Source organism: Melanostigma gelatinosum (genome assembly GCF_949748355.1).
Source record: "Melanostigma gelatinosum genome assembly, chromosome: 17".
NCBI lineage: Eukaryota > Metazoa > Chordata > Actinopteri > Perciformes > Zoarcidae > Melanostigma > Melanostigma gelatinosum.
Genome location: NC_136650.1, coordinates 12,597,723 through 12,741,901, shown reverse-complemented (window position 1 = coordinate 12,741,901; position 144,179 = coordinate 12,597,723). Strand labels below are relative to the sequence as shown.

The 144,179-nt window shown below is 42.7% G+C and overlaps 8 protein-coding genes across 14 annotated transcripts; 3 read left to right on the top strand and 5 right to left on the bottom strand.

Moving 5' to 3' along the window:
- Positions 1-14,238: 14,238 nt before the first annotated feature.
- On the top strand, positions 14,239-21,008 carry trib1 (tribbles pseudokinase 1). 2 transcript variants are annotated; one of them, XM_079287673.1, is made up of 3 exons: positions 14,239-14,650; positions 15,506-15,798; positions 18,458-21,008. In XM_079287673.1, the coding sequence occupies exons 1-3, from the start codon at positions 14,492-14,494 to the stop codon at positions 18,933-18,935; spliced, it is 930 nt and encodes a 309-aa protein (XP_079143799.1). In that variant the 5' UTR covers positions 14,239-14,491; the 3' UTR covers positions 18,936-21,008. The 2 variants fall into 2 exon arrangements, with proteins under 2 accessions (XP_079143799.1, XP_079143798.1); XM_079287672.1 differs by having other exon boundaries at positions 14,239-14,791.
- Positions 21,009-46,219: 25,211 nt separating this feature from the next.
- lratd2a (LRAT domain containing 2a) lies at positions 46,220-48,036 on the bottom strand. The gene has a single exon (XM_079288503.1). It carries the CDS (start codon positions 47,690-47,692, stop codon positions 46,868-46,870), a length of 825 nt encoding a protein of 274 aa, XP_079144629.1. The 5' UTR covers positions 47,693-48,036; the 3' UTR covers positions 46,220-46,867.
- A 3,049-nt stretch (positions 48,037-51,085) lies between these two features.
- On the bottom strand, positions 51,086-72,373 carry fam91a1 (family with sequence similarity 91 member A1). 2 transcript variants are annotated; one of them, XM_079287629.1, is made up of 24 exons: positions 72,153-72,373; positions 71,244-71,328; positions 70,752-70,903; positions 69,168-69,225; positions 66,688-66,755; positions 66,313-66,426; positions 65,686-65,776; positions 64,707-64,769; positions 64,464-64,570; positions 64,270-64,308; positions 62,818-62,930; positions 62,385-62,491; positions 61,799-61,911; positions 61,611-61,697; positions 61,328-61,457; positions 59,920-60,068; positions 58,916-59,050; positions 57,657-57,770; positions 57,162-57,234; positions 55,987-56,133; positions 55,427-55,528; positions 54,806-54,929; positions 54,621-54,690; positions 51,086-53,348 (listed from the first exon to the last, which is right to left on the bottom strand). In XM_079287629.1, exons 1-24 carry the CDS (start codon positions 72,222-72,224, stop codon positions 53,163-53,165), a joined length of 2,499 nt encoding a protein of 832 aa, XP_079143755.1. In that variant the 5' UTR covers positions 72,225-72,373; the 3' UTR covers positions 51,086-53,162. The 2 variants fall into 2 exon arrangements, with proteins under 2 accessions (XP_079143755.1, XP_079143756.1); XM_079287630.1 differs by having other exon boundaries at positions 61,799-61,908.
- Positions 72,374-75,156: 2,783 nt separating this feature from the next.
- klhl38a (kelch-like family member 38a) lies at positions 75,157-79,039 on the top strand (the record flags this gene model as incomplete). The annotated part of the gene is made up of 4 exons (XM_079288509.1): positions 75,157-75,272; positions 76,599-77,955; positions 78,180-78,285; positions 78,750-79,039. The coding sequence occupies exons 2-4, from the start codon at positions 76,600-76,602 to the stop codon at positions 79,037-79,039; spliced, it is 1,752 nt and encodes a 583-aa protein (XP_079144635.1). The 5' UTR covers positions 75,157-75,272; position 76,599.
- A 4,893-nt stretch (positions 79,040-83,932) lies between these two features.
- On the bottom strand, positions 83,933-108,686 carry spire1a (spire-type actin nucleation factor 1a). 3 transcript variants are annotated; one of them, XM_079287414.1, is made up of 18 exons: positions 108,265-108,686; positions 104,709-104,740; positions 96,944-97,231; positions 94,668-94,793; positions 92,646-92,720; positions 92,371-92,535; positions 92,077-92,163; positions 91,346-91,475; positions 90,483-90,524; positions 89,590-89,637; positions 89,159-89,316; positions 88,867-88,948; positions 88,604-88,746; positions 86,202-86,339; positions 86,017-86,087; positions 85,225-85,252; positions 84,948-85,111; positions 83,933-84,858 (listed from the first exon to the last, which is right to left on the bottom strand). In XM_079287414.1, exons 1-18 carry the CDS (start codon positions 108,620-108,622, stop codon positions 84,588-84,590), a joined length of 2,406 nt encoding a protein of 801 aa, XP_079143540.1. In that variant the 5' UTR covers positions 108,623-108,686; the 3' UTR covers positions 83,933-84,587. The 3 variants fall into 3 exon arrangements, with proteins under 3 accessions (XP_079143540.1, XP_079143541.1, XP_079143542.1); XM_079287415.1 differs by lacking the exon at positions 90,483-90,524; XM_079287416.1 differs by lacking the exons at positions 89,590-89,637; positions 90,483-90,524.
- Positions 108,687-111,166: 2,480 nt separating this feature from the next.
- On the bottom strand, positions 111,167-113,362 carry LOC306791633 (uncharacterized protein; the record flags this gene model as incomplete). The annotated part of the gene is made up of 3 exons (XM_079288445.1): positions 111,167-111,589; positions 112,846-112,970; positions 113,224-113,362. 3 exons carry the CDS (start codon positions 113,360-113,362, stop codon positions 111,464-111,466), a joined length of 390 nt encoding a protein of 129 aa, XP_079144571.1. The 3' UTR covers positions 111,167-111,463.
- Positions 113,363-114,069: 707 nt separating this feature from the next.
- atp6v1c1b (ATPase H+ transporting V1 subunit C1b) lies at positions 114,070-132,865 on the bottom strand. Its single transcript, XM_079287948.1, has 13 exons — positions 132,731-132,865; positions 119,504-119,678; positions 119,330-119,397; positions 119,095-119,180; positions 118,786-118,880; positions 118,471-118,562; positions 117,812-117,910; positions 117,303-117,371; positions 116,709-116,801; positions 116,218-116,311; positions 115,914-116,011; positions 115,622-115,745; positions 114,070-114,832 (listed from the first exon to the last, which is right to left on the bottom strand). Exons 2-13 carry the CDS (start codon positions 119,633-119,635, stop codon positions 114,734-114,736), a joined length of 1,149 nt encoding a protein of 382 aa, XP_079144074.1. The 5' UTR covers positions 119,636-119,678; positions 132,731-132,865; the 3' UTR covers positions 114,070-114,733.
- Positions 132,866-136,068: 3,203 nt separating this feature from the next.
- azin1b (antizyme inhibitor 1b) lies at positions 136,069-142,036 on the top strand. Of its 3 annotated transcripts, none has more exons than XM_079288616.1 (11): positions 136,069-136,222; positions 137,003-137,146; positions 137,609-137,725; positions 137,907-138,080; positions 138,305-138,477; positions 138,674-138,887; positions 139,055-139,129; positions 139,481-139,646; positions 139,891-140,000; positions 140,133-140,350; positions 140,458-142,036. In XM_079288616.1, exons 3-11 carry the CDS (start codon positions 137,624-137,626, stop codon positions 140,531-140,533), a joined length of 1,308 nt encoding a protein of 435 aa, XP_079144742.1. In that variant the 5' UTR covers positions 136,069-136,222; positions 137,003-137,146; positions 137,609-137,623; the 3' UTR covers positions 140,534-142,036. The 3 variants fall into 3 exon arrangements, with proteins under 3 accessions (XP_079144742.1, XP_079144741.1, XP_079144743.1); XM_079288615.1 differs by having other exon boundaries at positions 137,527-137,725; XM_079288617.1 differs by having other exon boundaries at positions 137,527-137,725; positions 140,133-140,361.
- The last annotated feature ends 2,143 nt before the right edge of the window (positions 142,037-144,179 follow it).

The window sequence follows — 144,179 nt, the reverse complement described above, 5'->3', positions numbered from 1 at the left end:
AGATATGAATCAATTTCCAAAAATGCAACACTAGATCTTCCATCATCTTTGGTGTAGTTTGTACGTCTATTTTAGCTTTAAGATGAGTTTCCTTTAAACATTTTCTACTCACCAATAAAACCGATGGATTTCTGGTTTAAAAGAATAACTTCTCTTTTTTTTTAACAGCCTACCATTTTCCATTTCTAAGGATGATACATTCAGTGCAGGCAGGGCTGAGCAATATATGGATATCATATGGTGGCCAATGGTCAACCCTACAATATCGACATCAAGGTATTTGACCATCAATATCCTGCTATTTGGTTTTCTCTATGTCTGCTAATAGATCAAATTCATTATCTATTGAAAGTGACTGGATGGAAAAACCACCAGTCTCCAAATAAAACCATAAAAACATTTACCAATATAATGTGTCCCAAGAAATATTATTAGAGAGTGTGAAGTACAGGCACTGCAATCCTTGGTTTCATTCTCCGAACGGTTGCTGTTCCTGTGTTAAGAGCAGATACAGTATTTCTAAAAGTACCACACAGCAAGCAGTCTTTGTTGTCACGTTTGAGAACATCAAAGAGGATCACAGTCATGATTATTGAAGGTTACATTGTTGTGGCTGTTTAGCAGCCAGATTCATCTGCAGGTTTTTTTTGGAGCTTTGAAAAGATGTAAAACGAACAGATCGGTTAAAGATTCCTGGATGTTACGCAGGTGACGTCTTTACACACTAGCACGGCACATGACTTCGGAGGAGTTCAGCGATTACTTCATTCTTGTCTGTATCGTCTCCTTAATAATGTAACATTATACTCTGAAGGGAGACGCCTGCGTTTGATCAATGGCTGCTTGGAACATGTTCCGTCTACTCTACGTTAGACTGTTTCATTGCGTCCCATCAATCATTCAGTGACGTAAACATCCCCTGAGCACAACGTTTCGCCAAATGCCCTTTACAAAGCGAGCTAACGGAAGGAAGAGAGACGGGAGGAAAGGGAGAACAAATGTGCGAGGAAGAGAGAAGACGGATGATAACCAGAGAGAGAGAGAGAGAGAGAGAGAGAGAGAGCGAGAGGGATGAAGTGAGGAAGCGAGAGACTCTGAGTCACAGTGAAATATCCTGACTGAGAAGTAGATGGAGATTCTGCGAGTATCCTGTTCTCCCAGTGGGTGAGAATTTGTTTGGGCTGGACAGGATACAGGGGGGTACATCTGGACAGATTAATCCCAAATACAATGTCCATCTTCTTTCCTGTGCCGTGTGGGACAGGCCTTGTTCCTCCAGAGACGCCACCTCTCTCTACAACTAGAGCTTCACCGTGCATGTGATTATCAATACCAGCTATTCATATGTATGCACATATTACATGTCGGCCACCCTTATTATCAATAACAATACCGTTGTAAGTCACAAAATCAATTGCCGAGATCTGAGACTGCAGTTACTTCCCTTAAAAGAAGTCTGACCAGCAAAAAATGTTCACAGTCATCATAGAGACGAGCAAAGAATGACTCACTCATCAGAGATTAAAGTCAAAAGCTGCATTTTCCATTTGAATTCACAACTGTAGAGTGATATGCATCAAACTGAGTTGTGACAAACTGACAGCAGCCAACCACTTAAAGCCATCATGAATCTGATATGTATTTATCGGCATAGCTCGTAAAGCTTCCAAATATGATAAATATGTAAAACCAGTTCTGAACATGAACACAGTCAGACGCTTTCTTTGCACAAAAGTGTAAATCAAAAGATTATTAATTTTCCGCAACTTGAAAAATGAGCAGTTAGTATTTTAAAAATCACTGGATTAGAAAAATGAGTAAGCGAGTACAAAACTAAGATTATAGGTGAGCCTACTTTCAGGTTTTACTTCAAAATAAAGTGGTTTGGATAATCTAAAGTGTTTTATTTACAACCTCATCAGACTGGCTGTAAACAAGCCAACATTTAAACCAGATTATTTGAACCACTCGTTTTTTCCCCCCATTAGACGTCGTTAGTGATCTCAGCAATTCATTTGTTGAGAGCAAATAACACACGAGTTGTAAGAATTGTTCTTAACCCTCCATACAGTACTGTAGTCCTTTGAATGTAAAAACAATGAACCGTGTGCATTAAAATGCCAGCAACCAGAATGTTGCTGGAGTGACTTATGACATACATTTGAGGTCGAGTTGACTGGCACAGGACGTGTCGTTGCGCTTGTAAAACTGGTGAAAAGAAGTGTTACGAGAGCGAGGCTGTGGAGGTAAGACGAGCGATCACGGTGGTCTCGCTCCACCAATCAGCCTCGTTCTTTTTATCCCGAGCAGGCGAGAAAGCGTCGCTTTGATTGTCTCGTGAACTCTTTACCTGGACACTACCAGGAGAATGTTGTTTTTCATATCTGCGTTTCTGTCCTCAGTCCGGCTGTTTCCAGTTACATTTCAACCGGCGAAAAATATTTACCCCTGAAAATGAAGAGGATAACTTTTCATCTCAGACACTGTTCCAGGAGACATCTGGCTTGTGTTTGAGGAGCTTCGGGATGTGTGTGTGTGTGTGTGTGTGTGTGTCAGTGTGTGTGTCTGTGGCAGAGAATGATCATCATAAGAGAAGTATATTGTTTCACTGTCTGTGCTCTCAAACAGGAGAAGTCAGCTGCAGTGAATTGCACACGTACACAAGCCACAAAGCGCCAACAAAGAGCAGAGAAACACAAAATGAACATCCCCATTGTGTGTGCACTGTGTGTGTGTGTGTAGGAAGAGGTTCTTGCTACGCTTCCTCCTCTCTGATGAATGCACAAACACAGTCACAGTCACCGGTGTACAGCTTCCCATTCATACTTACTGTATACCAGTAACCTCCGAGGTCAAACATGATGTGTGTACAGTCTGCCTCCCACTTGCACTGGGGAACGGGCTCTGATCCTTCCCTCGTCTCCTCAGCGAGCCTCGCGCATACTAAACCCAACCGTCGGACCATGAACCAGGTCACAGTATAGTGTCAAGCAGAAAGTCCAGTACTGTTATTGACCCGATCGTCTTCTCCGGGTGCCCTTTTGTGACACAGACGTGAACCGTTCATTGGCGTCTAAATATAAAGATAATAAAACGTTGTGGTTTTCATAGCCGTGACTGTAAACAATACATTTCTCTGTCAAAATTCAGATTTGGTTTAAAGGTATTGCGCCATAGAGTTGCGAAAGATTGTGAACGATGAATATCAAGAGTCTGCCAGGGTTTTATGAGGGTATTTAAAAGTTTTATATAGACCATGATGCCTTGCAGCCACCTGCCAGCAGTTGAGTCCTGAGCAGGTCGCAGGGTTGCCAGTTTGGCACGATATGTACATATATCAGATTCAAGAAAGTATTTGGTTTCTGTGAAGTGATCAAATTAATTTTTGGCAGTCATCACTGACCTCACAGGCCCACAAATCCTTAAAATCATCTAAAAGGAATAGTTTTGGGGAGAGTGACAGTGAAACAGAAACAGCCTTTGTCCAAATGTAACAAAATCTGCCGACCAGCATTTCTAAAGCTCACTGATTAACACAATATTTCCCAAATGTTTCATCATTACAACCACTGAAGTGTAAAATCAAGAGTTGGATAGCTGCCAGCTGAGGTTCCAGGAAGTTACTGGTCCTGGCCAAGATATCTTATTGTCATGTGTCCAATTGATTTCATTTCCATGTTTCTGGTCTTTATGCTACACGAGACTGTTGATCCGGTCATCTAACCCCTCAGTGAAAAATGTATTTCCCAAAATTTTGAACTATTGCTGATTGCCTGGCAAATTCACAATAACAACAAGAGTCCATCAGGTCACCGTGCTGGGCCAATAAACAGTTCAGAATTTACAGTAATTCCCCCGTAAAAACCACAACTTGTCATTTTTCCACTTTGGTCTTTGTAACCCTGTGAACAGTTTTTCTCCTCCTGGTCCACACACCAAGAACACTGCATACCTATACATACATATTCACAAGACATGAGAGTGGTATCCATCTACTCATCCAACTCCCAGCAAGAATGTGAATAGTTCCCAATATGTTAAACCTCACCTTTAACAGCAACACGTCACTCAGCATACAGTACGAGTAAATATTCACACGCTACCAAAGAACAAAATGAGTTGGTGTCCCTCGAGCTCGTCAGTATTCTGAATGCATCAATTTCACTTTCTTCTTTTGTGGTCGTCTGGAACTCGACACCACCTCTAGCATGTGAGGCATCATGGACTAAAAGCCCCACCTTTTTTTAATCCAGTTCAATAACGCTAATTAAATTATTTCATTTTTAAATCATTAAATCGCTAGCTGCTCTCTAGTCTTTGCACAGTGTAATTAGCCACTAATGCAGAGTTTCCTCTTCCACAACTGGAAATCATCTTTCTTTGGTTTCTGATTTGGAGATAGTTTGAGGGAATAAACGGCTCTAACATGAAGAAATGGTTAGACTGAATTGTAGCCGTCAGAACCTCAGCAGCTACTGGTGAGGTTCAAAAATCCCTAAAGAAAACTGTTCCTCCCCCTCTTCTTCTCACCCCATGAATACTCTGCCCATCTTTTCCAGGCAAGCCTCCACGCAGGTTTTAGCCGTTCTTTCAGATGCACAGCCAGGCGCGGTGAAGAACAACACGTCAAAAAGCTCACAAAAGCACAGACCACCGAAAGTGGAACACGCCTAAGGGTGGAAAAACACTTCACGATTTCTCGCTGGACTCTTTGAATTTATTGAGTGCCAAACTGCTCAGGAGACAAGTAAAAAACAATGGAGGCACAACATTCACAATGACCTTGCTATGCTACAAGTTAACTGTACTTCTGTGTAACCAGAATGAGTTTTATTATATTACCAGAATCATTGCTTTCCTATTTAGAAGACTTTATACAAATCATATTTCATTGGAGTCTCCGGCCATGAAAAGGTATTTCTAGTTTTCTTAGGAATCTGTTGCACCACAGATGAATCGAGAAGACGAGTCTGTTAAGTTGTTGTGACAGGGTAAGTTACAGACGCAGGTGCTGCAGGTAATGGCTTCCTTCTGAGATGCTTCGTCAAATCTAAATTTGACAGTTGTGGCCAGGAAAAAGGAATAACACATTAATTTAACATACTGTATGATTGGCAATGCCACTAAAATACAGCATACAGTTCATAGAAATTATGAGAGCATCTGTTATCTGGAAAGAAAATGCAGATTTACCCGTTTAAATAACGGAATTAAAGTCAGTACGAGTACTCTGTCACTTTTCCACTTCAATTTGAAACTAATTTAAAGAAATATTTGTGCACCTTTCTCTCTGTGGCTTTTTGGCTTTGTCCATCATCTGTGACAACAACTTTCCCGATAAGCCCTCACAAGTCTCTTGGTTTCGTCAACGGCTCAACCAGGATTAAAAAAAAAAAAAAAGGACCAGATCAACCTAACCCCTATAGAATTTACCCTGTGGGAAAATGCCATAACACCAAACAATGAGGGAAAATCAACACTAAACATTGAGTCACAGCCTGGTAACTTCCTAACACCCAGTCCTGCCCCAGCACTGCTCCACAAAAGAAGCACGGCTCCTCTTCAGCCCAGTGAGCCATGAATAGAAGACTCCTGTCCTCGTCTGTGTGATTGCGATGGCTCTGTCACGACAACACTCACCGGCTGTCCCTCGCGGCATGTTTTTTGATGTGGTTTGAATGGAAAAAAAATGAAAGAAAAACAAGATAGTATGAGCAACAGGCCTCACCATTCAAAGCACTCGTGCTGAAATAGATCATAAATGCATTTGTTTTTTTATCCTCCGTGACACAAAAGCGTAAAAATAAACGCAGCCACAACACATACTGTATTCCTGTGGCGTTTTTGTCAGAGGAACCAAACACACACACACACACACACACAGACAAACACACACACACACCCCAGGGCTGTTAAAGCAGCCGGGCATGACAGATCACGCAGCCTCTCCATTATTACGTTGCCTTACGATTAATAATGCATGTTTCCTGACACCTTAATTACCTCCGCCCACACCCTATAGACACATGCAAACCTTCAGTCAGCGCCAGCTCTATCGCATCAACACACACACTAGCTCTTTCTGTGGAGGGAAGACATCAACAGCACCCACACTGGATGAGGTACTTGAAGTAACTGCAGCTGTCTGTGCCTGAATACACGCTGCAGGACGTGCTGTTCGCTCAGCTGTCACGCACCCATAGTGGTCCTGTCACACTGACTCAGCGCTCACGGAGATGTGCAGCATTGAAGACAAAACCCGTTTCCTGCAGGTCTGACTGATTGGGTTTAAATTTGGCGCAATGAATCACCATTCAACAAAATTGTGCACGAGTTTAACGTCAGCGGGATCTTTTGACCTGGAGATACAGTGAAGGACTGTATACGAATGAGGTGCAATGATGGCAGTTTGACACACTTCAGTAAATGTTTATGAACATTTGCAATCCTCATGCACCTTGTCCACCTTATCGGATGTTTGACTGATGGTGTTGCCGAGCAGAAACAGGAAACACATTGATTGGAGCTAGAAATACAAAAACAAGAGCGTATGTGCTTGTCAAGATGGTTAAACAGCATCTCACCCCTCAGCCTTTATTTACCCGAATAAAATAGAACAGCGACACACCTCTCCAAATGTCGCCTTTCCTTTGGATACATTTATCTATTCTGTAATCTGGACACTTTTTCTGTCTGTCGAGTTTTTCAAATGTTAGTTTTCACTGCTGTGACCGGACCACCGCAAACACAAATCATTTTGCAAATGAAATCAAAACTTCAAGCAGATATCGCTTGGCAGAAAAAACATTTTACGTTTTTTTTTTTTAGATCGATGCAGTGTGGGGAAACTCTTCAATGGACCACAGGAAAACACGGCTTGCAAAAATGACCAAGTTCTGGCTCAACGGTTTCAAGCTTTTCAGTCGTTCAAGACGCTTCTGAGAAATAATTTGCCACATTCTGGTCTACCATCTCCCCTTAATTAGGAAGTTGTACCATCGTGATTCATCAGGGACAAACGTCTATGAATGAATTCCTTTGAAAGACTTTAGTGCCCGTTTCAATAACATCATGTGTACTCCTTTATGATGACACCCTGCTGTTGAAACTCAAACACAAACTTCATGAATGTTAACCCACATTTTCCACATCCTTCAAAACTGATGAAACGCCAAGAAACGCGGGGCCTGATTTTCAGCAGCCAGTCTGCAGTTAATGGAGCGTCGCCCGGCTTTCATCTTTCTCCCGTGAGTTGGAGCGCAACCAAATCATTAAAAGCTCTGCGTTAGGTCATTTGTGAAGAGTGACAGATTGTTGTTGCTAGCTGAATAGTAAGTATGGATGTGTAAAGACACAAACACTTTCTTTTCCTCGCTTCCTCTTCCTCCCGCTGGGCTAGCCCTCGTTCAGGCATGTTCCAATGCATGGGAAATAATTGGTCATCCCTTTCATCGCAGGATTATGAGAATAAATCTCCTTTTGGAGCAGAGCAGCGCTAACAGTCATTGAAATCCTGTTACATGGGGGTATTATCCCGCAATTAATTGCGTTTTCCCAAACGCTAAGTCCTTCTTTGCCTCTCGTGTTCGCACACTTTGATAAATGTACTACCGGTTGACTCACTCCAGAAGGAGGATGGGGGGTTATGGGACTTGGTAACAAATAAGAGATTTCTTTTCTGCCTCGGTGTCCCACTAGGTGTCATTAATGACGTTCCGACCCCTTATGTTTTGGCTGGAGGATGTACTTTGTATCCTCGCTTATTGAACTGAAGAGAGACTGAGGATCTGCTCACTTCAGAATATGATCTGGCGTAGTAAATGTTAAATGCAGATGGCCCCTTTGAACAGCTGCTGTAGCTTATCATCAAAGAGCACAGAGGAGATAAATGTTGTATGACAATTTCATGTGCCATCCTCTAAAGGCCCTTTTGGTTGAAGAATACCGGTAAAATAAATCAAAGCAACCGACAACCGGAGGTAATTGTGTGAGAGAAAACACTGCGAAGAGACGGACAACTGAAAAAACAAGCAAGAAAACTGTAAATGCATCTTTAGCCGTGTGTGCAGCGTGGCCAGATGGAAATGTTATTAGTCGTCCACCACTTTGATTCACACTGAAAAAAACGTTTGTACCATGATTTTTTACGGCTATGTACAATATGTCGAAGACGATGTAACCGAAGGACTTTGGTGATCCCCTGACATTTACTCTCGCGCCACCATGAGGTTGACATTTTGGATTTTTAAGAGACTCATCTTGACAACTATAGCTGTACTTTGTGTTTCGTGCTAATTAGCAAATGTTTGCATGCTAACGCGCTAAAATACAGCGGTGAACATGCTAATTATTTGTATCTGCTACACATGAACATGTTAGCATTGAAACTGTGAGCACGTCAGCATGCTGGCGTTAGCATTTAGCTGAAGGCATCATGCAAAAGTACCATGGATGTATAAAGAACTGGATACAGGGTTGAAGGCGGGGCCCCGTTCATTCCTTTGAAAGTTGCTCAGTGGCGCATGAAGCCAAAACAGTTAGACTTCCACATCCATGGGCCCTTAGAGCGAGCACACTAGAGAGTCCTTTAAAACCGCCTCCAAACGTAGCCTCGGGCTCGCATACACTGACAACAACACTCAAATTTGGTGATTAGTACATTTTAGAACCCTTATGACCTAATGATTTAAATAAGGGCTATTTAAGTGTTCGTACTGGGAAGTTGATTTACCTCAAAAAAAATGATCCACTGATTTACAGACTTTCACAATGCAAGTCGATGGCGAAATGTCCACAGGCGTCACATGATGGACCCGGAGGTTGTAATTCCACTGTTTGGCCGCTACGTAAAGTTTGCTCCCTGGTGCAGCCTCACAGAGTGCAGGTAGATAGCAGTAGCATGGCTGTAAACTCAAGTCTTTTTTTATTCACTATTTTACAGCTTTCTCCATCAAAGCAATTGGCCTAGTCATTCACACTTTGATCTAAACTGTTCCTCATCTACCGCCCTGCTCTCCCACAAAAGTGAATGGTCATCAGAAATAACACAATACTTTTTTTTTTCTCAGGGCAGCAATGAAGGACACACTTCTTGTTTCCCTTTCTCAGCCGGTGTTTTCTCATTCCACTGAGGGTGACATCATGGGCCAGACCCGGCTGAGCGGAGACAGCTTGTGTAACCTCAGTGATGGGCTAGTGACAGTGTGGTGGTGACGTGTGTTGTTGTGGCCACACACACACACGCACACAGACAATTGCTATCCGCTTCCCATTAGCAACAGGAAACCCCTTGAGTCATCCCGGAGTGGAGCTCTGAGGGTAAGGCCAACTATTTCAGTGAAATCATGTGTTGAAGAGTGACAAAGTTGTGAAATGATGTTCTTGGGACATGAAGGGAAGTAAGCAGATTTTTTCAAGTGAAATTCTGCTGATGAAGGCTCGATGGGGGTGGCCTTTCCCAATAAATTGTCTACATATTAGAAGGCCACAATGGAAATGGATTCATTGCGTTTTCATCCCTGATGGTTGTAAATACTGCAGCTGCGCAGTTACAGTACAGAATAATTTCAATACAATATATTAGTTGTTTTTTTTGGGGGGGGGGGTTGTTTATTTCGAGTACAGATCCCAAAGATGTCTACTACTCAAGACAGGACTTAGTATCAATACTTTACAGATCCACCCTCTGAACCTCAATACCCCACGCAACTAAAAACCTAAAGCACTTGCACATCTCTCTGAACTTATTTGAAAGTTATTGTTTTTCATGACATCTAGCTCTTGTTCCTATTGAATTTAAATGCACTCATTGTAATTTCTTTGGACAAAAAGGTCTGCAAAATGAATAATGTTTTTTGCCTTAGTCACCCGTCTACAGTAATTATGGTCTACAGATAGGAGTAGTTCGGTAAAAATTGGTAATTTCATTAAACTTTCTGCATGTTAAAACTACACTAAAAGACAACGGAGTATCTAGTGTTGCATTGGGAAACTTTCACCTCAACATCAACCAACCAGGTAATGTGATCATAAATACATATCATTCCAAAAATATGAGGTTTGACAACATTGGCATTGTCAACATGACTTTACATACCTGTTCCACATTAATCATTACAAAGTTAAGAATTTTCTCAGAAGACCTTTAGGGAAGTCTCTGTGCTGAGTGTGTTCAAACTTGACTACTCCCCTTTGTGAGAACAAATGTTTTCGATCAATAGGGAACAATGTGTAGGTGTTTGTTCCGTTTTTAAAAAAATGAGCTGTAAATTCTGAGCACAGCATATTATGAAAATAGAAAGTATTTACTGGATTTTGAATTGCACAAATCATTTGTTTTGCCAAAAATCCAGTGTCTAACCACCCCTAACAGATCAAAGAAAAAGTGATTGACAGATTGGGATAACTAGAAAAGGAAGGCAGACATCTTTGGCGAGACTACAGTCTGGAGTCCGTCCACATGAAACAATCCCCCATCTCAGCTGCGTGTTTGATTGATTGTCCTCGAGGTCAGCCAAGGTAGTGAAAATACACATAATATTCAGTAGAGATGGTTATAGCGGGCTGATGACTAATTTTGGATGAGACTTCCAACATTTGAGTTCATACAGTTCACAGTTCCCAGGAGCATATGTTAAGATATACAGTAGACCAGAGGAGTATCTCTGTTCTAATGGCAGAATTGATGGAAATGGAAATTGAATTATTTATTTTGCCAGCATACCGTTGAATATCCAGTGGCGCACTTCTATCTCCCACTCCCTAATGCTACATTCATAGGAAATTGCCAGCTGTCCAAAGACACAATGGTACAGCCAAACATTTGCCGAAAACAAGTTCTGCTTTACAAAACTCATAATAGAAAAAGTGGCAGTATAATACCAATAGGGAAGACGGTGGACTTGTAAAAAGACGAATGTTACATACAGTTTTATAACTTCCTTCTTTCATTAAGTGCCTTTTTTTCAGATGCTCAGATATGGGTTTAAAGTTCTGCTGTAATTAAAATAAACTATATTTGTAATAGTTGTGCATGCCAGTTACAGATATACTGATCTTGTGTCCGTGCAGAGATGAAAACATCTGGGGTGCAATGTGCCCAGAAGCACATGTCTTCCAGTACATATCTTCAGGGAAATTAATAATAAATATGATTTCATAAGAATCACTTGGGCATTACATACAAAAAAGCTATGCATACACATTTAATTAAATGAACTTAGCTAACACTGGTTAGCATATCTTAACAGCACTGAAAGCGTCACAGTAGGAAAACCATTGGTGTAAATAAAATGATTGGTGGCTGAATTCCATTTAGCTGCTGCTGTTTCAGTGTCCTGGTATTGTGCATGCTGGCTCACTGTCACGGCTCATGTTACGTACATGTCATATGGTTCAGACCGTAATCATGAGCCGCCAAGACAAAAAAAAGAATTCACGTCAGTGTCTGTGGAAAATAATATAGAAGCGATAGCTTGTCAAGCTATGCGAGGGCATCAACCAGCAAATATCGTGAATGCAACCTAGATAAATTGACTTTCCAGATCTGTGTGCAATTAGTTAATGGGAAGAATACATTAGCAAGTGGGCACATATTCAACGACCGGGTACATGCATTTGGTGGAGGAACCCAGTGTTTAATGTTACAACAGCGAAACATTCTAAGGGTCCAAGTCACTAGATCCTTACAAGTCCGTTATCTGTGGTCATGTACAGAACGTCAAATACCATGACACAGACGCAGAGTTCTGAGTTCACTGACTTTTAAAAAAGGATGCTACAAACATCAGCATTATTTGTATCAGTCCAGTGGGAGTCAACCCATTTAATAGCTTGAGTCCACTGTTGGAATATCGATTCTGACAACCGAGCATGCCCCAACCGGACATTTTGATGCCGTTAACAGTTTTAATTCAATGCTCAAAGCTTGCTAACTCGTCTGGATGGCTAGGACAAAAGGCCACATCCATTTACAACATGTGCACACATCATTTTTTGATGACGTCGGCTGTACGAAAGGTCTATCTCCACACCAGAAAAACTGATTTGTGAGCGAAGCACTAAGCTGATCATCATTTAACGGTTATTTCACGGTTGTTATTAATTAAAAACTGATCAAGATTTTTACTTTCAAATCAAGTCTTGAGGCAGGCAGTCAAGTTTCATGAGTACTGTACGTCTGACTTGATTCAGAGTCTAAAATCTACAGCTGCGCTCAAAGCAGCTCCGATGTAGAATATTTCACAGCGATGGCTGGCTGTCATATCAGATTTAACTATTCTCAGAGCAGATCAATTCCCGGCCTCTCTTCACCGCTGCTCGTGGTGAGTGACTCCGCTAATTATAACAAGGGAGCGCATGCCCTCAATACTGTTTTTCTCTTGCAGCTCACCAGCATGGGGACACAGCTACACTCCTACACAACAGCTGTATACACACACACACACACACACTGACCGACCAGCTACAACCTGCAGTCCAGCAACATAAACCATGTTGCAAAAGGGTAATGTACAGCTTACACATGTAATAACGCCAACGTAAACCCTATTACGCTGGAACAAATCGTCATATCACATGCAAACACACACACACACACACACTATGTTTATCACAGCCAATACAAAGAAGTCCGTTTTTCCAGTGTATACCTAAACCCTGTGTCACACATAAGCAAGCAACAAACATGAATCATCATGTTGATGCACTGACACACCAGGTCCGGACTATTGTCAGATATCAATAAATCATTTGGCCTTTCACAGAACTGTCGTCCATTCCCACAGTGACTGTTCATCCTGCTTTTTGAACTTCTTAAAAAAAGAGAGCGAGAGAGGAAACCTGTTCGACAGCGTGCCAAACACACTTGCTCACAGGGACGCACGCACACATCAATCAGTTGGTGAGTCACCTTGTTCATGGGACAACCACTGCACAAAGAAAGAATGCGAGGCCTAAAAATAACAGCCATCATTCCTATGGAATCTGCAGCTCATCCTGCGGAGACAGGTTCACATGACCTTTCTGAGTCAAGCTGAGCCGAGGGCTCGTGACCCGCTTAAGTGTGTGACCTCTTGTAGAAGGAACTGTGTTGGAAATGTGGAAATAAATGGTTTGGAACGGCACGCTTCTGTTTGGCAGGAGGGGTTGTGCAAAATAAGGCCGATAGTGCTCACACACACACACACACACACACACACGGGCCAGCTGGTGCTCTGTGTTTTGGAGAGTGCTCAGAGAGCCTCTACTGCAGCCACTGTGCTTGTGTGACTTAAAGCAGTGGAAAAAGAGAAGTCTTACGCAACACGCACACGGTCATGTGTGTTTTTGGATCAGCCTTCAAAGGCTGGTTCTTACATTCATAAGCAACAGCGCATAGTTTACTTATCGTACTGTTTTCAAGGCGTCATTTTCACACTGGTTGCAGAGTACTAACTTGCCTGTTTGTGTATACAGTATAGTTCTAACTTGGGATCGGCGTCTCTGGCAGCTATGATGTTGTTTACGAAGCCGCGCTCGCATATTTTACGTGAATGCTTATAGCCCAGCACCACTAAGGCTTTATAAGGGTGAGTCATATCCACATAACAAACAAGCCCAGCATGGGAAAATATCATGGTGATGTTAAAGCTAGAGTTAAGGCTCCTACACTGGAGCTTTGTGCAGGCTAGTTCACACTCGAGGCCTAACATTTGGAGCGCACACAGCTCAGGTGCCATACAGGAGGTCTGTGGGGAGATTGTTGCAATAAATGGCTGAACATTAAGGAAACGACTGAGTCAGAGAAGGATCTTTAAGGATTGTTAATTATTGTCTAAAACATGTGAGCATGCTTGATGAGGCAGCCTTGATAAGTAGCAGATGATTTCTTCATTCCTCTCACATGGTAGGCTTTTTTTTTTTCCTTAGCATCAGCAAAATCTCAGAGCAGTAATTCAGAAAATGTTGACACCATAACAAAGTAACAGAGAGAAATGTTTGCGCCATACGGTCACGCAGCCTTCTGCAAAAAGGTAATACGGACGGGCTGTTTCATCAGAGCTGCGCGCGAGTCGGTGCCGTTACAGGATTGCTCAATGGTTGTGTCACCAGGAGGCTGGACTGGTTGGGCAGAGTGTTTGAGCTCTGAGCTCAACATCACCGGAGCTCACTCACTCTCTGCCTCTCTCAGAGTGTGAGGCGGTCTCTCTTTCTTTCTCCGTCTCTCTTTCTTTCTCTCCCCTCTTTCTCTCTCTCCGGACTCTGAGGGATCGGGATTTTCTCACGAGAAGCACACGGACCTCAGAGCCACGGGCATTCGCTCTCCTGAAAAAAGGACGTGGGTCGGATTATTCCTGAATTCGCTGACGTTTCATTTATAGCTCAACTAGAATGGATCTCGCGCGGAGAAATGGAGCGCAACGTTTGTAGTCCATTTTAAAAAAAGGACACACACTACAGCAGTCGGGGTCTCGTTTTTTTTGCTTTTTGACGGTGAACCGGTCCATCCAGGATGAACTTGCAGTGGAGCAGCCCGGCACCCTGCATCCGCATCGGGAGAGTCGCGCACAAGCGGCTGGACTCAGACGATCAGCCGCCGGCCAAATGCGCCAGGCTGAGCTCCGAGGCGGGGGACACACAGGGACTCCTGGGCACCTCTCCTGGTTCCCCGGTGAGCCCCGTCTCAAGCCCTTTCCCGGCGACCCACCAGGGGCCATCCAGGATCGGACCGTTTCTGCTTCTACCTCTAACGGACCGGGAGAGCGTGCACAGCGCGATGAACACAGACACCGGCGACGAGCAGCTGTGCAAGGTATGCGCAATCCCGTCGTTGTGCAATGTTCTTTGAATGAATGGTGTTTCGTCGCGTTGCTCAATAGCCCGTCTGACATATCAGGATGCAGCCCGACTTGCTCACCAAATGACATGTCTCACGTGAAATGTGTCACACTTTGCGTAATAACAGGAGTGACAGTTCAGGATAGTTACATCCTGAACTGCATTATTTCAAACGTGTTTACAAAGAGCACGAAGGACCGGTCAGCCCCGTAGCCTCTGCTGTGTGGTGGAAATGCAGCCCACCTATTGAAACCCACCTCTCCTTGGCGTCACACAAGTGTCTGTCAACCCCGGCTCATTTGCAACACGCCGCGCCGTGACACACGCACACAAAATGCAAAGATGAGGCAAAGACTCATGGTAATGAGAGTGTACCCTCCGCTGCTCCAGATCTATGCGATTGTTTTTGCATGATAGACCTGCAGGCGTTTGGCTTTGTTGATTAATAAAGTTAATCGCTTCATGCTTTGCTGATTCATTTGTCATGCTCTTGCAAAAGCAGCTTAGAATCTCTTTTTTAAGTCGCTGCCAAATTTGCATGCTTGTTTCCTCAGATGATCATTAAGAACACACTGACCCATTGCCGCCTCCTCCTCACACACAAAACACACTCCCTCCCTCCCTCCCTCCCTCCCTCTGAATCTTCCTAATTTCCATCCTGCATCTCTGTTCTGCTCTCCTCTCTCAGGTCTTCGATATGGGGGTGTACCAGGAAAAGATCAGAGCCTACGGGATCCTGCCAGCCCACAAGAATGTGGCCGGAGTCAGGGACATCATCCTTGGCGAACGCAAAGCCTACGTGTTCCTGGACAAGGACTTCGGGGACATGCACACCCTGGTGAAAAGCTGTCGCAGGCTGGAGGAGGAGCAGGCCTGCAGGCTCTTCCGTCAGGTGGCCCTGGCTGTGGCACACTGCCACCAGGCGGGCATCGTGCTGGGTGACCTCAAACTGCGAAAGTTTGTCTTTGCAGATGAGAAAAGGTGAGAAGAAGCTCATCCCTTGCAGGGAAACACACTTACAACACTGGTCCTCGGTGTCAGACGGCACCTGAAAGCTTTCTCGCAATTGTAACCGGACACCTGCTCAGCGTCACATTCATTGGTCGCGGTTTCATTCAGCTCAAATGAACAGCTAACTTCATTTGGAGGCTCTCAGATTTAAAGACATGCTGTGCAGTGGGACGAGCCAGCCAAGGCAGAGAGCAAAACACGGCAGCAGCTGATACACACAGGCCATGTGTGCAGATATCGATGTGGGCGCAGATAGAGTAGGAGGTTCTGTACTTGTGGAGGCAGACTGCATAGCTTCCCAGAATCTCGCCCTCTGTGTCTGTCTCCCATTCTCACTTTCGACTCGTCTCTTTGTGTGCGTGTTTGTTTTGCATGCGTGTGCGTGCGCGCACGTGTGAATGCAGTGGGTGGTCGTTTGGCAGAGCTGCGAGACGAGGCTGGTGAATGAGACAATCATCTCCTTCTGCGGTCTATATCTTCGGACATATTTATTCCTCATTATTTATTCATAAATTACATCGTAATTATTCCGCAGAACAACCGATGCTTCCAACAAGGATTCATTCAAATACACAGTCATCCATGCACGGTGGAGTAGGTCAAAGCGCTTTGCTTGGAACTGGCTCCCACACACACACACACACACACACACACGCTCCCTAATGTCTGCGTCGTGCTACACATTCGGCACAGCTCATTCTCTTTCTTTGTGCGTGTATGTCCATACATGCATGCCCGTATGAACGCTGATTAAACACTCAGAGCAGCTCAATGGCTTATGCCTTTAATTCAGTGTTTTGTGAGCAGAGTTGCAACATTGATGCTGGTGCATCCACACGACCCACTTGACCCTGGAGTCGTGGGATGACATCTTTCTTAACTTCTCTTTACACTTTGGCTGGCGACATACTGCAGCGCCACTACGGATGATCTTACCGCGATGTCGCCGATAGCGTTGAATTTAACTTTTGTTCACCCCGTGATGGCTGCCTCTCTATCCGATCAGACTTTTGGCGCACATCGATACAAGTCTCCTTGAAATGTTGCAATTCTGCGTGACCTCATCAATCCCATCTTACAGTTTTCCAAATCCAAAATCGGGCATCTTTCAAACCCCAACAATCACGCTGTGATGCAATGTCCCCGTCAACAATGCAGCACCCGAGCCAGAGACACAAAGTCACAACAGTTTGACAAATGCTATCTCCTCTCTCTCACACACACACACACACACACACACACACACACACACACAAGGAAAGTGACTAGCACTGCGAAGCATGCAAAGCTTCACTGCTGGGCCGGCCTTCCCGTGCGTCACCGATGTGGCAACAGCCATTTGAGGGTAATTATGGGATGGCTGGCGCCGCGAGTGTGGGACCCAGGTGCAGATAGCCGCAGAGAGAGAGAGCAATGTACTCTCAACAGAAGGATGAGTCACTCTCTCCACCCCTCTAACTCTCTCTGTTCTGTTTCCTTTTCTGTCTCCATCGCTCGCTCTCCTCCCCTGACTTATCTCCTCCACTATCTTGGTGTTTAAATATCATTTGCTTTCTATCTTGGTCCTTCTGGATGTCACTCTTTTCACCTCTCTGGCTCCGTCCGACAGCTGAAGTGTCTCACAGGGTCGGTCGACCCTCTGAATGCGAGATAAAGCAGCACGCTACTTGATAAAGCCTCAAATCGCTGTGTTAGTCTTGGGAGCAAATCTTAAGAGGCACAAATGAAATTCCAATTAAAATCATGGCACATCTGTCGCTGCTGAAAATTAATAATTCATTTTCCCCCCATTCCATCAATCATTTTGAAAGAGCGCTTCAGCCGTAAATGTCCTCGTCTGCAAATACACTTTCACAATCTCAGTTGCTCCGGCGCTGGACTAAAGCTATCGTCCTGTCATTAACATGGCTAAATATAGCATTGTGAGTGCGAGTAGGGGAGGCGGAGGACGAGTAGTATCTTTTTGTGTGCATGTGACCATGTGTGCCAGGAAGTCATTGGAAATGTACTTAGACAGCTCTGATTCTCAAACTGGACTCACTGCTGTGCACTTAGGTCATAGGGAGTTCACTGGTGTGTGCGTGTGTGTGTGTGTGTGTGTGCCCATCTGCTGTGGCGCTTAAGGCTCAAGAAATGCGTGTTTTTCCTGTGATGCAATCCGTGACTTACACTTCATAGATCACTGAAATGTCTGACAGTGTTGAACAAAGCCACTGTTGGAGTCACACAAACACTACACACCATCAGTGTTGTACTAGATCGAGGAATGACTGATTTTAAATATTGTTGAACATGAGAACTCCGAGGACATCATTTCCAACAACAACATGACATTCTGCAAAAACTATTCTGCTTGTGACATGCAGAGTGGGATCTTGGGGGGGATGGACATCAAGTTCCTTGGTTTTCACTGCAAAGTGTACAAGATAAGAGATGATGTCGCTGTTACAGTGCGACTAAAGCTCTCACTAGTAGCTGCTGCTTGTAGACAGGGGATCCTCAAATGTAGACGTAAACATGCAGCTGACGGAAAGGAATGTACGACATTAAACTTCTTTTAATTGTCACAGCTTTTTAAAAAAGGTCCTTTGAAAATGTTCCTGACCTTATTTTGACTTTCCCTTCACAGGACACAGGTGAGACTAGAAAGCCTCGAGGACTGTCGCGTCCTAGAGGACCCCAGCGACGACTCCATGTCAGACACTCACGGCTGCCCCGCCTACGTCAGCCCAGAGATCCTCAACGGGGCCGCGCCTTACTCTGGCAAGATGGCCGACATGTGGAGCCTGGGGGTCATGCTGTACACTATGCTGGTTGGCCGCTACCCGTTCCATGACCCGGACCCGGCCACGCTGTTTTCCAAAATCCGCAGAGGCCAGTGCTGTTTGCCAGAGGGCTTGTCGCCCAGAGCCAAGTGTCTGCTCCAGAGCCTGCTGAGGAAGGAACCCTGGGAGAGACTCACGGCGAATGAGCTGCTTGCTCACCCGTGGTTCCACCGGCCGCCGTCGTCGTCGCAGGAAGTGGCACTGGGTGAACAGGAAGTGAGCTCGGCAGAACAGATGGTGCCATCCTTTAATGTGGAAGAGGACGATGATCTGTTCTGCTGACGGACTCGATTCAGCTGAGACTGGCTGAGGGACCAAAACAGGAATCGCTATGAGGGATCCATCGTGGTGGTTTTACAATGGCACATTTTAGAAACCCCATTTGTTTCATTGGCTTTCTACAAGAACTCACTGTACTGTATTTTTCTTGTCGTATGTGTGTTACTTGCTACGGGCATTGTTCACCATGATCCTTCTTCGTGTTTCTTTATGTATGTTTTTGAAATGATTTGGTGCTAAAAGAAACAAGGACTTGAATTTGCCAGGTTACGTTCACAAAAATAATCTCTGCAGGCCACTATGAGTGTATCACAGAGAATTAACCCGTGGCAAACAATAGTCACCGGTGCTTGCTCTCTCAGCCCGGACTCACGAGGCTTCAGAAAGCATGAGATAAATCCTGAATGGGAGGCGAGGAGACGTGACGTCGTTCCTCTCACTCTAGTCTCCGACCAGGCTGGAGGCTCCGCCGGATGACTCACGGACCAGCTCGTGGAAGGCCGAGCGCAAAGCTTGACGTCTCGCAGCAGGCAGTGTCATAGAGCGAGAGAGACGCTTAGCAGAGGACTGATGTGTCACACTCAGCGGGGGACGCTGCGAAGGTGTCTCACTGCCAATCTGGCAACGTCTCAGCAAGTAGAGCGCTTTTACAAACCTCACACCCGTCACAGAAGGTTGAGAACGGCAGGATGTTACGAGTGTAAAACTCACTGAGAAGTCTCACACACACACACACACTCAATAATAAGCAGTGGTACTGGGCGAACACAGGTCCTTGTAAATGGCTAACAGAGGAAGTTAGATCTTTTTAACAGTTAAAACTAAATCATTTAGCGATTCAAAAACATGCTCATATCTGAATTTATCATCTAAAAAGGTCGCATCAGAACAGGAAGTGTCTATTAAATGTGACTGTAATCAATCTGTGCAGCTCCTCTGAAGCGCTGCATGTGCAGTTAGCCCACACTAATGCTTCTTAAAATAAAACCAGACTCGTCACATGCCTTTTGCAGCAACAGAGATGCTCGGATACATCTTAAGTCTAAATGCATGCTGCATTTCTGGGGGAAAAGTTCAAATGAACAGACAATTCAAATAGTACTTCCACTTGAATTATAACGCCATGGAGTTATCCCTCAATACAGCAACATTGTGTTTTGCTGTTTTAAGAAATGTGTCAAAATATCCAGTTAGGAACCACCAAGTCAGAAAGAAACCCACTTCAGAAAAATGAAGACTTTCTCAGTTGAGCGTGTTTTGTTCATTTCTGTTGGAACATCATGTCAAGCTGCTTTAACAAAGCTGAGCGGAGTGTTGTGCCCGTATCACTGTGTTTCATAAACCGAAGGGCTCTGAATCAGTCGCAGTCAGGCGATATTTGATGTTGGTTGTCTAATGATGACTCAACACTTGAGCGCGTCTGTAGAAAATGGTCCCGACCTTGGCTGGAAGAATCTGTTCCGACTGGTTCACCTCTTTTATGGTACTTTTCTTTTCCCTTTGATTTTTTTTTTTGCCATTGGAAGCTGTATCCAAGGAGACTAGTCATCATAGTTGGAGACATGATGCACCACGTTCTTAAAAGACATTTTTGTCTTGGATTGAGAGCTTCAGTGACGTTTATCCTTGCAGGCTAGATCTGCAGCCAGCTATTTCATTCTGGCACAATCATTTTTGAAGATGGTACTAAAATCGGGCATATCTGAGAAGCGCTGTGCATTACATTTTTGGGTCAACCAGTTGGCTAATAAAACGTCTGCTGCGGTTCTTTAATTATTTTTTTTCCCCTCATCTGCTCGGGATACCAGATGGGAACGGATTTTGTGACAATCTGAATTTTTGTTCCTCGCAGAAAAGTAATTTCAGAGATTTAGGATTTTGTTCCTGGTTCGTACAAGCAGAGTCACACATTCATGTGACACGTAGAGTAAACTGACACGGGTGCACAAACTTCATATTGCACTGTGAATTATGTATTTGTGACACAACCTAGAGGCTATTACTGGTCCAGACGGGTTACATACGAGATATATTCATTGTACAAAAAAGGTGTAAATATGTATATTAGAAATATGTGTGGAGATGTTGAATAAAGATCACATTTTTCATATCAACATGTTTTTTTTCTTCATTACTATTGCTCGTCTCCCTCACACACACACACACACACACACACACAGGCAACCACCTGCACATTACACAGCTCGACCTCATGCCAAGGTTTACCCGCAAGAGCTCTCTTTACATTTTCTCATTTTAGTCAGCGCTTTCAATTTCCTCCTTGAAAAGGAAAAAAGAAGCCTCTCCCTCTCTCTCCATCTCTGCCTCTAACCGTTTACTCTTCTCTGACCTTTGCGTAATGTAACATTTAACTCCTCAAACACACAAATGTCAACAGTGGGTCAGTGTCTTTTCCTGGAACACGTAAAGGGGGGGGGGGGGGCAGATACAGCACTCGCTCCTTTCTTTCCTCAGCGGTAACCGGTGGAACTCATCAAACACCAACACTTTTCATCCTTAAATACATATAATCCTTTTAAAAAAAAAATCTTATCCACTTTTGCTTGTGAATCGTTGTTTGACCTTTAACATCTTGGCATGTCTCCACCGTCTGTGTGTTATGAGTACCCTAGGCATGGCTGGCTGAGGCTTGCGTAAGCCTTGTGTTCGTGTGCGCCTTCATACGCATACCTGCCTGCAAGTCTGCGTGTGTGTGTGTGTGTGTGTGTGTGTGTGAGTAAGCGCAAGAGTCAGATTAAGTATCAACAGGGTAGCTGTGTGCCTCAGCTGCTGGAAAGCTGCCAAATCAGCGATTGCCTAACACATCAGAGCCCGGGCTCCTCCGGGGATGACAACAGGGCCCCTAAAAGTAGGTTAGTAATAGGTCAAGTTGTAAAAAAGAGGTGGTTGTTTAAAGGTGTGTGAGACAATTTCATTTTTTTGTACATGAAGGAGTGTCAGTTATGGCTTTACAAGATTTAATGACACAGATAGCTGTTGTATACTTGGCTTAACCCCACCGCTGACTAAACATCGGAGACTGTGGTTTCGGTCGGCCACAATAACACTACAATAACAATGTCATTACCTTCAATGAACGGGTGGAACAAGTGTTGGAGATGTCATCGTAAGAGACGGTGGCGTACAGAACGACGGGGAAAGAAGAAGTCTTTAAGAAGGTTTTGACCTGATTTACACTGAACAACAATCAACCACTTCCCCTTTTGAGAAATCAACGTGATTAAGGTGGATCAACTCCTTTATTATAATTATCGTTTGACAACACTGGGTATGTGGAAGTTTGAGTCTGTTCCACAGCGGGGAGGCCAGAGCACGTGTCCGGCTGCTTTGTACAGTCGACACACTGCAACAATAAATCTACCAAAACTGGTTTACAATTAACAGGAATTTAATCCCACTGATGCAAGTACGATTACAGTTACACAATGGAGTAAATTACTCTTAAGGAATATTACAATATTAACCCACTTTGGAAAAAACTACCTCTGGTTCCAGGACACAGCCGTCCCAGGCAACCACACGCTAAAAAGAGGCAGAAAAACACTTTCTATCTCCCGCCCTCATATCCGTCCGCAACTCCTCCCCTTCCGTTTATCCCAATTCCTATTAGCTAACTTCCCTGTGCACTTCTGTAAACGCCTTCAAGTCTCTCTTTCCCTGAGTTCCTAACACATTCAATGACTGTCAGTTATTGCTTAATACCTTCTATGATAATCCTTCAGTGTAAATGTTAAACTTCTGCAACTTTGGCAGAAGCTTCATGTCTCAAATTCTACTTCTAGCTGCTTATCCTAAAACACTTTATGCTTATCTTAATTATGCATTTCCAAAACACTTATGATTATGACTAATTATGAATTCTTAATTATGAATTATTAAACACTTTTATTATATCTACTGAACACAGTTCTTTGCTCAAATTTCTTACAGGTACAATGATGGGCGTAGTAAGAATCACTTGGCTTTTGTTTGTTTTCTTTTGTCGTGACGTAAAGGTTCCTCTCTTGTTAAACATCAATAAAAGATAATAAGGAAACAGTTAGACATATTTGGGAAAATGCTTCTTCGCTTTGCTGTCAGTCAGATCATCTAATCTACAAAGTGTATTTAAGCGTACTTTCCAAAAATGTCAAACTTCCTCGAAGGGTTGTGTCAGCTTACGGTTGTGGTTCGTATTCAAACAGAGGTGGTTTTGTGGTGAGGAATGAAATGAAGTCAGGTGTTTTCCACGTTGTGTCCGTGTGACCTCATCTTGTCCCTTGTAAAGTGTGAACTTAATCCTTCCTTTTTATCCGGATTCATTAGTTCCCCAACCACACGAACACTCTTAAATACACCAACTTCTTTGTTGGATGAACACACACTGGAGCGTCATCAGATTTCATCAAACCTCATGATTTGATGAGATAGAATTACAGAGAAGAGTATTTCAATTCATGGGATGTTCATGATGGGATGTCTCCTTATGTCAGTCTAAAACCCAAAGATATTCAGTTAAATAAGATATAAAATAGAGAAAAGCAGAAAACCTCCATATTTCAGAGGTTGGCCATCGCATTTTCTCCATGAATAAATTACTTTAATGATCAATCGATTAAATAGCTGCCGATTATGTCAATCGACACATCAATCTGTCAATTAATCGTCGCAGCTCTAACCTCATTGAAGAATTTAACTTTTCAGATGAAAGCTTGACTTTCCATGTGGACCATGCAGGGAAGGGGTGTCCCACAGAGGCGTCACCCTGTCCCGTTCACACCTGCGCCTCACAGGGAGGTGAATAAGCGGACCGGCGGTTTGACAGTGAAGCACCTGCTTCAGTCTCCGCTCTGAGATGACGTTCAGTATTGCGCTTCTTTCTGGAACTCTTTGGCACAGGCCAGCGCTCCACGGACGCAATGGAGAAACCACCATGTTTAAATGACTCGTTGACCGGATTTATTTCATTCAGCAAGTCCCTGAAGGAATGTGAGCTATTGTGTCGACGGTCGTTTGGGGAGGAGTTGGACTGCTTGTCATAGCGCTGGTATTTTCAACTGTCATCTTACATCACAAAGGCATACCTGGGGTTCATGTAAATGATAAAGTGATGGCCTCTGTCTCCATCTTGTGGAGATATGGCAAACTGCAGCTCTGTGGCCGATAACATGCTGTACTTAAATACATGTCCTTGTAAGGTACAACACTAACAGTCCATCTGTTGCTCCTCCTCAGGTTGATTTGTTTCTCCCAGTTTAAAGGGTGTGGGGGGGGGGGTGTTCATACCAATTGTGTATTACTGATCTGAAAAGCATAAATAAGGACTTTATACTAGTTATTAATAGTAAATATTTAAAAGGCCAATTATAAAGTGTGCCTTTTTAGAAAGTGCAGCTTTTTTCAAAATATATGGCAATTCTTTCAATGTACTGTCATCAAACTTTTGTCTGAAATGCAAGGAATGTCTACTTTCTCCGTTTTATATCATTGTGAATGTTTTGGGTTGACAGTCACACAAAACAGTACATCTGAAGTTGACACCTTGGACTCTGGAAAATTGCAATGGTGTTTATTTTTAATAGAAAAAACAATTCTTTAATAAAAGGTGTCTTTGAGAGTTTTCTAGAAAACAAACAAACGTTATTGTTCTATTCAGTGTTTCGCACTGAAACATGCGTTGGATCTAACAAACATGTTGAATATATTTCCTTCTTCAAAAAATAAATCAAATAGTTTTTAAACCTGCAATGTTTAAATCAATCCAGTTTTAAGATCGAACAGTCTTCTTCACTGCTTTTGTTGACACATTACCGCCATCTGCGAAATAGTGGCATCGTGTGAAACCACTGGCAGGAATGTGTGTCGTCAGTGTCACCCACATGGAACATGGAAGAGTAAAATCGTTGGTCTTTCTGTGACAGCATGCGTCTCCATTGGAGACGAGGGGAAGTCTCGAGTGTTGTCTGGGTCAACAGGCTCTTATACGCACAGACGGGAGGGGAACGGAGAGCGTTTCTCTGATGAGGTTATTTAAAGCAAAGTGGCCCTTCAGGGCTCCGCGTTATCATCATGATTGTTTTCTATTCAGACAAATGAAAGGAATCAGATGCCGTGGCCCTGGTGGCCTGATTTACAGGGTTGGTTTTATTAGAACTTCTCCTCACCGGTTGCTGAGCCCTAGTTCCTAAATACAAGACACATAATAGTTCAAGCTTGTTACTTTGATGGAAAGCTTGTTGCTGAAACTCACTGAATTCTGTGTTTTATGGAGTAACTTTTGTGGGAGCTCCTGACCTTCACGATGACAACAAAAGCCCAGAAGAGGGCGGTGCTTTCATGCACCTGGGCTGGTTACCCCTCTTCTTTCCAATTGAACTAACAACACAAGGAACAGGTGGATCTAATGACTTCTTTTTCACAGAGAAACATGCAGGAGATATTACAATGCGTCGGATGAAATCTAGATAACATAAGAACTAAAGAAGATCACTGGTTTTCATCATAATACACATTTGGCTGTCATCTGTTGCCTAACCAATAGAAAGTCCCATACCGATGAATTCACACACACAGATTTGTATTTGAGGCGGACAACATAATACGACCTCAGATTTGGGCTTTATGGGGTCCTAAACGGCAGCAGTTTTAAATAGTTTGGTTGTAAAATGGTCCATCTGTCGATGGAACCAATAAGCCTCTCCTGGCTTTGACCCAGACAGTTAAAGATGTTGCCAGATTAGCCAATCAGAGTAAAAACACCCGCAAAGCCCTTAAAAAAACAAACATGTTTCAACACAGCGAACGTGAAACACATGAAGTATTTTCAGCGGCGCCTGAAAGCTTTCAGCTGCTGCACAGACCTGTGTAGTGAAAATCAAAGATGATTTTACTTATTGTAGGATTTAACTTTACACTTTCATGTCAAGAGTATTTTACAACCAGTTGCTTAATTTAGCTTTGAATTAAATGTCAACTGAGTAGAACTGATGTTGATTGTATACCGGAGTAGTTTGCACACATTGTGTTATTATGAGTGATCTCAGTTATGTTCTATGGGGTTTCACCTTGACTGGAATATTTGCTCTGTACAAATATACAAGAGACTAAAGAGAGACAGAATGGGACAATTAAACATATTCTTTAATATACATAATGTGTTTTTTCTTATGTATTCGCCCTTTGTCAGTTATTCCTACTGTACTCCTAGTATTAGGAATTAGGAGTTCCACAGTCCAATATAGATACATACACGTTTGGATTCAATGATGTGTTTAACATCTAGCGACATAAAAAGAACTTTCTACATGTTCCATGTTCCATTTCCCTCCTCTCCTGTCTGCATTATTCCGGTTTTAAATACAGCATGTGCTCTACATCCCACATGAGTTAATCATTACACCCATGCATCTCTAACAGCTGTAACAGAACAGGAGATGGACTGCATATCATTTCATCCATGAGTCCCGCTGTACATTTCGCCGCAGTTTCCTGGAAATGTGTTATTCTGCCACCAGCGTGCACTCGGGCTGCAGTGTTCACGCCGACATGACCGCCTGCTAATTAGGCCAATGGAGTGTGCCAGAGCGTTCTCTGTAAGCTTTGTGTCATTCATAAAGCCATACTGACTGACGGCTCTGAACAATCATATTTCTAATTCAGAAATTCTGTCATTTATAGCCGGCATACAGTGAATATATCTAGTCAAAGTCATGAGGGGTTCGAGCCCATCCCAGCATGCCCCAGGCAGAAGGCGAGGAAGCACCGGAAAAAAAAAAAAAAAAAAACACGCTGCAAAACCATAACAAGGCTAGCACAGACAATCTGACTCAATGAGTACATCTTTGGACTGTGAGAAGAACTCTAAACTCCCCACAGGAAAAAAACCAAGATCACAACCCAATCTTTCCCACAGTGAAGCTTACAGCTGGGACACCATGCCTCCCATATTTGCCTATTTTTCAAAGGGAAATAACTTCAGCAGGAACTGTCTTATGCACTCTAGGTGTGTGGAAATATGACATTTTTATTATTTTGGTATGATACAAATTGAATTAAGACAGAAAACAAGTTCTCGTCCTCTCCTCGAGCACAGTGGTACTTTCGTCTTCAGGGAAACATTGAAATGAAGCTGTACTCTGCTCCCAACCTGGTGTTTGCACTCAAAAACACATCCTCTTTTACATGTCACTCGCGTTTCATTGCCGGCATCTCGTGCTCTCAGTGTCAGCCTATGAATGCTTGACTTTTTAGTTCCCCACAAACCTGAGAGCTTGAACACAATCACCACCAATCTCTCTGCAACAGACCCGTGTCTGTGAGGAGAATAGAAATCAGGAGACTTTGTGGTTTTCATCGTCTGTGGTATTCACCGGAATTCAGTTCAGCCAGGAGTTGATTATTTAACGTAGGAAGGTAAAAAATATATGTCTTTCAAATATATGAAAACTGTTTATACACTAAACCAGTCAGGGAGATGTGACTTTTGTTAAGTGTGGGTGTACAGTACATGTATAAGCTGCTTAATTCCTCTAAAATGATAAATCAGCACTTTTCCTTACTGATGGCAGAGAGAAATGGTGCAAGAGATTAGCTCAAAGTTAAACAAAGAGCGCAGTGTAAAGGGATTTGCTCTGCAACACAGGGCCGCGTGGACTAAATGAGTATACAGCAGCTGTGGCTGCAGCCCTTGTGGTCTTTCATGCCACTGAGCCTTGCAACGATTCTTACTCTCTAAATAAAATATGCCCAGTCGCCAACTTGCTGCTCACTTCAAGCCCGTGAATAAGATGTTGGGTACATAGGTACCAGTGTACGGAAACACACGGATCACTTCAGCAGCATTAATCCTTGTCCTGCATGTATAAAAAAAAGGAGTCCAAAACTGCATGCTTGAGAGCAAAAGAGCTGCAAAACCACAGAGCCTGCATGTGCATTTAACAGGACATCTCGTGTAGGAGCGTATAGAGGCCTATGACATCAAAATAACTATTTAAATTAGAAGCTACTTCATGCATCTGCTATCCTACATTTCAGAGAGGAATGTTTTTCTCTCAACAAAATAATCCAATATTATGAAACTGTGTGGTGTGACTTTTGATACTTTGTGGTATTACTACTCTTAACGATCCTGCTTTCTTTGTCCTTTTGGAGGCCGAACTAACGATATGTAAACACAACACTGACAACTTTTGAAGTTGACTGTAGCCACTGGAATTAATCAAAAGAGAGAAAACAGACACACAAATAATATATGTATATGTCGATGGACAACACCGCGGCGGGTGCGACAAAAGGCATCATTAGTCCACAGAAGTGAAATAACTTGCCACTCCTTTTAGAATCAACAGATGAGTGAAACACACATCACGAACGCAACTACATGGAGATGGACAAACAATATAAACGTCACAGCGCCTGAAGCCCCAAACACACAATGAAGCAAAAAAAAAAAAAAAAAAAAAGACAGCTGCAGCACAGTTTTGGACACATGGCGTGGAAACGTAACACGCAGACGCTCACCTGTCTTGAACGTCACTCCTGTGCACCGCGAGGTCCTCCACGCACCGTGCATAATTACCAGTCCACTCGGATAACCGGTGTCCCAGTGTGACCAGTCCACTTGGTCTCTCGCTGAGCTGTTCCACTGCGCCCATCAAAGTGTTTCAGCTGAATGATGCTCTGCAGTAACAGACCTAATGTTAGCATTTAGCATGTTAGCTATGGACGCAACCTGCACCTGTTAATGACGCAACATCATAGGTGTGTTTGATTTGTGTCACTTGACGTGCTCGCCAGGTGGTGCGTTAAATCACTGCTTAATTCAGGCAGATTATGGAAGCTCATTTTTGTAATCAGGCCACAAGGTACAATAATCCTAACCATACCCCAGCACGAGGCCTGATCTTTAATTGCATTCCTGAACAGTTCACGAACTGCGAGCCCCGGACAGTAACATCTGGTCTGCACTTCCCAAACACTCACTGCAGGATCACAGAGCATGAGGATGATTGATTTGTTTCACTGAGGCATCTGCAGGGAGAGTGTCATAACCTACTTCATGGGTGAGAATTTTTTATGCTCGCACATCAATTTCTCTGTCACAGTACATCAAAGTTTTCCATCTTGAATGGAATCATAAATTCTAGTGCACAAATGTATAATTTTAAGATTTTTGCTCGTCACTGTAATATAGACTTACATGGTTCAGTACAGAATGCGCCCCATCACCGGGTAAGTTGTCCCACAGGGTAATTACCACATTATATATTTCAACGAATAAGAATGTGTATAAAAGGTAGAGGCTTTCCAAACTCATTAATGCAACATCTGATTCATTTAGACAGATGTGCAAATAGCAGGGCTCCATCAGTGTCAGTGCATGAAAAAACTGGAACAATCCATGTAACATGACAAATGCACAAATAACGTCAAGTCTACCGTGGGCAAGACAGAAATGCAGACCAAAAAATAAGTAATAGAGTAATTCATCCTGAGCTATGACTATTTTCAAAACCAAATGCAGAATGAATGTGTTACGGATAAGAATTGAAATGTGGCTAGTATAGGCTACAAACTATCTTTTCTTTTTTTTTGAGTAAATGTAGCCGAATTCATTACTTCCACACCTATTTACACTCTAAAAGGGACCATTCAGCGTAAGGATGAGTAGGCCTCGTTTAGCTTTTCATACTTTAAGTACAAAATTGACATTAAGTTGATATGAACATTTTAGCAAACAATCACCTGTTTACACACCCAACACATAGCACCATAGCATTAATTCAGAATCGTGTCTCTGGCCTCATGGCAAATATCAGTCACTGTCCCCTCTTCTTTCAGCTGTATATCGCAACCAAAGGTTCCTATATACACACCAGATACTCCACTGTGTTCACCAGCTTTAAATCGTAGTACCCAACTTTAACTGAAGCAACGAATCTGGAATCTTCTTCCACCATTGAGCACATCATTGAGTGTGCTTCACGAGCTTGTAGTTATGACAATATGACAAGCGTGCTGCGTGCAATTGAACTGAACTTCATTGATCCTCGGGGGAGGGAGTACACACACGTTCCCCTGACACGCTGTCTGCACTCGTTTAATTCGCTAACTGATGCTCGTTAAGTTGGCTCATCACCATGTGGTGTCCCTGCTCATTGGCTGGTTAGCTTTTCTCAGAGTGGGGGAAATTAAGAACACTACCTTCTTAAACATCCTTTTTTATAGTTACAGTGCAAGTAGACACTATAGTCTATACAGTGCCTGAAGCGTGTTAAACATGAAAACGGATTAAGTCACAAATCCACATAGTTTCACAACGGCCGACCCCCTTTCTCTCCATTTACTCTGAGCTCCCCACAGGTGAGCCAGGGGGGTTATGAACAGGGGAGCAGTGTCAGAGGTAATCTTTCCCTCCTTTGCATAGCACAAAGGCTTCGCTGGAGATAAGCTCACACTCTGCAGCACACACGGCAAGTAATATTACATAGACACCGCTGGCTTTAGGAGGAAAGTTGGTCCCACATCTGAGAGATTTGAGAGGATGTTGAGGCAATAAATTATACATGCAGAGATACAGGAATACACATGTGTGCAGACAAAGAACCAACACACACACCTGGAAGTGTTTATTGCATTTGAGCTACATGGCGAATGACTACCGTAGTTACTTTAAAAAGTGCACTGTAAAATCACTTTGTTTTTGAACAAGCGTGCGTGTGTGTGTGTGTGTGTGTGTCACAGGGTTGAGGGATGCTGTGGTCCATTTATTCACTGCTTTTGCACAAAACAGGTAGCTGCTACGTTCATGAGTCAGCGGGTGATGGATGGTTGAGGAGAAAAACACTCACAGGCTGGAGGAGTGATGGACAGATGGACAAAAAAGCAAGACAGGAGTTTAGGGGGACGATGGGTTGGGGGAGGGAGGGAACAGAGTCAAATGCAGCAGCAGGATGGGGGAGACAATGACACAAGAATGTGGAGAGACAAGGAGAGCGAGAATAATAGAACAGCGAGGAGTCAAGAAGGGGTGTTGCAGCAAGCTGGGAGTTCAGTTTGCATGGCTCCACTCTGCGGGTGACTTTAATTACTTTTCAGCGTCACTGCCTCTCCTGGTCATGAGCTGCATGCTCCAATCACCACCTTCTGATTATGGGGCCACTGCCCGCTGTCAGGCCGTAATTACGTTTACGCTGGAGAGCGTCTCAGCACATCAGAAAGCTTACAAAGCCATCATCCATGCTCTCCTTCTCTTTGGCCTTGACCTGCACAGAGCTGAGTGTAGCGTTGTTGCTGGTAGCAGATTTAATACATAATAATGAATAAATATCAAGATATGTAGTGTTATAAATAATTCAATTTTGATTTATAAACCCATAAATTAGTATAAGAGGATGATGGTACTTGATGGTAGCGTACGCCATGAGACACCAAAGGTTTAACTAACAGACTTTAACATGAGATTACATTTTGGACGCCACCCAATTTTGGAAATATAGGGAAAACTTCAAAATGTTATATTGATCAATTAAATCTTAATCTCAGGGTCGAGTTCTTCTCAAAGTGTACAGGGACCTATTATTTCATACACACAAATCAAATGATCAAGTTCTTTGTAAATTAAATATGTATTTGACTGACGACACAACTAAACAATGAAAGAAACAAAATAAATAGAATGAATGAAGAATATGATGAACTGTTCAATGAATGAAGAGGAACTACCTACAAAATGAAACGGATGGCATGTGACCAGAATCAGTGACTCCTATCATTGATCGATATGAGTCAGGTTATGCACCTTTATATTAGTTCTGATTTAAATTGAATTTAGATTTTTAAGTCGAAAGCTCATTGATCTGTTTTATTAATATTTTTATCTGATTATTTTACTTTGTGACTTCAATTTATTTGGCCTGGGAACATCAAACTGGTATTGTTTCACCTGACGGCTCTGATGGGCAGATTGGAGGTTGAGCGGCAGGTCCTCTTTGGACATCTGCATCTGGTTGGATGATTGTAGTTCGTTGAATCGCATTCTTCCATCTCTCGCTGGATTCAGCTTCCTCCGATATCTTCGGAACCTGATCGTCTTCTTCGTTGAGGTTCGGCTTGAACCGTTCTTCCTCGTTCTTCCCCGGCAGGATGCTGAATCATCTTATCACCCCCCCCCCCCCCCCCTTTGTAGCAGCAGGGGTCATGATGGCACCTTTAACAGTTTAAAAAGTATTCAATCTCAGACTCTTTTCATTTAGCCTGCAGACATTACAGCACACATTACAGTCCTGGGTGAGAGACACAAAGGACAGGGGGGGAAAGTCCCGCTGCATGAGGACCTCAACGGTTAAGGCAGGTGCATACATGTTAAACATGGGGGGTTTGTATGTTATACCAGTTGCCCCATCTATTCTCTGTCAGTTAAGATTAACTGTTCGTTTTCAAGGCTGACTTGCAAACAGAAGGGTAATACAAAAAATGGAACTGATTGTGAAAATAAATGTGATGATTCATAGTGAAATGGCACAATAAAGCGCCAAATCATCCAGTCATTGTGAAACACTTAACTTCACAAAGGGAAGCGCTGCCTCACACACCCAACTTCATCCACTTTGGGTTCTATTTTAGGCTCTGTTCAATTTGCATAATTATTATTTCCACTGCAGTTTGTCTATCCAGTCTGTTTTTAGACCGTCTAACCTTTCTTTGCATCATTTTGTCAACCTAGCCGCTATACCTACATCTCCTGTGATCTTTGCTACTCCCCTTTTCTCCCCATCCATGCCATTCTCTCTCTCTCTCCCTTCCCTGCAATAACTCTCCACTGAACCCAAAAAAAAAGAGAGGATTGAGACGGCACGAAGAGAAAGCCGCAGGTGTCTATTGAAGTGCTGACCAGCCAGGCAGCCCACCTCCGAGCATCCACATCCCCCGAGCTTGCATTTGTCTGAAGGTCGCACCTTTCCCAGCCACCGCATGCAGCTGCTTCGGGCCTCTAGGCGCTTGCAGATTAGCACCTTGTGCCTGCTGAGCACAATCAAAAGAGCCGGGACAGACCGTCAGTCGCACCGAAGTCAAAAGATTCTCAGCTTGTTATTCATCTGTCAAGAGCAGAGCTAAGGAGCATCTCTGCAGGGAACAGACCAACCTGATATCATGTCTGCGATGTCCGTCTTGTGTTCTTTTTCAGCCGATATGTGGTAGTCAAAGTCATAGCAAAGAAATACAATGAGGAGATCGATGAATAGTAAAGAAAAGTGGAATAAGCTGGCAGAGTCCTGCAGAGAGACAGGACCACAGGAGTAAACACAATCATCGGTCACATTGACATCTGAAAGGAAAGCAGAGTGTGAAAACTCAATGCTCAAAGTTCAGCATTAGCTCACGACCAAATACATAATTTGTTTCAAATGCCAAACATATCTAACATTTCAGCCCTGCATATTGTGATCTTGTGTCAGATTTAAATGACTTAGTGACTGCGGTTCTTTAAGCCAGGCTGCAGATGACCCACTCATTCTGGGAGACGGCGGATATGCGATGATGGAAACTGACAAGAGGTTAAATTAATTTTGTCAGCTAAAACAAGATAAAGATGAGGTCGGCCTTTAATCAACAGAGTTACGACTTCAAGGTTTTGTACCATTAAGGGGAAAGTCTTTGTAAAGGTCATTCGCCTGCACTTCATAAAGACAACTTGCATTCCTTTGAACAGAACTTTAAAGGAAAGAATGTGAGTCTCCCTGTGCACCTTGAGGCCATTTCACCGCTGAGCAAACACCACTGGCAAGATCAAAAGGTTTCGGACTAAGCAGATAGCTGGAAAAGGGAGCCATACAGGTTAGGGAGGTTATTATTAAAGTATTCAACTGTGTCTGGCTCTAGATAGGAGAAAATATTGCCAGTTGGGCCATTATAAGTTACATTAAAGCAGCAATAATTGATTTGTTTTTTAGCCCTCAGGGGCAGCGGGACACGCTTCAAATACAACACTGACAAATCATCTTGTAAAGTCAGCAAAAATGCCCCAACTTATACTTACATTTTAGGTCTCCACTAACTCCTGAGTTTTTAAGAGCCAAATGCTCTTTTATGTTAACTCGGCAGTTGCTAATTTTGTTTTTGGTGTTGGGCGGGTCGTGTTTAGTCAGAGCTTTCTTTTTTGTCATAAACCGCTGCCTTCGTCTAGAAACAAAAGCGGTAAGAGTGAACAAAACAGTTAAGTTGAGAGTATAAAACCAAAGCAATCAGCAAAAAGGCCCTGAAACAAGTTTTAGGGATCAAAAGCGACGAAACAGCCTTTCACTAGCTTAGGCCCCCACCTCGGCCGGAGCGAGCCTTCGTCGGTTGTTTGGAGTGTTGAGGAATGGTTGATGGAGATTTGGCCTGATGCGGTTTGGCAGAGGCTTAGTTGAGGATCCACTGCGGCTCCCGGGCCTTGCAGAACCCCCAAAATAAGCCTGTGCGCTGGTCGGCAAGAACGAGTGAGGATTTGTGGGTCTAAAGACGCCGTTGGATATGGCCAAACCGATGTTGGACGGGTGTCTGCAGGAGGGCTGAACTCCTGGAATGGGAAACGAGAAAGCCATGGCGTTGCGGTGGGCCAGACGTGAGCTGCATCGAGGACGCGCCCTTGGTGGACGGGTGTCGCAGCGTCATTTGATGATTGGGTAACCGACTGCTAGGTTGTCAGGAGTTTAAGGGATGGACAGCTGGGCCATCCGCGGCCCCACGTGATGCTGTAGCTACTATTGGTCCGATTTCATAGCATGGGGGGGAACGACTTGGCATCTGCTTGCAAGATCCGAGGCTGGTCTACGGCAAACGTCAGCCGTCATGGAAAACGCCCAAAAGGCGGCAGAGGGAGCGGCATCGTTGTTGGCCAATTGTGTGGGTCCATCGCTGGAAGCTTTTTTTTTTTCTTCTCTTTCTTCTTCTCTTTCTTATCTCTCTCTGCGGTTCGTTGTTGCTTGCTGCGTTCAGTGGTTGCATTGTTGCGTTCAGGGTTGCGTTGTTGCGTTCAGTGGTTGCGTTGTTGCGCTTAGAGAGGGGGACAGCTTAGAGAGGGGGGCAGAGGCAAGAAGGAAAAGCGGGATAGGGGAGGGGGACAGAGGAGAGGGAACCTGGCAACCCGGTGCCAGGACTTAGAGAGGGGACAGAGGCAAGAATACCTGGCAACCCGGTGCCACGAATCTGCCTAGTGGGAAGAGTATGCGTAGTAGGAAAGCGGGATAGGGGAGAGGGAACCTGGCAACCCGGTGCCAGGACTTAGAGAGGGGGACAGAGGCAAGAAGACCTGGCAACCTGGTGCCTAGGTACGGCAGAAGAAAGGTGGTGTAAGAGAACAGTAAAGGGACAGCTTAGAGGGGGGGACAACTTAGAAAGGGGGATGGAGGAAAGAAGACCTGGCAACCCGGTGCCTAGGTACGGGTAGAAGAAAGGTGGTGTAGGAGATCAGTGAAGGGACAGCTTAGAGGGGGAGGGGACGGCTTAGAGAGGGGGACAGAGGCAAGAAGACCTGGCAACCCGGTGCCAGGAATCTGCATAGGAAAAGCAGGATAGGGGAGGGGGACGGAGGAAAGAAGACCTGGCAACCCGGTGCCACGAATCTGCCTAGTGGGAAGAGTATGCGTAGTAGGAAAGCGGGATAGGGGAGAGGGAACCTGGCAACCCGGTGCCAGGACTTAGAGAGGGGGACAGAGGCAAGAAGACCTGGCAACCTGGTGCCTAGGTACGGCAGAAGAAAGGTGGTGTAAGAGAACAGTAAAGGGACAGCTTAGAGGGGGGGACAACTTAGAAAGGGGGATGGAGGAAAGAAGACCTGGCAACCCGGTGCCTAGGTACGGGTAGAAGAAAGGTGGTGTAGGAGATCAGTGAAGGGACAGCTTAGAGGGGGAGGGGACGGCTTAGAGAGGGGGACAGAGGCAAGAAGACCTGGCAACCCGGTGCCAGGAATCTGCATAGGAAAAGCAGGATAGGGGAGGGGGACGGAGGAAAGAAGACCTGGCAACCCGGTGCCTGACGTGACTTTGGGAAAGTTTGTGAGGAGTTGGCACGGTTTGCTTTGTTGCGTCGACTCTGTGCTGGGTCTGGAGCGAGCGAAGAAGGAGAGAGCTGGATTTACGTTTCCGTTGTCTATGTCAGGAGGTAGCGGGTCTCCCTCTACCGCCGAGGTGTGAGTAACAGGAGGACGGCCGTGAGTCCGACTCTTCGTATTGTCAGATTCTGGCGGGTGGATGCAGCTGGTCGGCGAGGTGGAGATCGCGGGTTTGGCTGCCCGGACCCTGTCGATGGCGGTTGGCGGCGTGTGTGGTGCGCGGCGTACGTGCGTGGTGTTCCGGTTGCGAGTGCAGAAAACGCGAGTGTGCCGAGGCTTAGAGTGGGTAGGTATTTATAGGAGTGTGGCCGGAAGTGGGCGAGTGGCTGAGGTGTGGTCCTGCTCCTGAAATTCAGCTAAGTTTTATCTCCAATTATTAATAGTCATACTGTGGTGTTATCTGTACAGATTACTAATCTATACTGAACCTTGGCCAACAACCTAACTTTACACCACATTTTATGAAAATCGGTGCATTAGTTGCTCGTATTTCCTGCTAACTGACAAGGAAGCAGACAGACAAAGGGGACAGGAAACTAGGTCTGAGTTTAAAAAAAAGGAGAATTAGAAGACATATGGTTATCTTGCTCCCTCATACATATCCATTGTTAATAGCAATAAAACTTCCTTTAAAACACGTCATTTTACATCCCAACTGTTGACTTCTCTGGGCATCTGGTCAGCAGAAAAAAGTATTTTGTATGTATTGTAGTGGTTATATCATCTGGAGCACAAAGTGTCAACTCCCTTTGATTGCTGGCGACTGTGTGTCTCTTTCACGTGCGGTCACATTGTGTGTGTTTGCTACTCAGCATAGTCAGCCATCAGAAGAGCAAGAGCCTGCTCTCCGCAAACAAACTTCCCTGACACAGGATTTTTGTCAAGTTTGTCCTAGAAGGCAGCAATGCTACCAATTACCTCCGGTGGAGCCAGCCAGCCGTCTCGCCGGGTTTGACAGATGACTTTGACCTCGGCAAATATGAGGACCCTCGCTTGGTTGACACATAACGCCTGCTGTTGAAAGGAGAGGTTGATGGGTATGAGGTGTATGGAGGATGGAGTGTATCCAAAAGCAAGCCTCAGGCAGGCCAAGACAGGTAAGTTATCTTGATGGTATCTTTCTGTACGACCCCTATGAATGCACCTTTATGCAGCTTTCCACAAACGCACGTACACACAGTGGCTTTTCCCCCTAATGATCGGGTTCATAACCTGCCTCCTGAGAGCCGGGCCATACTCGCACTGAGCTGTGAATGAATGCGGCTTCCTGCGATTGACAGGCATTGAATATGAAGACTGAGTCGTGGCAGATATGTCGGTGTGAGGACAATAATACAATAATGATGTTCATTGATATGGTCGCAGTTGTCAAAACAAACATTGCAAACGGGCCTCTCATAAAACCGAGATTAAAAAAAACGCATCACAGGAATAAAACCAGCGATATCAACAAAGCAAACAGTAACAGGACATTTATTTTTTGCTTCCAAACAATGTAGACGATTGAACAACTCACTCTGTGACCTTGCAGGCTCCCTTGTAAATAGCAAAGCAAATAATAATTAATTTGCTGAGTTACTGGGTGACCACATTACTGCCTTTTCCTTTTCAGATTGTTCACAGGAACACAAAGCTAAGTGAAGAAAGAAAAGATCTGTGTCCATTCAAGTCTTACTGATTGTCGAGTTAAGATGCACAGAATTGACCAAATAAAAAATACATACCACAATATGAGACATGGTGTTTCGCACAATGCCTTAGTAGTATTTCTTGGGTGATTATTATGTTTCAAGGCAACAGGGCCTGGCAGCAGCAGCAGTGCAGGAGCTGGGCCGCATGATGAGCACCAGAGGCACCGTCTTTGTCAGTTTATCCTCTACGCTCGCTCTTTACACAGTTTGGTGCAGGAAATAATGAGGTTCAGCCCTCTCTTGTCATCCAGTGATCTTTGAAAGACATCTACAGCGGCAACAACTCATTTTTTGGTAAATAAACAAGCAGCTGAAGATGCTGAAATGCTCCTTTCGAGCTGAGGGAAACTGCACAGTAATTTGAATTTGTATGAAATATGTTATTATTCATATATTGATTATAGCTGCTTTTAGGTAAGGGTTTTTGAACAGATACATTTTCAGAGACAGAGACACAGAATTAAAGCCACAATAGAGGGCAGTTTACTCGCATATGCCTCAGGGGTGACCCAGCCAGCTGTTACCCTAACTTGCCACACTCCTGGCATCTGGAAGCCACACATTTATGCAAATGAGCAGCAATTAGTACCTGGATGCTCATTTGGCCTAATGCGTTCACCAGATGTGACCAGATCAAGGGGGACAGAGTCAGGGGGTTCATCCCCTGAGGGTAAAATTTCATGAATACTGATGTGTCATGTAAACACGCTGGCTGACCTCCCTCCAGTAAACACTCTGCAGAATTATGTACAATACCAGAGGAGTCAATTCTCTCTTTTTGGCAAAGCTGTTAGTGACAGCACCTCGACCGCCTGTGGAATCATTAGCAGAGAAAGCTCAGCATATACTGACTCTATCTGAGCAAATGGCCTCTCTGAAGAGACAGGTATGGCAAAGCCCTTAACTCTGTGGAGAGAGACCCAGCTGCCAACTCCTGCAGCTGATTAGGTCACTGGGGACACCCAAGTCCCGGCTGATTATTAAGCCTATAAGTCCTCTTTCTGTACACACCGTCAGTCTTTGGTCTTGGATCATCTCATAGAGACGAAAAACAAGCCAAGATCAGCTTCCAAGAGTGATCGCTTCGGCATCCCACTTCAATTGCACAACGAAGGCAACAGTGACTCGCATTTTGGAGCAACACCTTGGTCCCCAGATCTCCAGACAGATGGCATGTGCCAGTTAGAGCGTGCCCTCAGCTGTCGGCAGAGAGGGGCTGTGGCTCCACAATCAGCTCGTCTACTACACTCCATCTCATCAGAATTATATGACTAATATGCTCCTCTGCCATTATGGTCTATTTACATCATGTGCTCTTCCAATCCAACAAAAGAGAAGGCTAATATTTGGGTAATAACCTTGAAAACCCCTCTACAATTCATATTTGATGCTACTATGAGAGTGCCTTTAATCAATAATTTAATTAGAAAAGACACATGTCCACCATACTTCGCATGAACTGAAGAAAATTACCTTTTGTTTGAGGATAACTGAAAAGTCTCACATGCATTCATAACTAATGTAAAAATTGGCAATAGGGTGAAGTACATTTTTCTGTGCATTCAAGAGCATTGCACTTTGAACAGGTAATTACTGAGCCAGCCTCTTGAAAGTTGCTTTGTTTGTTTGTTAAAGGGGAAAAGTTGCATGAGAGGCAGAATGCTCATCGATCGTGGAGTTGCTCCTTCCCGCTGTTTTCCTTATCTTGCAACCTTTTTTTCTCTACTTTAAAACAAATGAAGGCTGATTAGTTTAGACAGTGCAACACACTTTTAAAGACTCTGCAAATGAGGATCGTTAGAAATAAGGTGAACTGAAGACATCAGAACTCAATAACTTGAAACAACTGCACAGTCATTAAACCATGAAAAAGGAAATGATTGCCAAGTGAAATGCTGCAACTATCCAGATGTTCAGATAGGAGCAGCTAATTGAATTGATGAAGGGAAAACTCTGGTGTCCTTGTAAAATACACAAGAAAGAATGGAATTCATTCACACTAAAGACTTACTTGTTGTGGCGTTGTGCCCTTTCAAAGGTGATCTATGTCTGCATGTACAGCTGTGGGTAATAAGCGAGGGATAAAAAGGAATTATTGGACAACCGCGTCCTTTGACTCACACACTCTGCTCTTGTGTCCACTAATTTAGCAGCTTAATGGTGCGTTAACCCTGTATTGTTGGGTTACAGGCTGTAAACATGGTCTTGATTTCCTCTTGTAATGCAAGCAAAGTGACTTTCAAGTGTTCCATAACATGAATGAATAAAACTGGATACGGATGCATCCAACACATCCTGTTAGGCAAAGACGTTACCGCTCGAACGAACATTTTGCCAAAGCTTTACATAAGCATGACTTGATTTGCTCGCGTTTACGTATGCTAATTACCTGGAAGCCAACTGAGATCATTTCAAACAACTCAATTAATGTGACTTGGGTGCCCCCCCCCCCCCACGGCAAAACACTGAGCCCTATCATCTCAAAATGATCAGTTCAAAGAACCACTGCCAGCGAGTGGTGCCATGGGAAAAAGCAGGAAAACAGCGGGGATAAACAAAGCCGCGGCAGACAATGAAGCCACCTGCCTCTTCGGCATCTAAAACCACACAGCTGTGCCACTCCACTGTGGACCTCAAATGAAAGAGCACAGCTCCAGGCGGCATTTCGGGTGAAATACTTTGGCAGCAACCACAGGAAATGGAAAAGTTTTGACAAATTCAATCCAGGAAAGTGTTGCAAATCTATCGGAGGCTAAAGCCAGCAGGTTTCTGGCACAACTGGAGCACACAATGAGAGGCTGTGTTGCTATTGTGGGTGGCTGTTACTCACTCCCAGCATGGCAGGTGTAATTACACAACGTTTCCCAACCTCGTCTCTGTTAGTCCACACAGGTCAGGCCACAAAAGGAGTGGGACTTTACAAGCCTTTGAATGTCTGCATGCAGTTCAAACTTTCTTGTGATCTTATTAACGCTTGATTACTAGAAAAAAGAAACCCCGGGTGGGCCTCCACGTTGAGCCCTGAATTGTGTCCTTTGTTTATTTCGTCATAGAAGTGTGAGTTTGTGTACATGGGTGTACTGCAATCGTTTGTCTCTTTTTAGATGCTGCACTTACTCAACACACTCGCTTTTCTACTTACTTTTTTATTTTTTACAGCTGCATTGGGATGTAGTTGTTAGGTTGTGTCATGTCTTCCATTTTATAGTGCGAAACAAGTCATTTAGAATGTTCCAGCACTATTGACGTTTTATTTTGATCATTAGAGGAGTAGTTAAGCATTTTGAGAAAGTCACTTTCTTGCCAAGAATTAGATATGAAGATCAATACCACTCTCATACCGGGACAGTAAATATGAAGCTACCGCAGCATGTGGTTAGCTTAGCTTATCTTAAATAGTGATAACAGGAGAAAAGAGCTAGCCTGGCTCTCTAAAGGGAATATTATCAATTATATTATCGAGCCATTCATAAGGCTTTGTCTTACTGATGGAAAAGGAGCATCATTGCCTTCATCATCATAATGCGCAATCATTAAACATAGAAAACCCTGAGCTGAGCTCGGCTCTTGTATTCAAAACCTTTTTGTGAAGAGAAAGAACTCAGTTTTATGTTTTGCTCTCTAATGGTCTGCCAAGTCGTTTGTTCGTGTTTGCAGAACAGAAAAATCGGAGCATTTTCTTTTTTTCCAAAGCTAAATTACCCATGTGGTGAAAATGAGAAATGGACGACTTCAAGATGAGCCTCTCCAGCAGGTTATTAAGGTTTGAGGATCTTGGCTGCTAATGTGCATCCACTTCTGAACAATAGTATGTTTGGAGGAACAAATAGGAAGCAAACATTTTCTGACAGAGAGCTGGTTGAAATGCTTCTTTCCATTCCTCATCCACTGAATACCTCTCGCATACGTACAGCTAATTATCTTTAGTATGTCTGCCACAGTGGGACATGAATGCTGGTTTCTCGCTCTCTTATAATGCAACTAATCTCATCAGTTCATCAGCATCCTATATGGAAATAAACCAAACAGAGTAGCAGCAGACGGCTGAGGTACCTGTAGGCGAGCGCTGACAGTTGATTATAATTGGGTTGCCTCCACCATGTCCAAGCTTTCACATCCCATCAAGAGGAATGGACTGGGAGAGAGTTGATGCTGCTTCACTGTAAGAGCATAGTGCACCCTCCAAGTATTCTACAGGAGGAATGGTCTGTATAAAAATTAAATACACCTTGTGATATGAATTTGGGGGTTGTAGGTTGTCATTTGATATCTTATTATAATAAGAATATTTATTATAGCCAAGAGAAAAACATGCTATCATTGCATGTTTGCATGCAAAACGATGCAATGAAAATAGTTCTATAAATGTGTTAAAAATCAAAGTTCAATTTTTCTTTATAGTGCAGCGACAGACATTTATATTTGTTGTTTCAAGACAAAAACACGGGACAATTCGTTCTGCTTTCAGTTGGAAACAGATGGAAGCTCTCATGGTACCTGGAGATGTATTTCACTTGCTTTTAAGACAATGAGGTTTTTAGGATGTCGCTGTAGACAGAAATGCTTCAGTAACATTTTTGACAGTGTTGGTATGAAAGTAAAGAACCAAATAAAAGGTCATTTTCATTTGTTTCTCTAATTACACTTTTTTTCCCCTCTCTTGTCAAATACTGAATACTTCCACCTCTCCAGACCTTTGAGTGGAACAGCTTGAGAAAGAAAACAGGTCACATCTCATGTTCACACTGAGGACAGAAGCTGTGACGAGGGGTCACGAGTCGACATCGCTCCACTTTAAGGGCTCGCAAAAAACAAAAAGGGTTGGGCAAAACTGCATCGATGTCCCTGGAAACTACAAACAAACACAAACAGCAGACACCAACCTCGCCTCTTCACGCTCAAGTTCATCTGACATGAAGTTCAAATTAAGCCAAACATCTCGAGAACCAGGTCCTGCAACGCACAGCTCGACTATCTTGAGGTTTCACCTCAAATGCAGGATGCCTCTCGACACAAGATGATAAAACCTCTTTGCAGCTAAAGCAGCAGCATCTGCACTCCTGTCTATCCCAGAACATGCATCCAGCATTCCATTCTCTTCTCAATGGCATTTTAAAAATTATTTTATGAATTATTTTAACTAGTAGTAACTACCTTAATAAATCATGAATTAATCATGAATTTCAGTATTAATACGCGTTTATAAAGCATATATTAGCATAGTCCCTAACCATTATATATATATATATATATATATATATATATATATATATATATATATATATATATATATATATATATATATATATATAACTGTATGAATAATGCACATCTAAATAAGTTATTCATCATTTATCAACACTTCATTAATAATCATATTAATCATCTATAACTCCTTAATAATTGGTTTGTAAAATATATAATACTTCATTTACAAATGGGGAATCCATCATTTATAAAGTATGAAAACACAATAATGAAAAACATAATAGACGGGCTTATTAATCAAGAATACAACATTTATAACTGTTGTTATGAACTGCATACTAATGAATTATTAATGTAGGAACAATGCTTTACAAATGATGAATTAAGTGTTTACTCATACTTAACTAATGCTTCATAGTGTGTAGTTATTATAAAGTGTTACCAAAATAAGCTTGATGGAATTTTCATAATGATGTCAATATTGTTTGAAGCGCTTGTAAAATAAAGTCATGAATTAGATTTGAATTATGCGTCAGTTCTTCCAAGACATACTAATTGACAAGCCGATGCATTCTTTGGACATCGCGGGGAAACTTAAAAGTACACACCACAACCATTTCCAGTTTGTATTTGATTGCCGATCATAAAACAAAGTTCATTTTAGACACCGATGCGTTTATCTACTAAATGTGAAAATATGTACAGCTAACTTTATGGAGTTGGAGACACAGAGATAGTGGATTCACACTTCATCTCTCCTGTAGTTCGGACACACGGGGGAGATGAGGAAGAACAGTTTGGTCAAAGCAACAAACAAAACTGGCCATGTAGGCGCTTGTCTCGCATCATGATCAATAAATGTAATGGAAAGTGCAACTTCAAGGTGAGGGGCATAAAAAAAACGATAATTGTGTATAAATATGTCATGAATAACACAGGAGAAACTAATTCGACTTGATTTAAATGACGCAACATAATGGAAAAGACAAAAACAACAAAGAGAATAAGTATGTGAGTGCTTGTCTGCACACTAAATACTTCGAAGTGTCACAGATCATATTCATAATAAAACTGGAAGATGACCCACTCTAAGCCACAGCTGCCCCATTAGGCTTCTTTACATACAATTTTTTACCAAACCACAATTTGTTTTCTTTTAAATTGATGACGTGTGTTGAACACTCATTCAATCACTTTTTCGTGAGCAGTAATTTCAGACACCTAATGAAAGCGTGTGTTGCACAACTGTAATTGCATTGTGGGATTGTCAGAAGAAAGTTGTGTTTGTGCCGTGGACACAGCTTTGTGGGAATTTTAAAAAGGTAACTAAGGTGTCGCTTAAAGACCACAGTAAAATGATTCCCCACTCTGTCGGACACAATGGCGGAGGGAGGAGTTAAAAAGGTCAAAATCAGGCGCTAAGTTGACACTGGATACCGTAGTCTGAGTCTGAGGGACAACGGTGTGGGAGCTGAGACCGTCACTAGAGCCGAACCGCTTTTCCGAGTGACAGAAGATCCTGTTAAGATTGATGGCAAATGGGCTTCATGATGATGCGGCTGACACGAATATCTTATCAGGAGAGTAACCTGAGCGCCACTTAAATATCCGAAAGCAAATTCCACGCAGTACTCTTGCATGGCTCTTAAGTCATCACAGCGTGGACATGTTGCCTCTATACAAAGCCACATTACTGCACTTATCTTCTCGCCAGCCCCCCCCCCCCCCCTCCTCCTCGCTGTGACAGCAGCATGCCATTGTCTACCAATTCAATTACAGGATGGCAGGAGACAAGAGTTATTCTTTGCCATGTTAAATGGCTTCCAGTTCAATATAAAATAGTCTAATTTACTTAGGAAACGCTTAACTTCACGACACCCTAAGGAGGGTTTAACATGTCCTCATTTGATTCGCGCACTGCCAGGAACATCGGAGCAACTGCTGGGATAATGCAGCACATGGGGGCTGAAGCGGACAGATAGCTACCAGCGTACCATACTGCATGTATCATATGTAGCATTTAAGCCTGGTTGTTCCCTGTGGTCCATTTAGAGATTTGACAGACCATCATAGATGATGTCAAGTTCAATAGTCGGACTTATTTGAAACTAGAGGTCAGACTGCTGCAGGTTTTAAACTGTGGGTTTACGGTTGCTGCATGGAGCAATTTAGTGCAACAATGCAGTCGTTTCTGCATTAAAAACTGTATTAGTATGATTTCTTTTCAAGCATTTCACCTGGACAAACATAAGAAGCTCTGAGTTGGAAATGTCTGTTAGCCTTGAGAGTAACATTTCAGTTCTCTTAAAGGGAATAAACTATTAGAATAAATGAATATGAGAAAAACTAAACATAAGAATTGTAACAGTTTCTGACTGAGAATCACTGATGGAAGGCTGCAGATAGCGTCGGCTTCTACATCGATAACTAAACAAGCGTATCACTGCCATCATCAGGGCACAATGAGCACTCTTTCAATTGATGCAATGTTGTTTCACCACACTGAGGCTATAAAAACACTCAATGTCATCTTGTGCTCTTCAGGGCTGAAAACAAAATACCGTCTGGAATCCGAACAAAAAATTTATATGAAACACCAAATGTAGTTTATTGATCTTTTAGTCGGTTCTAGTTTAACACTAAAGCTGCAAACATCCATTGTAGTTCTGATAAAAAAACAATCCAGGAGGAGCATTCTGTAAAAAGTGTTTCATCCAAACATCATATAAGCCCGTTATTACTCGTCACTTTTTACTTGAATGCAATCATTTTGTCCATACCTGGATCCTGTGGGCACGGCCGCAACTAGAATTTCTGGGTCCCTTGAGGATTATTGCTTTAGGCCCCCCTTTATGAATTTACTCAGCGTTTGTCAGCTGTCAGCCCCAGGACTCATCGCAATCGTTCACCCTAACATAGCGACAGTGCTGCTAAACTATCAATTTGTTTTCATGATCAATTAATCTGACGATAGCTAAAATAAACATTTCCCAGAATCCAAGGTGACGACTTTGAATACCTTGTTTTGCCTGGACAACATCACAAAGACATCCATTTAACAAATGATATGAACAGGTGTTCTTGATGGTCTGGTTTTATACAGACTCGGCCTGCAGCATACAGTAGGTTACAGTGGTGATTCCTCAGGTAAAAGCGAGCTAATCTTGCGCGACCTAAACACCAGGATGTAACCCCAACGAGCTCGCTATAACCCATGAACCTGGTCGAAACACGACGCTGGTGAAACTGATTTGTCTTAATATCGTTAAAGCGAAGACTATTTGCTTTTTAAACCCATTACACCTTTTTCTGGTCATGGTTTACTTGAACTTTGGGTACAGTTAGGACAGACTTTGATCAGTGTAACACAAGACCAGCGCCACAACGTGCATTCCAACATGTGCTGGTGTGAGAATTACCCATAAAAAAAATTAAAAAAAAGGCAGAAAAAATCAGATTCAGCGAGCAGTGAGCTGAGGGAGGAAGCTAAACCACACAAGGATCAAGTAACAGGACGCACTATGACTCGAGAAACATTCACTCTACTTACTGGATTGTGACAGTCTGATGTGTGAAGCTTTTATAAAACTTTACATTCTGTGTGAAGCTGTCCGAGCTACAAACAAGCCTATCAACTAACTCAATTCATTACATTTTTTCCCCAGATAATTGAATTCAAAACTGCTAAGGCCATTAAGCATCTGAGGGTATTGATTGCGGCTTTTAAGGCATTCATGTTGTTTCACACTTATGTGAAAACATAATTATAAATGACTATGTCCCAGTAGACATTATGACACGTGTGCTCCCATTCAAAAATAAAATGAAGGCGTGAAGGCTCGCTATAGATTAAAGCAGGGTGTAACAGTTCATGTTTGGTGAAGGCTACTCTACTGGCAAAGCGGTTATTGTGAAAAGCATGAAAAAGGGGGAAGAAGCCTCCATCAGTCAGCGCCTGGCTCACTTTTGATCTCCTCCACGCTGCTGAAGTGAGCGGCCAGCTCCCGCAACACGGCCGACCTGCCCAGATGATCGTTCCTCCTCTTCTCCATGATCATGTCCTCCAAACTCTGAAACTCCAACATGTGCGAATGTTTGTCGGACTTGACTACTTTCAACCTGTAGGGCTGTTTGCCTATCCGTATCTCCCCGCCCATTTTGAACTCCCTCTTGCCGAATCTGCACCAGGCGGCAAAGCACTCGGAGTTCCTCCAGCTCAGCTCTCGGTCCTTCAAGCCCACTTGCTCCATCGCGTTCTGCACCACCATGTCCGGACCGAGAGCTTTGAATTTGTACAGGTCATTCACGACCCTACACCTCCTCCCTTGACCTGCATCTGTCAAAAAGCTGTTTTTCACCTCGGCTCTGTGCAGGTGCACCACCTGGAAGTCCCCCACGTACACAACCCAGTGCGGGAACTGACCGGTGGCCACAAACTCCACCAGGTCACCTGCTTTACATCTGTTCAGTAGATTCTCAGGGGAGTAAACCTCCAGGTGGGCAGACTTGACGCTCTTCTCGTAAATGCACTCATCCCTGTTGTAGACGGCGCACTCCACCTCGTCGCGCTGGTCGTATTGTTCCTCTTCCTGATTCGGGTCCTTCTCTTTGCCATCGGCCGCGCAGCCACCCTCCAGCTCGTCGTCGTCGTTCGAAAATATGTAGGAGACGCCGATCCGCGGACCTTCGTCCGTGTCCACTCCGTTCGGGTCCACTGTGGGAACTTCTGCGTAACTTAAATGTGACAGCTTGTCCATCTGGTTCCCCATGCCGCTCCTCACCTGGCAGCAGCTTGTGTAATACGATCTGATACCGTAAGATGTTACCGGTTGCCAAACATCACCTCCATCTGCCACAAACCCTGAAAGGTTGAAACGTCATTGCCGTCGGACAGGTTTGTATCCAAATTACGCATAAGTATGTATCCGTGGTGTGGCTACCGGGATAGCCTGTTAGTACCACATCAACAAGTGGAGTTGGGAGGAAAACACAAACTGGTTTCAAATTCAGCGAGGAGAATGATCCGTCAGGTGGAGCCTCGTAGACTCACCCGCCGTTTCCCTGCGTAAAGTTGTGTCCGCCGGCTGTCACATAGGAAACAATGAGAGTTAAAACCCAGATGCTCGTTTGTCTACACCGCCGTTCAAATAGTCCACTGTGATGACGGTGTATACATTGCGCACTGTGCAGCAGAGATCCGGCCGGCGCGGAACTGAAAGCGGATCTGGGGCTCGGCATCGCCACAGCGCGACTCTCTTCAGCTACACTGCTCCGCTTTTAAAGCGGAAGTGCGCGTCATTTTCTTAACCGCACCTTTTAATATCCTGCTCCTCATCTCCAAAGACTTTGATGCTGGTGTGAATGTTGCGCTTTTGTCAAAACAGTTTTAAGCGTAGACATGTTTCTATTGTGCTTTCATTCAAATGAAAGACAAACTTGATGTCTAGGGTAAAAAATATATATCTTAGTAGTCTAAAAATGTATATTTTGTCTCTATATATTTTTTGTTATATTTATAAATGATTATGTATTTTGTGTTTATTTGTTTTCTCCATTTTAGTTACTTAACCTTTTAATGCATTGTAATTGATCTAGTTAATTATCTATGTTTAGTTGTTATTTTATTTTATTAATTTTTTAGATTGTTGAATTTGTTAGTGCGTTATTTTTTTACTTTGCTTATTTTAATTTGTTGGTTATTTTTTTCATTAATTTATTTATGGGGTCACATGGATTGTGTACTATTTTGTTGGTTATTTTTTATTTTATTTATCCATCTACTTCTATTGTTAATATTCATTTTATTTTATTGATTCATTGATATTTGCATTCATCGATTTTTTTATGTCGTCATTTTGTTGTTTTCATTTGATTATATATATTTTTTCGTCAGACCGTTCAGTGTTTTGGCCTTTTTTGTCTTGTGAGATAAAACTTCAAGGTTTTAGGACTCCCAGTTATAAACAAGGTTAATGAATGTCAGAATGGTCAGTGAGGGTCCTCTCAAGTAGAGTAATACTGTGTGTGTGTGTGTGTGTGTGTGTGTGTGTGAGTGTGTGTGTGTGTGTGTGTGTGTGTGTGTGTGTGTGTGTGTGTGTGTGTGTGTGTGTGTGTGTGTGTGTGTGTCTTAATTGAGGACGTGGTATTGTCAGCTTAGATAAGGCGCTGAATGGGGGTGCAGAGAGTGGACCATTCAATAGTTAACCACAGAATGGTCACTGTTGTCCAGATGTTGTAGTGATGACTCCTCCTACCCCAACCTGTGCTCAAGTCCTTTATAAGTTGTACACAACCAGCCCTCTGGGTTCATCCTCCCTCAGACTGCATTGCATTTTCTCAATGTTCTTAATTTCAGTATCATAGGACTCACTCTGTACTGTTAAATAGTTGTTTCCACCACATGGCTCTCGTAGCTGAATTTGGTCATATTACAAATTACAACCTTACACAGTGAGGAGCACGTTGAAGGGTCCAACATCAGCAATATTTACTGTTTTGACCACCTGTCTGTCCTTGAATGAACTGAAGCTGCACAGTCATTTGCTCCTTCTCCATCTCCATCTCCTGGTGGGACCATAATGTCGATATTGTGTTTGTCGTGGCCTGCCTAGACGCGCTCTCAGTTATGGGCTATTTTCACTGTATCCCACAGGCAAGGGGAATGTGCTCAATATGCCCCAAAAATGGCACATGCTGCATCCGCCTCCTTGTGAAAACACCTGCCTTGGAAATAGTATGGCTGTGAGTGAGAGACATGGGAGAGATGCAGAGGGGTGTGAGCATGTTTGGCAGGCTGTAAATAGAAACAGTGTTCAACTCTGGGAAGAAGAAAGACAATCAACTAAGAGAGCAGATGAACCTGAGTTTGACCCCCAACATTGAGCTGAGTACCCACTGGAGGAAACGTTTACAAACTGACTGCAAAGTCATCCAGTACAGTATGTGTCTCAACAGAAAAAAACTCTCCTTGTGATCCATTCATCTTTAAACAGGCAGAATTGGCCACAACGGACTCAGCAGATTAGCATGGAGGCTTTTGGGCAGCACTCCTTAAGACTATCATGTTAATTAAGAGACTGAGCTTTCTGAGAGCTGCACAGGATCACGCTGTGTGAGTTCCAACTCTGACTAATCCAGATTGAATGTTTTCCCTGGTTGGTAATTCAACCTGGGTCACAGGGTTCAAATCAAATATCTTCGTGCAGGTTTCGGGGTCAAGACCAAACCAACGTTTGATGATTTTAGCCACAACAGCAGCGTGCCACTGTGTCAAGGTCCGTCTGTTGGTCCACAACCGTTGGATGGATTGTTTGGATTGTTTGGATGGATTGTTTCAGCCTGAAGCCTTGCAACAGTCCCAGTTTGACAACGCATATGATCAAAAATAACAAACCTGCAGAACCTGAAGAATAATTTTATATTCTTCTTTACAGTCTTATTTTATTACTGTTTTACTGTTTAGTTTATTATATTACTTGATTTTTATCTATTTTTTACTTGTGAGCAATGCTGCTGTAATCCTGTCATTTCCCCACTGAGGGACAAATAAAGGATTATCTTATCTTATCTTATCTAAATGAATTCAGCAGATGTATTGCACCTTTCCCGAGCATCAGTGCAGAGCTGAGGGTGTTAGGAAAGGGAAAGAACTGTTGGAGTGGTGACATGCAGCCCATTTGACCGTTTCTTGGAGCGTCTTATCCTCAGGTGGCATGACCCAGTTTGCGCCCCTGGTGACACAGTGTAATTTGTGGTGCTGGGAAATTACTAGAGCAGGGAGGCCTGGGAGATGTGGAGCTCCACCTGTCTGGCGAGGGTACAGCCAGCCACAGACTGACACCTTAATCTTCCTCCCAAAAATTGGGGTTCATAGCTTTTCAAAAGGTTCCCCATCCATGTAAGAGACATTGTTTTTCAGCTACGTGTTCATTTAAATCTACAAGGATGGGTGAACAAGTGTGTACTTGAAGCAGATGGACAGAGCATCCGGGCCGCTGCATCTTGCACGCCATCTGTTCCACCTGGCTAGGAAAACATTTACCGAGTTCGACTTAACGTCGTGTAATGTGACTGGCTACATTTCGGAGCCAGTAGGGGTTGAAATCAGTGGGGGAAAAAAATTCTAAGTATACATCAGGAAAAACGAGACAGAGACATTTTCAGGGAGGAAAAAGAGTTCATTCTTCTTACATATTTATTTATATTTTCATGTACTTTTTACATATTTATTTGTAATAATATGTATCTGGGGCAGAGGGGAGATGGAGCAGGGATGGAGGAAGGGCATGTTGAAGGAATGTCACTTTCTTTCTTTTTTTTATCCATTTAATTACAAGAGCATCATCATTGGTATTCACAGTACCATTAATTAAACAAGCTACAACAAAGATTTCCTAAAATATAGGCCGACGTAAAACTAGCATTTTCTTATTTTATTTTTTTTTTAAATACCGTAGTAGATGTATACCTGGGGGAGGACGGGGCATACGTCTGAGCAACTGCAACTAGATAACTGACAGGCAGGTAGACTGGGGCTCTTATTGTGAAAGGTAAGGGTGTGTGAAAACACACCAAGAGTGAGGTGTACAATACACGCGCATACACACAACAGTTTCTACACAGTCATCATGCTTCAACGGGACCGCGTGTCTTTTTTTCTATGTCAGCGTCACAATATTAGAAACAACAACCACAAATGGGTCAAAAACTGCAGGAGACGGATACCTTCAAAAAAAAAAAAAAAAAATTAAAAAGAGGAAATATTCAACAGAATAGGTTGGCATTGTAAATGCAATAAAAAGTACTCTAGATTATCGGAGCCACACTAACAATTCATGACAGACTTCAGACACTTTTTGGGTGATCACATCTCTGATATGCTGGGCAAAGCATTCGCATCCCAGGAGTCTATGACTGCCTTCTTCCCTCTAGACTACAAACTCTATTTTTCTAAACATGGTGTAAACAGAATCCTTTGGAGAATGTTGTGGGCTGGCCAAGAGCGCGCTGCACTGCCCTGCACACAAACCTGGAGTTGATCCAGGGAGAAATACTGGCAGGAAACAATGTGACCAGGCCTGGGTCAAACACACAGACCAGACTGTTCCCGTTCTATGCAATTAGGTACACTTGGTTCATCTTGTCGAAATTCTTCAGAGTGCCGATGGTTGGCCCAATGTGGTTGATTTTATCATTTATAGGCAATCATTCAAATGCAAATAAATCATTTGTAAATAAAATTTTTAAAAAAAAGGAAAAAAACTAAACAATCAAAAACATGGTTGTTTTTGATTGGCTGACAGTGGTAAGGCAGCAGAACAAAAATTTAAAAAAGATAATTTAAAAAGTGATTATATAGGAAAAGAAAATAGTCTTTGGTGTTTTGTTGTACTGAGAAATGACAAAGAATAAAAAAAAAAAAGCCGTTTCTCTGACGTCCAGTCAATTTCCAAGAGGAAACACTTTCTTGTGGTAAACTCTAAAACCATGTGCACACTGCAAGAGATCCAAGGTTCAGAAAGAAAAAATAAAACTACATGACATTACTTCATCCACAGGTTTGGACAAATCCTGCACAGTGCAAATAATAAATGGCCACAATAGTAATTACAAGTAAAGAGGAAAGTATTCTTTCATGGCAGGGAGTAGTGCAACAGTATCATGCATGAGATCACTTAACGTGAGACAACACAGGGAGGCAGCGGGGTCTCCGTCAGATAAGTCCAAAAACTTGGTCCTGGAATATGCATATTGTCGAATGATTCCTGAAAATGTCTGTTCAACACTCCATTGTTTATTTTGTGGGTCATGGGTTCGAGAACATCCATACAACTATTAACCACTTCACACTCCGCTCTCACAGAACATCCATTGATTGAAGGGGGGGGGGGGGGGGGGTCTTCCAGGTTACCGGTATATGCTGTTTACCTGCATCACTGTTGTATACTGTGATAATAGCACCACTCCCAACAGAGAACACTGCCTTGCTACGAATATGAGGAATCACGGAGGGGAACAGCGCTGAACTAGTGTTGACACAGTCAGAAGGATGATTCCTCATACAGCAGGTGAATGAAGTGCTGCGGCTCATGTTCCCATGACTGGATACTGATAGACAAGATGTAGGGTTGGACCTCGAATAACAATTTCCTCAGTGAGAGGGCGGTCCTTTTCGATGAGGTGACGTTTTGTTCGACTTGTGACCGAGACTGGAAGTTTTGAGGGGGGGGGGGGGGTGGCTTATGTGGGTTGGTCCTTCTGCAGAGCTGTGATATCCAGAGGAGGAGGGGCCCGTCCGCTCCACTCCTTCAGCTGCCCGTCCTTGAAGAAGAGGTTGAGGGCGGGCAGGGGGACACCAGACTCCGCTGGGGGCTGACTGAGAGGGTTCGACACGCCGCTGTCCAGGTCAGAGGGCTGCATGCCGTCCTGCCAAACACAGGGCAAAACACCACAGATATCAGAACACCAGGCAGAGTGGATGATTTGTGGGACAAGGATAAACGTCTCCGGGACAAACTATAATTATCGCATCACGGTTGTATGACTCCACCAACCGCGGCGGTCGCCGGTTTCAAATGCTAAATCATGCGTCTTAAAATGTATGTATGAAATATGCAGAAGAGGTTAAAGGCTCGGTTACAAAAAAACTAAAAACTGCATATTCACCATGCTTATCTCCTTTCTATTAAATTGGGCATTTTTTTTTTTTAATGTTCCTTCCTGCTTTATATTGTTTTGTCCTGTTCTCTTCTTCTCTCATCCTCACAGACTGAAACAACAACTAAAACATTTGCAAATCAACAGAATACATCATTTCTATCTCAGCCCAACTCTCACATAACCCCATGTTACTGCACTAACATGTAACTATGATAATTGTCTTGAATGTCTGTTTTGTTTCTTTGTTTTCTCCCATGTCTTTCTTTTGTTTCCCCTTTGACTTTCTGCACAATAGATGTACAATCAATTTTATATTTGGTATGTTAATGGTCCGTCTTTCATCTCTCAATAAAATAAAACACTTTTTCACAAAACACTAGTTTCAATATTTACCTTCAATTAGAAGTCTATTTTCACACTGGCTGTGTCATCTCAAGGTAAAACGTATTTGTGGGTTTTACAAAAGTACAGCATCACAATAAGGATGAAGTCATTGGTGCAGGAATAGCATACTGTATTGTTATTCTGATTCAAAACAAAAGGTTTCATGAAACAGCTGCCAGGAGCAGTTATGGTGCTAATTGTTTTAAGCCACATGAAACAGTTTAATTATATTAAAATGACTTAATTATCTCATTATCTCAACATAAAAAATGACACTTTAGCGAATGATCATTTTTATTCTTTTAGCCTGTTATTTCAAATGAAACATTTAATCATATTGTTTTCTCATGTGAAGCGTTTCAAATATTTCATTATCTTAAGATAAATGTATGGTTTCCCCCACATTGTACTTCACATTGTAAAAAACCTTCTTTTCTCACTCCAAACATCGTAATGTGGACATTGTTGTTTTTAAACCAGATCAAAAAAACAGTTCGATTAGATACATTCATAAATTATTAATCAGTCTTTAATTGATTCATTTTAACGGACTGCATTTGTAAAATTGAATTATTGACTACTTTTCACTGGACATTGTTATTTCTTTTCTGCAACTTTAAGTGTCAACCTGAAAGGGCAGCAGAGTGCTTTTACCTGGAATGACTGCACGAAGCTCAACACCTTCAGCGAAAGCTTTCGGCTCGAGTGAAGTAGCTCTTGAAGGCTGAAACAACAACAAAGACAAAGTCTAGCACTTCCAACAACACTCGTCTTTACACTTTTCTCAATGTTTTAATCAAAAGTGAAATGCCGGAGGATGCTGGGTGTTTCTTTTGTACCTTTCGTTGCTGCACAGTTTGTGCGAGGCGATTTTTCGACACACTTTGCGGTTTAGCTCGGAGCTGAAGAGGGGCATGCCGAAGCACAGTTCAAGAGGGACCCACTCATCTTCAGATGAAAAGGCTGAAAGGAAGGGGTTGGCCAGGGAGAGGAGGGGTGGAGGTGACATACATGACACATAGCATTAACAAGGATATGCTGCTCTTCCATTCTGCTCTTTTCCATCTCTCCCATCTCTCAAACATCGGATTAAGTATAGAAAACATATTAAAACAAATATATACATTAAAGAAATACTCCACCCACAACATAACCATTTGTATATAAATTGCTCAACCTGTGTTAGCTTGAATTCTTGAAGACATTTTTCTTGCATGCCTTCACGGTGATTGAAGAAAGCCTTTTTGAGTTTTAGGAGTTGATGAACGGATGTTTTAACATAGATTCACGTTGTTGTTAAACGCCGCCCCCCATATACGTCAAGACTTTTATTAATTCTCCATTCACCGTGGAGGCAAGTGAGAAAAACTAAGTTTTCTTCAAGGAAACACGGGGTTGAGTAACAAACGGTCATTTTGTGGCTGAAGTATTCCTCACATTAACCACAAAAGTAGACCTACTTTCTGTCTTTAATTTGATTTCCCCGTTGTTTTCTTCCGTCACGAGCTCAAAGGACTCGGTGCTGCCGTTGTTGTCCAGGCCTCCACCTAGATGGGTGTCCCCTTGAAGGAAAGCAACACATTTTCAGAAGCATTCGGGCACAGAATGGTTGATTCACATCGAGATTACAGCTTCGATGCCTCTCAGCGAAGACGCTTCAATAAATGCAAAAACTTTGGAAATCACTCCTTTTGCAGAATAAATATCAGACGTCTGTTAATTAAAACAAAAAACTGGACATTACTGTTAGGTACATGAATATCTAAACAAACTGATAAATTACATCATTATGTAAAGGCTAACACTGTTCGATCCACATCCATCTGTCACAATACGGAACACAATTAAGCAGACGAACAGAATAATCGAACTGGACCGTGAGCAGTCTTTATCTAATTTGCACCATCAGTGCCAATTGCCATCAGAGGCAAGGACATTGTTACTAATTCAGCGATACGTCTCGTCTCTCACACGCAAACATCTGCATGTGCACACGGTCAAAAAAAGAATTCCCCACCACCTCTGCACTCAGCACTGTCGCTGGGCCTGCGACGGTGCCGGTTGTTGGCATTGAGCATGGTGATGTAGCCGCACTGGTGCTCCAGGTCCACGTTCTCCTTCAGCTTCTGCAGCGCCTTGTGCACACACATGTTGGAGTAGGAGAACTCTGCACAGGAAGGAGAGCCAACACAAACAACGGGAGTCAAGCTTGAAGGTCTGCACTCAAACTGTTGAACGGGATTCCAGTTTTACTTCTATTAATATCTCTGAATGGTATGGTATTCATAAAGGGTGTCATTTTGTGATATCAAATGTATTAGAGGGATGCGTGTTGGTGTTAAGCTTCGCACACAAATTCACAAGAGAAGGATTTCAGAGGATTCAAATTCTCTTTATGATGTTTGACGACTTAAAACCCTCAAAGCCAAAAACTGATAATGTTTGAGTCACCAGAGAAAGGAGCACAGCTTGACTGAGAGCAGCACACCACACGGCGGTGACAGTACACTAAGAATGGTTTAGGGTATCTATTTTATTTATTTAACCATTATTTACCAGGAATATTCCCTTTGAGATTCAGAATCTCTTTTACAAAGAAGTCCTGGCCAAGGCAGCAACATGAAAGAACAAACAACATTCTTAAAACAAAAGGGCAAAAGACGTTAAAACAAACAGCACGGGAAATGCCACGTCAAAGAAACGGTCTTAAGATAACCAGCAAATGACATCAAGCAATGAATTTGTTGTATCTCGTCAAATAGTCCTAAATCCTGTCGTCATTATCTTCCATGCTGATAAAATAATCTGGTTTAAGGTGACGCTGCAAAAACTATAACATATAAATATATATAGTATAATTATTATATACTAAAGTGTGTTTTTTACCTCCCTCACCCCGGAGTCTAGGAATGTGAATAGCAAAGGGAATCATCAAAAGATAACGTCTAACATTCCTCTCTGAGATCAATGCTGACCCTCATTCTGCGGTTTGGAGCTTTTTGTCTTTTGAGAGAAAAGTAGCTTTTTGAAAATAGTGCAAAAAATCAAAAGCAAAACTTCTGCGTAACATTGTTTTTTAAAGAAAAAAAAACAAGTCTCGTCACCGCATTACTTTGATTGAATCTTGTATTAGCCGCGTAACATTTAGGCTGTCACTAAGTGACTTTAAAGCTTTACCTCCATAGAATAACTCACCTCCTTTCAGATCCTCTGCATTAAAGGGGAACGGGATGTGAACGCTTTCTCCATGGCCGTGCATACCGTGACCCTGAGGGTAACACATACACACAGCTTATATATCCACACAGTGCCACCAAATATATTATTATTGAAAACACACAAAGAGTAGATGCATAACATCAGTCTGTAAAACAAAGTACCCCACCACATCAGATCCGACTCCTCCACCGAGTCATTCAAAGCGCAGCTTAAGGCCCTCCATTTGACTTTGGCCTTTGAAAGCACTTAAATTGCCACTAACTGGCCTTTTATACTGGTTGTTTATTAGCATTCGCATTACTCATTAATTTGATCTTGATCTCTGCCTGGTTATACAATGTTTCTGTCGTCTACTCCGCTGACCTGCTGTATTTTGCTTATGAATGTAAACATTCTGAAACAACAACACTGTAAAAGTGGAGCTTGTGTGTGTGTGTGTGTGTGTGTGTATGTGTGTGTGTGTGTGTCTACCTGGATCAGTACAGCAGAGTGTGTGAGGGCGTCGTTGAGCATGGTCAGCACGTTGGATGAAGGTACGACTCCGGGGTCGTGACCCCAGGAGGTGATCAACAACCTGTCGTAGGACTGGATGGAGAGAAAAAACAGGTCAAGGTAATTACTTGTCCACAGCTGCTAATCACTGAACCCAACGGCATCATGGGAGTACAGCTCATCACTCACCATACTGAGGTGAGTGATTACCAATAATGATAAGAATGCTTTTCATACATTATTTAATATTTTATGTATTACTTCATATAACACTTAAAAGACTACCTCTGTCCTCTACAATGGTGAGAACATTTACATCATCTCAGTCAAAAACAAAGGAGAGGAAACATCACTCCTCCATTCATCAACTTGTTGACATTTCACTATGTCAAATAATGAAATCTCCAGCCTGTGACTGATTTGACATCATGATTTCCCTAACTGAGACAGATCTTTCCATGAAATAAAGGTGTTAATTCTTCTGTTTAGTTGATTATTTTCAGCTCCGAAAAGTGATGAAGGAGGAAATCCTACAGTGAAGTTCACCGTGAAGAAAAACTTAAATTTCTCAATAAAATGACGAGTTTTCAAGAAGTAGAAGAATACATGCTGCTATGTTCCAATAAAATGACCCATTTGCATGATGTTACCTTTCCTCCCCTGAGAATTCACTTCATCAAATTCTCTTTTGTTCCCTTGTCGCACATTCCCAGGATAGTGAAAAAATTCCAAGACCATCAGAAAGCATTGGAGGGGGAAACTGCAGGTGCAGGGTTTGGTATGACTGTGATAGTAATGCACGAGGTGCTTTGTTAAGAAATGAAGGTTAACGGGGAGGAAGGAAACTGCGTTGAATTTGACCTCCAGTGCTCTGATTACCAACTGAAACGGCAAGGTCCCAATTTAAAAAGGACAAGAATCAATCAAACCTTCTATTTCAAGTCGTTTAAATTTGTTTTGCTTTGGGCTTGATGCCTCTGCTACGACTCACTGATATTCTTATATTTTGTGAGGATGCATATAGTATACAAGTGTTTTTTGCACAAAAGAAAAGGTGTCCAATCACATATTTGATCAGGCTCAAAATGTAGTTGTTCTTATCACATGTAGGGCTTTTCTTATCCGACTTCAACGAGACTTTCTTTCGCTTATACAGCGTCTGTACGAGCACACTAACTCAACAGTGGGCCGACACTTATTTAACCAACATGCCCGATTCATTTTTAGTCTGGGCTCACCTGGAATGTGTCCGGCAGCTTGCGGAGCCTGGAGCCTTTGGAGAGCAGCAGAGACGGCGGGCCTTGGCCGGTCACATGGTACAGGTACAGTTTGAACCAGATGGAGCTCACCTCAGGGATCGCCGGGCCAATGTGCTGCAGGGAGAAACAAACACATGTGTCAGTGTACAGCAGCAGAACTAATGCACACACATGTCTACATCCTCACACGTGTTTTACATGTCATTTCTTACATGAACGCAAATGGGAAAAAAGCAACAGAGACAAAGGAGAATCATTTTCTCTGCCAGGAGGAATATGCATCTTCCGCATGTGTGCGTGAGTGTGCACCTATGTGTCTGTCCACAACAAACTGCATATTATTTTGAGTTGCCAGTTGACTGCATGCTCAAGGACCGCTTGTGGTTGGTGTGACATCTCAACTTACAGCCCATTTCTGTCTAGACGGGAGGTTTGCCAATTGTGGATTGTATTCATTCAATCACACAATACAGCAGTGGTTGTTGCAGACACACCTGGTGGAGACCTGCGCTCTACTGAGAGCACCATTCCAGTTGTGTCTGTGTCATTCTTATGTCGGAGAAACAGAAATTGAAGCTGTTATGAGACATGTGAACAGAAAATAGAGAAAAGAATTGACTGAATTCCACTTCACGGAGTCCCAGCAGTGTGAGAATAAACAACAGCGTGAACAGCGCAACAAGAGTTGAACTTTCTTTCCCGCAGTCTCTCTGAGCTCAGCTAGAAAGGTGGAGTGTGGCCAGGCAGAATAATTACCCATGAGCCTTGCCTCCCTTCCTCCCTCTCTCTTTGTGTAGCCTTGTTGTTGTGGGCAACTGCAGGCCGAGTGCCCACGAGGCACACACACACACACACACACACCAGCACATGAACTGTCGACTAAAACACACACACACACAACTCTAAGACCTTCAACATTTGATACAAAATCCCAGCAGGACGCACATTGTCCCCTCTGCTCTCCTTCCCTCCAGGCGTCATACCTGAGGCGTGCAGCTGCTGATGGGCCTGATCTCGTTGCTCAGCGGCGCCATTGAGACCAGCAGCTTGTAGTTCTTGTTGAGGACACGGCTGCAGGTGGCCTGGTCCAGACCCAGCAGGCTCTCACATCGCAACATGTCCAAGGGGAAGCCTAGTTGGGGAAAAACCAGGGGGAGAGTTACAACTTCTTTGCAAAATAGGCTGTGAACCAAGTGCTGAAATAACTGCATGGACAGTAGTAGAATAGAAGTCAGCAATACTAGAACATTTTGGCTAGCTGTTTCCCCCAGTTTCCAGTCTTTATGCTAAGCTAACTAGCTGTTGACTTGTAGCCTTATAAATACACACTGGGCAGACATGAGACAAATCCTGTAAATGAATATGCCAAGTGTGGCTGCATCAAACAGTAACTGTAAAAGCAGAGTAACGGTTCTTTCTTCATAGCCGTGGTGTTTAGAGGAGTGTCCTCTCAAAGGACACAGTGTAAACTCGGCATTCTTGGATTTAATAATCACTTCTTGCCTCCTAATTATACATCTAAGGGGTAAGAAGTGTCTATGATGTGCTAATGGTGTTAATATAATAATTAAATCAGCACAAGAGTCGAGTTTCGCAAATGCAAAGAACTGACAGAAACTCGGTAAAGCAGGTCAAGGACCAGATGTTTGTATTTATTCCACAACACAAGAGTGGAACAAACACTTGATGCAATGAGACTGCTGCTTCATACTGTATTTTCTAAAGGAGGTTTGGATGCCGATTTCTGTAATGCAACAATCATGTATTATTATCATTGTTATTAACACTATTATCAGTCTTTGTATCATTGTGGGTTTCGTTTCGTCAGAGATGAGGCGCCCTGTCAAACCAAAGGCATCTGGTGGCTACATGGAAACTCAGAGATTTGCTTTGTCATAGTTGGAGGACTAACTCTCTCCCGCTCCCCTTCAAGACACCAGAAGAACAAGACAGCTTCACTGTGGAGTGACAGGAATACACAGTATGACCATTTTCAAGGAAAACTGTGCACCTTAAATTTCTCTCTGATTCATATTCACAGATTTGAAATATATTTTTTAACAACCATAAAAAGATGTTTGCTGCATTTGTGTAACAGATGTCGTCAACTGGCTAAATACCTACTAATAAGCCCAAAGGGAACTGTGTGCAGACAGCAGACAAAAATATGAGTTTCGATTTCATTAGTCTGCCGTTGTAGGCGACGGCAACTCAGAACTTAAAACCAAAACCAGCATGCTAGCTGCATAATAACACGCAAAAACAAATCTGTGCTCCAAGCTGCCTGTTTACCACATGTATGCTATAAACATGTTTAGGTGCATGACACCTGGATCTTGCATGCATTTGCCCATGAAGGGGATGACAAAGAGGGCGTAACTGTATAATTACCTATATTTGGGACGTCAGGCCCCTGGTCCTGAGAGAGTTCTTTGTTGTAGCGTAAGAAGAGGATGGTGTTTTTCAGGGTCAGAGCGTGGTCAAAGTAGCGCTGGGCCTCGCCCTCCGCTGTGCTCTCCACCTGAAACCAGGAAATACATTCAAGTTTAGTGTATACCTGTGAAAATGTACACGTCGACCTATAATGTATTTTCTACTTTGATTCAGTATCCTCTGGTGTTTCATGACGGAGGCTTTACTAGATACACTAGCAAGTTTCTATTGCTGGTCTCACCTTCTCTAACTCAGCCAGGAAGCTGTCCAGAGTCTCATCAGACAGCTTCCCCACCTCAAACATGGTCACCGCATGACTCTTCAGGTTCTGATAGGAGGGCACAAGAGGGAGGGATCATTTGTTAAAGAATAATTCTGTCCCTATTACGCCTTCTGTGCATTTTCTCATGTGCACATCCAGTCACTAACCGGAGACAGGTTGCCCATCATGAGGAAGGCTGTGAGAGTGGAGTCAAAGAGGAAGGCAATCCTCTTTGTGGGAGCAGCTGGGATGCATAGGCTGCTTACGCTTCCTGTGTCTGCTACAAAGACAGAAAAAAAAATACATATAACAAGAGCAATACCACTCTGCCACAACATCAATGCATGTAGTAGCACAACGGCTACGTTGTAGCATTCATAAATGGAGGATATGAGCTTTAAAATTCATGAAAGTTAAATGTGTTTACACAGACCAACCAAAACCACACCTCTTCCTCAAATAATTGAAATTGAATATTAACATGTAAATGTGGTTTGTTGACATCCAACTTGTTAGTCTGAGCAACAGTCCCGCTTAACATACATAATAAAGTCAAAGAAAAACACATTAATGTGAGAAGTTCTTTCAGAAGCATGGCTGAGCTTTCTTGGGGATTAATTAGCACAGCTGCTTCAAAACTTCTGAAGTTATTCAAAAAGTGTTTTGTGTGCATACATCAAGATGTGTATGTATTTGCATACACAGCAATCTGTGTGTGCGAGTGTGTGTGTGTGTGTGAGAGACCACACGGACCTTCTTCCAGGCTGGTGGTGTCGGTGTCGGTGGCTGAGGAGCCTCCCTCCATGACGGGACTGCCCTGCTCCCAGGACAGCAGCATCTTCTGAGGGTCCATGGTGCTCCTAACACAGAGGGCCGCGCCACAGTGAAACCACAATCAAACCAAGCATAGCGGTTTATTAAATTCATCAAATACTTTAGATAAATGATATGTCCTGATTAAGAGCTTAAAGGATTTACTAGGTGGACGAATAGATGCTGGTGACCCCAGTTGTAATCTTCACACCAGTGTGAAAAAAAAGAACCAGAAACATTTCAACATTGTTTACTACATTCTTCTAAAAATGTAAAATAAACCAAGTTTATGGGCAAACATGGTTCAACACATGGCGCCACTTCCAGCTGTATTCTAGGTGGTGAACGGTTGGTATTGGCCTCCTGCACATACCTGAGTCTGTTCACAGACGGGGCGTTCTTCCAGGTAGGGTGGAGCTGCTCTGGGCTGATCACGTGACCTTTCTTTACAGCGAAGCCGAGACGACAGTACATGGAAACTGCATTCTGATGAAGGACATGTAAAAACACAGTCAAAAAGATGTTTGGTCCACAGAAATCTGACACTCTTTCACTGTCACATATCCTCAACCTGTGACCTGTCACCCTGTTGGACTGTCACTACTGAGCCGAGTTATACTTCAGGTGAAGACAGACAAAGATAATGGGGAATGAAAAATAGAAAAGAGACTAAAAACAATGTGAATACTCTTTTGGATGATGTTCTCTCAATGCCCAACAGGATCTACGATTAAAAAGCCTTTACTTAATGTCTAGTGACTCAAAAGAGAACAAAAAGGTGACGTGTACTTTCCACTAAAGAGCTGGCTGTTTTTTTCATCATCTACTTAATTCGAGATTTGCCGTGCTGAAAAATATGTTGTTCCTGCTGAACAGGCCAGCTCAGTAAAGTATGGCGGGCTTGATTGCGTTCAACACCTCCGAGGTGCAAGCTGAGGTCAACTCTTATCCCTCCTCTTATCATATCAAAAGAAACACAGCGAAGTGACTCAGGCCGTGAGGTAGTCATTGCACAAGAGAAAGTTCAACTTGAAAAATTCTGCACAAAGGGGACCTCTCAATCATCTCTGAAGTTACAGGGTTTCTCCTGGAGAATGGCAGCAAACCGCTTCAGCCACTTCTCTTAAGTGCTGCCATCCAGCAGCAGGAATTGAAATGACTTCGGCTCTTCACACTGGAAGTCAAAACACCGAGAGGGACTTTGGCTCTGTGTCTGATAGAGAGCATTTAGGAAACTGGGGGGGGGGGAAAATGTGTCAAACTCAAGCACCAATTCAACTGGAATGGTACAAGTGAACCCTGGTAGAGGCATGGGGCATGATGGAGCGAACTTGAAACAACGTGTGTGTGTGTGTGTGCGTGTGTGTGTGTGTGTGTGTGTCTCACAATCTCTCAGGTGTACTGTGCAATGTGCATACACCAAACAGCCAAACTGAGCAGAAATATCTTATAAATAATATATATTTATAAAACAAATTGCGTAGGAAAACAAATTCAAAAGAACAAGGAAAAAATGGTTTTAATCTCTCGGATTTGATGCCAAACTTAAATCTCAAAATTTGGCTCCAAAACATCAATGAGAAAAACACGAACACGGCTTTTCACTTTGTTTCTTTCTACTGCTACACTGTGTGCCTTACAGCACACAGAGAGGCTAAAAGCATTTCTCAAAAGCACTGTGGAACCAGAGGAAATTACCTCTCTGTTTTGAAAGCGGGGGCCATATTTCTCAGAGCTCACATTTTTCCTTCCTCTCGTGAAAAACAGCACTTTAGTCCATACATTACAATGGGACTCGCACATTCTGCAGCAGGTGGATACTCACCTTCACTAAGTCCAAGTCAATCTCCAGCACGTTCGCCAGCTGAGAGGCACAGGAGGAGGAAGGAGCAGGAGAGAGAGGGAGAAGAAAAATAGGGCTCGGTTGAAAAGTCGATCAATAAACACACTCTCACACACACATTTTACGTTCAATGAGCACAGCAGGCGAGAACAATAACACCCATTTCTACAGCCTACCTCCGCTACGTTTGTCTGCTCATCGATGGACACAAAGATTTTGTAGAGCAGCGTTTCAAAGTAATCGCCCTGGACGCGGTTCATGACAAAGCCTTCCAGCGGGGGCACTAAAAACACAAACGGTGACAAACAACTGTACAAATATTTCCACAAATATATTTTACATTGTTTTATTTTGCGCGCGCGCGCACACACACACACACACACACACACACACACACACACACACACACACACACGTACCTGAGATGCAGCTGTCATCAGATATGGGAACATCCAAGTAGATGAATCCCCGGTTGTATAAGCCTGGAGTAAAAAAACAAACGTACAGTAGTGTCTGTTAGCACATTTGACATCGTATCTAAGGCTTCACCCAAACATTAAACTTTTTGGATATTTGTTTGTTGGGTAGGTATTTAGTTTTAAACTTGGTATTAGGATTTTTTTTTTTTTCTTACAGAATCCTTAAAAATTAATGTTTTAATTAAACCTAAAGACACATAGTTGCAGCGCTATGCCGTCCATCTCAGCCGCGAACGGAGACATGTCTGGCTGAGTCCTTCACGTGTCACGCCATGGAGACGAACCCATGTTATTGATCATGTGTGAACAGAAAATTGTACATATGAGAAGAGTGGAAATAAAGTTGAGCCAATCAAATCTGATTTGAACAGCTACTTCTATTCAAATTGCCCCGTATCTCCTGCATTTAATTTGTTCCCACTCAGTCAAAAGCACTCCAGTGGAGGTTCGTGGCGGCTCTCTAATTGATATTTGAACTGCATGGACACAAACGTGGTCTCTGTGCTTCATCTTTCAAATTCACCCCAGCACACTGATGAATGTCCTTTTAGTATCAGCCACTATGTTCACACTTTAGCTGTAAAAGACCGTTGCCCCTTGCTACCTGAATTTCAAAAGATTTCAAAAATCCATTAATGCAAACAAATGTCATTTCTATAATTACCCTGAGAAACAGTAAGATTTAGATCTAGTTAGATTTGACTGCATAGATCATAAGTGTGCTTTAAGCTTTTCTAGAAGTAAACGGATACAAATAAAATAATAATTCTTCTAAAATAGGGATATATTGTGAAAATGAATTCAAGTTTTATTATAAGGATAATTAGAAAACATCATTTACCATTTTAATTCAGACTTTGATGTCTTCAGATACGGTTGTTTGAAACGGGAACATACATAGCATGCGACAGTTACTCACTCAAGACCACATTGTACTCCGTTGATCCAGTCAGCTGAGGACCAGCATCGATCATCTTATCAATGGCTTTCTTCTCTCCTGGAGAACAGATCTGCAATTACACACAACAAACACACCACATTAAAGCATAACTGCACATGTGGCTTTGTTTGTCAAAAATCACCTCCAGTGAATAACAGTGGTAGTGCAGTCTCTGGGAGGATGAACACATTTACATATGATGACTGTAGATTCGTGGTTCTCAGTGTTTCTTTTTCTTTTTTCTTGTGGAAGAGAGAAGAACTGTTGTGAACTTGGCAGGTTTGTATTTTTAGTCAGATGAGATCTCCACATGCAGTGCAGGGGCTCATGGGATTGACGATTGTAGCTTGGTGGGTAACGTATGAATTTCAATGACAGCTCAGGGTAAGAATCACACCAACACACTTCATTATTCCAACACTTGTTTTGTAGATCAAAGTAATTGACATTAAAGAAGGAGGCTTAAAATAATCAAGGAAGTTGTCCTCTCTCCTCTCACCGTATCCATCGCAGCCTGCCATCACTAAACATTAAGTGTCTAAACACATGCTTACCATCAAATTATACTGATGCATGAAAAAAATAGAAGCAATTCTCTTATCTCACCCTGATATCGTCTTCGGTGATGTAGCCCGTCTGTGCCGTCCACCACGGCTCCACAGAGATCTCCACCGGTTTGGCCGGTAGAAGGTCCCGCGCTGATTTCCTGCGGAAGAATTTCTGACAAAGGAGACAAGCGACATCAAGCCACTCAAGTCTAATAAACAAGGCTATTTTGTTAATATATATATATGTTAATATATATATATATATATGTTAATATATATATATTATATATAAGAGAATGGTGGCAAAAATATATCCAAGAAATACAGAAAATGTAACATTTATGAGTAAAGTCAACAAATCGATGAGCGTAATGTATGAAGTGTTGTTGTATGAATGCTTATCTTAAAAGGCTATTTTAGAAACATGTCTTACTTTGGACGACCTGCACTGGTTCATGAGGTCAATGTACTGGTTCCTCCCGATGCCAAGCAGCCGCAGACCTGTGGAATAATGAGAACATGGGCGAGCCAATAAAACTCAATGGCGCCTCAGGAACTGGCCATGAACTTGTAGTCGCTGTACATTAACACTCAGGCAAAGAGCTCTGGATAAAAACATTACAACAGAGAATTACAGGAAGAAGTTTGAGAATCATTTTTTCTGGGTATTTCCAACTTCATATTGGAGAGCAACTTCGGAGACAGAAGGAGCTTGACAAGTGGCAAGAGTGACTCATCCAAACTGTGCTGAGGGAGTACGTCCACACATACTCTCTCTGAAACAATCCCAACACACACACGAAAGCTCTACTCATCCACCTTTCAACATACACGGCGGTATTTCTGAAGATAATAGGAGTGAGGGTGTGTGCATGCATTTGAGTCTGCAATTAAATTGAGACATGTAGTCGGTGTCTGAGAAAATACTGGCTCATAAAGCAAGTTCCATAGCTTGTATAGAGGTGGAGGTATGCAAATGTTGGCTCTAAATCCCACCTTATTCCCTCCTCTAGCCTATGATGCACAGGCCCGGAAGGGGCAGAAGAGCAGAATGTGCTGGGACGGCTGCCAATGCAAACAGGGACCAGTCTGGGATGTTCTCAATTGGGCCTGCTAACGCAGCAGAATCCTACACACGTATCCTGTTGTTTCACCAAGACACAGACACGACACACAAACATCCGCCAACGAAAAACTCTCTCTCACACACACACACTCTCTCACCGCCTCTCCATCCACCCACTTCTGCATGACACACTTCCAGAGCTCCTCCAGGGAGATTAGAGGAGAGAAGCCCCTGGTAGAGCGAGAACAATGTGCCTTAAAGCGCTCCGAGCGATGATCAGTGCGATACAATATGAATACTAGTTGAAGTCCAAAAGCCAAATAGACACTTAATGAATGTGTGGTACAACAATGATGCCTTGCGATATGTCTACGACAAAGTAACAAATAAAGATAACTGGATGTTAGTCAGGGCGCGGCTCACGAGAACGACGGCTCCATTCTTGAGAGGAGAATGCAGCTGCAAGAGGAAGATGCCGACTGGAACCCGGCAGTTGGAGAATCAGCAGATCGCGGATACAGCCGATTCCTGAGCGAGACGTGTCGCTGACATATGGAAAGGAGGTGGACTTTAAGGCAGTACATAGCCTGAGGCTTTCCGCAAAACGGGAGCTCTGTTGTTGACCATTGGACAGCTAACTGGGGAACACCAGTCTGTTGGGTAGAATCCAATACACCTCTATCTCATGAGACATATATCTTTCTGTACTTCATAGTGTGATTCAATTTACTTTTTTTGCTTTTGATAAAATGAATATCTTTCGATTACAAATTTGAACCATCTATTCGACTATTTTGTTGACGGACCTCGAGCCAGAGGGGACTCTCTTCGGAGACGGTAGCGCGGCTCCAACGGCCGGCTGGCAGCCTTCTGTCTCCACAGCGTGAAGGTCCTGTACAGTCAGGAGTGAGTCACTAACAGGCCAAAGCCCGTTTCACTTGACAGCAGCAAGTCAGAGAGTGCTACAACTGCCCTTACACTTTGACGCAATCTGAATCAGATTTTGCAGTAATGTCTGAGGAACACAGCTGCTCTGTGATGTTTTGTTTTTTTGGAGAATCAATTATATTTCACCATGAAGTGGAATTTATATCAGTCAATCCAAAAGCCACTTGGCCAGCGCTCTGGTTTGGTTTTGGAAACACAAAGACATGTTTTAGGTTGATTCGTAACGGTAGTCATTGGCCTTTGAAAACCAATTCTCTCATAAATGTTCAAAAGAAGTGCGGGATTTGGAGAAGTAGTCGTCGTAAGCCAAGGCTCCCGAAGAAAACTCAAGCCTCCACAGCATAGAAGCAAGCTGAAGACATTTTGAAAAAACGGATGCATCTGTCAAGAAGTTGAGCAACAGAAATGAGCTGCTCCCGCCAGAAGCCTGGCATCCAGCTGCCAATCTCCTCCCAACTTCCTAAAAAAACATTTAGATTGGCTTAATTTACTGCAGATATACTCTGTTAGAAAACCAGTTTCACACAAACAGAAAAAAACATTTCCTAAAACGGAAGGTGGTGTCTTCAAATTGCTTGTTTTGTCCACTTGAAAAAAATTACTTTAAGATACAAAACACAAAATAAAATAGAGAATTCTCACAATTAAGAAGCTTGAACAAATACACATTTGGCTTTTTTGCTAAAAAATAAATAAATACATACTTTAAATACGATTGATCAAAACAGTTAACTTTCTGTCAATCAAATAATGGATCGTTCCAACTCTAGTTACATAACAGGCGCTATGAATCATTTAATCCCAAAGGTTCCTGAAAACAGACCAGAGACACAGAGTGGGCGGTACACAGAACCCCAGTACAGTCATTTCAACAGTGTGGGAGAGGGGGGGGAACTCACAGTCAGCAGCAGTGAAGTTGGGCAAGGAGTCGTAACTCTTCTCACTGTTCATAATATCCTGGAGGTGCGAAAAGAGAAAAGTAGAATTAAACTCATTTCCCCCTTTCCGTGTCCCTCCGCCTCTGATTAATAACAGGATTAGCAGATCGGGGCGGCCGTGCTCATTTCTACAACCCATTTTCATTAAGTGCTTAAGACGGATTATGAAAATATAACATAACCTTCAGCAAGTCAGTGGTCACAATTGAAGCTTAGTCAAGTTTAGTTCAGCATGCGTAGGAAATATGAACCCTTTTTAAGTGGAAGCTAAAAACGAAATGGTTTGTCTTCATTCATGTGTCACAAGAAAGAGCACTGGGCACGTTAGTCACATGTGATCTAATGAAATGGGAAGTATGCTGAATGTGGAACAATCAAACATGACGGCTGGCATCTAAACACACCATCTCTGTGTAAACACACAGGGCGGTAAAGTTATGTTACATTAAGTTACATCCTGCAGAGAAATTCATACAAGAAATACATTATGTAATCCGCTTCATGTGGAACAAAACAGAGGAAACTACATTACAGGTGCATTACTTTCATTAAGAAATTATTGTATGGAATATGGATTGCTTGTCAGAAGCGACGCTCTCAGCCGTGTGCACACATGGACTCAGTCTTTGCAATCTAATTGATAACGTCGCGAGTCAAGGAGAACCCGGCCGGTCAGCGTCTCTGAGAGGCCGGTGCTCTGTGAGCACGACTGTGCCGGCATCAAAACACCACTCTGAGCTTTTTTTTCAGCGAGAGAGCCGTCATGCAGACAAAAGCTCAAACCGACTGCAGAGCACACAGCACAGATTTGCTCTGGGTGTGTTTGTCCTGGGATCGGTCCTCTGTGTCCCCGGGCTGGTACACGAGGCTTCACTAGACACCGACTGACACCTAGTGCCTGACTCACGCCAAGTCCATCAACATAGGAAATACAGTACAGAACATTGAGCTCCTCTAAAACTGAAGAATATGAACTGAATACCTCTTTCTCATCGCGGTGGTAATGTTTGGCACGTGACAACATTTTCAACATGTAATTTCAAATGCAGGACTCACTAATTCTAGTTTCTCCTTTATGCATACTGACTATACAACAAAGATATGCCTTTATCGTAGATCTGTTCATGTTTGATATTTCCAAGCAGCAGGGGGTTGTTAAAAGCTCAGATCCTTCTTGTTATAATGAGCGCTTGAATTGGGTTTTGTCTGAACTGTCATTACAGCAGTGTTTTCCAGGGATGAAGACATTGTTCAATTTCAATTAAAAACACTGGATGTTCCCAAAGCAATTAAGAGAATCTTTGCTGCTGCACAATAAGAATCCCTGCGCTTCAGCTTTGAGTTCACCCAGCTCATTGCTCTGAAAGCGCAGATGAAAATGTGAAATCACCATCTCATTGTTGTGCTTTCACATACTGTGTTTACAAAGACAGATGTGCAGGTGTATGAGAAGCTGCTGAACAGAAAGGTGGTTGAAGCTCAGCCTTTCCACGTCAAACAGCCATCTTCCCTTTTCTGTTCGGCAATGCAGCAGAAGTCGCTTACCTCCATGATTCCGATGTAATAGGAGAAGGGAGTGACTCGCAGCCCTTTGACCATGATGTCAGACAGGTGGTAGGGGTACAGCATCAGGTGGTCCCGGCTGTACTTCAGGAGCTCCTCATAATACTTGCGCTCATCCTTCCTCACGTGGCGCACTTCTCATAAAACACACACACACACACACACACACACACACACACACACACACACACAGCAGTCAGGTCACAGCCAGGGCTGAGTGTTCATACAGTAACACTTCCAGGCATTCTATAAACCAATGCAGTCTAAATAATAAGATGTATTTTTGCAGCATTAGGGTGCATTTGTTGTCGACAGATGTAGCTGATAAACTGGAAACTGGGTGTCCATAAACTCACATACCTTATTCTTGAGCTATTTAATGCAAGAGGATTTGTTTGCGCTTTGTCTTTGTTATTATGATGCATCAGTACACGGTGTATACACGACTTACATGAGGGACCAACGTTAACTCACCTAGGTTATTGCGGAATCGCAGCTGGTTGCGGATGCTGTACAGCAGCACATGCTTCTCATACTCTCGCTGAGAGTTCCCCACACTCTGCAGAGCAACAACACACAGCACACAGGTGATGATCACGGCTGTATGAACCTGCTAGTTGTTGCTATCAGGTCCTGTACATTCATTCAGTAACCATAGGCAAGAGACTCTGTTTTTAGGACCACGTCAACACTCTGGCCTCTAGATCCTATACCCACACAGTGAGGAATATAGATGTTTAATTTACGAGGAAGCAGACATCCTAAATTGAAATGTCAAAGTCTATATCGGGAAAGAAGATCTTGGAAACTTGGTGCATCACTAAAATTGTAAGTCACATTAGCTGAAACCAGTTAGGACATATTGAGTCCTGAGGCCCTGGAGTTATGGGACAGTTTAGTGGCATAATCCATCTTCGGTGAGGATGCACGAGGATACAGTTAAAAAAAAGAGACACAAACACCCGCATTCACTTAACCACGACATGCTGGCGTAATTGCACAAAGTAACGTTGTATGCAGGCTGAGGGATTTATGCAGAAAATGAAAAGTAAAACAATCTGATTTTGATGATTTTCGACATAGTTGAGCACAAAAATGTGAATGCATTATTTGCACGCGGTGAAAATCATGTGACGCGTCATATCAAACAGTCTGTCATGTGATGCAGCGAAGCTTCAGTGGCTGTGATGTAAAGAGGGCCAGTTGTAGCTCCGGATGAATATAGAAAAACCTGCAGAGGAGGTCGGCGAGTCGTGCGACACTGACAGCTGATTGTATGACAGAGTGCACCGCGGTGACATTGACGTGTTCACCGTCCACGACACAGCGGTGCCCCCCCCCCCCCCCCCACCTTTCCCCCGTGGAAACATTTAAACACGGTACCTGTTTGACATTAGCTGGAAGCTTGGTCCACGGATAATTCTGCCTGATGTGGAATTCCACGTCCGTGTTCATCGCTAGCTAGTTAGCTGGCTGAAAGCAGAATCCCTCGAGACGATCAGAAAAGGGCTCTCGTGCAAGTCCACGGTGACTTTAACACCCAATGACCGAGCGAGGCGACCCCCGACTTGAAGAGAAGTTATCCCGTGATTATTTTCCCTTTACAATAAACGGTCACTTCCTTGTTGTATTTTCGAACAAGCCGTTCGTCACGCTCGTGGCTACATTCGTCACTTCCTGTCGAGGCGTGGATGTGAATGGAGCTCGAGAGCAAGGTGACAAATGAGAGATGATGGAATTATCAAACGTGACTAATGTCACGTGAAAGAGTTTCGCCTCAAAAAAATGATTTTCTTATTATCAACCAATCTAATAAAAAGACTACAAGCCAACAATGTGGTGGTCCGTCTCTCAGCTTGTTTCTCAATACAAAGCATATCCATTCCTGAAGATGAAATATATTATTTTATTTCAAATAAAGCCGATGGAACTTCCTCAAACAGCAGGTCATCATAGTTTTTAGCAAGCGTTATTCAAAGAGCAGTAAATAGTGGATTTGTTGGGGACTATTTTCAGCCAGGGATTAATACACATTTGGCACTGCGTTCATCCCAGTGTGCCTCATTGATGTGTTTTTAATAGTATGACAACAGTGGATGTCAATAGCCTCATATAAATAAGATATATCAGGGTTGCTGCCAATGTAGAATAACATTAAATATATAATGAGAATGGTGCCTGTTTATGTGCTTAACAGTGCCATCATGAAGCCTCGTAAAAACCCTAAGGTCTAAATCAAAATACACTTTTAAAGAAATGTTTTTGCAGAATTTGAGGAATTTTTGTTACAAAATATCATAAGTGAACACGGAACATTAACATTTATTTACAATAGATGCATTTTTGGCTTTTAATAGATTAAAAAAATAATCTGATTATAAAAATAGTGCAGGATGAAGATTAACCGCTGCACACTTTCAATGAGCTCCGTCAGTAGAGTTAAATAAATGTCCCCTAAGCCATCATTCGATTTTCTGCAGCAGGAATACTGGAGGAAGAAAGTGAGGATTTAGGCCAGTAGGATGAAGCAAAAGTGGAAAATTGTAATCTTCATCTTGCGCCTCAATCTGCATTCATTAAGAAACTGGTCTTTATCAGATTTTGTGCTTCGCCCCTGAAGGAGTCTGGAGCACAAACCAGGATTTATGAGCATGAAGCTGTCACTTGGTAACTGGTAACAGAGTGTAGGATTTCACTGTGTGACAAAGTCCACCAAAGCTGCGTGTGCTCGCATGTCATGATGTCTGACTTGCTGACAGCTCACTTTCTTGCAGCTTTGACATTTAATCTGTCCACATGTAACTCCAGTTCCTTGTCATGTGCCGCTAAACAAACATGACAATATTTCATCTCCAAGAGCTGCAAGGGGTTCAAGTAAGATGGATGCTCAAGATAAGGCCCTTTTGTGAGATAAAGAAATGACAAGTTAGTGATTTAAACTGCAAGGAAAAGGAGCCTTAAATGCCTCAGAACCACATCTCCCTGGCAAGTATGAGTGGAAACATGAGGTTATGACATAAAAAGAGATTATATTAAATTTCGCCTTTAATCTTTCCCATCAGTGACTTCAAAAACTGTTACAAGAGATTCCATCCGGATTTATTTTTTATCTTTCAACAATATTTGAGAGTATACTGCTTGTTGATCCGTATCACTGTTTCCCAGCTTTGGCTCCTGACTCCTTAAAATGAAGCAATGATTACTTGTGACCTCTCATCAAAGGTTCTGGTTTCAATGTGGATATATGAGCTGGGGGCAGTTTTACTTCTCAGACTGTTGAATCTAAAGGATGTTTAGAGGCCGTAAGAGGTGACGGTATACAGTATTAGACAAAAATGCTAAATTAGAAAAATAAAATTTAAATTTTTGTTAACATAACACTGTTAAACATCTCCATAATGTAAAGGCATTTCAGTCAGATGTTTTCACTTGTTTTAAGAACAGATGAGTTTAAAGTTACAATCTTTGATGCTATCTTTGATGCTATCTATGGACAGTATTTCCTAGAAATAGCCATCAATGTACTAACACTCTGTAATCATTCTGGTAGTTTTCATTGTTAGCAGCAGAGTCCACCATTCCCTCTCTGGATTGAAACACATCCTCACACATTGTCAGAGATGTTACTGCTTAAGCAAACTGAACATTTCCTTGATCTGCTCGTTCAAATTAAAGGTGTCCAACGGTAGAAACAGTGTTACCATTAGTGTCACCAAATCAGTTAGGACTCTGCAAAATGACTTGGCAAGAAGGATATTTTAGTGATGATCTGAAAATCAGTTTCTGCATTATTCCATTTTCATTGGGTAATGGATGCTATTTGGCAATGTGACACATTACAAGGTCTTACAGGTGAGTAGTAGTAACAGTAGACACCTCCAGTTGTGCATGAACCAACGCATAGAAACAGCACCACATCTTGACGCAAAATGAGTCCATTTCTTACAGCTGTTTGTCCTGATCAAGCTGGCCCATCAGCGCTGCACTATATTTACCTTCATCCTGGGTTACACACATGAGGGAGGAGGAGGGGAGGACTTAAACAGCATCGGAAGATGGACGAGGGTTAGCAGCTCTGGGACACTTTGATTAAACACCAGCTTGGGTGGCCTGGATGGCTGAGTCAGGACCCTGTGAAGATTCTCCCCCCCCCCCAGCCCAGCCCCTGGCTATTGTAAATGCTCTCTCCACTGGACCCTGGCAGAGCTGATAAGCCGGCAACTGGGTACCAAACAGCTCTGTGTCACATGAGAGGCCTGGCTTCAGTCACGGTGGCCCGGGATACTATTCTTAGCGAAATACACAGTGGCCTCATGGCGAGCTCCACAGCGCCTAACTGGAAAGCCTCGTCGTTTCTCTGTGTCATGTTCCTTTTTTCTCCCTGACTACACTATTCACTTTCCCTCTGGATAATGTTTTGGTCCTCTTTTGATTGGGACTGATACCTTTTCTGACTAGACCGACCAGACATTTTGGATATTATTGATTTTCTGAGGGCAGGAGGTAAGGATTCACCCAGTCAGAGATGTTGCTGATGAACTGCCAACAACTTCAACACATTTCTCTCAAACTCAGCAGTTTGACACAAATATGATTTTAAAATGCTTCGGTGCTTTTGTTCAGCAATGGCATCAGTATATGCTTAAATTGTATAATTTTCTAACTGACTGTGATCATGAATGCTCTGATTCAAGTTTAAGGAGCTCGGAAACTGCCAACTGATAATATATCTATAAATCAGCTTATATATATATTTATATTTATATGAACTACAAAGGAGCCCACAAAGCTATATTGGTTACATGATAAATGGATAAATGTTCAGAAACATAATTGATGGCTGACTAGAAAGTATCCCAAGTGATTGAATGTAATTTATACTTCAGTGTGCATCAACTTTTAATTTCTGAGGAAATTCAACATTAGGAGTTCTTGGTACTATCAGCATTCCAATATCCAGGTAAAGAAAATACCAGACAGGCTGGGCCCCATAAGTGGAAGTGAACCAGTAGCTGTCGCTGTGTGATTAGAATGCTTCGTGTTGCTAATAGCCCAGTGACATTCCCAGTCTTTATGAAATGGTAGGATCATCACAAGCCCTCCAACCAGGGAGAGACACAGTGGGATATGCTGGAGGAAAAACACAACATGTAGAAAACAGCAACAGCAATAGAGCAAGAGATATTTGGGGGGATAGAGAGACAAACACAGATGGTCAGTTAACACTGTTATGTTAATGTCAGCAATGATGGGCTGCTTGATAAGGGAGATGTATCAAGATTATTCAGAGGGGGTAAAAATAGCAATCTGTGAGTCACATTAAGGGCAGCTGCTCTGCAGGGGTTTCAAGGGTCTGAGAGTGGTTTGATGAATGAAAGGGTTCGCTCTGCATGGCTGATCTGAGGGAAAAGGTAGGCCAGATAAAATGTCAAATAATAATGCTGTGATTCCTACATTCCTTGAAAGCTGAATAGGTAACCTTACCACCCCAGTTTCACAAGCAAAATAGCATTTTGGTGAATGAGTCTTTTGTTGGGTTATTGGTATCGTCAAACCTTTTTGTGCAGGCATTACTGTCAACTTTCGGAACTTAAATGAATAGTTTGCAATTTTAGGAAACACATGGTGACTTCCTGGCAACCTCATGGTGAGACTCCAGGAAGTCACTTTGCCAGGTCAAGCTATAACCTCCTATAACACGACAACATGTTGTTTATTACTTTTTGATTTGCAATATGTATGCTCGTGTTTTTTATCAACCGTCTATTTCCAAAGGACAATAGGAATTCAACACTATGATCACAGATTCTCTTTTTTCCTTCTCCACAGAATGGCCTTAAGACCACGAGAAGTTTTCTCTTTCAAAGACTCAGAACTTCCCTCCCACCTTCTTGCCCAGCTCAACATCCTCCGTCACGAGCGTATCCTGACAGACGTCCTGCTCTGCACGGAGCACCAGGAGATCCCATGCCACAGGAACGTCCTGGTGTCCAGCAGCCCGTACTTTCGGGCCATGTTCTGTAGCAACTTTCTGGAGAGCAGTCAGGCCCGAGTGAATCTCAAGGGAATCTCTTCAAATGTCCTCAGTGGCATCGTGGACTACGTCTACACAGGCTGCATCACTATCACAATGGAGATTGTGCTCCCGCTCATGCAGGCAGCCTCTATGCTTCACTACGGAGGTCTCTTTGAGGCCTGCTCCATGTTCCTCCAGGAGCAGCTGAGTCCAGAAAACTGTCTGAGCATGATACGACTCTCTGAGATCCTCCACTGTGAGAGTTTGAAGGAGAGGGCGAAGGAGATGGCTGTGAGGTGTTTCTCTGATGTAGCTGCTACAGAGGACTTCTGTGAGTTGTCTCTTCCTGAGCTCATGTGTTACCTAGAAGATGACCGACTTTGTGCTGAGGAGGAGCAAGTGTTTGAGACCCTCTTGGCGTGGATCCACCATGACCCATTCTCACGACGCGGTGCCATCCATGATCTCTTCAAGAAAGTCCGTCTTCGCTACATCCATCCAACTTACCTCTTCCAGTTCATTGCCAATGACCCGCTGGTGCAGTCCTCCACCCTATGTACTGAGATCATCGAGTCAGTGCGCCGCCTCATGCTGACAGCCAGCACCAAGTGTAGCCGGGAACTTAAGCCGCTTTGGACCACACCGCGACGCTACACCTGCAGCGAAACACTGGTGGTGGTTGGAGGACGCAAAAACAATGAACAGACCTCACGAGAAGCCTTACTATATGATGAAAGGACTCATCGCTGGCAGTGGTTGGCCAAGCTCCCTCTGCGCCTCTACAAAGCTGCATATGTGTGCATTCATAGCATCCTCTATGTGCTTGGCGGGCTCCGCCTCTGCATGACATCAGGTGACAGCTCAGTCAGCGCCACAGTTTACACACTCTCCCTGAAGACCAACCAGTGGCGGACTGCTGAGCCGATGCTGGAGCCACGATATGCCCACCAAAGTGTGTCCTATCTGCACTTTATTTTTGTGTTAGGAGGCATTGGCGTTGACAAGAAGATCTCTCAGTCCGTCGAGAGATATAACAGTATGTTTAATCAATGGGAGGCCATGGCGCCGATGCCCACAGCGGTGCTGCATCCAGCTGTTGCAGCCAGTGATCAGAGGATCTACGTTTTCGGAGGGGAGGACGCAATGCAGAATCCAGTCAGGCTGATTCAGGTAGAGTCAGACTTCTCATTTCAGCAGCATTGAATCAGTATTACAGTCCAATTCCTGCTTTGTTGCCACCCAAATTCAGACATGGCCTTGAAGAGAATTCATTGTCAGTGTCAACAAATATAAAAGTAAGAGTTAGAGCTATTCAGGATATCACACAAGCAGTCAGAAAACTACAGACTTTGATGCTGCAAGAAACAGGTTGACTGTTCGTTGCGTGTCAACAGGTCTATCACATCTCTCGCAACTTGTGGTCCAGCCTAGAAACAAGGACGGTGAAAAACGTTTGCGCTCCTGCTGCTGTCATTGAAGACAAGATCTACATCATAGGAGGTGAGCTCAATGATTGGTTGCTCCATTGCACTATAAATGGTCATTAACATTGTTAAGTGATTTATAAGGCATTGTCTCTTGTTACTTGTCACTTCCTACTGGAGATGTAAATGTGTAGGTTATTTCTCTTCCTCAAACAGTTGGGCACTTTAATAAACATTACTCAAACAGGAAGAAGCAGTGCATTTGTTTGTGCTCTAGCAGCAGGACGATGTACTGGATTTGAGAGAGAGCCCACAGTCCTGCTATGAAAAGATCACTTCTCCCAGTGCAACAGTGTGGCTCATAATAATGTATTTTTAATAGTTTTCTGACTACAGCACAGATGAATAAAACAAATCAGGCTTTGGATGCACATCACCGTTCCTTTCGGTCTTTTCTTTGCATTTGTTGATTGTAAGAAAAATAGAAAACATCACCAGACTTATTCTTTGAAGTGTGCTTAATGAAAATCTAATTCTCAGGGTACACCAGGAGAATGATTGCCTATGACACCAAAGCCAACAAATTTGTCAAGTGTGAGAACCTAAAGGAGCGGCGGATGCATCACAGCGCTACAGTGATCAACAACAAGCTGTTTGTCACCGGTGGACGCATCCTCAACAGCCACGATGTCATCGAGGACTCCGACTGCTTCGAGTGTTACGACCCCAAGACAGACGTTTGGACCTCCAAAGGCTCTTTACCGTACAAGCTATTTGACCACGGCTCCCTGCCTCTCGTCTGTGTTTCCAACAGACCCAACCCGCCGTGACCCAGCATCCAACCAGCCACTTGGGCAAATGCTTTGCTGCATGTTCTTCACCTCCCCTTAGTCACGAGTTATTAGCCAATAGCTCCACGAATGGGAAACCATTTCAAGCTGACTGCACTCCTTCACAAACCTTGTCATCAAGGACTCAAGTGTTGAGACCCCAAGACAGACGTTTGGACCTCGAAGCGTTCTTTAACTAAGCAGCATGTTAGGCCAGGCTGACTTTCATGTGAATCAAAGGGTGTCAGCACTCAGTTCCTGGGGTCGAACTGAAATGAGAACCCACGAGATGACGAGAGGCAGACGTAGCCTAAACAACAAGCAACTGTTCAGACACATACCTAACCCAAAAAGCGCTTTCCACAGATGGCTGTGCTCGTCTGATGGTAGCTAAACGTGTTAATGCTTTCATTTCCCAGACAATTATACACAGCATATCACTGCCTAGCAGCTGGAAGTTGATTTTCCTGTGACAATTAAATACATCGGGTATAATATGTCTGGCTGCTTGTTAACTCTAACTCTGTGAGCTCTGCTTCTCACATAAAACTGAAAATGACAGCTGATATAATTTGCACTTTATATAGAATACATTCCTCTTTGACCCAATGCTTCTATCAGAGTGCACTAGCTGATGAGTCGATTAATTGTGACAGAATAAAAGCTCCCAATGCAAAGTACATTAGTGTATCATGTTTGCTGAAGTGTCGATGAGGAGCAGAATTTTACGAAAACAACATTTTCTGGGCCAACTTTAATAATCCAGTTTAACTGGCTTGATTCATGACTTTTGAGAGTATGTTCTGTGTTGTCTCATGGAAGTTTTCACTGGCAACATATGTAGTGTATGTGATATGAAGAAGAATAAAAAGATGCTTTAGATTAGTCAGGCACTGTAAACACATGGGTTTGTGTATTTCAGTGGCTGTTTACCAGTATGAATGTTTATTGGATGAATAAAATGGCTTCACAGGCAGCTGTGTTGATTTGAGGACATGTGACAACACTGCCTTTGAGGCAAGTGCATGGCAGGGATGCAGTGACCTGCTGAGGGCAACTATGACTGAAAATTGTGTGGGGGGGGGGGGGGAGAATTTCAGGGTTTGCAGCCTGTACAACAAGCTCATGCACACATGTAACCTGCAGGTGGTTCCTCACAAACATGTTTGTGTGATCTGAAATCAACCTTCTATTCATCTGAGAACAAAAGCTGTCATGTATTGGAGTAAGATGTAAGACAATGGGACTGTGGAGCCTCTCGGGCCTCTTGGCTTTGTAGCCCTCTTGACCCTCATGGAGCATACATTCACTGTCGTGCTCCAGCCCCCGCCCCTGGCAACAGTTGCCATGGCAGCCCTGTTATCCCCCCCCCCCCTTTTAATCATCCATCCCTAGTGTGAAGACTGCGTCACTGATCAACTGTGCTGCTGTTACTCGCACAATGGACTTCCTTTCTTTCTTAAAAAATGTTTTATTTCCTCCTGTGCTCTTTACTTTGGATATTGATTTCCCTGTTCATGTATAAAGGAACACTGTTATTTATGCATTATGTATGTGGTGACACTGCACAGACAATTTCTAATTTATTGCTTTGATTTTCTCTGCACATGAGAACAAATAATGAATCTGTTTTTGGACAGTGGTACACATGTTGTGATTGTTTTACTGAACTGTCTTTGGTTGAACTTTGCTGCAGATTTAAATGGTTCTCCATCTGTCTGCGGACTGGCTGAGTCATGTTGCCCTCATACTCAAGGGAACATTGTTGACAGAAACATGTTCGCTGGCTATCAGGTGACACATTTCTTCTCCATTCATCGTTTAATGCCACTTCAACGAATATACTTTGGTGTAATATAATAGGAACTATGATAAAAAGTTTAATTAAACAGTTTAGCTGGCCTGAAACATATACACAGCTTTTTATTACATTATGATGGACACCTCTTGACCCTTCATGCCTCATCATAAAGAGTGTCAGGAGGAGCTCAACATGTAGGCTAAATATCGAGTTACGAGTTTCCCCCCTGAGAGGTTCACTGTTTGCATGGTATGGCCAACTTGTATGCAACCCTCCGGTGAAGCCGACCTCAGGGAAAGAGATGCAGGATCAGCTTTCACTCTTATATTTTAATCCCTGCCCATTAGTGGGGAAACATCGAAACCTGTCCAGGAGCAGCGACCAAAAGGGAACATCAGCAAACTCCACATTAGCAAGCCCAGACTGTCATGGTGTTAAACGGCTCCTTGTTAGCCTGGCCGCTCTGAATGCCTCACAAGAACCTTCTCTGTATGTGTCTGTGTGTGGACTCAATATCGGTCAAACTGTGCAGAATGACACACAACACCCAGCAGGATGTCTGAACTCAAACAACCTAAAACCTCAAAGTTTAAAAGAAACTGAGTCGGATGTCATATGCTTAACTCAGTTAGCCAGAGCAGCGTTTCAGAACAACACCCTGTGAACGTTTTTATTGAGCTGCTGCTAAATGCACAGCCTATTCAGACTGTTTATTGACTGTGTGTTTTCTTGCTGTCTTTCCGTAGAAACCAGTATGTGAGGGTCACCCTTCAGGCAGGTTATTTTAAGTGTCTGTTACTATCCCATCAAGGGATAGCATTTCATTTCAAGCCCATTCTGTGTGTGTGTGTGTGTGTGTGCATACACACAGAGGACAATTGTGGTCAGAAGAACAATATGCATGTGTAGGAACAGCATGCATGCTGACATCACTATCCACCAGCATAAATCCTAAACCTTACCCTACATTTCACCATGTGGGCTATTTTTAACAGGCACCTATGACGTTCTGTATTTACATGCACTTTCTTTTTAGCGTTTTCTGAATATCCACCAGGTCTTATCTGCGGTGTAGCCAGAGGGTGAATAAAAGTCATGTCAATTATAACCTGAAATCAATCAGTAATATCCTATTTTCCAAGACCCTTTAGTTCTTAGATCTCAACTATAAAAAAATATGTTTATTTTCTTCTTTGAAAGAAACCACAAGTAGTTATACTAATTGAGGTGTTTCCCTGCTGTGTCATGTAAGAGGCCTAATCCCAATCTGTACCTTTACCTCTCGGTGTTAATGTGATGGACATAGAGATTACGATTTTGCAAAAGTCCTCGTCAGACCATATCGTTATTCAGATATACTGACTTTGATTTGAAACTTAGGTGCAAGCTACAACTAAAGGCTTCTTTTAATATTGTTTAGGCAATAATGCAAAGGTCTTTAAATATACTCTTGAACTTCCATCACTCTTAAAATTAAATTAATTGAATAAGTGCTTAATTCTCAGCTACAAAGCAGGTGTGTAAATATAAACAGTGCAGGCAGCGAGGCTACTCTGAGGCCCGTAGAGCATCCACAATACAATCGTCTAAGTAACTCATTCAACTGTAAAATCAAACACATCGTTGGTAAAATAAATATACGATTAATGGTCGGTGTGTGTGTGTTTAACTTTATCCAATCTCATTTTAACTACCTTACGCCACTGCTACAAAGCTAGATGAAACAGCATGTTAAGGAAAATAAGCAAAAAATTGAAATTTTGTTTAACTGAGGATTCTTTTTAATTAATACTAATTGAAGAATAAATTAAATTAAAGAAAAAAAATTATTTGATCAAGTTGCAGTCGTGCAACTTTCAAGTAAAGGTCTCCAGGTTGCTAATGTAAAGTGTTTGAATTTAATTCACTCACCATTTCTAAAACGACAACTATTACAAAGACGGTTTTTGTATGTCAACACTCAATCAGCATAATCTGATGCATCAATTCTGAATATGGAAGAAACATAAAATGCCCGCAATACAAACCATCCACCACCTGATGTCCCTCAGACCACAGCGGTTGAAGTGCAGCAGACAGATTTCCTTTGTAGCTGTATCGCCCTCTGCTGTCTCACACAACACTGCACATTTGTGAAAGGTTTTAAATTCTGTTAAAGGATCAGTAAACCAAAGTAAGAATCATGATAGTTTTATTAGAATTTCTTTGATAAAAACAAACAGATCACAGTACAGCATGCATACATTCCTAACAGAGGTCCAAAATAAAACTGGTCAGAAGTACGGTTTTGCTGAACATGGCATCGTTATTGAACAGGCTGGTTAGGCTTTGTGTCAATTTGATAACTACTGTCACAAAACATAGTATATGAGCGCATGTCTGTGTGTGTGTGTGCGCGTCTCTGCGTGTGAGAGTAAAAGTTTCTTGAAAGGGATAACACGTTCACAAAGCATATTCAATGACAGTTATAAACTTGCCTACCGGTACATTCAATTAAATAGAGTGTTTTGTTTTAGTCCATCTCACAAACAACCTTCAGCCATTCACACATATTTTCACTCATGAAGAACTCTGGGAAATGGCACTATGGACTCTCGCCCGCCAAGAGGTGAAAAACAAAGATTTTAATTATTAATTACACACAAACAAAAAATATATATATAAATTAATTGGTCCAATGAAAGTGCGATTTGTGATCTAGGAGAGTACTTTAACACTGAGGACTTTATAGAAATAAAATCTTAATACATTGACAAACATAACAATAATAAAGTTTTCAGAGAAGAATTTCAAATGAAGAAACTCCAGAGGCAGAAATCTTAAAACATGGCAAAATTATACTTCTACTTTATATTAAATTTGCTACAATTAAGATTTACAACATTTACACATTCAGAACCCTACATTTCTGTGCTTCTGTTGCCCAGCTTGCAACATGGAAAGGGCAAGAAACAAAACCTTGGATTACCCTAAAAATGTCCCCCAATGAGTTTATAACACATATGTACAATAGGTCCAGAACTACAAAAGGCATTCGAAGAAAGCAATTACATTTTGGCACCAGGCACAGAATTTACATTAAAACAACTAGCTAACCGCCCCCCCCCCCAGAAAAATAATATGACTATTCTCACCCCCAACGTGTCGTCCCTACAACCCGAGAAAACAGTAAATATACATTAAACTGGCTATAAAATGAATGATGTTACATTTGGCATCATTGTTGCTGGAAGAATAAAAGAGGAGGGCAGGAGAGAGGCAGCGGTTTACACCAACAGACCTGACAGGAAGCTCTGCAGTGCATTTCTGTCTAAAGACAATCTGTTGCTAATCCTGAGTGCTAGAAGTAAACAGGAACTGGAAACTATTATTCAACGCAACGGTTAGGAAGGGGCCTAAGATTACATATTATCACTGCAGCGTTTGGCTTTCTGTATCCCGCTTTAATGTCAAATATACATTCTCTTACCTGGATCACAATTGCAACATCAGCAATTAATTGATTTCACTGATTTATTGATAGAAACATGGCTCTCCTTTGTTATCTGGCAGCTACCATACAGTCCTGACCAGTCATGACCAATCATAGCCTGCCAACGTTTCCTGAGACAGGGTAAGGCATAAGAACCTTCATTAACTTTGGGGCGGGGATGGACTTGCTTCATTGAAGGGTTGTTGTTTTTTTTCCATTGAACGACTCAGCTCCAGGAGAGGCGTGAAGAAAAGTGCAAAGGGCAGTCCCACCTCCTACACCTCATTGATGCTGCGCTCAGAGGGCCTGAAGTTGACCGAGTTAGACGACGACATGTAGAACGATTGGGTTCTGCGATTGAGACGGGCGCGTTTGGTGGCCGTGCACAGGCTGCGCTTGCTGGAGGTGATGATCTCCGTGATGAATTTTTTGCAGTCTACACAGATCTCCATGGTGACCCAGTCCTCAGTAAGCTCCTTGGGCAGCTCAGGCTCGTCCTGCGACTGCCCATCTTTGCTGGTACTGCTGCTGCTTTGCCTCGACGACCTGAGGACAGAAAGAAATAATAGCTACTCTGACAAAGCATGACATTTCCTCAGTATATAAAAAGACATGGGAGTTCGACCGCAACATACTTGTAAGCACTTCTGCGTAGGCTGTTTCGGCTGTATCCAGACCCGAATGGGTGCCTTTCTGGCAAAGCTGGGGCAGACGCTCCACTTGCCTCTTCTTTAGCCACAGTACTGGGGCCCAAAGAAAAGATGGGCAGGGTCGAGTAGGGCTTGGATGGCAGCCGCATCTGAGGTGAAAAAAAAAAAAAAAAATAGATTAACAAAATGTTGTTTTTAATGACATTTATGGAGGGGGAGGAAATTCTAAAGTAAGTTTAATTTAAAATCAACAGCCGCCTACCTTTTTAGAGCACTGGGAACACACAGGCCTGGAGACAAAGACAAAAAATTGCTATTATGTTGAACATGAACAGAAGCCTTCCTTAAAACATGCCTGAAGCAGAGATGAGAAGCAAACTAAACAGGTCTGGTAACATCAATTCTTTATAACTCCACATCCCCAAATTGTATTCATTTCCAAACTTTCCTCAGGAGCCATAAAAGGTTTCACATGTACAGTCGTACTCTGTCCTGACCCGCCAGATGGTTTGTTACACAAAACCATCTGAGAAGTCGTCATTGGAAACAGTTTGGAAAAGAGCAGGCACTTCCAAGAAATACTTGGCAGGTGATTAGAAGAGCCATCTGTCAAACTCTTACCAAAGCCAGTCGAAGGAAGAGCAAAAACATATTTTCCTCAAGAAAAGCCTTAAGCGCCATCCTTTGAGCTTCTTTAAATTAAGAAATACTCTCCAGTTCAGTTACAACTACTGCAGCATCTATGCTAACCTCTTTAGGAGCCGCCATTGTTGTCTTAAACAGTTGCCTCTCTGTCATCTTGCACAAACCTAAGCCAAGCCTCTAGCTGCCAGACGCTCCTCACAGGAAGCCGATTGGTCCGTGCTCTGGCGTGCCGGACACAAACGCTTTACTTGAAGCCGAACAAGATTCATTTTTGTGTGATTTTGATACCGCGGTTCACACAACGAAGTCGCAAGAAACCAGCAGCCGTGCAAGGTAAGTAGCACTCCCCAATGCGTGTAAACAGACTTGGAGTTCCCCGGTAAGTTGAGTCGTTGGTGATTCAGTTTACCTTTTGCAGAACTGGCAGGTGTAGGACCAGGTAAAGAGCGAGAACCTCTTGGTTCGACATGAAAAGCAGACCTAGGGAGGAAAGTATGAGGAGAGTTGAAGACGGTACATGGAATCTGTTGTATTCAAATGATGACTGAGGAAAATGATCACTCCGACAATGTAAATCCTACATGTGGCGTCTACCTTTCCTTTCTTGAGGGCAGTGTAGATTTCTTTGTACTGCTGAAACTTCTCCAGCTCTGCCTTGACCAGAACCTGTCTGATGTGCATCACCTCCTCCACCGTCAGAGCCAGACACTCCACTGGGTAGCGGAACTCCTCCTGGAAGAAAAACGCACACAATCAAATCAGCAAACTAACCGTACATATGCAGATTTAGATAATGGTACAACAGCGAGAAGTGATGGTATCTGCTGCCAATGAGACACCCGTTGCACACCACTGAACCAAAAGACCAAGCATGCGATGAGATGGTGAAGGTGACAACGCTGATCTTCTATGTTCTCTGTGAACCACAGATGAAGCTTCCACCGAAATCACACTGTGACAATGAACAGGAAATACAGAGCATGCTGGTGATGTCACACGCCAGTCATGTTGGTGGTCCACATCTTTTTGCTATCAAATTACTTTCTTCAATGATTCAAAATCGGTCTTCTAAAGTTAGAAGTCATCCAACTCAACGTGGAGAATTTTCGTTTTTGCACCATAGGTTTACTTTACGATGACTGTTTTATAAGCATTTCAACACTTCCAATTTTGCAAGTGGACCTCCATCACGGTGCATGCTGCGGTCGCCAGGAGATTTGTGACGTAGCTGGGAGCCTATTCAACATATTCATCCATCTATTGAACGTCTGAACTCTATAGCAGAGCATCCAAAGTCAAAGTTAAAGCTCGGGGAAGTTCTTCGCTAATCATTTACTCTCACTCTCCTTCAGTTTTGCTTGGATTAGAAAATGTGAGACTCCGTTGTAAGCATTAACTGATTATTTCTCTTTAACCTTCCCCGAGGCGTTTTAAGTATGCCGCAGATCTCCCATTCACACAAACGGTCATGACACAAGGTGCCGTTCATCTAAAACAAGTCTATTGGAATACCCACACAGTGTTATGTGCCTTTAAAGACATGCAGTAACAGTGACATACCGTGCCCTGAGCACCGCTGGCGGCTTCCACCTGACCAGCAGAAAAAGGGAACAGGACTATAACACAGGTAGGACCTTATATTCCAACAAGCTATGCTGAAACTATGCTTAATACAACGCAACACATGATGCATCTGTTAGAGGATAGGAGAAGAGTTCAATGAAATGACAGCATTCATAACTCATGACTGCAGGATCACAACCGATGACTAGGTCTGATGGTGCAGACCTACATCTGTTCACGAGAACGGGACGGGGTTTGTGCCAAATTTGAAGAATTTCCCTCCAGGCGTTGCTGAGATATCGCGTTCACGAGAATGGGACAAACGCACAACCCGAAAACAAATTCTGAAATGTGTTGATGGTGATGGATAGACAGAAGGTTTCCAGGTTACCTTGGCACTGGGATCCGCCATCAGCTGCAGCATTATATGAAACAGGAAATGACTGCAAGTAAGTCTTTGGTATGAGACATTTTAATGAGATATAAAAAGAGTAAGAGAGAGGGAGGGGAACTGCAACAAAGACCTTCCTGTTTTACATCTACCAGAGAAACCCAACTCCTATGTGAAAGGCAAAGCATGCGCTTCAATAAATATTTTAAGAATTTAAAAACATGGCTTCAGGTTGTGGAAATGACTCTTTCATTTTTATCATTAAATGGGTGACTAGAAAACTGTAATCGTGTGGCTTTTGATTCCCTCAATCTGTCAAAGAAGTTTAATTATTCTCATTTTTAGAGATCAGGATGTAATCACACGTGAAAAGCATAAAGCTCAAATGAGACAACCGTCCCCAGAAGAGCCGTCTCGTCCAGGACTTCATCTGTCATTTCTTCTGATTTGATCCCTGGTTTGGCGCCAGAGGTCTGCACTTTAACTAGAAAGTAGTGAGAATGAACCAATTTCTTCTAAATCCCCTTCATACAGCAGCCTGTCCTGTGTTTTCAATTATATCCATCAACCTCACTAGAATCATATGACCGGCACAGAGTTAGTCAGAGAACCAGTGACCTCATGGAAAACGAATGACCGGTTACAGGACGGGAGTACATTTGTGTTGTTGGTAGACTTAGAATTCTTTCAAATTGTAACATCCATGAGTTGTTGTTCTACAAACTCTGCAATTAACATGTATGACAGCATTTTTTACTCTTTTAGCAAAATCTCCTTTTCATTTAGTTATATTTTATTATTATTTTGACTGATACGAGATGCTGATAAGAGAATAATCTCAGTTATACCAATCAAGAATATAATTGATCATCTTAGATTAACCACTTTATATACCGGTATGTGTATTTGCAGCTGGTTTAGTAAGATCTGTCACTCATGCAAGCTCTGTCATCTACTTTTGAGTATTCATTCATTTGTTCATTCATTCATCCAGAGGATTTGATGGATAATCCAACAGAGATAGCACCCACGGTTTACATACCAAAGACTTGGAGCTCTGTCTGGATGGAGGTCGAAAGGGGGTGACAATGGTGGGGGCCTCCTTCTCGATTGAGTGCCGCCTCTGTGGAGACCGACGCTTGTCTGGCTGTGGGGTCGCAGACACAGGCAAGAACTTTGGAGGAACTGGACACGTGGGACAAAAAAAAAAAGAAAGTAAATTATAAAGACAACTTTATTTACATGTTTGTAGTGATCAATAAGCCGAATGTAATATATTCCAATATGTTCCAGGTAAGCGCTTACCCTTCTTCCCTACGACAGGCTCAGGTGACATGTCCTCCGTCAAAGATGTGGACATACTGGAGCTGCTCTGTGTGGTCTCCTCCTGTCAACCGGAAGATTACACTCATTTAGTCACGTGACACTGATGCCTTTAAAATGACTTTGAATGGCAAAAGAAAGTCCATTTCAGTTTTGCCTTTGTTCTTGTGGAAACACGGATACTGTCAACATTTTTCAAGATGCTTAATTGAAACCCGATGAAGCGGGTGAAGATCATCTTATGAGCAGAGGCAATAAGAGTCAGACATCTTACGTCAGATTCGGAGCCGTCCAGCTCAGCCAGTGCGGGCGCTTTAAGCAGCCTCTTCGTCTGGCTAAGGGGCTGGGCTCCACCTTGATTTGGTCCCAGCAGGGGGCCACTATCCAAAAACTGGGTGCTGACAGCCAATTTCCTGGGTGCATCAGGAGTGTCTGCGGGTGAAAGAGACGATTGAACTTGTATTACAAGTGAACAATAAATTCTCATGAATCATCTCCCCATCTTAAAGCCATCATGCCACCTGCGTCTTTGTATCGTTACTTCATGATACCAGAGTCAGAATACACAGGCCACATGGTGACCAAGATAAGCCCCAAACATACGCTTAGATTACAGATTTTCTCCTCAATAATTTCATTTAAATGAAGCAAACTGAAAATGTATTTCTTTGCAACGGCCTATAGACCACACCACTGACTCTTTACCTGAGCCGCGGAACAAATCCTGAGGAGTGCTGATACTTTTCCCTGCACCTGCAATGGAATATAACCATTAGCAGGAACCACACACACATTCATATTTTCATTCCTGACACCATCCTAATACCACAGGGACGACTACTTGACAGCAACAAGCAGCCGTCAGGTGTGAATTGAGGAGATGCTGTGTAGTTGTGGGCTACGCCACACATACGTTGTGCATTGCTGGAAAGCACAGAGGGAGCGGTAAGTGAAGGGGAAGTGCCAGGGGAAGCAGAGAAAGCCAATGAGTGCAGCCACAGTGCAAAAGGTTATTCCCATACATCCATCTGGATTACAGTCTTCCTGCGACACTGTAGTGACACATTCAGACGGTCATCTGCAGTTCAACTTTTCGCCAGCCTTACGTAATTTGTCATATTCCTCAGTGAGATCGGATTAGGGTGACAAACAGGGCAGACTGGCTGCAGGGGCAGAGTGATGATCTGTAATCTCACCCTGCTGGCTCTGTCTCAATGGCTAGCCCTCATCACCTCGACCACAGATGGTCCCCTGCGAGTAACTCCTATATCCGAGACACGCTGTCATTCATAACATGACTAAAAATAAAGTACGCCTGTGCTGAAGCTCTATGTTTATATTCCACCTCCCAGCAAGGACCACGTGACCATTTCCCCCGGTCTGAGATTCAGCTGCACTGTGTTGACCGATCTTTTCCCCAGGTACAGTACAGGTGACAGTAGTGTGTCATACAAACACACTTGTACAACACAAGCACGAAATAATAAAAAAAAGGAGGGTGTGTTTAAATCAAAAGGGAAGCAGGAGCTAACCCTACAATAGCATGGAATGAAACAAGGTGCAACTATAGGAACACAATAGGTGACGTGAAACTTTACCTGATGAGTCAAAGCTGTAAGACATGCTAAGAGGTCGCATGACTGAGAGATGTGCCCATGTTTGAAATTAAGGAAATAGGAGAAAAAGAAATCCACGAGAGTTAAAATGGTCGGTTAATTCAATAAATAATCCAAGTTTATAACACGTATTGCCTGAAAATCTAACATTACAGAGCCGTATTACGTTTAGGAACACCCTGTTTAGCCTCCCACATGCAACCACTGCAACACATTACCTTCCTAAAGCCCCTCACAAAAGGTGTCTTGTGTAAACCGCATAGAAGCGCTGTACGGTACAGACCGACAACATATTTGCTGTTTTTATCTGATTAAAGCGTTAAACGGTTGAAACATATTATCCAATTACGACGGCCGCATACCAAAAGGATTATCTACCTCCATGCGCTGCTTACTTTTAGAAAAGTAACATCACAGAGCAGTATTACTTACAGGTTCCACATTTTTAAGTTAAAACCAAAGAACTTGTGAGCTCAAGAGCACAATTGTCAGTAACCACAGCTGTTCCTTTAGCAGTTCAGTTCAGGCAAACAACTCCAGGCTCACAGCGGCAGTCAAAGTGATCCTTGTTCAAACACTGCGACTTCTGATTCAGTGAACAGATCAATGTGAGAAGAGCGCTGTTAGAGTAACCATGATGGATGTGGTCAAGTCCTGGTTCATGGTTTTTGTTCCGAGTGGTTGGGTTTGGCTTGTAAAGCAGTAAGTTAACAGACATCAATCAAGAGGTTTCATGAAACAAAAAGGTTTAGTTTGAACAGAATTGTGCACATTCAAATCCTATTAATGGTTATTTGTGCATGTAGACATTAGAACGTCAACATGCGCAATTGTCAGCGGCTTACCGAGGCGGTTTCTGCGGATCATGTCCGGTGAGACCGGCCTGAGCTTCCTTTCAGATCTGATGCCCTCCAGCAGTCGCTCGTGGAGGCTCCGGGGACGAACCGGGTGGGGTTTCAGTTTACGGGCTGCAACCTTTCACGACAACCACCACACCAAGTGAGTACTCGGCATAAGAGCGCATGATTTGTAATTGCATTAAGTCAGTGGCTCTCAAAAAAAATTTAAATAATGTATTCCCTTAGAAATATCTCCCCCCCCCCCCCAGGCACAGCACAAAACACTTTTCTTAGAAATAAAAAAGAAAAAAGCATTTGTTGCAGCAGTTGAGTTTTCAACTCTCTCTCAATTGCATTGATAATAGGAATATTGTATATAAAATATGGTTTATCAAATTATCTATATTACTTTAGGAATTATGCATGACTAATATTTTTTTAGTTAACTTAAAAAAAAATTAAAAATCTCATGTACCCCTGTAGCACCCTTTGGGGTAATCCAATTTCACACACCCTGTCATGTGGCATGTACTGTGAATGCCAGTGTGCAAGTCAAACAACTGACATAAAATATTTATTGCATAACCAGGTTGAATATAGACAATAATTATCACATGAGTCACTCTAAATGTTGCCAAACTGAATACTAGAAATACATCATATATCAATATTGTATACTGAATATGGTAAACAACAAAACTGTGTAGATTACTGTCGCCATGTTGTGTTCTACTCACAGGGTTGAGAGGCGGTCTCGACCTGATGAAATCAAGAATGATCTCATGAGCACTCTTCTTTAACCTCGGTGGGATGTCTCCCTTCAGCTGGAATGACATTGTTACATTTTAATGACGATCATGTTTTTTGGAATACTTGCACTGAAGAGGTTGAATAAAGCTGCAGAGAGAAAATACCATTGCCACATAAGAACATTAAGATATGAGACCATTATTAACACAAATGAGGAAAACAAATCATCTCATTGTAACGCATACATCTCGATTTATTCGAAACGGCGAAAAAGATCTTACCAGGACTTTACGCAGCTTGTAGCGTTGGGAGCGGATATCGTCCATCAGCATTTCGTACGGGGTGAGCTGGTATTCAATGGGTAACGGGTTGTACCGACGATCCTGAACCTTCTTCAATTTAACACCATCTCGTAGATCTCGCATCACCTGCACCCAGAACCGTGCCTGGTGGGGATGAAAAACAAGAAAGATGAGACATGATAATTACTGCAGTCCATAAGTTATGCGATTGCCAACACATGGTGACAGACTCAGGAAAAAAAATGTATTCTTACCCAATCTGCATTTTGCAGCTCATCGAGGTCTCGAACAGGTTCCTCCCGAGTCCCGCCTTCCATTTTCCGAAGGTTCTATCCAAGAAAAGGAAAAGCAGAAAAAAACGTTTTTCTGATGTCATCATATTCAAAAAGGTGTACCACTGCATTCATAGTATTGACGGAAATTAAGCTGAGGTCACCGGCAAACTGCCCATACTGTCAAAGCAGTCTGGTTAATTAGTGGATTGATGTGGTTAATTAGTGGATTGATGTTTCACATAAGCATGTCGATACCCGTCTCATCCTATATTGACAGTGTACCAGAGAAAACAACAGTCCGCTAATGGCTGCTCTGCACAAGCTAGTTATTGAAAGCTGTGGGTGACTGTGTAAGGTTAAGGATTACTCTCCTTGTGGCAAGTCTAGATATTGTAAACAGTTACTCTGCTGTCACACTGTTCTTTCAGTTGATTTGTTTTTCACTGAAGGCATGACTGTGCACTAAGTGAGGACACAGTAGCTGCCCACATTTGATTGACAGGGTGCTGTTCTAGTAGCTCCACCACCAAAAAAATATGTAGTCAAAGACAGTCAAATACTAAAGAAAGAAATAAATAAAGAAAGAAAGCTAAATTAGGTTGAGTTTATTAAAAGCTGTTGGATACATATAGGATAGAATATCACTCTCAGATCAAAGAAAGAAAAGTCAACACGACTATTCATCCACACCTGTGTTTACTGCTGAAACACACTCCTTCTTACCAAGTCCAATCTTTTTTAACTATTTTCAAACCATGACAACAACCTGTTCAAGTTCATCTCTGGATAGGCAGCGGTCTAAAAGGCATCTAAAAGGCACATACACGTCAATGCACTGCAGGCAAACTTTACTTCACCTCAGTAACAAATTTGGCTGAATGATTTTGGAACGCCTCGTAAAATCTTTGTCTTAAAAATATAAGATGCCAGAATGAGTTGCGAAAGTCTTCCAAACTGTCCCATCAGGAAAAAAGGAGAAATAAATCCCAAACTAATCCACATCACATTAAAAAAAGGTTTTTGTTACTTTTGTTGGTCTGACACCTTTCATAACAAACAACGCTTTTGGTTTATTTCTAGATGGACAGAACAGACGTAGAAGTAGAAGCTGATACACACTGCCAGAGAAGAGATTAAAAAAACAACAACAGTGAGAGAAAGACTCCCCGACTAGCCTCCTAATTTGTGAGCACGTGTGATACCAAATTGGTTAAGTTGGTAACAAGGTTAAACTTGACTCTATAACCACATATTACATAGGGTTGTTCGCATGACTCATGCAGAAAACAAAGCCAGAAGATATTGCACGAGTGTGTAGACACTGAGGTCTGGGCGATGTAAAAAGTCACGTGGCTACATCTTTTCCAAAATCTCGACACAATCAGGGAACACAAAGTCGTACTCTTAAGTGTACAAGAATTAGGGCAACTGTTCCCCCAGCACATCTTGATGAACAGTTGGTAAATAGTCTAAAACACGTCGGCTCTAAGCTGCTTTATAGGGAATCCCTCAGTGTTCAGAGTCAATTACTCTAATACTAAGGAGGTCATAGTCTCAACCCATCTGGACCAATACCACTTTGGGAGCAGTTATGTTGTAATTGACACTCCTATATTGTCTTTTCCCCATCATTAGACCTTACATGTTCCAAGTCAACCAATTGAATAATACGCAGTAAATCCACAGACAACAGCAGCAGAGTGGTAACCCCCCCCCCAATGGACTAAAAGGATGGTACTTTCTCATGTACTCTTATCTGTTCATTGTTTTGAGTATGACTCATGGACAACATTTTCCGTCTTTGGAGGTGTGGCAATTTATAGAAGTGAGTGTAGGCGTTACTCATCATTTCTGAAATAGGTTTTAGGAGACTTCTTCATATGCAAGTGTATGTAAAAGAAAACGTGAGCAGATGGAATCGGTTGCGTTTCCGCTCGACTGTGACTTATCCGCACCAGATTTATTAATAACAACCGCAGATGTCACATGACAGTTTCTTACCTCTTTGGCATTCTTGATCTTCTCCAGAAAGGTGTGTAGTTCCCTGGTCTCGGCGTACAGAGCACGACACACAGCCTGGTAATGACTCGCGGCGCCGGATGTGCTGGGCAGGTGGGAAGAGCATAGCTGTAGAGGAGAGAAGGGAAGGAACTAGGTTATATACACAGTGGCACCCTTGCGGTTAATTAGGTTTGTGATATTGGGCTATATAAATAAAATGGATTTAACTTATACTTGTGTAAAAATCATTAATTTAAAATGGCCAATATAATTTATATATATATGGAACACAAGAGACAGAGCGAGAGAGAGCGAGAGATTTTAGTATCCTGCATAACTGATGCATACATAAATCTCTTATATAGTCAATGCAAAGTGAGTCTTTTTGTGACCAATATTTTGAAACAACATACATATCAGGAAATCATGTACACAGACAAATATTACAATTATTGAGACACTTTTATGGAAATACACACAATTTGGTGGCCATGTACGAAGACACTATAGGCTTTTAATTTCCATCTGTTGAAATCATTGACTCAATTTCCCGCCAAACTCAGACGATGCAATAACAAGACTAAGAGTCTGCAGCTCAGTCTCAGCGGTGCATCAAGCTCAATGCTAACGTGCTAATGCTAAAGTCAGCATGCTAACATGCTCATGTTTAGCAAGTATACAGTTTACCATCTTAGTTTAGCATGCAAGCATGCTAACTAATTAGCTAATTAGCACTAAACACAAAGCACAGCAGAGTCTGATGGGAATGTTATTAGTTTTGCAGGTATCGGTCAAAGTACTGATCAAACTGAAATGTCGGCCTGATGATTGCACTAGATGGAGAGTTGAAATGGAAAATCCAAGTTATTAAAATTCATCCTGAGGGGGGATATTAATGTCTGTAGAACATGTAATGCTGATCCATCACAAAAACACAAACGTGTGTGGCTCAAAGTGGTGCTAGAGTAGGAGACCGCCAGCGTCACTGGGGCCGTCGCAGTGAAGGAATCCATCGGACAATTCTTGAAATATTTCAATCTGGACCAACGTTGTTGTTTGGCGTGGCTACAAACATGTACAGTCCGAACCAGTTCGTCCAGTTTGAGCTACATTGACCGACTAGTATCAACCTGGGCACCATCTAAAGATCTGACCCTCATGGAATTTGACAGCGATTGTAAAGATGATAAAGGCCACCCGAACAGCGCAATGGTAGAGCCGTTGAATTATCTCCAGTGGCACAAAAGGGAGAAACCAGACTAGTGACATTTTCACGCAGGGCATGGCTCGCCACAGGAATGTCTGACTCAGCACAACGTCTTCTTCCTTATCCATTGAAGGGAAAATGACATGTAAAATGACACCTGAGCAGTGAGTCTTTACGAACATGCATAAAATACAGCTGCATCGGTGGTTTTCACAGTTTAGGTTTAAAAAAAAAAAAATTCTGTATCAAGCCAACCGTATCTATTGAAAAAGAAACTGTAGCTTAACTATATATTACAACAGTCTGTGCCAATGTCAGAGTTTGGAGATTTGGTGTTCTATTGACGAGCCCCTCCTCAGCTCACTATGGCAATGAGTAAAACCCATTCAGCATCCAACTATTCCTGTCTTAGTGGGATGCTTCTCTAGCAAGTCCTGTCATCCTTCGTCAACTTCACGTCTTGCTGAACCCTCATCGACCCAACCTTCCTCAGACAGAGCAGCAGAGTACAAGTGAAGGAAGGCGGTCAGTCAGGAATGTGCAGTGATCTACTCCAGCCATGTCATCCCACCATACAGCAGTTTACACTCAAGACAATGATTGTTGGAGGAATTAGGAGTCAGGCAAGGCAAGGCTGGCAGCAAACAGACGTAACGGTTGTGTTATACACCGGGTTGATTATATGGAAGAACGGACTGTGAAAGTTTCTAAGCCTATTCCCCAAATACCAGCATGTTTACACAGCTATAATTACCAGCCTCATATTCACAAGCTACTTGGGGAATTTGCAGCATGACGGACCCCATCAAGGCAAGGCAAGTTTATTTGTATAGCACATTTCAACAACAAGGTAATTCAAAGTGCTTCACATAAAACCATTAAAAGCATCAAAACATAAGGCAAAAGAAAAGGAGATTTAAAAACAATTAAAGAAGGGGAATTTGAGTGATGTGTATGCACTGCTGTTAACAGATCCGATGTGAAAACAGTATAAAAGGAAAAGAGGAGTCTGTATATTTAACACGCCTTATATTACTTTCATGAAATGTTCTGCAACCCAGCAACCTACCGTCATGAGGTCTCGATAGCTGCGAATGCTGCTGACTGAGCTGGTGGTGGTGGCGGAGACGGGCTCGTCTTCTTCTTCCTCCTCCTCTCCTCCTCCTCCCTCCTCACACTCATCCTCCTCCTCTGTGGCTTCGTAGCCCTCGTCAGGACAGGGGTCACTCTGGTTTTTTTCGGCGTTGGTCATCATGTCGATCAGGCGCTCCAGCGGCGGGCTGAGTTCACGCTCCTCATTTTCTTTGAGGCCGTAGTCTAGAGCTTTGTAAATCATGATACCCAATGAGTCAATGACCTGTGGGACAATGGACAAATAGAATGGTGTACATTATTATGGTGTACTGGAAAATGCAGCTATATTACAGACCTATAAAAGGGTTCCTTTCAACTGAGTTTCTACAGCAAAACAAAACAACGGTGCAGGATTGGGTCTAGTTATAACAGATTGACATCCACCGTCTTTCACAATTAGCACATCATTTACTCTTAAGCTAAATATTAAAGACAAAAAGAACAACTAGAAATTGAACATTCAGTTGTACACATACATTAACGGTTCTTTAGCGTGACAATAAAGAAGGGAAGCTGAGGGACTTTTCTAATTAAGCAAGAGTTATTTCATTACTTTTTTCCTATCCACCTTTAGTTTACTTGCCGTTATGAGTGCCGACATTGTGTTCTTTCCAGCTGACAGACTACACCGTTTACTATACGGTTTAATGTTCATTTTATAAAAACACCTTTAAATTGACACTTTTACTGAATCCAGCACTTATATTTTAAGCACTAGAGCTCCACAATGAACTGTCTGTGAGAAAATATGCTGTAGCTTACGTCCCATTTCCTACTTTCTGGTGGTGTATTATATAGAGTTCCCTTCATTGTTCTCTATAACATTCAACAAGGGAGTTGTGTCAGTGTCAAACTGCTGTGGATACAAAGTTTACACACAATTTTGGATGTAGACAGGAACCTCCTGCCGCAATTTATTAGTTTGCGCACACGCAACACCTCAAAGCTATTTAGAATGCTGACGTGATAAAGTGATGAGCTAAATGCGCCGCCTACTGTGAGTCATTACTGTACTGTGTGTTTACAGCCAGAAAGGAATGGAGCAACATTGTTTTATTTGGACACCTCCCTTTTTCAACAGAGCGTGGATGTGGGTGAAGCTGGCGTAGTCTGGCATGGCCGGCTCGGCCCAGAGCACCTGGCTGTGGTGTCTGGGAGTGTAGCGCACAGAGGGAGAGGGTGTTGACTGAGCATGTTTGGGATAATCGACGGCAGCAACAAAGGCGGAAAATCATTACATTACCAACACGGCACGTCGAGCTCAAGCGACGCCCTCGAGTTTGAACTTACACACGTAGATGTTTCCCTATAGATTGTTTTTTGACATTGATCTTTCTGAGATGCACAATTTTTCTCAACACCTAATATTGTTTTTTCTAAACAGTGAAAATATGGGGATATACCATTCAAAATGAAGTTGGTATCCACTTAAAATGATGACGACATGTTATGTGCAATTCTAAGTCTCTCTGTCATTGCTCTATATCACCTGACAGCAATGGGATTGTTATTCTTCTCTATGGCTCGGTTTAACTGAGCTCAGTGTTCATCGTCCAACTATTAATAAAAATAACCTCTATTCTGAATTTACCAACACTAAACTATCAATCCCATTCTTTTACAGTTATCACTTGTCAACCATCTGTGTGCGGCTGATAATCCTGTTCCAGGGCTAAAATAAATATCCTATTCCTTAGTGTCTCATTATGTAGCCTTATAATCCATCCGTACGACAACACGCGCTGTAGTGGGCGGACATGCTAGGGACTGCTGGAGTGACCGACCGCAGCACCAGGATGTCATTCATGGGCCACAGGCACGAAAAGAACTACATTGGAGCATGTATCGTAAACCAACATCAATAATGAAGTGAGGAAAATCCTCCTGTATCCATGTGCCATTTTAGCAGCTGCGTTACACTAGATTTCTAGTTGAGGAACATTTGTTATACTGTCACGGCTTGGGTGGATTTAATTTGAATCCAATTGCCATGCAGACACAAAACGGCTTGTAATAATTAACTGCCTGTGGTTTAACAGTGAGTTGCACAGAACGGCTCACGGTTTCACACAATTAACCAAAAGCACTCTGTACATCCATCTGGTTCTGACACACCTGAACATAAATAATGACAACTTGGGACTCAATCTGGCAAACACACAGTTAAGTCAATATATGAATGGGTAGGAAAAAGAAAGACGAGGCTGGATAACTCCACCCTGTCAGTGACAGTGTTGCAACAGCTTCATGATTAAATATTAAAGAATGGCATCAAGTCCTCTATGAGTTATGTCCGATGGAACGGGGAAGCGGCATCTTGAAGTAAAATCCATAGCCAGCACCCAGGAAAGAGGAAACATTCCATTCATTTTATAAATACAGCTCACAATCTCACTGACAGGAATGAATGAGGCGAGGAACCAAAGCAGAGGAGGAAGGAGGAAGGAGGGGAAACAAGTATGCGATAAACAGTGAGGAAAGAAAATCCACTGCTGGGTTTCAGTCACGGGGATAAATGTTTGGTGGCAAACCACTAATTGAAACCAGGCTCCACCCGGGACAGGTGGAGGCCTGTCAGGGTGGATGAAACCCTGAGCAGCTGTTGCTGTGGCCTTGACCAACCACAGGTAACACAGGAGATCGCCTACGTTTTCCAATGCTTCTCAGGAAATGTAGCGGGATGAGTCTCGCTCATGGAGTGGACCTTATTTCTCCAAACATGACCTAATTATTTGTACCCACTCAACAAAATTAAGCAGTTTTTCCACTTAAAAATGGGTCAAGCTATACACTCGACATTGGAAACACTGGCCTTTTGGGCCCAAAAGCTCAGACCGGATAGTTTGGGAGTAGAAATGCCGTCTCTGGAGAAGCTAAAACTCAACTATTTATTGTGTGTGCTGCTTTCTTGAACAGGAATTTGCTTGGAAAAGCAATTAATTCTCTATGCGACTACCCCTGGTTAGATGAAGTAAATGAAGTATAGCTTTGATGAACTGCCATTTTAATTCATATGGGGCAAAGTGAAAGGAAAACAAGACTATGGTCGAAGAATAAGCCTATGCATATCCTTGGTTGTATAAACAAGAGGAACAACCATGATGGGGAGAGCATCAGTGAGCCACTACGCAGATGGGCAAAGAAAGAGCCGTTTGTGTGAAGGTTAATGGTGCTCTTTAACACAAACGTGGGAGAAAGGAAAAAGTCCAGCGAATGTGCTGCCGAGTCTTTTAGCACACAGATCTGTGTATAGAAATACACAACTACTCGTAGTTTTCAATTTATGAATTGTCAATTCATATCAGTTGTCATATTTATGTCTATGAATGTGTTAACATCGAATAGAGCTGATGAACTGACATTCATCAGACTTCAGATTTACGAGAGTTAAAGCTAGGGCAGGTCTGGGAGAGAAGGAGTACTGGAGTCACCGTGAACGATATGCGCTTCATTAAAACCTTTATTTAAACATTATTCATTTGAAAGCAAAAGTCTATATTCTTGCAGACGTCAGCAACAGGACTGACATAATTCTTTGAGATATTCTTGCCTTTGCAGCCCAAAGCAACACCGTGACAATTTGAGTTCACAAAACAGTCAGCTAAGCAGCCTTCAGCGCTGGCAAAGCAATCACAACCAGACGGTTACATAAGCAGAGCTAAATCTAGAGATCTTCCACTGCAAGAGGGGATGCTCGGCCTCCTCCAGTCTGAAGCGTCGCTATTCATTGTGGGACAGAACACGACTCGCTCTTTTGTATCCCCTTCTTAAAAAGCTGTCCAGTTTGAACTCATATGTGCAGTCAGCTGGAAATTACAGAAGAGGATTGTGAAAAAGTCCCTCTGGATCAAACAACCATTACAGACATTATGAGTCATCATTTCAAGCTATCGTGGTGGAATAAAAGCTGATACGGGAGATGCAGGTACATTTCGTTTAAAATCTTTTAAACAGAAGGGGCATATCCATGTAAAATTCAGGTTAAATCGCCTGAGCATTACATGGTCTAGCTTATTTATCTACAACCAATATTCATCAGTTGCAAAACCTAACTGTTTCACCTAAAATGTTGTCAGACTCTCCACATTGGCTCTAAAACGCAACAAAAACTTGTCTCATCACACAAAAAACATTCCAAAAAGGACCTTCTGTCAACTAGTGTAAAAGATCTGTGATAAAAGATCTGATAACTTTGTAAACTTGACCGACTGAAGTGGAAATTCAATTCCTTTCTCAGGGCCTGACTGGACCAGAAGAAAATGATTTATAGATTTCTTCTTTGTTGGATATAAATAGAACACCCCGACTACTCAATAATTGGCATTCCTGTAGTGTTGTGCTTGCTGTGAATATCCCTGTATCGGCAGAAATATAACCCTGGGGGGCTGCAATGTGAGCTGAACGGGTGCTTTTAAGGGAAGCTGTCACAACAAATCAACTGATTGATTTGGATAAAAGCAGGATATAACAATTAGGCCGCCAGCATACAGGGATCAAACTGGGTGCCAATCACTGCACTCAAAAGTCACAGACAACCGACCAAAAGAATACGCACTTGTTTGCTGTCAAAGACCTGTACTTATTTATGTGAATTTAAACAAACCGTCTAAAGAATGTTCACTAAAAATCGACAGCAATCATTAAAAATGATGAATAAAACGACGTCTCTTCCCCTTGAACTGTGCAGCATCACGTCAGATCTGACAAGCGTAAGAAACCGTGTTTGTAGAGACGGAGCTCATTGCCTGCAGTGACTGGTATAAGGAGGGCGGGAGACCCACACACAGAAGCTTCACATGCAGACACTTGCAGCCCCTGTTCAACCAGCTGCAGCGTGGATCCCAGGACTGTTCACATGCAAAAAATATGCAGCGCTCTGCAGAATATGAGCCAAACAGTTAAATCAAACCATGTGGAAAGAGGATGAATGAGAATGATGATGATGATGATGATGATGATGCAGTTTGGATCTGGTATTTAACACAAGAAAAAAAAAAAAACAGGTCTGTGAGTGAACAACGGTTCAATCTCGGGGTATGGTGGGTCCATATTATTTGGAGAATGAGAAAATAAATCTTCAGATTACTCACAACTGAAGACTGAAACTACTGGGATCCATTTCAAAATCCAAGGCTTTACTTCGTGCACGAAACTGGCAAACGAATTATCTCGGCCCAAAGTTGAGCTACAGCGAACCGAGCAGACTGGAGAACCTGTAACAGGATACGACAACTAATCTTCAACAGAGGACAAACTGGGTTGAGCTTGTCGTGAAGGAGACAACTTAAGGTGCAAGTCTCACACAAAGTATTTTCTTTTGAGAAATAGTTACTACTAGCCATGCAGATGACAACAGAGCACCACAAGAGAAAAAACTGTTTTAACTCAAGACAGAAGGGTACTTTACTTGACATATTGATGATTATCTTAACACAGGCTCGGTGGTGTAAGTGGGTCACCTCAACACGAGATAATGGTTCGCTCCGAAAGTGTCTAGAAGCAGAGAACGGTATGAGCGACTGGCACTTACTGATGGCTCACTTACACAAGAGACACAAACAAACACACAATGGCAAGACATGAGAGACATGTGACCAAAGTGTATCAATAAAAAGGGTAACACTGCATTTGTGAGAGTCTTTGTTCACCAAATTAATTTTCCAGAATGATCTGAAGATAATCAGGTCAAGGAAACGCACCAAAGTGAATTTATAGTTCCAGTTCATGCTCGGAACATTAAATTACATTCATCACATTAATGCTACCACCTTTACAACAATAACGCTCACATGTTTAGCAATGATAAAGTATACTAACCACTGATTGCAATGTCTATTTATATCTAGAAGAAGAAGAAGAAGAAGACGAAGAAGACGGAGGAGGGCAGGGACTGTCAGCAGAGGTGGAGGAATTCTACTTCAAACTCAGCCATGCAAAAACACACACATACTGTGCATGCCTGTGATCACATGAACTACAAGACAAACATGAAAGATGATCAGACTTGGTAGAGGACTCTCTGTGCACTTAGTCTGTGTACACATAATTAAGATTTGAGAGAGACTTCTCCCAGCAATATACAGTGTACCTTGCTCGGCAAACAGACACTGGACATGTCCTCGTCACGTGGTTTTGGCGATGAGTGTATGATGGTATAGAAAGTAATGCATTTCATGAACAAAAAGAGAAGAAGTCGTGCTCTTCTGCATGAGAGTGCAGCAAAGACACTACTAGTACTGGACAAAGTAAAGAGGACTATTTGCACAGCGCTCACTCCGACTCTATTGTTTAGTGCAGAGGTCTTTGCGGAATTTTTGGTTGATTACACAATTTCCTCTAAACATGAATGTGTCCATTATTTTAATAGTTCAGTATTGTATGACAGATAACAGGTATGTTTATGCATGGCAGTGCCACTAATAGGCCATCACTCATTTATGTTTAAAATGAAAACGTCAATTTGAATAGATTGTATGCATGATTATCACTCACTGTACCTTGCACATGTTTAAAATAAAAACATGAATATATGAACCTGTGTATTATTTGAATAGCTTAGTGTTGGATGCACAATAAAGAGGTATGTTTATACACGGTACTAGGCCCAGTTTAATAAATAATATATACATATATAAATAAATAATATATATAAATAATACATATATATATAAATAAATAATACATATATATATATATATAAATAATACACATACATATATATATATGTGTATTATTTATATATATATATATATATATATATATATATATATATATATATATATAAATAATACACATATATATATATGTGTATTATTTATATATATATATATATATATATATATAAATAATACACATACATATATATATATGTGTATTATTTATATATATATATATATATATAAATAATACACATACATATATATATATGTGTATTATTTATATATATATATATATATATATATATATATATATATATATATATATATATATATATATATATAATACATATATATATATATAAATAAATAATACATATATACACACACACACACACACACACACATATACGGGGGTCCCTGCTCCATCTCTCTCTATCAGTTTGGGGGTCCTTGGCCTGAAAAACGTTGAAGACCCCTGGTTTAGTGAATCGCTAACACTTGGAAGGGTGTAATGCTTGCATGTTGGTACATTTGGACAGGTAACAATTACTTTTCATGTCGCTGCTGCGCAGTGTCATATCTACGCTTTGACTGACACAACAACACACTTTCTACCACTTCCTAAAGAGAAAACATCCTACTCACAAGAAAATACCACTCTTCACCAGCGTTGATAATCAGTTAATGTTCATTAATATGTATTTGTGCATTGGCTCCTCATAGATGTTTTTCTCAAGGCCACCGTCAACAATGTTGCAACACAGCGGCCACACCAGCCTGCTTGTGGTGCAATTGCTCACTAGTAGATTCAGTGGTGGGAAAGCTGTGAAAAATAGTTTCTGAAATCGTTTTGTCATATTTAAATGACTCATGACAGTTGTGGAGTGAAAGGAAATCTGATTCACTGAATTTGAAAGCTGCATATTTTAATCTTGAGAGTAACAACTGGTGAGTAACTGCTCTAACAGGACATGTTGAAAAGGAAGACTACTTCTCTGAAACTGAACTTGGAGTGATTAAGGAGACTGATGTGGAACTCACCTCTAATGACGTTGCAGCCGGTTGGTATTTATCTGTAATGACAGAACATTGAGAGTTATTACACTCGTAACCACTAAGATACTATTCATTGTGCCAACACACCCTCTGAATTATTTGTGTACATGTTCTGTGTAATTATGGATGACATCTAAAAAGACAGAAAACACACCTCACACAGTGTTACAGGACATAAAATATTCAACTTGAGTGGAGAGGAAACTGAATGTAGGGGGAGCTGCAAAATGTGATTCCTCGACAGCGCAGACTGTAAAACTACTGAGTGAATAAATGATGTTTTCTCTGCAGTCACTGCACACTGCCTGAGGCAAACTGTCAAAACCTGCCACCGGGGGCTGGTTATAGCGATACGACTGTTCCCTCATACTCTGGAGAAAGACGCTGCCCTCTCACTCATTGCCATGAAAACCTCGCTCAAAATGGAAAGTCAATATTAAAAACCTCGATCGTGACCTTTCACGTACACGATAAGCATTTTCTAAGCAACACAACAAATCACGGGAACCTAAGTGGACAGGAAAAACCTGAAGTTTTTCTTTTATTGGACAAAAGAGAAAACAAAAGCTTTGACAATCTTATCTCTTGTTCCGTAACTGGCTTTCCCAACACACCTGTATCTCTAGATAGATCTCAAGAGTACACACAGTGAGTCTGTTTATTATATACACTTTACAGCTAATCACTGGTGAACAGTGATTGGAATACAGGGTAACTGCCGGTAAGAGTAACGTCTGGGGTGAAAGTACAAATAGGGAGATAGATGTGCAGACTTTGACACCTGTCCGGACTGTAAAATTAGGTCATTGCATATAAATGAGACACTTTGGTCAGATGCGTCATCTCTCTGAATGCTAATAGAAGTGCCATTTCAGTTTAAATTCCATCAATTGAGGCAGAGATCGAGTCATTTCTAATTGAATAACACTACTCTTGACTGCTGTGGCTGCATACGATGACATTGTATTTCAATACAGTGCTTAAGGAGGCGTTCAAGGAAAATACACGTTTCTCAGCTCAGTTCTGCGCAGGTCACTATGAATTACAGCAAACAGACAAGGAACAATAAATAAACCGCCATCCACCAACGCTCATTTGAGAAACACTAGGTCCTCTGTTTGTCCCAGTCAAGGAGAGATTCTTTGGCAAGGGCCCTCGTCTCTCCTAGAGCGATTAAGTCACCGCGAGGCATATTTGGAGCAGTGTGCCGCGTCACCCAGACTATCCCATTCAGTGACATATCAACCTCTGTGCGGCTGAAAAAAGGGGCTTTAAAGAAAGTGGGATACAAACGGGGGGGGGGGGGGGGGGGGGGGGGGTGAAAGACTTCTCTACTAGATTGAATCTTTAAACAAGATTTTTCTTGCCCCAACTCAAATCTAATGAATAAATACAGACAAGATATTAAAATCACATTCAAACCCCTTCAATGATATAAATAACCACATCAACCGTATGAATTCCAGTTAAAATACCGCATGCAACATAAACAACAAAAAATCCTCTTTACTGGTATGAATCACTGGAACTCTTTGAGCGCGTCTCTCATTTGGATGCAGCCTTCATTCGGGCCCTTCTCTTGGCAACGTGGAGTGGCAGTGAATGTATTCTTCCCCGTGCTCCGTGTGAATCGATAAGACTGCAGCAGGAGCAGCGTATACCTCGCATCAATTGAGCCAAAAATAAACACTTGACTGGGACTCTGTGTAGCTTATTAGTCCGATTGCTACGCATTACTGAGATACACACTTCCTGCGGTGTGCAGCTCTAGACGACATCTTAATACAAGCTATAAGGTAGGAAGAGGGACGTGAAGGCCTCAGTGTTGGTGGTCTGGGTGCTGGCCAAATAACACCATCTTGACACTGACTCATGCACAGGCCCATATGTGGATTGCATAAGCAATGGTTGGTTTTTTTTGCTGGGGTAGCGACCTCTGAAATGGTACACAAAGCTTCTGAAAGCTTAATAGGCCTCACGTCTTTCTCATCACCAGGCCAAATAAGAATCAGGGCCGAGCTGTCCCAAAATACCTCAGCCACTAGCCAGAGGAGCAGCAAAGGAACTCTCCAAAATCATCTGCAGTCAGACTGATCAAAGTCTGTGCATTAATCATCACATTTCTTCTATTTTTAGCAGCATCAAGACTTTCAGAAGAACCGGCTGAATCGGTTTATACCGAGAGTGTAATTTCCACACACAGCAAACATCACCGGTTGGTTCAATATGCTGAGATAAGGGAGAGCTGGGCTGAAGGGTGAGCGAGCGAGAGAGGGGTGTAAACAGGGGAGGGGAAAATAAGAAGACAGGGTAGCTAATAAGTTCCCAAGAGAGACAGGATATGACCTCTGTGCTTGAGGCTATGCTGAGTTGACGGCCACACCTCCTCCACCCACACCCAGCTCTATCGCTCACATATTAATGGAACGCAGTTAAAAGTATTTGAGACGCTCAGTACGTCTTTCGACACACCTGAACTAGTGTACTGGAAGAGGCCTTGCAGGAAGCACCTTCGAATTTGTAACCAGCATGGTCTTTGAGTTGTTCCAGTAGTTGACTGCATTCAGCTTGAATCCTCAAGTGTGAATCTAAGCTTTACTACATTAAAAAGAACCCAGGGTTCAAGTCATTCAGTCAAGAATGATTTTATATAATGTGCCTGTTTTATGTCCATGAGGCCAGACAGGTCAGGTACATTAGGACTCATTTTGTTCATCAACTATTAATCGTTTGGTCTGTAGTCAAAATTCATCTTACTATAACGAAAAAATAGCAAATATGTGCATTTGAGAAGCTGGTATGTGTGAAAGTTTGGCAGTTTTGATTGAAGGATTATTTAGCATAATTGTTGCAAATAGTTTTTGACTGATCAACTCATCTATGAATAGTTTCACCTCCAAGGTAAATAGTCAAAGTGGAGCACACTAGCAGTTAAGAGGATCTACTACACACAACTCATGTGCCTGCAAGCTTCCACCTTATTATTTTTAACCAAACTAAATTAAAACGTGTTTCCATTGTGTTTAAAAATCTCCCCCAGGTGCATGCATCCCCCCCCCCCCCCGCTAATCTGTGCCTTTACCTCAACGTCACAACACAAACAACGTGCCTGTTCGCAGCAACATGAGTCAGCTGTGTGATGCTCGCTATACGGCTTTGCTCTGGACTGGGCCCACGGTGCTCTGCAGTTTGAATCCATCACATGGTCCATTGTTTACTGTAGATAACTGACCGCTGCAGGAGCGTAATTTAAAACAGATAACCTAGACCAGCCCTGTTAACACACCCGTATTGCTACACCCGTATGAATGAACCATGTTTATAATGTCAATATTAGATGCATGTCGTGAGAACGGACCCCGCCTGCTAATAATTGATAAACCGCTTCCTTTTGTCGCGGTGATTCCCTGCAGCTATGCGGTGATCTGTGATGTATTTTTAATGACCACCATCGAGCGCCTGTAAACACATTCGCCACATGGCTGGAAGCAGACGGCCACAACAACAAGGCCTCTTCGTATGATATGCTCCGTTCGTTTACCTGTGTCGTCCTCAAAGAGCAGCTTCACGGTCCCGTCTCTCCCAATCCTCACATCCCCGGGTCCCTCGATCCTCTTCGGGTAGTCGACGGCGGCTGAACCGCCGGCAGACTTGGAGCTTTTCCTCCGACGTTTCTGCGCTAAAGTCCGACAGCACTGATAACACACGGCCCAGGCCTGCTCCTCGTTGATCGGCTGGCTGTACAGCTTCAGGATGTCTTCCAGGGAGACCTCCGCGGCTCCTCCGTCGCTGCGGTCCATGTTCACCACGTCTCCGGAGCTCGAATCGGACGCGAAATCCCGGAGAATGGTCGGCGAAGAAGTCAACATCCCGTCGTCAGTCCCCGGTCGCTTAGCCATCCTCACCTCATCATGAACACATAAGTTAAAGGGAGAAAAGAAGGTGAGTTATGAATTAATATTCCAGTCTGGCCACACAGACGTTAGGATCTCAGCTGGTGTCTATCCGGTGTGACCGAGGAGCATCAACGGCTAACTGACAGCACGTTCCGCGTGGTCTTAGTGCCCGCTGATTACACTGCGTATGACTCGCTTGTCCATCGTCTTAAACTGAAAGCGGAAATCGTCATTTTGTAGGCCGCAGGACTTCCGCCATCAGGTGTGTCGTCAACAAATCCCCCAAAAGCTTAGGCTAAATTTAAAGGGTACACTATAATTGTGAAATGTAATGGTTTACATGGGTGGAAAGTAACTCCGTACATTAAGTTAATTTGCAATGTCAAATATACACAATTCTTAAAATTGTTTGATTGAGTACACCTTAAGTGCACAATAAAAACATGATTTATGAAAATTACAAAATTTTGAGATAGCATTAGAGTTACTGGAGTGCAAAAAATAGATTTAAAGAACAAATAAAAACGGAGACAGAAAGAGAAATTGCAAAGGAACCCTGCAAATTTTGAGTAATTACATTTTAAATGCCATCTTTTTGATTTCCTCAATATTTTATTATATTCAAATAAATATAAGTATATTTGTTCTTACCTTTTGGCCTGTGTCTTTTGCTGCTGTGATTTTCCATCTTTTTTTACTAAACTTTGCAGGTTCCTACCCAAAATAATATAGCCTTTTAAAAGTAGTTAGGCCGCATTTAAACAACTACATTCACTACATAAAATGCTACCTACATGTTAATGCATCAATACATTTATCAATTACTATAATAAAAGAATATAACTCTAAACACTGAGCCGAATTTCATGTTTGAAACTGTAACCGTTAATACTGAAAATATACTTTTACTTATAGGTCAAGTTCTAATGCAGGACGTTTACTTATAAGTTAGTACAGTTTTACGGCAGTATAGCCGCATTTAATTAAATAAAGGATCTTTGTACTTCTTTCACTGTTGCAAGTGATCAATATCAAGGTGTGCTTATTTCTTTGGAAAGCAGAAACAACAGCACAAGTGAGACGCTTACTTTACTTCTCATACACACATTTTCTGTAGAGGTCCATCTCCTGCTGACTGAGATGTAGCTCACATTATAGATTTTTTTAAAACATTATTGCCAATAACTATTTATCTTATCATGTTACACTATCAGTGAGAGTACAGGCTATGGTGATGTTAGGTGATGTGTTTTATTTAATGGAATAAATATAGGTTTTTTGAGGGGGGGGGGCATTTTCCCAGTCTAATATGCCTGCATATTTTCTCTAGGGACTCTTGGACAAACATACAATAAATAAATAAATAAATATGAACTCAACTGCTTTTGTTTTCTTGCTATTCGATGATTACCATGTCCATGCTATTCATACAAAAAAATAAATTCTGTAGTAAGCCCAGCAGCAAACAAATAAGATAACTATCAACTCATGTGGTTGTGGGCTCGGTAAGGACAAAGAGAGAACTGTCTCTAAAAGTATCCATAAGGTATAGACACACATCAAGTTATTGGTCTGTTGATGCAGACTAATTAATTCTGCTCTGGCCTTTGCCTGTAAGGAGAAATTACTGCACATCTCACCTCTTTCACAACTTAAGAAACTGACAACAATTTTAATTCAAAGAAGAAAACTGTGGTAGATCAAATGTTCCAATGTTGTTTTCCATCCCAAAGGTTTGCCTGTACACATTCAAACTGTATCATCTCAGTGAATCATCAACAACTCTTGACAAGCAACAGTTATCACGTGCAGAAAATGTTAGGTCAGACTGGTGAACGCCACCTGCTGGCCATAACTCTCACTCTCCTGATGACCCGTTCTAATTACCCCTCTTAAAGTACTTCTCTGTGCAGCTTTTCTATTTTTACATCTACCAAATGAGCAAAAAGTTTGATTTCAGACAGCTTGCTTCTGATCATGTTTGGGCAGAGTCATTTTTCCACTAATGCTGAAACAATTTGAGATTGATTTAAACATGCAGATCAGTGTAAGCCACACGGATCAGTACAATCCATAATAAATGGTAAACCAAATGGTGACGTGTAACATAATATAACATAAAAGAAGAGGTAAGAGAACACAAAATACTGAACAAAACAAACTCTCAAAGTGAGAACAGGAGCAGTTCAGATCAAAATGTAGAGGCACATGCGGGTGTGTTTGTTCCTTTGTCTTGCAAAGGCTGGAAAAAGACAGTCTTCAGCCTTCAAGCATTAAACCTCCAAATCTCAGTTTCTAAACAGCACTTCAGGGTCTTTTAAATGAAAATTATTTACAGTATCAACTGAGGTTAAACAGCATCATCATTGTTTTTCATTCACAACAAAAGGAATATACTTGCACAAAGAACTGAAGCAAATTCATAAGGAAGGCCTCACACAGAAAACATTTGATGTGCAGACTGTGATTATCATGTGCATACGGGACGGTCTGTTCTTGTTTTCTTTAAAATTGGCTGAACGCAGTGACTCATTCCCTGACCGGCACCGTAAGCATGGGAGAAGAGCACGGTGGAGAGCGTGCACACGTTTTGCGATCCACTCTCTGCTTCACTTCACGCATGCATTTGCAATGGCAACAACAAGGACGCAGCATCCCGAGATCTTTGGATGGAGGCATTACGCAGGTGCTTTTGTTTTTAAGTCACTGAGATCGACAGCCAAGGTCTTGCGAAGTCACGAGCAAACATCATCCACACAAGAATGTAAATCCCCATCCCATCTTCTGGTGAACTTTTCACAGCTCCAGCTGCTGTCTTCCTCCTCACAGAGTCTTGGCTTTTCTTCATCTTTCATCACACACGTTCCCAGGTTCAGCGTCTCCACTGCTGTTGATGGTGACGGGCTGCCCGTCCTTAGACAACGCACTGGCCTCTTTTGATGCCCTCCTTTTGGACTCGCGAGTGGTTTGCTGTGAAAAGATGCGAGAGTTTTGAATGCCACGTCATTTAAATGTCACCACACTGGACAGGGAGCGAGTGGGCAACAATGGCCAACTGAGACCTGAGTCACTGAAGCTCTGCCCATAAATGGAAGGTTAAAGAAATGAAACACGACAATCTAGGTTTCTGTGTTGTGGTAAATGTAGTTTGTTTGGTCATGGAATACATTTTCAGATCTTTTTTAAATGGGTTTTGCACAGAATTGAAAAGAATTGCAACTCGTTCCTTTACATTTGCATTTAGAGCAGATAGTGGCATCTGCACACTGTTCCTTTAGTGAAGTAGCTCTTACAATACAAAATGAAGAAGGCAGAGAAAGAATGAAAGAAATGTTATGGTACAGGTCACATGTAAATGCAAATTATTTTCACACAACTTATCATTGTCAATGTTTACTGTTTGCACTCACAGCTAAGTATGGCCAGAGGACACACAAACATCGATATCTAGGAAAATATTGTGTAAATATACTCTGTTCGTCAATAAATGCAGATAAAACCTTCGTAAGTCTGGAACTACGTCTTGTTTTCACAATCGATTCATTGTATTGTGTACACATCACCCGTTTTCTCGATAAAAATGTAAGACAGTGGTGAAAACTGCCCCTCTTCTAATTCTTTGTTTTATCCGTCCGTTCATCAGCCCAAAACACAAAGACTTTCTCTTTACTAATTTCATTAAGGATCAATTTACTGTGGTGACATCTGTGAATTGCTTCTATTAAACAACTACCGGTATTCAGTGTGATTATTGACAAATAAACAAAGCAAGTCCTGGTATTGCGTATGGTTGTTGTCGTGTGTGTCTAAATTTGCATTTTTCCAGAAATGTTATCAAGCTATTCTGGGCAAACTTAAAATCATATCTCTGCAACCTTATTTCATAACATTATCTCAGATCACAAGACAAATATCTGCCGTCTGTCCTTCCCTAAAGCATTCATGTTTTCTAAAGTTGAATTAACAAATGTGATGGCTAAATTCAATCCTGTTGAATAAATTGAAAATACTGATTCGGATTTCGCATAAAGTTGATTTTGATTCTGCAGAGTAACCTGTCAGAAGGACATCCAAACACTGAGACACATAACGTCAGAGGACAGGTACAGTAAGTCATGCTGTTGGGTCTCACGGCCTGTAACGTCACCATGCGTGCAAAGACAGAGGCTGTTGGTGTTGATGTTTAGCTGTCAGGCGTGCCAATACCTGCTACCGGGGACACCTACATCACTCAAGGAGCGTCTGGCTCTCCTCTGGTGGTTGGAGCCTGTGGACGTGAGGGCCTGCTTCCCACACTGGGTGCCTGTGTTCACCATCCTCTTCTCCCTCAGACTGGCCTCCAGAGTTTTACCTTTGGACAACAGTAAGGGCTTAGATTATCACGTGAAACCTCTTGTCCTGGCTTATTTTTAACGTTGAGACAATAGCAGAGATGCAAAACTGCTGAGTTGACAGCTGGCAGTATGGAGTTTATTTAGCTTTCTTGTGATCCCTATTCATGTGCATTATTTTCTCATTTTAGTAAGTGTGATGTGGCCTGTGGTATACATGCAATGAGAGACGTTGCAGTGAAAACAGATGACACGGAGGCGGGGGGCTCTTACTGTTTGCTACTGGTAGAGAGGTCTCGACGTCCGTATTGGTAAGCCACGTCGATTCCGTTTCTCTGGTCCAGCTCTCATGGTACCTCGGCTCGATGATCGCGTCCGCCCGACTCCCTCCACAACCCATCGGGACAATCATCCACGGCAGGTGCGGCTGACACGCGGGCTGAACACGGGCTCGGGTTGTCTCACGACAGCCGCGGGCATCCTCGCCTGTCCCCGGATCTCTACTGGGGCTCAATCCGTGGTTCCGTCTCCATCACCAGTCGGAGCCGCTGCTGATGTTGACGCTGCCCTCCACAGACAGCAGCTGACCAGCGTTAACACACACAGGAGCAACCTGCGTCATCCAACTGCACCCACTCTGACCGCTGATAGGCTGCGAGGGATATCCACTCCGTCATCATGCAAAGATGCGCTCGTACCAATCAAAATCACACTTTACTTTAAAGTCCCCCTATTTAGCATTGACTTACATATGCTTGCGTTGTTTCCCATATAGTTGAGTTATCTTGATCAAATATGTTGCACAACAGAGAACAAGTGTGAAACGTGACTCAAAATATAAAATCTTGAGCAAATATCTGAAACTGTTCGATAAACCTTTCGCTTCCAACAAGTTTGCATTATAAGTCACCTCACTCTAGATTTAAAATGCGAAGTTGTACGATTTTGTTTTCTTCTTATGTTTTCTTCTCTTCATATGGAACTGATAGTGATTCTGATGTTAGTTAATATCAGCCTGAGAATATTTATAAACTTTATTCTGCAGGTAAAAAGGACAGTGAGCAGTTCTATTTCACAGAGAGTATTTATTTTTCACATTTATTTTAAATAGGTGGGGTCATTCTCAGTTATAAAGGCAATACAGTATTTGCACATAGACCCGTCTTAATATACAGAAATTATAGGAGCATACAATCAGCAAACATATTGCTTCTTGAAACCGTAAAATGATCCGTCCCAGTGTTTCACAGGATTACAGCTTTATTGGAGGAGAACAATGGTCAACATCTACTTGTAACAGACATTCCTAACATGGAGCTAAAAAACATCACTTTCTAAAACTGAACAAAACAAAAACATATTCACTGATTTTAGAGGCTTTAAATAAATACTATATTTAACATACATAAATATTTCTCCCCATTTTCCCCACATATGTACCGTTTTTGTTGCTTTTAATAAAGTAGACTGACAGGAGAGAGCAAATGTATGTCCTTTGATGGGGAATGTTTGGTGGGTGTCACCTGGGGAGCTATTCACTTTTACATCATTGTACAAAGAGGACGTGAAAAAGAATAAAGAAGATGGCCCATATTTGTCACGTATATTAGAACAGAAGTTCAACAACTTGCTCAATATGGACCGAGGAATGTACCGGGAGCATCAGAGAGGAAGAGAGGATGGCAATGAAAAACAGGGTGGAAATAAATGCGAGCTTGGGGATGTGAGCCATGTCGCATCGGAATACCACCGCACAGAGAGTGAGACGATGGTGGAAGTGTGTCTAGACTTTGAAGTCCAGCAGGTTGCAGTCGATCTTGTAGTAAACATAGGGGTAGTACTCCTGCTGGCTCAAGTTCAGCCCTGGGATGTCCATAGCGGCCTGCACGCACAACAGAGACACAGTTCGACAAAATAATCACACACACAGAAAATCATTGTTTGTATCCATACAGTCAGTTCCCATTAGAGTTTAATGATACCGTTGTAATACTTTTTTTACTATATACGTGGTCTTGTCTTAAAAATACATATTTCTCCTCTTATTTGTAGTGATGTATATCAATCTAGATTGTTTTGTGCGGGTTGCAGAGTGTTGGAGATGTCGGCTGAAGCCTCATCTCATTATAATGGAACTCAACTTGTGGTGCTCAAAGATACCTTTCAAAAACTCAACAGCAACGTCCAGAAATCATGACCCGGTTACTTAAGATACTCCACAAACCTTGTGAGTGAACAGTTCCTACATGAAACAAACCGACGCAATATCCGTCACACCAAACAGGATGATTTGGTGTCGCAAATAAAGATCAGATTTACAAGGACGTAAAGGCTTTCCCATTTCTTCAGCATGGTAAACAGTGAACGGCGATAAAACAATCCAGAAGCTTGCCAATGTAATAATTTATATTGTTTCATTGAAATAATTAGTTTGCAGCCGAGTCAAGTCCAGTTTAGAAAGTGTATGTTTAACAGGCCAATAGCAGACATGAAGGGTAATCTAGTCCCGCCGTGCTGAAGTGACAACCAGATGTCAGCAGCTCAAACACAAGGGATGGTCTTAGTCTTGATCTTAGACTTCCTAAGTTACATGTCAAAGAGCTGGACCTGCCTTCCTCCAATCATTTTACTTGCCACTTAAATTGTCAGAGAGCACGTGAAGGGGACTCACATCGATGATCGCAGCGCTGCTGTCCAGGTGTTTGTACAGGTCGGAGAGCACCTCTCTCAGCTTCTTCATGTTCTTCTTGTTGGGCTGCAGCAGCATGGCCTGGAAGTTCACTGGCAGTCCGTATCTATGAAACACAAGAAGTCTTTAAGTCAGTCTTTTATCTTTCACAGGAAACAAATCTTGCATTAAAAAAAGGGCGAGTGAACGGATCACCAAAGTATGCAAAGAGTAGCAGACTGATGAACTTCACTGCGGGTGTTTCATGGAAGCTGCCGGGTCTTCACTTGCTTACCTCAAAACTGATTCCACAAACACACGAAGGGCTTTTATGTGAATCCACGCGATGAAGGCTTCGCTGAAATTCACTTTCAGCCATCGTACTAAAGGCCCCTGGGTGGATGGAAACAACATTTTAATACTTTCTAATAAAGAATATATACTGGCTGAAATTCCCATTTTGGATGTTTCTTAATTAAATCATCCTCGTGAATTACCAGTAAGCATAATGACAGAACTATATTAAACTGGTTTCAGGCTTTCAGCCACGATGTAAGAAAGCTCCTTGAAGTAGTTTATGTAGAAAACAGCAGCCGTACAAACTGTTTCTTCTTGTCAGTGGACAACCGTGTCATCTCTTCTTTGTCTGCCTTCAGCTCCTCCTCATTATACTGGAAATCACGCACTGTATACCTAGGTCAGGACACACAGCAGAAAGCTGGCAATCAGCTGTCAGCAAACACACACACACACACACACACTCTCAAGTGCACACCTGAAACAGGGCTACATACAAACAGACACATGATACTTAAACACACAGTTGTGCCAGTTGAAGAGACTGTCGAGTGCTGGCAAATTGTGTTTATTATAGAATGGCAGTCTGTTTTTAGAGCACAACAAGCCTTTTCCTGCGTTAACAAATAGCCTATTTCAATTATGAGGTATCATTTCTGACATTTATCTGTGGTTGATTTTCCCCAAACATTACAAAAACACAAAAGAGAAACATAATCTGTCATCCAAAACTAAGATCTCTCAAGTGGCAAAAACTGAAACACAGCTTAAGTGGAAAACAAAATGAATTTACTTGTTTTCTCTGGCCTTGTGCTTGAAGTCATCGATAGCCTTCCTAAAGAGCGTGACACTGAACATACCGCTGTCGTTGTCCTCAAACAGCAGCCTGGAGGAGATGACATGACACATAGCTTTGTTTATACTGTAAAGTCATATCTCGTATTCATTATTTGTGACGGTCGCGTCTGAAAAGGTCTGAGCGCCAAGTTACAAAAATTCAGTGGAGCAAGACCAAGCACCGCAACCACTTGCGGCCCCTTTACACACGAGGCACAGGACATAATTACGTTATTTTCTGGTGTGCGCAACCCTTGCCGGACCATAAACTAAGCTTTAACATAGAAGCTTCCCCAGTCCTAGCTGCATAAGATAATACGTAAACACAGGCAGCGGGCCGGGTCTCTGCCGATACAGACACCACCACACACCTCGAGTGGCTCATAAGTGATGATGGAGAGGAAATATTTTGCCTATTTAGACTATAAGTTGTTTAGAAACACCTCCTCATTGTGGCTTTGAATTCAGATACGTTACAGAACTGAATGTTCTTCTTCTTTCGGTGAACCATAAATTTGTCAAAGAAAATGAACTGAACCACCGAGCTTACTTTGTGGAGCGTGGCACAACCATTTCTGACAGGGTCTCATACGTCTTCTGCCAGTCAGCATAACTTGTCCTGGTGAGGGTGGAAAGGGAAAGATTACAGCAATGTATTCTACATCTAAAAATTACATCTTAAGGCCAATACCAATACCGATAATATTTGTTTTTAAATGATTTTTATTTTATTTTGAAATTGAACGCATTACAATTTGACCATTTCCCTGGTCAGAATGTGTTGAGTTGTGAGGCTGAGCAAGCCTGTGGGACACTACATCACGGGACTGAAGAGAAACTATTGGAACTGGGTGTCTTCTTAATCAACTACCCCATGTAACCCCCATCATACCTTTGAAGATGTAAAATAGATAGTTTTGCAAAATACAGTTTCTTGACTGTTTTTATGCAGCTGTAGTAAGAGGAGATCTTCCATCAAATCTACCATAGATACAATGACATGAGAACTCTTACCTCACCGTATATTGAATATATAGATGCTGATGTAAGCGTACTTACTTTGGGACAATCACCAGCATGGTAATAAGGTACTCTGAGTCCAGCACAAAATCCTCTTTCTTCACTATATCAGCCAAACTCCTGGTCAACAAACTCCCCCTAAAGGACGACACGGGCAGTTCAGATACTCGGACAACTTTCTCACAAAGCCGTACAAATGTTGTTAACGATGTGTGGAGCAGAAGTATTGCACACATTTAACAGAATCATTTTGAATATTTTCCTTAGAGTTGTTACACAGAGGTGTGACATTATGCAAAAAAGGCTGCCAAATGTTATACGTCTACATTTGTGAAGCTACAGCAGGAATGTGATGTGTTAAATGTATATTGTTAAGGCAACAATGTGAAGTGAATTTTTACTCCATCGCTATGGCAGGAAAGAGGAAAACAAATGAAACATACTGAAAAAGATTTTCTATGATTTCTGTTTGTAACTGCTGTGTGTAGGACAAGGATGCTATTTGTACATGCTGTCATGAAGGTAAATAGTACATGAGGACTAACTTTAAAAACACACCAAAGATAGAATACAAGCTACGGTAATCATTTGTGAGAAAGCTGAAGAAGTACCACAGTATTTGCCTTTCGTCAATGCTTCTGCAATCAAATGACAGAAAACATACAGCATATTGATGTTATTATTGTTTTATAACTCACGCATTCTTCCTCTCCAGGTTTTGCAGGTTTCCCTTCAGGTTGTTGTAGGCTGAAGCTCTGGTCTTTAGGTCATTGTCTATCTGAGACGCTTGCTAACAATAACAATAAGAGGAGCAATAAGCGTACCGATACTTCCCAAAAACGTAAAAATATGATAAACATAGAATACATATTATGATAGTTTCCATATTTTGAAATGTGTATAGAAAGATGCTATGATTAGTTCAGGACGGGATCATTTCCTGCACCACGTATAATACATAACTCTCATTGGATCACAGGAATGGGCAATATCAAACTACGACAGATTCGTACCTTGGCGATGATCTCAGAGATGTTTTTCAGCGACTGTTTGATTGGATACTTAGCCATGTCCCACTGAAACCTGGTGATATAGGTGACCAGGTCCACTGTAGAACAGATTAAAGTCCTCTCCATTAATCACCTTCATTTCCAACGGCTGTGTACGATTGTACATCTGAACACACAGGAACCTATAAGGTTTTACTTTGAAGTCTGATAAACAACTTCATGCTGCTGTCTACCTCCTTCCACTTATGTCTGTTAACAACTGAAAAGCGTTCGTCGGGACACCAGTCTGATGATAAATGAAACAGCAGTTACCTCCATTAGCGAGGAGGTTCTCCTGGACTTTGTCTCGGCTGTCCTCCAGGACATCGGCCATGTACTGAGCGACCTTCTTCACAACACTGAAACAAAACACGGGGAACAAACACAAGAGAAGCAATAGATGACAACAATGTGGTATTTGGTTATCTGACAATTGTCTCCTGCTCCCGAACAGATAGAGAGGGAATTTGACAAACTCTTTCAGTTGACTTTTAACACAGAGGTTTACCTTTCCACAAAGGTGTCTAGTTTAGCCAGTTCATCTGACAGACCCACCAAGACATCTAGTGTTCCGACCTGTTAAAGAGACAAAACACACAAAAACATGAACAAAAAACCTCCACTAGACTACTTAGAGGTGGATTGTGTTTGGTGGGGAATGGACATGACTGCCGTGTTTTACCTTGAGATCAGGGATGTTGAACTTGTTGTTCGCGGAGAGGTTGTTGGTGCGTGTGGTGGCCACCATCAGCTTGTCCCAGGTCTGCTGGCACGTCTTCTCCCCCGGAGCAGAGATCAACCAGAATTCTGTCATGGCTGTTGGTAGGAGGTTTGTCCACTTTGATGTGAGGAAGTCACTGAGGGTGAAGAGAGAGAGAAAGAGCATCAGCAGAGCTCTGTGATTTGATCCAGGGCTGCTGTTCTGTTGCTATTATCATTTATAGCATGGTAGATATTCCTTGAACAGCGTTTGGTGTGTTGTGGGCATTGTGGGCAACGTTTAAAAAACACTTGTTTCAATGATTTTTGCATTAAAACCATTAAGTACTTTGATTTGTAAGGCATTCGATTTGCTGGATTGGCCGAAAACGCAAATCCTTGTTCGGTAATATTTACAGTTTCTCCACTGATTTTCCACAAATATTACGGAATCAAAATAACCTAATAACATGGCATGTGAAAAACAGAATGACGTTTGGAGTGATAAAAGATTTTATCCAGAATACTTCCACTCCGCTACATTTCAGAGAGAAATATTGTACTTTTTAGTCCACCACACATATCTGACATTTGTTGCCAGTTGTTTTGGATCTTGAGATTTGTAAGCAAAACACATGATCAACATATAAAAATGATGCCTGGGTACACATTAAACGAATCAAAGTACAGCAGGGCCGAGATCCTTCTTGTGGCACGCGTCAGTCTGTGGCACGCAGCGTCACTCAGCGTCCGTCTCTGTCACTCAGCGTCCGTCTCTGTCACTCAGCGTCCCTCTCTGTCAGTTCAGCGGAAAGATTCAGCTGTGGCACGCGAGCATAGTTCGGCAATTGTCAAGAAGCTGCGGCGCTGAGGGGGCGGAGCCACATTTCCTGAGACATTTCCTGAGAACACCCGTTGTTGTTACGACAGATCAGCTTCCATAAATCATTTTTATGATTTTAGTTGAGTCACAGGAGCCCCCTGTTCTCTGTATGCATCCTTAGAGTAAGTACGTTGTACTTTTTTGTTTCTCATTCATTTTATTTCAGTATGATTTAGCTGGTTTTGCAACAAAATGGAACATAATACACTTTCTAAATTATTACTTTTATAGTCACTTACAACAATCGGCTACAATAATGAAAATAAATCATCCGTTTTAGAATCATTTAAAAGTATATATTAAAATTAAGACATAAAATGTCCAATCCAAAAATACATGTTTGAAAATATCTTCACTCTTCCTCTGCTTATATGTATATGTATGTCAGTAGGACATATGTTAACTGTTAACAGTTTACAGCATACTTAAATAAATATAAATAAATACAAAACACACGCACACTTTGTAAACACACTGCAGCAATTCTTTTGCAGGAATATGAGCATATTTTCCCCCTCTGGCAAAATACAACACGTCTCATGCCTTATTTTATTTTACCAGTTGGTGGCGGTAATGCGCCAATTCGTTTGCCAACCGCCAGTACACCAAAAGGGAGGAGAAGAAGAAGCTTTCCCGTGCCTGTGTTGTTGTGCTCATGAGCGACAGCGCTACGTACCCCGTTGTAATAATACTATGAGTGAGGAGCGGAGGACCCAGTCCTGCTGCCAGGACGGAGTCATCAGGGTAGTGTAAAAAAAGTATTTCAATCTGCGCAGGAAGACAGAGGGTTACGCAGAGTGACAGAGCGTGAAGCAGTGTGACGGAGCTTGAAGCAAGGTGACGGAGCGGGACGCAGGGTGACGGGTGACGGAGCGGGACGCAGGGTGACGGAGCGGGACGCAGGGTGACGGGTGACGGAGCGGGACGCAGGGTGACGGAGCGGAACGCAGGGTGACGGGTGACGGAGCGGGACGCAGGGTGACAGATATTTGATGTTGATGGTTAATTTGCAACCAAGTTGTATACATCATGTATTTACTTGTTATTTGTATGTAATAGAAAAGTGAGCATGTGTACTTCATGAAGCAATAAATAATGACAATTGAAAAATATAGAGAGATGTTTGGTTCATTCTTTTCAAACACTAAGCCTAATTTACCTGAGTCATTGATTTAATTGTCACACTTAAATCCTGAATTGACTGGTGAAACAGAAGAAGTTAAAGGCCAAGATGAGAAGATATAATGTTGGTCAAATACTGTGGTCCAAATTCAATTTATTCAGTTGTATTGGCATTGAGATATAGAAAGTTTGACTCTAGAATATTCAAACAATTCCGAATCTCACAAGACAAGAGCAAAAACAAGATGAATGTGTTCTCCTTTCTTCGTTGCTGTCATGTTAACTGTCTTGTGACCGCTAAGATTGATCTCTGGAGCTGTAGGTGGAGGCAGACTGTCAGAAGTCTTACTATTTTGAAAATGTATCACTGATTGTGTTACTATGGTAACTGAAGCAAGGTCCACTGGAGGCTGTTTAATAATAGAGTGCAGTGATGAGATTAACGTGTTATACATTCATAATATCAGCAATTTCCTGCCACGTTTTTAATATTTTGTGATCCTATATTGAACGTAATTTTCTTTTCTTTCTCGGAACTGAATCACGCCGCTCGTAGATGAAAAGCAATACGTGTTTGGGATCGTGTTATAAAACGTGTTAAAGGGAACGATCTACGTGGATAACCTGTGGATACGTATAGTAGGTCGAAGTAATCAGCATACTTTTAGGAGAAAGGAAGTTGATTGACTGACTTGTACGAAGGAAATGGATCAATAAAACACGTATTGCTTTTCATCTACGAGCGGCGTCGGTGTGAGATATGTGCAAAAGACAAGAAACACGCGTCAACTAAAGGTTTACTTACAGCTAAAGATTTGGACGCTACATGTGTTAAATGCCATTTCCTACTTGTGTTAAATAAACGTAGTTGAACTGTTATGGAAGTCATCACAATATATAGCACAACATATAAAAAGCAGATAAACATTGGCGCATTACCGCCACCAACTGGTAAAATAAAATAAGGCATGAGACGTGTTGTATTTCGCCAGAGGGGGAAAATATGCTCATATTCCTGCAAAAGAATTGCTGCAGTGTGTTTACAAAGTGTGCGTGTGTTTTGTATTTATTTATATTTATTTAAGTATGCTGTAAACTGTTAACAGTTAACATATGTCCTACTGACATACATATACATGTTGGGATCTAAAGGAGCGTGTTTGGGTTATCAGCATTTAAGAAACTGAATTCTTGACATCAATAGAATTATTGATGTATGTAACAATTATTAATGATTATTAATATAAACGGGGCACCACCCTGCGAACAGGGACCAATAACCAAACGATAAAACTAAGTCTCATAATTAGTAGTCACTCATAATGTCAATAGTCTGCGTATGACTACACATTCAGTGACAGTGAAGGTTTTTAAGTTCGAGCACAGGCTACTACATACAGTCTTATCAAATACATATGCACAAGTAATCACAGACGACTGCTCCTGAAAGTATAACAGAGTTTATTGAATCAAAATAATAAATGATCAAATCAATTAATATTGCAACCAACAAACGTTATCATACAATTTTATATGCCTAAACTAAAGAATGAATAAAATGGATGAGGGTGTATGTCTGTGTGTGTATGTGTATGTGTGTGTGTGTGGGTCTGTGGGTGAACAGGAAGGAGTCTTACAGCTACGCTAAAGACTACAAAGATGGCGGCGTCGAGTGACGCTGGCCAAAGGGGAGGGGCCTTAAGAACTACAGCTAGAAACTACAAAGATGGCGGAGTCGAGGGACCCGGACAAAATGGCAGAATGGGGCTGCTGTACGTAATTCACGTTTGCCTGGGCAGCACGTGATGTGAGGCGCTCGTTTGAACGAGGTTCCCCAGGGGTAGAATTAGGAGCTGTGTGTGTGTGTGTGTTTCGTGAAAGGAGGAAAGAGAAAAAAGGAGCGAGAACTCGAAGTGAATCACGCTTCGGCGTGCGATGTGGTAGGGAGCCTGAGTTGGCTGGTTCTATCATGCATAAATATACCGCTGTCGTCTTGGAACTGCCGGTAACTTATGCCGTGATAAACCACGCACCTCAGCTCACTCACCGAGTCGAGTTAATGAAAAGAGAACTTCCACCCGGAGTGGAAGACAATGAATGAAAATAAATCAAATAAATCCCAAGCAAACAGTCATAGTTGATACACACATACAGCGGAGCCTCTCTGCTCCGTAATGATTGCGTAATACCTCAATATCACGCGACAGTCTTAAACACACCAAAAACACGGGAATATCAACATATAAATGAATGGCCTGAATTAAACTTAAGTTAATTTAAGCTAAGCTATGCCCAAATGCCAAGAATCTTACTTGTAGGTGCTTCGTTGCAACGTGGAAGTGTCCGTGGCAAAGCTGTCCTTTTTCTTCGAGAGGAAGGGGGGGGGGGGGGGCGGCTTCTCAGCGCAGCGTTTGAGCTGGCGCTGTTTCGGCCCGTCGTGGCGTGAGCTCGTTCTGGAGCGAAACGCAGACGTGGTCAATCCTCGCTTCAGGGAGGATGACCTAACTTCGGTTGAGACGACGTGGTCCGTAGGTCTCCCGGTAATCATCGGTCAGGAGAGGTCTAGACGTCTTCCTGCCGGGGTGTGCGCAAAAAGGAAAAGGAGCAGGGAGCACTGAACGGATCGCTGAAGCAGATTCGTGATCGCGGGCTGTTTCATCCAGCGAAATGGCTTGTCAGGGTTTGATGAGGGGAGAAGGGCCGTTGTTTCCTCGTGGCCAGCGTTGCGCTGGCGGGGAAAGTTGGTTCTTCTGTGGCCTGGACGGGGGTGTCCGAGCAAAGAGAGCGTGGTGTGCTCCCTGTTCGACGGAGGTCGACGGGAAAAAGCTGGTTCTTCTGTGGCCTGGACGGGGGTGTCCGAGCGAAGAGCCTTGTGTGCCTCCTGTTACCCCGGAGGGAGAGTTGGAAAAAGCTGGATTCTCTGTGGCCTGGACGGGGGGGGGGGGGTCCGGGCGAAGAGAGCGGTTGTGTGCCTCCTAACTCAACCGAGGTCGAAGGGGGAAAAGCTATGAGGTGGGGGCAGCAGAGAGTTTTATAGAACAGTGGCCGAACCACAGGGGTCCTGGGGTCTCTTGGCTCTCGGCCAATGAGATTGCCGCGGTTACCATGGTTATTTGGGGGGGGGGGAATTCACACCTGAGTGTGAAATCCCTTTGCTCTCCTCAAACTACAAATCAGGATGAGACCTTTGCTTGACAAAGTGAAGGCCTGATTTCTTTGTCCACAGCACATTTTGAAGCCATATGGTGAGAGCCCAACATCCCCCCTTTGTTCTGAAGAGCGAGGTGTTGGCTTCGGTCTTTAGAGCAAACCAAGGGCTGGCATGTGCATCCATGTGGTGGGGAAACCTGAAGAGGTGAGACAGTCCAAGTGTTCCTGAGACCAAAAGCAGTGGTTAAAACAGGCAGTGTTCATTGTTCATAGAGTTCAAGGTTCATAGTGGTCAAGTTCATGGTGTTCAAGTTCAGAGTTCATTGGCATCTGGGCAGATGACTAAGGTGGCATCTGGGCAGATGACTTTAACTACTTCTACCTACATCTACTATCATACACAATTCAAATCATAGGTGAGCAAAACATTATTCCCAAATAATTCAATCGCTATTATGATGTTGTGATATTCTAGCATTGTGGCACAGTGTCAAAGAAAGTAACAACCCAAATAAACAAAACACAAAGAGAGAGAAGGAAAGAATAGAAAGACAAGAAGCAGGTGAGGGGCAAACAGTGGTTACTGGTTCAACTCCTAGACAGGACTGGAGTCCGTCGGCGGATCAGTCGTAGGTTGGCTACGTGGTGTTACGAATAGGAGGGAATCCAGTTTAGTCTGTCGCTTCTGGATCTATTAGTACATGATATGTGCGTCTATCTCTCTCTCTAATCGGTAGATTTAGAGCGAGTCCTGTGTCTAAGTTTTAGAATCTATCGATATTGGAGTTGCGTTGCCAAGACTATAGGCCAGAGGTACCTGTGAGGGTTGCATAACAGTAGTGGTAGCAGATTTACAGATTTCGTTAGCACGGCTAGTGTGACTAGCTAGGCTGGTCTCTCGCTGCTCCAGCTGTTGACAGCTGAGCCTTCTCGGATGAGGTCCTGGGTTAAATCTGACTGCTACGGCAGAGGTTATGTCTTCTTTGGTTACTTCTGGTAGAGTCTATAAAGCATGCAAAGGGTTCTCTATGAGAGTGGAGCATCAGTTTACAGTCACAATGGTTTGTCAGGTCATGCAACTGTTCTGGTTGAAGTTGGATGTGTTCGCGGTTAGTGCATGTCTACAGGGTGAGTTGAAGCATGCAGTTAAACGTTAGTAGTCAATAGTAAGCTGCCATTCTGCCGGTTGGTTTCGGCACTGGCGAGATTAGAGTGTACTTCCTGTGAAGTACATCTCTCTAAGTTTCTGTTGTCAGAGATCCACCCCCCTCGCGCTGTTCAAGTGGCGAGGGCAGATATCCCACGTTCGTCAGCACTCAGGGAAACGTCGCGAACAGTTTCACTCTGGAGTGTGTCATGGCGGGCTGGTGATATCTCCCTCCCCCCACCCTCCTAATTAGAGATGGAGACAGGTCCGGCGCACAGGTCAAGTTCAGTTACCTACGGCACTGGCGACTTGACAGGCCCGGCCGATGACTCGGCTGAAAGAAGGCGGTGGCTTCGTTGAACAAGCTGGAGGTGGCTCATGCTGACAGAGCAGGAGAAGAAGGCTTAGTTGACGAAAGATCTTACGAGCTAGGGTGCTCGAAAGGCCTCTAAGGTTGTGGCACCCTAGAGGTGTATGCGAAAAGGTGGGGGAACACATGAGGCTCGTTTCTGACCCGGAGTCGGGTAGAGCAAGAGTGTTATGACCCCCCAGTAAGACTGAAGAATATGTATAGAGATATACATAACGGGCATTGCCTTTGCGAGCAAGGTCGCCCAAGAAGGTTAAAGAACGAGGTGCGAAATGGGAGTGGTCGTTTCCGGAAGTGTGCTGAGTTCTCTTCCCCCCCCCCTACCATGTCGACTTGGCAGCAGGGGGAAAGGTCACTCGGCTTAGTCAGGTGGGCTGCGAGTCAGCGTTACCTGATGGGTTGCGCTTGAGGGCGTCTTTCACCCCCCTGGTTCCGTTGGTCTTTCGACCGCCAGGGTTGTTTGTTCCTCGGGGGTGACCAGGGCTCGCTAGGCCAAGTCCTCTCGTCGTCTTCCGACGCTAGGTCGGAGTCGCTCGACTGTTGGATGCCTAAGACTATGGCGGTGTCTTCGTACCGATTTGTCGGCCGTCCGCGTGTCTCCCATGCAAGTTGCGCGTATTTCCTAATATCTGGCATGGTGAGGTTACTCGTTCTGCAGTGTATAGTAACATCGTATCTCACGTTGTCATGGAGATTGTGCAAGAATAGCGACTTGAAGGCATGGTCTTCTTCTAGACCTGGGGCGTTACGTCCTTGGAAGTACGCAGATCTCAAGCGCCTGAAGTAGTCTCTCGGAGACTCTAGCCTTTCCTGGAAAATGGCAAAGGCGCCGAGGGTGGCAGAAGCTGGGTTGGTGTACAGGGAGTACTCCTCCCTAAGGGCGTGACAAAGGGATGAATAGCGGTCGCGGATACTCGGCTGGAGCGTTTCCACTAAAGCGTGGACGCTTCGCGCTGTGGTTTTCCACACTAGCTTTAGCTTTTCGCGCGATGAGAGGCGCAATAGGTCGAGGAGGCAGCGATCGATCTCCCTTAGGTAGTCATCGATGCTCGAGTCGCGATTATCGGGATTGAAGCGCTCTACGTCTTTCACCAGAGACTCAATCTGTCGAGTACGCAGGCCTCCAAGGTTGATGGGGCCTGAGTCGTCTGAGTCTCCATACTCGCGATGGTGGTAACGACTATCATCCTCCCTCCCTGAGGGGGATGGGGTCAGTTCTTGTCGCGCGCGTGAACTGCGTGGAGGATTGCGGTCGCCTGAGGTGGTTTTGAAGCCACCTGGGCCGACTAGGACCTGGTGTTGGTCCTCTCTCCTCCTGGTTGGGGATGTCGCCTTCAAGAAATGCAAGGTGGTTCGGGTCTCGGGGAATGAAGGAGCCGAGACCAAGAAATGACTGGGCTGAAAGGCTCGATAGGGGGTAGCAGTACCTACCGGGGTTGCTGGAACACCTTGAAGCGCTTTCAGTTTGTCATCACTCTCTGATGCTTTAGAGAGTTCTAGGTTGACCTCTCTGAGGTCACTGCGCAGGCTACTATTTTCTGACTGTAGGGCTCTACAGTCACGTGACAACTCCTGAACCTCTGTTCGGAGTGTCCAGATCTCGCGTTGCTGCTCGTCGCTCTGTGCCCGGTGTTCGGGCAGCTTGCAGCTGCATTTTCTGATGGTAGATGAGCAGTATTTCGCCGATTACGTCCTGAATCAGGCGCTCTCTGTTACCTGCTGGGTTATTTACATAAGCCACCAGCTGCTCTAATTGCTCGTCGCATAGGACAGCAGTGTATTTTGCAAAGTACTCTCTTTCCTTTGCTGTGAGTCCGAGGACATCAGCCACCGCATCTCGTAATGCGGTGTCTTCTGGAGCTACAGCTCCAGGAATGGGGGATTTCTCGTTGCTCATTCTCTCTAATGAGTGCGGCTCCCAGTGGTTGTTAATTCCCTAGTGTTAGAACGGAAACTGTTAGTGTTTACGGTTCTCAGTGAAATGTCTAGTTCTGTAACTTAGGATTTCTACTGTTAGATGTTTATTACTGTTAGTGTTACGGTTCATGCAGGCGCACAGTGAAATGTCTAGCTCTGTGACTTACGTTTCTACTGTTGCTGCTCTGAGGTATCACTACTGCTTTGCAGCCAGAGGTGCGAAAATGCTAATGTGGTTTAGCACTTTGGGCCTGTGACAGCTGTGTGTAACTTATTTGGAGGGATTTAAGAAAACAAGCAAGGTATTACAAATAAAACGATCAAATCTACTACACAGCTGGCTGTTAGTTTAAGAAATGAAACGAATAATTAAACCTGGAAACGAAATAAAATTTCGAGAAGGGAATTAAAGATTAAGATTAAAAATCTGGATTTAAAATCAAAAATTTAATTACAATAAGACAAGATTTTGAAGATCAAAGCCTACCTATTTTGGGAAATAAGTTTCAGGAATTTGGATCATTCAAAAGAAGAAAAAAAATAATTTTTCGAAAAAAAATATTTTTTGGAAAATTAATTATTCAAAACTAATTATGGATTAATGTGCATATATACTGTAACAAAACTGGAATAACGTACCCTCACACGGGGCACCATTATGTTGGGATCTAAAGGAGCGTGTTTGGGTTATCAGCATTTAAGAAACTGAATTCTTGACATCAATAGAATTATTGATGTATGTAACAATTATTAATGATTATTAATATAAACGGGGCACCACCCTGCGAACAGGGACCAATAACCAAACGATAAAACTAAGTCTCATAATTAGTAGTCACTCATAATGTCAATAGTCTGCGTATGACTACACATTCAGTGACAGTGAAGGTTTTTAAGTTCGAGCACAGGCTACTACATACAGTCTTATCAAATACATATGCACAAGTAATCACAGACGACTGCTCCTGAAAGTATAACAGAGTTTATTGAATCAAAATAATAAATGATCAAATCAATTAATATTGCAACCAACAAACGTTATCATACAATTTTATATGCCTAAACTAAAGAATGAATAAAATGGATGAGGGTGTATGTCTGTGTGTGTATGTGTGTGTGTGTGGGTCTGTGGGTGAACAGGAAGGAGTCTTACAGCTACGCTAAAGACTACAAAGATGGCGGCGTCGAGTGACGCTGGCCAAAGGGGAGGGGCCTTAAGAACTACAGCTAGAAACTACAAAGATGGCGGAGTCGAGGGACCCGGACAAAATGGCAGAATGGGGCTGCTGTACGTAATTCACGTTTGCCTGGGCAGCACGTGATGTGAGGCGCTCGTTTGAACGAGGTTCCCCAGGGGTAGAATTAGGAGCTGTGTGTGTGTGTGTGTTTCGTGAAAGGAGGAAAGAGAAAAAAGGAGCGAGAACTCGAAGTGAATCACGCTTCGGCGTGCGATGTGGTAGGGAGCCTGAGTTGGCTGGTTCTATCATGCATAAATATACCGCTGTCGTCTTGGAACTGCCGGTAACTTATGCCGTGATAAACCACGCACCTCAGCTCACTCACCGAGTCGAGTTAATGAAAAGAGAACTTCCACCCGGAGTGGAAGACAATGAATGAAAATAAATCAAATAAATCCCAAGCAAACAGTCATAGTTGATACACACATACAGCGGAGCCTCTCTGCTCCGTAATGATTGCGTAATACCTCAATATCACGCGACAGTCTTAAACACACCAAAAACACGGGAATATCAACATATAAATGAATGGCCTGAATTAAACTTAAGTTAATTTAAGCTAAGCTATGCCCAAATGCCAAGAATCTTACTTGTAGGTGCTTCGTTGCAACGTGGAAGTGTCCGTGGCAAAGCTGTCCTTTTTCTTCGAGAGGAAGGGGGGGGGGGGGGGGCGGCTTCTCAGCGCAGCGTTTGAGCTGGCGCTGTTTCGGCCCGTCGTGGCGTGAGCTCGTTCTGGAGCGAAACGCAGACGTGGTCAATCCTCGCTTCAGGGAGGATGACCTAACTTCGGTTGAGACGACGTGGTCCGTAGGTCTCCCGGTAATCATCGGTCAGGAGAGGTCTAGACGTCTTCCTGCCGGGGTGTGCGCAAAAAGGAAAAGGAGCAGGGAGCACTGAACGGATCGCTGAAGCAGATTCGTGATCGCGGGCTGTTTCATCCAGCGAAATGGCTTGTCAGGGTTTGATGAGGGGAGAAGGGCCGTTGTTTCCTCGTGGCCAGCGTTGCGCTGGCGGGGAAAGTTGGTTCTTCTGTGGCCTGGACGGGGGTGTCCGAGCAAAGAGAGCGTGGTGTGCTCCCTGTTCGACGGAGGTCGACGGGAAAAAGCTGGTTCTTCTGTGGCCTGGACGGGGGTGTCCGAGCGAAGAGCCTTGTGTGCCTCCTGTTACCCCGGAGGGAGAGTTGGAAAAAGCTGGATTCTCTGTGGCCTGGACGGGGGGGGGGTCCGGGCGAAGAGAGCGGTTGTGTGCCTCCTAACTCAACCGAGGTCGAAGGGGGAAAAGCTATGAGGTGGGGGCAGCAGAGAGTTTTATAGAACAGTGGCCGAACCACAGGGGTCCTGGGGTCTCTTGGCTCTCGGCCAATGAGATTGCCGCGGTTACCATGGTTATTTGGGGGGGGGGAATTCACACCTGAGTGTGAAATCCCTTTGCTCTCCTCAAACTACAAATCAGGATGAGACCTTTGCTTGACAAAGTGAAGGCCTGATTTCTTTGTCCACAGCACATTTTGAAGCCATATGGTGAGAGCCCAACATACATATAAGCAGAGGAAGAGTGAAGATATTTTCAAACATGTATTTTTGGATTGGACATTTTATGTCTTAATTTTAATATATACTTTTAAATGATTCTAAAACGGATGATTTATTTTCATTATTGTAGCCGATTGTTGTAAGTGACTATAAAAGTAATAATTTAGAAAGTGTATTATGTTCCATTTTGTTGCAAAACCAGCTAAATCATACTGAAATAAAATGAATGAGAAACAAAAAAGTACAACGTACTTACTCTAAGGATGCATACAGAGAACAGGGGGCTCCTGTGACTCAACTAAAATCATAAAAATGATTTATGGAAGCTGATCTGTCGTAACAACAACGGGTGTTCTCAGGAAATGTCTCAGGAAATGTGGCTCCGCCCCCTCAGCTCCGCAGCTTCTTGACAATTGCCGAACTATGCTCGCGTGCCACAGCTGAATCTTTCCGCTGAACTGACAGAGAGGGACGCTGAGTGACAGAGAGGGACGCTGAGTGACAGAGAGGGACGCTGAGAGACAGAGAGGGACGCTGTGTGACGCTGCGTGCCACAGACTGACGCTGAGTGACGCAGAGGTGCCAGTGCCACAAGAAGGATCTCGCTGTCTCTCTCAAAGTAGTTGAAATCGGCTCCTCTTCAAACTGCTACAACATTTAAAGCTGCTTACATGTTACTTGTCCAATAATATGAGATACATGATACTTTAATGTTGCATAACTTTTGATGTTTTATCTATTATCCAACTATTATCCATATTGGATAACCCGGACCACCCTCTCCACCACCTCCTGCAGGGACAGCGGAGCACTTTCTCCAACAGATTCATCCAGCTCCGCTGTCACAAGGACCGATACAGGAGAACATTCCTGCCCTCTGCTATTAGACTGTACAATAAAACAGCTCTGGCAAGATCATCCTCCACATAACTACATACTGCTACACTGTTGTTTGCTGGGGTTGATTTTTTATTTTTGCACTACTGTTTTTCACCGAGGCAGATCATTTAACACTGTTCTATTTCATTGTACATACTGTGCATTTTTGTTTTATCTTATATATTCTATAGTCTGATATTTCATTTGTCATACTCTGTTATTCTGTTGTATATATTGTGCATTTTTTAATACTTAATATTTTGGTTACTCTGTTACTTTGCTTTTTGGTGTGTCTTGCTGCTGTAACATTTCCCCCTGGGGATGAATAAAGTACATATCTATCCATCTATCTGTCGATCTGTTCAAGTGTATTTAGCTGATACTACTTTGGTACCTTTACTTAAGTAAATGTTTACTGTACTGCATGACTTATACTTTTAGCTGAGTATTTTCACATGCTAGTAAAGGGTATGAGTACTTTTCCATCACCGTATGGAGGACGCATTCGCAGCTGTGGGAGTATCATGAATCATATTAAGAAGATGTTTGTTCCTCTTTTGACGTCTATTCTGCTTCTGATTCAGTAACTTCCTCACATAGCCACATGATTGTAATACGGTCAGTGCGCGCACACACACACACACTGGTTGATTGCATTCGTAAAACTCAGAAGCGACTGGTCTCCATGTCTGCTGATTGACAGTCATATGATCAGTTTCTGCTCTGCAGAGGACATGCTAAATACTGACCCTCCTCTTAATAAAACACCATCAACAACACGTGACTGAGGACTGAGGGCTGCTGCTCTTTAGGTTGGATTCGTTAACCATCCTCACTCTAAATCACTGAGCAAAGTGCACCTGCTTCATGTGCGTTTAAATTCAGTGTTAGCTCGCTGCTGACACGAGCTTGTTTGCATCGCAGTCTCTCGCGCTGTCACGACGTCATGAATCGGTATATTTCCGTACTTACCGGTATGTTTATGGCTTTAGTATTTGGTCCACGCGGTGCAATTCAGTTGGACAGACGCAGCTTCCCATACATTGCGCAGATAATAACAGCTTTTCGACTCAAAGGTGCATCAACATAGCGTCTCACTCAGTCAGCTGATCAGTGTTGTGCGTCTGCGCAAAGGCTGCTGCGCGCTGGACTGCCTCCACGTGACGGACAAGTCCTTGTAAGATTCAACGTCTGAATATAAAAACAGAAATAGCATGTGTTGTCCACGTGGTGGAAGGCATGAAAACTGTGATTTTATTTTATAAAATACAATTAAAAAAAACATATATCTGCAAAGGTTCACCTGAACTCCACATCTGAAATGGATACGTCCTGGATAAATGGTTGACAAGTCCCGCTCATAGACTGTATATAAGTATATATATATATATACTGTATGTATACAAGACCTCTGCCATTACAACAAAAAATGGTAGTAGGCCAAGTACAAATTAATTTGGTTGTAGATGCTCCTGTTAATCATGTACAGAAGTGGCTATGGAGTTTTCTGAGACCTAATTTGTCAGCTTAATATTGTTAAGATAAGTATTACCACACGTTATCTCCACTTTGTTTAGTCATATCACAATCCAAGAAATTTTGATTATTTTCAGCTGCTTCATTTTTTGGTTACAAAGTAATTATAGTATTTTCGATAGTCATTAAAGGCAGCATGTGTGTTTGTTTTGACAGCTCAGTCAGTATCACTCAGTGTCGCCCTCTTCTGGTGAGATGTATCTAACACATTAGTTCCAGCATTGACGTCTCACTGAACAGTTTTAGTGGAGTTGAATGATCATGAACTGATTCAGCTGTTTTTAATTTCTCAACAATCTCTGTCCATTATTATGAAATTAAATAAAGGATCCTACATGTCCATCTGGCAATGGGTTAAAAGTGCTTTCACTAGAGTTAAGGTTAATACCACTATTATAGAGACTGGCCAATGTTGGATTTTTAGACTGACGCCAATTAGTATAATAACATTTCTTTATTCATTAGTTCTAATAATATTTGAGAGATAAAAAGGACTGTATATCAGCAGACCCCTTTTTTAAGAATAGCAATTTTTCATGGAAAACATGTCAAAGTAAGAGCATCAAAACCATATGTATAAATGATACAATTAAAGTTATTTCCCACGTGTGCTGTAAAATAGGCCTATTGTAAACAGCATATGTACAATGCAGGACATTTAAAAATTGATAAATAGTTATTAGTAGTTTATAGTTGTTAATAGTCAGTACTTCACAAACTATGTAATGGCGACAAAATGTTTTGGGCATTTCTTTACTGATATTTTCTTGTTATTTATCAGATGTCATATAGACAGATACCAACATGAGCTGAATGGACATATCTAAGTGGATATATCTGCCCAGCTTATCGAGCATTTCTTGTAACCAACGATTATTCATAGTTTGGAAAAAGTTTTAATTTTGGAATTGTATGCTGGGGGTATAGTGAATTGATTGTTAATGCAGCTATTTATAAATTGCACTTCTTGAACTGAAGCATAAAATCGAATTTCCTGTTGTGAACCTTGAAGCACTTTAACTTTTTACTTTACTTTATATGTTGTTGCATCATTGAATATATTAAAGGAAACAGCAATATACCCATTTAAAATAACTATCAGAGCTTTCATTTTGTCATAATTGATTGTCTATTCCTGTAATATGTACGGCAGGGCCATGAGCATGACTGTACTGCATGAATCCATTTCGTCAATTCGCTATGTCTCTGTAAAGAAGGCCAGCCAGCTCAGGCACTTTAAAATATCTGTGTCAGAGTTCTTTCATATAGGAATTTCCTTGTTGTTTAGACTCCACGGTTTTCTAGGCCACATTGTTTTGTGAACACAGTGTCCCTCAGAGTAACTGTCATAAAACAAAGATAAGAGCCATAGGAGAGCCAAACAGCTATGCAGCGAGTTGCTCCAGTGTCACAGAAATACAAGTCATACGACTAAGCTGCAGGCTGAGATTTTCATTCACTGCTGCACTGAACTCCTGACCACCATGCTTTATGAGATAAATTCCTCAAAATGAATTTCTTCCCATTAAACTGATGTGCACGAAACATTCAATTATCACAGTTGACAAAGTTTTCTTCAGGACAAAAAAAATAAAAATATTCAGACAGCTTTTGAATCTTAATAATCCCCCAGATTCCATGAGCACGAACAAAACATCCACAACCTAAACAGCAATATATTTTGTATCTTTTGTCGTTACTGTGTTGTAAAGGTTTGTGAGTGTTTTTAAAATCAATTAAATCTCCATAGAGATCCAGAAAAAGGTGTATTGCTGAGTTCGGCATGGTTGTAAAAACCATGAAAATATGTAATTAACTGAGATTGTTGCAATTTTAAGGGTTTTGACCTCATAATTTTGCAGCCATAAGGCCTAAATGCACTCACGACTGTCGCCAATGCTCATAAATGCTGTCTGAAAAAAAGAATCTGGGTTGAAAATGAAAACATGCCTTTGTATTCACTAAATGTAAAGATGTCGATGAAAAGCTCTTCATAATTCATAGAATTAACATCATGGTGGGCGTAGGGCCATGTTATCAGAGAGGAAACAGTTATTGACAGCATGTGACTTAAAACAATGCCATATTTTTGCATTCTCAGACAGACTTGGAAAGAAGATTAAACAAGGAAAATACAATTGCCCTCAACATCCATGAATGCCCAAATGTCTTCAAAGAATGCTTAGTCGTGTTGACATTTGATTAAAATATATAATACATTTATAAAATGTGATGCAGGGCTAAAGATTAAACTATCCAACTGTAAATAAAGTAGTTAAAATAAGCTCCACCTTAACTAGCTGTAACATTAAACTGCTTCTTATGTTAAATTGGTTTATGTTTGTACACACTGATACATCTTACAATTGTGTATCTATTCTGTGTTGGAAGAACTTGTGTCTTTTATTCATATATAGTAGTTTGTTGTTAATTATTTGGATACCCATTAGTTGTTACCAGACCAACAGCTTCTCAGCTATCCTTAAAAAAAAAATGTAACTCTCTTCTATCTCTGAATTGTCCCACGACAACAAGAGCAAGGGTCAGATTGACTGAAACGAGTGGCCATCTACAGAAACTTTACGGTTATGTAACCTGAACAAACATCACAAATCTACGGCGGCCTGTGAGATCTTCGGAAATACATATTTGGTATGTTGTTAAAAATGCAGGGAGCTCATTGGTGGAACTGAACGTTAGGCCCCGCCCATGGCGGTTCATCGCTCTCCCCACTTCCTCCACTGACTCGGCTCCAGTCATCCTCCACCCATCAACCGACAGAGAAGACACGCTCAACGCTCGTCCGTCATCCAGACATATGGCACAAACCGCCCTCTTTCTTTCCTTTATCGTTGTGCCCACTTCTCTTTAAAAATTCCGCCGAAAAAGAGAAGACGATTTTCCAAAACATTCTGGCCGTTATCTCACGTAAGTAACGCGTAATACTTGTGTTGAGTTTCTTGTATTCAGCAGGCGGACGTAACATGGCGGGCTGGTCGTTCTGCCTCCTAGCCACACAGGACACACCGATTCATTGAATTCTGTGTTTATGAGATGTAATAACCTTACATTTAAAGACATTAGCAAACAGCACGCGATCTTATCACCTGTAGTGTATAGTGTATTCCAGTTTAGTGCCGGTGTTGGTGTTTATTTGGCTGTTATTAACAAAATGCGGCGCTAACATGAGCTTCTTCCTTCGACGTGCTCTCTAGCTGCCAATCGCGTCTCAGCCGCGTCTCCTCGCGATTATGTTTCCTATGTTAAATGTGTAAATATTAATAACAAGTATAATAGGGTTTCGTGTTTGTTTATGTTGACGCATTGCAATACAACTATTGAATTGGTCAAGTTATGTCCATATTTGCATTATCACAACACACTCGCGTGTTTTATTAATAGACAATTACTGCACGCTGTGGACGAATAGTGAGTTACAAACAGCAGGCTGAGATAGTATTTATAGTCAGGGTTGTTATACTGGGTGTTTATTGGGTTAAATACAGAAGCCACGTAACCCGGCGCGAGAGTTGCTTCATGGAGCGATAGTGCCGGTGAAATCATCACAACAAACCCGTAGAGAGTAGCGGGGAAGTTTGCAGTGATTAAGACGAGCCAAGGACATTGCATTTCATGTGATTTTTATCTTGTGATAAACACTCGGTTCTTCCTATGTATTTATATGCGTTATGTGTGTTTGTCCCTCAGGGCTCCCCTGTCTCTGCACAGGTGTATGAGCGCTACCCAGGGGGCCTAGGGGCGGCTCTCTACCGGGAGCACTTTGACTTCAACGCTGAGCCACCTTGGGATCCTAGCTGATAGCGGGACAGGTCCATCTCCTGACTTGTCCATGTGAGTGACTCTCGGTGTGTCTTGTACACAACCAAGACGCATGTTGGCTTGCACATACATGCGTATACACCGGTAACAAAGTCCAGGAGCATTGTGTTCTGGGGTGGAATTAGGCACACAAACCATGATGTGAGTGAACACATGTTTGTGTGTTTTTGAGAAAGTCAATAGATTAAGGTAGAAGCTCAATAAGGTGTCTGGATTTTACACATTTACAAATTACATAAGAATAAATGCAGGGGTGATAAAACAGAGATCATAGGATATGTGTGTCCAAAAGCACAACAGACTTACTGTACAGTGTAGCTGTTGATTTTAAACATGGAAATGCATCCAGGTAGAAAGTCATGTTTTTCTTTTCTCTCCCCCTCCTTTTCCAGTTTGTTGCATACCAGCAGGACCCCATTGGCTCAGTCGTGACCCCTTGACTTGCTTATCTGTTCTTTATGATTGTCGGCTTAGCGGAATACGGTTGAGATGAAAGGATTCGTTGACAAACCCAGCTACATCGTTGAACTCCTGGAGGGAGGAGTGACCCTTGACGATGTCATTGACGGACACATCTGTGAGCAGGCCCTGGTCAGTTCAGCTTGCGTGCCTTTTTAATGGCTTCAGTTTTTGGAAATTTCCAAAATGCTTCAAATTGCTGTAATGACACTGTCATTAGCACTGAGCATGTTTTCTTTTGTCCCCTTGACGATTGGTGTGATTTTAGTTGCTATTTGTACTCAGTGCAGCCTTCACCTCCTTATGTTCCCAGGTGGAGAAGAGTGCGTTTGTGGTGGGAGACCTCGGTGCTCTGATGCGGCAGCATGTGTGCTGGCAGAGTGCAGTGCCACGGCTGCAGCCCTACTACCCAGTCAAGTGCAACAGCAGCCCTGCAGTCATCGAGGTGCTGGCCTCCTTGGGCCTGGGCTTCATTTGTGCCAACAAGGTAAACTTTAAAGAATCAAATTCAGGTAGCTTTATTTTATTTTATTTTTTCAAACTGCATCCTCTTATGCAAGCACGTGACATTTTGGGGCAATTACATTATCAGCACTCAATTGATTACTAGTCAGTGGATGACTGCAACACACTTGGTACCCTTTTGCTTGTTTTGATGGCGCTTTTAGACTTTGTAGCGTTAGTTTCTCTAACGTGTCCTCTTTCCTGCAGACTGAAGTAAGCCTGGTGCTGGAGCACGGCGTGCCACCAGAAAACATCATTCTGTCAGGCGTTTGCAAGCAGCTGGCACACATCAAGCACGCAGCCAAGAACAACATCCAACATCTCGTGTGCGAAAATGAGGCAGAGTTGTCAAAGATTTCACGCCTGCACCCTGGTGCAAAGTAAGTGATCCAATCCTGGAGCTACTTTTTAAACCTTGTGAATTTCTGCAAAACTGAAGACTTTGTCAATCTGATGTTACTCCAACATTAGGTTGACAGAGACTGACAATTAACACAAGATTGGGAAAGTCGTTCGTGTCAAAAACCGACTTACTTTGCGGAGATGGATGTTTCATTCATGTTTTGTATCTTGTAGATTGCTGCTGCAGTTGACCACCGAGGCCCACGCAGCTGAAACCAGCATGGCCTTTGGCTTTTCTCTGAAGAGCTGCCGGCACATGCTGGAAGCAGCCAAGGAACTTGGAGTCCAGGTGGTGGGGGTGACTTTTCACATCCCCAGCTCCTGCCAAGACCTGCAACAGGCCTATACCCATGCACTGTCGGATGCCCGCGTTGTGTTTGACATGGGGGTACGTACTTTCTGGAAAATATATAAACATAAAATGAATAGTTCGCAGGAATTCAGAAGATACGTGTCAACTCAAGACTTTCTGATTACTTAAAGGCCCTTTTATCCATTGTAGGTTATTTATTTTGCATTGAGGGTAACAACTGATTGTTTGCTGTTTCTGTTCAGGTGGATCTGGGCTTCAACATGAACATCCTGGACATTGGTGGTGGATTTACTGGCTCAGAGGTTCAGCTCAAACAGGTACGGTAAACGTATTTTGGGGATGCATTAATCAAACTGTCAAATAGCTATGTACATGTGCAGCAAAGAAGAGGCCCGAAACATAAAAGATAACTGATGAACACACAAGTGAAAATACAACACTTGGATAGATTACACCATTTCAGGCTACTTTATTTTCTTTGGCCATCAACATATTGTTTACCCAAATTACTTTTCATTCATCTAGCTAGGCTAGGTAGCTAATAGCTAAGTTCCTGCAAATGTTTTGTTTTTATTTGGAAACACCCTCTGAATGCATATTTACTGTAACTGTGTGTGTGTGTGTGTGTGTGTGTGTGTGTGTGTGTGTGGGTGCGCGTGTGTGCACAGGTTGAGTCTGCAGTCAGACCGCTGCTAGATGCTTACTTCCCCCCGCTGTCCGGTGTGCAAGTGTTGGCCCAGCCAGGCAGCTTCTACGTGGCCACGGCGTTCAGCCTGGCTGTCAACGTGATCGGCAAAAAGGTGATGAACCGTCACTGGGACAGCCTCACTCAAGGTGAGTTACTTACGTCTCTGAGGATGTGTTAATCCTGTGTAAGTCTGTTAAATCTGACTATCATACATACATCTGTCTCTGGACTCTGACTGTGAGATTTAGAAAAGACAGAATGGTTCGTGTTCTCATATTTGTTGTATAAGATTTCTGTTGCATAATCGCAGCAAAACCATCAGTGGTCAAGTCCTCCATTGCTAGATAATACCCCATGTTCTATATTTCTGACATCACTGCATTCACACAGGTGTGAACAATGACGATGCAGAGTTCCTGTACTACATGAATGAGGGCGTTTATGGCCCATTCAGCCGCAAGCTGCTGGGAAACTGCATCACTGCCCCGTCAGTGCGCAAGGTTAGTAGACCTCCACCCACGAGAGTCGACCCCGTTCAGGGCTGAATGAAGAATCTGAGAGCAGCGCTAGTTGAATAGGAAGAGGGCGTCATGCATTTTTAAGTAACACTTCTGATTGTTTCCTCTCTGCAGCATGCGCTGTGTGCTGAGGAGGAGGTGTTTCCCAGCAGCCTGTGGGGCCCGTCACTGGACCAGCTGGACCAGGTTGTGGAGCGCTGCCTGCTGCCTGAGCTCAGTGTGGGAGACTGGCTCTGCTTCCCCAACATGGGAGTGTGTGGCCTGGAGGAGTTCAGCTGCCTCTCCAGCTCCCCCCAGCTGCCCGTCTACTACACTGTCTCCACTTGTGACTGGTGAGCATGGAGTGAGTTAGCCTGTGAAGCCTGTGAACTGATACCGATGCAGTGAGAACATGTTGCGTTTACGAGGAACTCATTCTGACGCTTGGTGTTGCCCACAGGTACGACATGCAGGGGGCCGGTGTGGCACTGGACAGCGCCATGAAGAATTTCTCCACGGTCCGGTACAGTGTGTAGCTGCCCTCTGCCCCTGTTCCGTATGATAATGCACAGATCCCCCCCTTAGCCTCTGCTTTCACCATGTGAGAAGAGGGGTCCGCGAGCTCTTTGGGACAAGGGGCTCAATGTGGTCAACATTCCAGCCACCGTGGGGAAAAAAAGCAGTGTCCTATTATTTCTTCCAGGAATTGGACTTTTTTTACCTCCTAGAAATGGGAAACAATTGGTAGTTTGATACCTCAATTGTCTAAAATTTGATCTGGAAGATAATCTTCTCATTCTCGCTCCTCGCTCTAACGGACTGTAAAAATGTGTCCGCTAAAAGAACTCCGGCTCAAATGACAATATGCAACAAAATGGACAACTCTTTGGAGATGGGGACCCCCCACCCCCACCCCATCCCTCCCTCCCTCCAACATGTTGTGGGTGGTTTGTTTCCTATATCAAATCCAGTTTACAAAATGTACAATTGATTTAAATCATGTTCTCTAATGATTACCTGTTGACAGTCATGTCTGTTCAACACCAACACATTTTGTCTGTAGGTGATTTTTGAAGTGTTTCAAAGAACCAATGTGTGGATTCTATACTTCAGACCCCTCACTTTGCATAGTTTTAACTGAAATCATGACAATTATGTAACCTATTTCTTTGTTGCAGCTCACCTCGATGCGTTTTTATTTATTGGATTCAGATAATGCTGGGGCAAATTGAAAGCTCCATCTTCAAGTGTGTTTTGCCCAGGTATTATACTGTGGACCATCTAACAGTGTTTTCCGGATAAGATATTTATGTGTTTTTCAACGCTACATGGATTTAAGTGTGCTGTGATTGCCATGTGTGACCTCAGTGGTTTCCCTTTACTCTAAAGGCATGAAGGAATTGCTGTGGGAGATTCTCTCTTGGCTGAGCTGTAGTTTGAATACAGAGAAGCTGCAGACCCCTTAATGCACCCCTTGCCTCTAATCGAGACAGGTTAATCTGGTTTTAAATGCACACCGTCTTTTGTAGGTTAATAAATAAGTACTGTGACATTTAGCACCGCAGCTCTGATTTTTCAGATCTTCATATTAGAATCCCGTCATGGGGTTGGTCCTTGTTTTTTACAGGATCTGAAAAAGCAGCAAAGGAGCTATTTCTCAAACGTAAAACGATCTGTATGTGGCAGATGTGGACCTAACGTGTCTATCTCTCACATGAAAGGCATGCTAGCTGTACACAGACCTCTCTGAGGCAGTGCAAATGACAAATAATAAACTTCCTCATGCCTCTCTAAAGTTGTGAAGGACATAATGCATAGTCTCTTGTACAGCTAAATGTCTCATGTCTGATAAAAATTAAAGGTGTTGTTACTGAACTGCAGTTTTTAAAGAATCCTGCCCTTGTGTGTTATAAATGACTAATGTATTAATTACTTGCTTGTCTAAGGCACTAATGGACCATAGCCTGTTTTTGACTGTAAATTGTGCTTGTTAAAGTAATGAAAGTGATTAATTTAATACATTTCTGACTGAAATCATTTATCTTTTGTACGTGTGATCTTTGGTGCAGCGAACAGTTGTCGAGTTCTACACAAAATCTTGACTTTTTAACTGGCTGACATCATTTAAAACCCATGTGTTTTTGATCTGCTCGGGTGTGTATTCTGATTGTACAGTAGTCGAATGTCCTGGAAACCATTTAATCTAAATTTGGGGCTGCGTAGCCTCAGAATGTTGCAGCAGAGAAAGAGATCTCCTTTATGGCTGAACACTTTAACTACAGTCTCATGATAAGTATTCAGCATCTACAATATGGCTCACCCTCTTGCTACTGTACATTACAGTATCTGATTTTATATGGTTCTGAAGCCTGTTTTCAAAAGAACCCGACATTTTTAAATTAAATAATTAAAAGGCATTTGGAGGTGGAAATCCATATCCGGTTGCCAGGATGACCTGCTGGGCTCAAGAGGAATTGGATCAGAATTGAATCGTAGATATTGAATCAATAATTTCCATTAATGCTTGGAAATATCCTGTTATGTCCTGTCTGTCCCTGAACAACACACTCGTCTGTTGCTTGTGTAGCTTCCAGTAGGATCCTTAAAGCGTGATGTAGTGCTGATTTTTAAATAATATATATGCCATATATTGAGGAGGCAGCTTTAGTCGTTGCTCACTCGGCGCTTTAACGTTGTTAAAATACCAAGGGCAGATTGATGTGCACACGTCTCATTTTAAACTATTGATTGCCTCGGCTTCTCAATGAATTACAGCCACAGAAACATTTCCTTGGTGTTGTATGTGAGAGCGTCTGAGAGGAGCCATTATAGCTCTCATTAAGTGTTGCATGTTAACGTGTTTATTAGAGGAGATGAAATGTTAATTACATTAGAAATAAGATGAATAGATCAGTGAAGAGTTTTGCATATTTTGCCACTCGCTGCATATCACCCTGGTGAAAAAGTGCTGAGTAGACTGTGTATAGAAGGAAGGGTCATGGTGCATTTGATAGTGGCGGATAATGATGTTAATCAAATAGCAGACGACTGATTATTCTGTCAAGAACAAAGCACACACAACACTCCACTGCAGAGCATCACAAAGACAAATAGACTTTTTACAAGGTCACAACACAGACAGGGTCGATTTGAAACGACTTCAGGAGCAACTAGATTCACTACGACTGAGCAAACATGACTGACCTCCAAGTGGTTGATTCTGATCTTACCATTGGGGAATTCTGCAGTGCTATCAGCTTGAAATACTGTTTTAGTTGAAGCTGCAGCCCTTTTGAATGTTGACATGTTACTATCTCGTGTTCAAATCACCCTGGTTTGCATTGCCTGACCAGGGGGCACAATGGTTTAATCTCGTCAGTCAACATGTAAATTAGGTTGTTACGTCACTTTAACACCAAACTGCTACATGCAACAGAACTTGTGGTCAAGTTTAGATTTGACAGATGAAGGGAATTGTAATGGAAAATGACAGCGTATTGGTGCGGATGAAGCACTGTATTAACATCTGGACTTCTGATACTTTAAAATAGCTCATAAAATGATTCAGGAGTCAAAAATTGTACAGAAGATTGGTAACCCAAGAAATTGTGGTTTACGAGTACACCAAAGACGCTTTAGACTGGAGTAACGTCACATTGTTGCTTCGATGAATTGTCGATTTGTCACCAAGCTAACTGACCTTTCTTCGTAAAAGTTTATTGGTAGGCCGTAATTCAGACTTTGGTTTTGCTCAATTTCTGCGAGACGTTTATAAATTGGTAAGGTCGAACATAAGATTGTTCGACCATTTTTACAAGTATCGACTTTTACAAGACCGTATCACTAAGCATAAAAATGTAAAATTAAGCTTCGCTATTGGCATACATTACTATGCAACGGTAGCTAGACATTTCGATTTTATTGTAATTCTTTAAAAAATTTAAAAAGTCCTATAACTTTATGCTATGCTAGCTAAAAGACATGTGAACTATCAATTTCCACTTACTCCACTGTCAAAATGGTGGTTCAATTTAATTGGCTAGAAAAAGTAGCATGATATGACGTCACATGACGAGGACCCACCCATTTAGCTCATTTTCTCGACAGCTCATTGGTTAGCCTGAGTACCACGTGACTGCCAGTGGGAGTCGCATTAGCCCCCCAACCCCGCCCCCCGACCTA

What these genes read in the sequence shown, in the direction of transcription:
- fam91a1 (XM_079287629.1), bottom strand. Translation starts at nt 72,224, where the DNA reads ATGAACACGGACGTGGAATTCCACATCAGGCAGAATTATCCGTGGACC. An exon ending in TCACCGAAGACGATATCAGG is followed by an intron (nt 65,777 to 66,312) that starts GTGAGATAAGAG and finishes GTGTAATTGCAG; the next exon opens with ATCTGTTCTCCAGGAGAGAA. An exon ending in CACCACCAGCCTGGAAGAAG is followed by an intron (nt 61,912 to 62,384) that starts GTCCGTGTGGTC and finishes CTGTCTTTGTAG; the next exon opens with CAGACACAGGAAGCGTAAGC.
- trib1 (XM_079287672.1), top strand. Translation starts at nt 14,492, where the DNA reads ATGAACTTGCAGTGGAGCAGCCCGGCACCCTGCATCCGCATCGGGAGA. An exon ending in GCGACGAGCAGCTGTGCAAG is followed by an intron (nt 14,792 to 15,505) that starts GTATGCGCAATC and finishes CTCCTCTCTCAG; the next exon opens with GTCTTCGATATGGGGGTGTA. An exon ending in GTCTTTGCAGATGAGAAAAG is followed by an intron (nt 15,799 to 18,457) that starts GTGAGAAGAAGC and finishes TTCCCTTCACAG; the next exon opens with GACACAGGTGAGACTAGAAA.
- atp6v1c1b (XM_079287948.1), bottom strand. Translation starts at nt 119,635, where the DNA reads ATGACAGAATTCTGGTTGATCTCTGCTCCGGGGGAGAAGACGTGCCAG. An exon ending in CTAGACACCTTTGTGGAAAG is followed by an intron (nt 119,181 to 119,329) that starts GTAAACCTCTGT and finishes GTTTTGTTTCAG; the next exon opens with TGTTGTGAAGAAGGTCGCTC. An exon ending in TTTGTGGAATCAGTTTTGAG is followed by an intron (nt 115,746 to 115,913) that starts GTAAGCAAGTGA and finishes TGTGTTTCATAG; the next exon opens with ATACGGACTGCCAGTGAACT.
- lratd2a (XM_079288503.1), bottom strand. Translation starts at nt 47,692, where the DNA reads ATGGGGAACCAGATGGACAAGCTGTCACATTTAAGTTACGCAGAAGTT.
- azin1b (XM_079288616.1), top strand. Translation starts at nt 137,624, where the DNA reads ATGAAAGGATTCGTTGACAAACCCAGCTACATCGTTGAACTCCTGGAG. An exon ending in ACATCTGTGAGCAGGCCCTG is followed by an intron (nt 137,726 to 137,906) that starts GTCAGTTCAGCT and finishes TTATGTTCCCAG; the next exon opens with GTGGAGAAGAGTGCGTTTGT. An exon ending in ACTGTCTCCACTTGTGACTG is followed by an intron (nt 140,351 to 140,457) that starts GTGAGCATGGAG and finishes TGTTGCCCACAG; the next exon opens with GTACGACATGCAGGGGGCCG.
- spire1a (XM_079287414.1), bottom strand. Translation starts at nt 108,622, where the DNA reads ATGGCTAAGCGACCGGGGACTGACGACGGGATGTTGACTTCTTCGCCG. An exon ending in GCTATCGAGACCTCATGACG is followed by an intron (nt 94,794 to 96,943) that starts GTAGGTTGCTGG and finishes TCTCCTCTACAG; the next exon opens with CTATGCTCTTCCCACCTGCC. An exon ending in CTACGCAGAAGTGCTTACAA is followed by an intron (nt 84,859 to 84,947) that starts GTATGTTGCGGT and finishes TTCTGTCCTCAG; the next exon opens with GTCGTCGAGGCAAAGCAGCA.